This window comes from Martes martes (genome assembly GCF_963455335.1).
Source record: "Martes martes genome assembly, chromosome: 15".
Lineage (NCBI taxonomy): Eukaryota > Metazoa > Chordata > Mammalia > Carnivora > Mustelidae > Martes > Martes martes.
In genome coordinates, this window is record NC_137903.1 from 41,777,442 (window position 1) to 41,920,955 (window position 143,514).

General features: G+C 47.8%; 2 protein-coding genes across 3 annotated transcripts; one reads left to right on the top strand and one right to left on the bottom strand.

Moving 5' to 3' along the window:
• Nucleotides 1–26,320: 26,320 nt before the first annotated feature.
• On the top strand, nucleotides 26,321–78,761 carry TNN (tenascin N; the record flags this gene model as incomplete). 2 transcript variants are annotated; one of them, XM_080824462.1, is made up of 20 exons in its annotated part: nucleotides 26,321–26,726; nucleotides 27,909–28,283; nucleotides 28,778–29,041; nucleotides 32,574–32,759; nucleotides 33,949–34,038; nucleotides 42,863–43,126; nucleotides 46,599–46,862; nucleotides 47,535–47,798; nucleotides 50,973–51,236; nucleotides 53,130–53,393; nucleotides 54,067–54,330; nucleotides 55,469–55,732; nucleotides 58,607–58,870; nucleotides 60,832–60,962; nucleotides 62,009–62,141; nucleotides 62,579–62,730; nucleotides 68,299–68,395; nucleotides 69,265–69,432; nucleotides 74,917–75,080; nucleotides 77,573–78,761. In XM_080824462.1, 20 exons carry the CDS (start codon nucleotides 26,321–26,323, stop codon nucleotides 77,711–77,713), a joined length of 4,419 nt encoding a protein of 1,472 aa, XP_080680588.1. In that variant the 3' UTR covers nucleotides 77,714–78,761. The 2 variants fall into 2 exon arrangements, with proteins under 2 accessions (XP_080680588.1, XP_080680589.1); XM_080824463.1 differs by lacking the exons at nucleotides 42,863–43,126; nucleotides 58,607–58,870.
• Nucleotides 78,762–86,171: 7,410 nt separating this feature from the next.
• On the bottom strand, nucleotides 86,172–120,376 carry KIAA0040. Its single transcript, XM_080825055.1, has 3 exons — nucleotides 120,212–120,376; nucleotides 119,630–119,917; nucleotides 86,172–89,647 (listed from the first exon to the last, which is right to left on the bottom strand). Exon 3 carries the CDS (start codon nucleotides 89,512–89,514, stop codon nucleotides 89,209–89,211), a length of 306 nt encoding a protein of 101 aa, XP_080681181.1. The 5' UTR covers nucleotides 89,515–89,647; nucleotides 119,630–119,917; nucleotides 120,212–120,376; the 3' UTR covers nucleotides 86,172–89,208.
• Nucleotides 120,377–143,514: the final 23,138 nt, after the last annotated feature.

Genomic DNA, 143,514 nt, shown 5'->3' on the forward strand with positions numbered 1-143,514 from the left:
GTTTAACTTGCGCTTTCCTTCCCTCTTCTTCCCAACCAGGCTCCCAGGCACAGAGGTCTCAGGGCCAGCCCATACCGCACCCCCTCCCAGGGCAGCAGACCAGTCCAGCTCATCTCCCAGGGGAGTCTCTGCAGCTTCTGGCTTCTGTCAGTGGCTGGAAGCTTAGGGCTTTCTGAAAGCAATCGCACAATGTGGATCTGCAAACTGTTTATGCTAAGTGCAGTCTCATGCAGACATCCGTAAACATGCTGCCAGTTACCAACCATCCCTGATATTCTCTCTCTCTCTTTTTAAGATTTTTATTTTTTTAAAGTAATCTCTACACCCAACGTGGAGCTTGAACACATAACCTCAGGATCGAGAGTTGCACATTCCACAGACTGAGCCAGGCAGGTCCCCCATTCCTGATACTGTTTTCAACAGTCTGAATGGCTGTTCATCTTTCCAGTCTACCCAGAGAGGCTCATCCTCCTGGGACACACATGTCCCCAATACATGCCACCCACCCAGATATCTGCCGAGGCGGCTTACTGGACATTCAGGTTCACATACTCACTGCGCGCCCTGATGCCTTCTGCAAAGACCCAGCTCATCTCCATCTCGCTCTGTGGTCGTGTTTAGCTGGAGTCTTCATTTGTAATTGTTTTTGAAGCTTAGCTTTAAACCTCTCTTCAAAACCACAGTGGTATGGTGGAAGGTAAGGCTGCCAGAGTTTGGAAGAGTCATACAGTCTGTCTTCCCCCTGCCTCAGGCCACTTTCGTCTTCTTCTGGAACACTGTAATGGAAAGGAGGACAGACATTTTTTCTGCACTTGTCTGATGGCTCCTTCTGGAACATAAACTAACACATAGTCCGTGTGGCGCCGAAGCTCTTCAACTGAGGCTCATCAGAGAGGCTATTGGAGGAGCTGCTGTTGGTTTTGAAGTTAGCTAAACCAGGAAGATTTCTGGGGGGATGTTTTTTTTGGTCCTTTGTTACTGCCGAGGGGCTGACTCTAAGAACCAAGCACAAAGAATGATGGTTTCTGAAACTCTGGATTTTACTCTCCAGCTCCCTTAAGTCAGTAGTGACTTGGGTTAGACAACATATTTTTTGATGAGAAATGTATTTTTTTTAAATATTTTTATTTATTTCACAGACAGAGATCACAAGTGGGCAGAGAGGCAAGCAGAGAGGTCGCGGGGGTGGGGGGAAGCAGGCTCCCTGCTGAGCAGAGAGCCTGATGCGGGGTTTGATCCCAGGACCCTGGGATCATGACCTGAGCCAAAGGCAGAGGCTTAACCCACTGAGCCACCCAGGTGCCCTGAAAAATGTATTCTTAACAGGCCACTCTATACTTCCCATCTCCAAATCTTGATCACGGGGATCATGACTTGGACCCTTGACTCACAGTGTTTCTCAATTCCTCTACAAGGCTGGGAAGCTCAGCCAAGTACAGTCAGTACATATATATTAGTCGTCACAGCTAATCATGAAGGCCAAGGATCAAGTGTCAATTTCTTTGCCTTACATTCAAGGACCTCTGAAATCTGGCTCTTTCTTACCACTTCAGAGTAGTATGCCCTTCTTTGAGCTCTTGCTTTGGTCACAATGGCATTCCTTAGTTCATATAATCTGATATTCTTATTCCTTTGACAGTTCTCTCTCAATCTCCTTTTAGGGCCTCTCTTCCTCCATAAATGTGGAGAGTTTTCCCAAAGGTTTTGATGTTGGTGTCTTTCTGCCTTTCTCATTTATACATGTTCTCATTCACCTGAAGGCTTCGACTACCCCCACTAAGTTCACATCTCTGTCTCTGTTCAGAAATTTCTCAAGAATTCTAGACCCCCATAATCTCATTGAATAACTTGGCAATCTCAGTTGGCACCTCAAACTTAACATGTCTAAAACTGAATTCATACTTCTTCTCAAGCTTGTTTCACCTTCTGTATTTCATGCCTAAGACAATGACCCCCAAGCCAAAATCTGAGAATCACCCTATATTTCACCCTCATCCTTGTTTCTCACCCCAAATTAGAACTCTTGATCCCACCCCTCACAAATACCTCCTCCATCTCAGGAAATCGTATCATTATGTATCCACCTGCTCAAGATAAAAACTCTCAAGGCCTTCTTGACAACTCTCTTTCCATCATTCCCACATTTCATCCATCAGCAAGTCCTATTGGTTCCACTTCCAAAATATCCCCTCAACCTCTGCTTCTCGTTGAATGTATTCAAGAAGTCACTAGGTTCTGTAGATTTGATACCACAACATCTTCCCTTCATCACTTTGCCCTTTTCTGTGGTACTCTCCCTCCTTTGTCCAGACTATCATAATTCACTCCTAATTAGTCTGCTTGTCTTCAGACTTAACATCTTTTAAAGCCGTGGTTGATTCATTCCAACAGGATTTACAGAATGACCAATGTGCTTGGGAGACAAGTGCGAGTAAAGCAGACAGGATACCTGCCCTAGAGGCCTCACATCCTGGTGAGGAAGACAGACATCGAACCCATACGTGCAGGTATGACTGGTGGTGGGACAACCCCAGGGGCTGAGAATGCAGAACGTGGAGACTTAACGTAACCTTAGGGCGCTGGCAAGTCTTCTCAGTGAAGAAAAGTTTCAGCTGAAAACCGAGGCATGGACAGGAGACAACTAAGTGAAGGGAAGAAGGTGAGGGGAGTGGAAGGGTAGCCCACTCAGAAGAACATCACATGACAAATGTGTCATGAATTTCCTCCACAGTTACCTGTTTGATCTATCTTCTTTCTTAAAACCTTTTTTTTTCGGATAAAAATTAATACACATTCATTGCAGGGTATTTGGAACTACTGAAAGATTTAGAACAAAAAATAACCTTTATTCACAGTCTCACCAACCAGAGATAAGCACTGCTCACACTAAGGCATATGTCCTTTCACTCTGTCTACGCACACAGGCATTTCCGAAATGATCTCCCCTCACTAAAAATCTCATCATATTATTGTTTCCTTTCTGAAAAACAACCGGTAGGTTCTTCCAGTCTGGGAGCCCAAGTGCCTAGCTTGCTGCTTAGCAATAAATGTTTGTCGAATGGTTGACTAAACACATGAGTGAGCCAATAAATGTATGCGCACCCACCTCCTCTTTTCCGTGATCTGTTTGACAGAGTCTTGTCTTGGGGTATGACTCCATCCAAAGCCTTCTTCAAAGGCTCCAACTCTCACGGCAATACTTGTCTTCAAGCACAGATTGTGTTGCTTCTCAGATCCTTAGCAAAGGTTAACTGCCTTGGAATGTTGTTTTTCTAAATTTGCACTTCGAAGCTTTTCATGCTGAACTGTCTGTTGATAACTGAACATCATTCTATCCCTTCCGTATTTCACCTTTAAGCAGGGGCTGGAAACCTGAGAACAGCACTTCCCAGCATTCTTTGCTTTGCTGGCAGCATTCCCAGCTAGAGCCCACCAAAGAAAGGCAGTTGCCTGAAATACAGAAGGAGAAAGAGAGGCAGAAGTGTTGGTCCTCTGAGAACTTCTTTCCTTGGCACTAGAAGCAGTTGGGATCGTCGGGAGTGGTTTATGGCAACTCTGGGAGCTTCTGATTCCCTAAAAGGTAGAGGCGACCCTGAGAGCCAGTCTTTGCTCTACTGTCCCGCCTTGTCACCTTCTGTGTTGGTGCTTCTGTTCTCCTGACCAAGGCCTCAGCGAATTCCCCCACGGGCAAGGCTGGTGGCCTGTGGCTCTTTGTACCTTCTGACCTGCCCAGAACCTTGCCTGGGTGAATTCCTTAATATGTGTTTGCTGTTGCCTCGTACAACAGTAGTGCCCAATACTTTGTCCCTATAGGCAAAACGTCTTATTTAATAGACAGAGCTGTGTTTGTTTAATGATTTCTCCTCTGCAGCCGCTTATTGCAGACATGTGCACTTGCACAAATGTAACAGAAGAGTATGACAAGACGGGGACTCGGCGCACTGAGGCCAACACTGATGTGGCAGCCTAATGACCACGATGACCAGGATACCCATCAATATTCATTAACTATCTATTGTGTGTCCAGAGCCTGCAGGAGGCCTTACTGGGGCTGGGTACCAGGGAAAACTACCATAAACTCGTGTCTATTTGTTGACTGCCTAGTCTGGGCCGGGCACGGTGCTGGGTGTTGGGATTGCATGTCGAACAGGAACAGCAGCTCTCTGCCCTCCCACAGATCACAGCCTAGCCATCTCCTTGCTTGATGGGCATTACCGAGAAGAAATGAGGCCAGTCATTCACTCTTTCCACCTTACTCCCTATGACTCTGGCATGAATGTCTTCGGGCTCAGTAGGCCCGGTGAGCTTGAGCTCACCGGGCCTACTGAGCCCCTAGGACAGCATTGGACTTTTTAGAGATGGGGCAGCGAACCGTGGACTCCACCAGCGTGCTGGCGTATCTGTGGCCAGGTTCAGGATTGCTTGCTTCTGTCTCAGCATTCCATTCATTGCAGAAAGCTGGCCTGGAAGCCAGTGGCATCCAACCCCTAAATACTAGAAAAAAAGCAAAAAAAAGAAAGAAAAAAAAAAAAAAGAAAAAAAAGCAAGGTGAATAGCCATGTGATTGTCAACAGGCAGGGCTGGAACAACTTGTAGAAATGAATGAGAGTGTTTTGCTGTGCCAGGCCGCCAGATGGAACATATGGGGGGTAGAGAAACATTTAAATAGCATATTCTGGGACTTTAAGGAAAAATAAAAGAAATATAAAAATCCTCTAAGTAACGGAAAGACAGTGCCAAGAGGGCCATCCCATGGGCTTAAGGAATGTTTATCGAGTGTTTATTGTGCGCCAGGCATGGGTCCCAATGAGTTATAGGAATGACTCACTTAACCCCACTCATGAGTAGGTGGTACTATAGTCCTTATTGGACAGGTCAGGCAACTGAGGCGGAAGAGTGGAAGCACCTTGGCCCAGGCCATAGAAATATGTGGTGAAACTGGGGTATGAACCTAGGTGGCTTGATGAAATTAAGGGGACATATCAAGACCGCATCCTTTGGAATTGCTCCTGGTTCCATCTGAGCTAGTCTGATCTGAACACTCAGATAGCAAGTGCCAGGAGAGCTATTTTTAAGAGGGAGCTGCAAAGGAGGTCTGTGGATGTTTTCCATTACTGTTGGGATCTGAGGAGATGTTCACGCTCGAGCCCCAACAGTCACGTTTATTCCTTTGGGCCAGACTTTTGTCCTAACATGTGAATGTGCCATCTGATCACTGATCAGCCCTCAGCATCATAGGGTAAATTGCCACATTAATTCACTTAATTTTCTTTCTCTCTCTCTTTGTTTCTTTTTTTCCCCTTCCTTCTTTCTTTTTTTTCTTAAGATTTTATTTATTTATTTGAGAGAGAGAGCACACAAGCAGGGGGAATGGCAGAGGGAGAGGGGGGAGAAGCAGGCTTCCCTCTGAGCAGGGAGCCCAATGTGGGGCTCAGTTCCAGGACCCTGGGATCATGACCTGAGCTAAAGGCAGATGTTTAACTGACTGAGGCACCCAGGTGCCCCAATTCACTTTATTTTCAAGATACAGGGCTCAGAACAGAGAGCCAGGTGGCAAAACCCTTAGGAAACATGTATGTCCTTGAAACAGTAGAAGCATCCCTTTGGAGATTCTGTTGTACTGGGTATAAGCATTTCAACATTTAAGTTTGGAGTGTACACTATTCAGCTCATAACTTTCCCTAAATTAATCTATAAATTGAGAACTACCCCCCTCAATTCCCAGGAAAGCTGTTCATGGAATTTAATAATCTGAATCTAAAGTTTATATAAAAGAGCAAAAGTCAAATATAAACTAAACATTTTTGAGAAAAGAATGAGATGGTAGGGTCGGCCTGTTTGTATATTAAAACTTATTGTAAAGTTGTATAATTAAGGCAGAAGTGTCTTGGTATAGGAATAACCAAATAGATCAAGGGGACAGAATAGAAACTCTAGAAGCAAAACCACACATATGTGAAAACTTGATAAAAGAGAGATGACATGGCATATTAGAGGGGTAAGCACGGTTTGTTCAATAGATGGTGCTAAAAAACTCGATATCCATACAGATATATAAAATAAAATTGGATGCTTTGTTTATACTGTGGACAAAAATAAGTGCCAGGTATACTAAAAGCTAAATGTGTTAAAGCAACATTTTAAAAGCTCTATAGGAAAATACGGGTGACCATCTTTTGGACCGTAAGATAGAAAAACATTTCCTAAATAAGTCATAAGAGAAATACATCATAAAGGGAAAGATTGCTAAATTTAACCAAATTAAAATTTAAAAGTTCCACATATAAAAATGTCAGAAAGAAGGTTAACGGAGAAACAGAAGAAGAAATGATCTGTTGTGCAATAATACAAAGAATTAGGAACCAGGACTTAAAAAACAAAAAACTACAAACAGATAAGAAAAATACAGACAAACAAAAAGAAAACTATAAACAGTCCAGGCAGTTCCCAGAAAAAGAAACAAAAATAACATATGAGAAGATACTCATTACCTTTTCCCAACCTCATTAGTAATTCTGGAAATAAAAATTAGAACCAGGAGATACCATTTCACAGCTCTCCACTTGCCCATAATATAAAAATATTAAAATAATTCTGTCAATTTCAAGAGTAGGAGACTATGTGGAATCAAGAGAAAGTCACACACTTGTAGGAATGGAAATAGACCATAACTTCTCTGGAGAGTAATTTAACCATATCTAGTGAAGCTGAAGACTTTTGGTATGCTTTAGGGCCTAGAAACTTCCTTACATGTACAGATAAAGATCTGAAAAAACTATCAAGCATGACATTTATAATAGGAAAAATTGGAATCATACTAACATAGTCATTAACAGCAAAATGGGTAGATTTTGTGGTACATTATACAATGTAATAGTACATAACAACAGAAATAAATGGACTAGAGTAACATGTGTCAACATTGTGGCAGATAGATCCCAGGCGAACCAACAGATCCCAATAATTCCCAACTCCTGGTATCTGAACATTTGTGAAATTCTCTCCCTTGACTGCAAGGGCCCTCAAAATCCTTATATATCATATAATCTCATTTTAGTGATTAGAGTGAGGGATTCTGCTGGTCTTACAAAAGCAAGCTGCTATGATGTGAACTGCATAGGAACAGGGCAGGGAGGTGGGTGTCCTCCAGGGGCCAGGGCTCTCAGCCATACAGACTCAAGGAAATGAATTATGCCAATAGCCTGAATGAGCCTGAAAGCAGATCCTTCCCCAGTCAGGCCTCCAGATGAGAATACGGACTGGCCAAAACTTCAGTTACGGCCAGTGAGACCCTGAGCAGAAGATCCAGTTAAATCATACCTGGACTCCTGATCCACAGAAATTGTGAGATAATATATGTATGTCGTTTTAAACCACTGCATTTGTGGTTGTTAAGTGGTGATAGAACACTAATACATACGTTAATAAAAACCATAATATTGTTAGAAATAAAGCAAGGTGGGTCAAGAGACATACAATATATACACCAACTACATAAAGCTCAAAAGCCTTCAAACCAATTCTATATACTTCAGAGGCTTAGGTATAGACATATGTAGTGAAAGTGTAAAGACTGGCACTGGAATGATAATCCCAATTTCAGGAAAGTGTTTCTCCTTTGAAGAAAGGGGAAGAGGATCAGAGAGGCATATGCAGGGTTGTTAATAGTGTTAATAATGTTTTATTTCCTAAGCTGGGTAGAGATTCAAGAGTATTTATAATACTCTTCTCTGTGCCTTTTTGTATATCTGAAGTGTTCCATAATTTTTCCCAGACCTGCAACTGGCAAGAGGGAGTGGAAGAAAGAACCTCTAAGGCCAGGCTGACTATGGACTATGGGATATGGGATAATAGAGGTGGAAGGAAATGAGAGGACAGAGGAACAGAAGGACAGCAGTCTGCAGGGGTATGTCATGGAAGCCCTGCCCCTCAGTCCCTCAGGGAGCCACCCATAGTCTCATCTCCCAGATACCATAGTTGGCCTCAAACAGGCGACCTCAGCAGTTCCACAGTAAGACCTTGTCATTACCGTGGCCTTGCCTTTGCATGCAATGGAAGGTTTACCATGCAGCAGCCTTGCTGTAATCCTACACTCTGAGAAAACAATAATTTAAAAAAAAAACCAACCAACCAAAACCAACCACAAAACCCCCAAATGTTGGCAGTTAGGTTATTAGGGAGAATCAAAGTTGTGTTATTGTGTTTTTTTAAACAAAAAATAAAAGCTGGAACAGCCTGGTTTTAGGAGAAAAATTTGAGATGGGAGGTTGTGACTCACTTTGTAAAGAAAAGGATTGTTATTTTCCTATCAGTTTTTAGCAATTAGTCATCTTTAGGAAAGCACAGTGGGGTCTTTCTTCTCTTTGACTTACAGCCATCAAATCTGGGAGACGTCATGATACCTCGGTTGTATAAGAATGACCAAAAGAGGGATCCCCAGTAACATTTAATAGCTGGCTCTTCAGAGAGAAAAAGCTCTTTCCTGATTCCCTGACTTCTACTCTCACAGTGACTGATTTGTTAGCTACCCGCTTGACATCACTGAGTGTGGGGCTGGAAAGTTAGGAGAGATGCACACACTTGGCTCTCAGAAACCCATACATGCTGGCTTCAACATGCAACTGAAATCTCCCTCCCACCAGGGTGGTGAGCAGTGCTGGCTGGAGTTCTCAGCCACACGGAGGGTGACCAGTGTCAGGGAGAAGACTCCTACATCTGCAGCCTCTCTGGCTCCCTCTCAACGCAAAGATGTTGAGAATACATCATTCCACTTAGAATGTACAAGCACTTTCTTCATAGCCAAATATTTCTAGAGGATAAGAATATACAAAACCTGATTCCCTTTTTAGAAAAATAATACAGATGTGTTGTCCTCTTTGAAGAAGCAGGGACTTAGTGTTGGTGATGGAGGTCAACCTAGGTACCATACTTTTCCATCACGATCAGCCTCGAGGGCAGGTTTCCTTATAGATCTCAGAGAAGCTTCATATGGGACAAAGTTTGGAAAATCCTCTTGGAGAATTTCAGTTCTCTGGGGTACTGTGCTCAGTCTTATAGTCCACTTAATGTTTTTCAGTCTGAAGGGCATTTTCTAAGAAAAGTCAGGAGGCCTATATTGTTGAGGATAATATGAGTACAAGTAACAAAGCACTGTAACCTGACTGGATTAGTTAATTAGTTAGTTAATTCAGGGATTCAAGAATGTCATTAAGGACCCAGAATCCTCCCATATTTCTGCTCTGTCATCTTTTGTCCTGTTTAGCTCCCCTCATGATTGTAAATATGGCTGTCATATTTCAGGCAGGCATGGAAATAGCCATCAGAAGGAGAAGGACCAACTCTTCTGATATAAGAAAGCTTTTCCAAAAACCACATTGGACAAAAATGTCCAATATCCTTTCCTAAATCAGACCATATTGAAGAGACTGGAATTATCATGATTAGTTTAGAATAAATCAGGATTTAACTGTGAGTCGCAAAGGGGAGAGGTAAACACCCAGACAGAATTGTGGTCTTGGTTAGTAGGCAACTGTCAACCCAAGGATTCCTCCACTCTTCTGACTGTTGACTTGTACAGGCCACTTTGGTCCTTTAAGCCAATCAGAGAGATCTACTTGAATCAGACCAATCAATTGGATTAGAAACCAATTATACTATGTTTACTAAATGGATTAACCTCATGATTAACTCATCAAAAAGTATCTTTTAAGAACCTAGTAGTAGGTCCTTAAAAGTCAAAATTAGAAGTCAAAATTAGAAGTCAAAATTTAAAGTAGGTCCTTAAAGTCACAACTATTAAAGTCACAACTATTAGGCACTGGACCTACTGATGTGTAGAGAGGGCCAATTGGACTTAGAGCTCCTAATCAGCTGGGCAAAAATTTCTTCCAGCTGAGCATAGATAATTTTTTTTTTTAAATACCTATGATTTTCAACAAGAATGCCAAGACTGCTCAATGGGAGAAAGAAGTGTCTTCCTAATAAATGGTGCCAGGACAACTGGATATCCACATGCAAAAGAATGGAGTTGAACCCATACCTCACACCATTTACCAAGATAAACTCAAAATGGGTTATTGACCTAAATGTAAGTGCTAAAACTATAAAAAACTTAGAAAGAAACTTGTAGACCTTGTGACCTTGGATTAGTCAATGGTTTCTTATATATGACACCTAAAGCATAAGCAGCAAAAGAGCAAAAATAAATTTGATTTCATCAAAATTAAAAATTTTGTGCTTCATAGGATGCTTTCAAAAAAGTAAAAGAAAATCCAAAAATTGGGAAAGCTATTTGCAAATCATGTTTATTTTTATTTTATTTTTTTTTAAGATTTTACTTATTTATTTGACAGAGAGAGAGAGGGAACACAAGCAGGGGGAGCAGGAGAGGGAGAAGCAGGCTTCCCTTTGAGCAGGGAGCCCCATGTGGGCACTGATCCCAGGACCCTGGGACCACGACCCAAGCTGAAGGCAGCCGCTTAATGACTGAGCCACCCAGGTGCCCGCAAATCACGTGTTTATTAAGAGTTTAATATCCAGAGTAAAAAAGAACACTTACAACTCAACAATAAAAATGCAAATAATCCAATTAAAAAGAGCAAAGGATTTAGATAGACATTTCTCCAAAGAAGATATATAAATGGCCAATGTAGCACATGAAAAGGTGCTCAACATCATTAATCATTAATGGTGTACAAATCCAAATCTCAAGATTACTACTTCACACCCACTGGGATGACTATGACAAAAAAGTCAGACGATAACTAGTGTTGGAGAAGACATGGAGGAAGCAGATCACTTCTACATTGTTGAAGGAAAAATAGCTAAACAGAAACATGGCCCAGCAATCAATTCCACTCCTAGGTGAATAACAAGAGAAATGAAAAGATAAATCCACAGAAAAACTTGTACACAAATGCTCATAGCAGCAACATTTACGATAGACAAAAGGTGGAAACAACCAAGTTTCCAACAGTGAATGAATGGATGAACAAAAGTGGTAAATCCATATGATAAAACATTATTTAGCCATGAAAAGGAAGGAAGTACTGATACATGTTACAACATGGAGGGATGTTAAAAACACCATGTTAAGTGAAAGAAGCTAGTAATGAAAGGTTCTATATTGTATGATTCCATACAATGTATATGAGTTACATGAAATGTCCAGAATGGGCAAATTCATCCAGATAGCAAGTAGATCAGTGGTTTTCACAGTTTGGGAGAGGGGGAAATCAGAAGCGACTATTAACAGGTGTGGGGTTTGTTCTTAGGTTGAAAAAACATGTTCTCAAAGTAAATAATAGTGATAGCTGTAGAAGTTTGTGAATACATTAAAAGCCACTGAATTGTAGACTTTAGAAGGATGAGTTCTATGTTATGTGAATTATGTTGCAATAAAAATATTTATATGACCATCTCATATAACTATCTCAAGGGGGAAAACGGGACAAAAATCAGTGGGCTAATAAATGTTTAGTTTGCAAAATTTATAAAACTCTTTTATGATTCTGAAATGTACATATCCCATTTTATCACCTCTTATCTCCTTGGTCCAAATGACTTATTGTGCAAATCAGTGGTTCTCAACCCCGGCTGCACATTTTAGAATCACCATGGGAGTTTTCAGGAGATATGATGCCTTGGCCTGATCCCAGGGCCAATTAAATCAGAGTCTTTGGGTTCCCTCCCCTCGACCCTGGCATCTTATTTTATTAAACATGTCCAGGTGATTTCCATGTGCTGTCAAGCCTGAGAAATTAGTAGTAGACCAAGATGTGGGCAGCACCGGGTCATGTTACGAGGGGATTCTTTAGCTAAGTGTTTTCCCCCCTCTAGTCAGGTTTATTGAGATTATAATTCGTGTATGTTAAGATTTACCCCATTAAATAAAAGTTCAATGAATTTTGACAAATGTATAAGGTCCTGTGACAACCATCACAATCCAGAAAAGAGAACCTTTCCATTACTCTCGCAATGCCTTTGTGTCCTTTTGTAATGAATCCCTTCCCCCGTGTATTAAATGCACATATTAGAATACTATAAAACATTAAAAAGCTTGTCCTTGAAAGAATTTATAAGAAAATGGAGAAAAAAATTCTATGTAAAGTTAAGAGCAAAGAGCAGGAGAAAAATCTCTATGTAATAAGATCCTAATTGTTTAATCTTTTTTTAAATCCATGTGCACAGATACATCTCTCCATATATGTATAAATTTGTAGAAAAAAAATCAGTGGTTATCTCTGGTAGTGAGAATTCCAGGAAATGTTAATCTTATCTTTATACTTTTCTGCATGTTGTAGTTAGTCTATAATAATATGTGGCTTTTAAAATGGAAATATTAATGATTATCTATAAAACAGTGATCTATGGCCAAGTGATGAATGAAGTCTCCTAAAAACAGAACTGTCACTTCCTACCATGTTCTAGGTCCCTCACAGCAAAATCCAGCCTTCCGATCCCACACACGCTTCAGGTCACTTGCTCATAGCAACTTGTACCGCCCTAAGAGATTCATAAGAAGATATTGGCTTCTACTGAGATGGATATCAAAAAATATTGACCTAAGAGAAGAAAATATTGATGGAAGAAGAATCAAAGTCTTTCAATGCCTTGAAGGAAGTAATAATTTTTCTTGTGCTGAAAGCCTTTTGCTAAATGCTGTGTTCTGTTGTCTATTTTTGCAGGCACTTGCACATTTAAAGTCAAATATGGTACATCCTTGTGAACACCAACAGAGAATGTACTGCAAAATCTACTGTAAGGGGAAGAGGACCCTGTGGTTACAAAATGCGTACACTTTATAGCAGAGTGAGTGAGTGAGCTGAAACAAGGTGGTGGCGGGGAGGTCTGCTCAGGTTTGGTTTCAGTTCCTTTGGATTCAGCAGAATCCTAATTAAAAATACTAAGACATATCTTCCAACCAGCTCCAACAGACTCAAACCAGCTGAGGCCAGCTCCAGATCTCCTAACGAGGCACAACTGATTCAGGCTCCCTCAGAGCCAGTGTATTGGGTTTTGGGTGATTTCTTAGGACAAATAAAATTGGAGATGACGGGAGTTGGAATGTTTTCTCCTACATTTTTCTCAAATAAAAGAAGATGATATAATAACATGTTGGTTGAACCATCATTTGAACCAGCAACTTTGTTTTTTTCCAGGTTGTTCTGGAATGGGTTATAGTATTTGGACAAAATAATGAGTTGAAATGAGTTTCAAGTTAAATTATTCCCCTAGTTTGGGAATAGGTTCTGTATCATTTTTCCATTGTTGCATAGCAAACTTCTCCAAAATATAGTGACTTAAGACAATTAGTTATTCACTCATAATTTTGTGGGATGGTAGTTTGGACTAGACTGTGCTGGGGTGTCTCACATAATACTGGCTGCACTCACGTATATGTCTGGGGCCTCAGCTAGGATGGCCAGGTCTCTTTCTGCTTGTGCTTTTTTATCCTCCAGAAGCCACTTGTATTCCAAGAGAGTGATAGCAGAAACTGTAAGGCCAGTTGAGGCCCAAGCTCAGAATCATAATGTCACTTAGCTACATTCTGTTGGGCTAAGGAAATCACAAAGGGAGGCCAGGTTCAAGTAGTAGGGAAATAGACTCAACCTCTCGTGAGGAAGAGCTGCAAAGAAATCTGTGGCTATTTTAAGTCTACCACAAACTCCCATCCTAAAGGCAACAAGCACAAAAGAGCTAATAGAACTGAAAGCCTTATAAACGGATTGCCCAATCTCCAGGCCATGACCTGTGCCAGCTGTGACTATTTCCCAGTGGGAGTTCCCTACATTCCACTTTCTCTGTTCTCAACAGAATGTCAGTAAGTTACTTGGCGATGAAGACATTAATTGAGCAATGTTGACTTCCTTAGATTCTTTTAACTCAAAGAAGTAAAGCTCTGACTCAGGAAAGCTCCGAAGTAGTAAAACTCAAGTGGTCATCAATTCATCAGCTTAGCAGAGTCATAAAAAACTCTAGATTCCTCCCATCTTTCCATCCCGCCATCCTTGATAGGTTTCATCTTTGGCTAATATCCCTTATGTTTGCTTCCAAGGTGCCAGACACAGTTTCAGCCCTTATAGAAAGATGTGACAATGTCTGTCTCTTCTTTGGGTCATTTATCTTTAGAGTGAAGGAAACTTTCTTTGAAGCCCTGCCAGCAGGCTTTCCCTACATCCTACTGACACCAAATGTATTGCATGACCTTGTCCAGATCAGTCAGTGGCAGTGGGATTACCTGGGTTGGCTTAAATCAGTCAGAACCCACCTCATGGAGCAGGGAATGGGCCTAGATTTCCCTGAAGCCTAAGGTCATATCTAAATAAAATTGGGGTTCTCTTGGGAAAGAGGAAGGATGAGGTTGTTGGGAGGCAGACAGAACAGTAGCTGCCAGCATAGTGTAGGCCTGATGTGTTTGGGGAATTTGCTTTGTTCTTGGGCATTTTGAGGAATAAATCTTTCATGATGGAATTTCAGGTAATGTATTATATACTTTGCAATAATATAGGTGGTGAGGGGGAAAAAAGAAAACAAAGTCCTCATTCTCCAGGAGTTCATACTGAACTTAAGGAGTCTCTGTGTGGGGAATGTTTGGGAGGCACAGGTGGCTGAGTGACCGACTCTTGGTTTCAGCTTGAGTCATGATCTCAGGTTTGTGAGATTGAGCCCCATGCTGGGCTCTGCACTCAGCAGTAAATCTGCTTGAGATTCTCTCTCCTCTCCCTCCTACTTGTGCTCTCTCTCTCAAATAAATAAACAGATCTTAAAAAAAAAAAAAAAAAAAAAAAAAGGAGCCTCTGTGTGGATACATAGAATAGCCAACCAGCACTACCAGTCTTGAAATGAGAGGTACGGGGAAGACATTCTGTAACTCAGGTGCCAAGTGAAGTCACCTTTCTTAAGGAGTTAAACATAATCAGGTCCAACCTCTAACCTCCAGCTTGTGGAAGATCAAAAACACTCTTATTCCCATCATCAATTTCTGTGAATTTTGTTCTGGACAGGGTACAAGGGCTTACAGTCTATGGACATGTCTGGCTCTGGATTCTTGCTTCCTCTGAACTCTGTTACATGATGTCTTAATCCTCTGGCTCTTCCCTTTTATGCAGCACTGACCCAGATGTGTGACCCAGTCCTTTTCTTTGGTTTTTCTTCTCACATTTCAAACTAGTGAAAAAAAAAAAAAAAAGCATCTCTGTGTGTAGGAGACTCAACCTTTAGTTGAAGACTGAACCATAGATTGAGTCCTAGGGGGCCATGAAGGGAGGTTGATATAAGGCAAAGCAAACACTTTAATACTGAAAAGACATTCTTATTCTTAAAAGTAATTCATCTTCTAAGGATTATCTCACTGGCCCCAGTCTTTTCTAGGCCCCAGCCTCTTCCATCATGCCTCACCACTTCCATAATCTTTTCTGTTTCCCCTTACCAATACCTATTCATCCCATGCAGAGCAGTTTGGCCTTTATTGGTTTGTTTCTTAGTTTCATTGTAAGCCTGCCCTTAGGATCCCAAGTATTTTCCTAAATGAAGAGAGTTATCTCTCTAAGAGAAACTCTGGGGCCAGCTGTTAGAAAAGTAAAGGTTTCACTTTGGTTTAGGCAATTATAGTAGGGGAATCAGAGAAGATTCATAGAGTTGAGATGAGCTTGACCTCAAGAAAAGGGCCACAGGTGAGAGGAGCATCGTGTGTACCAGGACTGGGGAAGGCTGAGTGGTTGAAGCCGACCATTTGTATTTGCAAACGGTGGGAGATGAGTTTGGCGGTGAGGATGTGATGGGGCCATTACAGAGAGCTTCGGAAGCTTGGGTCTGTAGGTAATGAGAGCTTCTGAAAGATCTGGGCAGATGAGTAACATGAGAGCTTATGGCTTGGAGAGAGCATTTACCGATGGTGCTTAGGTGGGCTCTGTGGCAGAAATCAAGCTGTCCATCGATGTCCATTCTCTCTTTTTAAATGAACGCTGCTTCTGAGCTTTCATTGGACACATGACCACTTACTGAAGATATGCCAGGCTCTCTGGCAGCTGTGTGTGATCATGTGACCAAATTATGCCCAAAGGGATGCTGTGGAAAAAATGTGTGCCCTTCCAGGCTGTGTCCTTATCCAAAAATGTACGTCATTCTCCAGTAGAAGGTAACAGGGTTTTTTGGAAAACAACTGATTCTAGGGTTTGGGTAGGAGAAGTGCAAGATGAGCCTGATCATTTGCTATCCAGAAAGTAAGGAAATGCTCTAAGGTGGTAGGGGTATGTTAAAAGGACACAGCAATGAGCTGGAAGGGCTCTCCCTGGCCAAATCTAGGATAATTTGAGTGAAATAAATAATGAGAGCAAAGGAAATATAATGCATAGAATAAAAAGTAAGAATACATGCATCAGTTTGAATATAGAGAAATAAAATAATAAAGTGGGAGGAGGAGAAGGAAAATCTACTTTATAGTAGAATTCCATCTATCAACATGGACGGAGTGATGGAATTAGAAAAATCACCATTTGACAGCCACTATCGTGGTGTTTCAGGCAAGATTCAAAAATGGGTGCTCAACTAGTGGGTGAAAGTAGAAAACCAAGCAGGTCATTTACATGGTCTCAAAACATCTTCCCACAAAACACCTATCAATTACAAAGGGGACACCTATTTCAGTGGAAAAACCTGCCAGACCCCACCTTAACCAAATGATCCAAGGTCATATCACTGACATTGGGACGGTTGAATATCAAGTGCCTTCTGAAAAGATGTGATGAGGACACATCATTTCTGCTGTAGTCCTGCCCCAAATGCATAACCTAAATCTAGTTGTTTAGAAGCATCAGACAAACCCAAACCTAAACTGAGGATGTTCTATGAAATAACTGACCTTCATGCTTCAAAAATGTCAGGGTCATAAAAGACAAAGACTGAAGAAGTGTCCCAGGTTGAAAGAGACTCAAAAGGCAGGATAATTAGATGCAATGATTATACTGGATTGGATCCTGGATCAAGAAAACAATTTTTATTTTCCTATAAATGACATTAGAGAGACAAATGATGGACTCTGAATATAGCCCATAAATTAGACAGTAGTATTATACCAACGTTAATTTCCTTATTTTGATCATTGTATTGAGGTTATGTAAGAATACATCCCAGTTTGGGGGAAATACGGAAGTTAGGGGAGACATGGGGGAAAGAGGGAAGGGGTAAAGAGGTAAATCATGTCTTTGACTCTCAAATGTTTTGAAAAAAATATATATATAGGAAGAATGAATGATAAAGCTAATATGGTTAAATGTTAACATTTAGAAAATGTGGGTGAAGGTTTATTGCAGATACTTTGTAATATTTTTGCAATTTTTGAGCAAGTCTGGAACAACTATAGAATAAAAAGCTTTTGTTTTTAAGGAATGGGCATGCACTTCCTCTGCCCTCATTTCTTTACTCTTCCCTCCGACTGGGAGATAGTCCTGGAGAGAGGTGGCCTGCACTGGGGATGCTGGTGCTGCCCTACAAGCAGCCAGCATGGCCTCTGTTATGTGAGAGGGAAATCATTTTCCTTCTTGTTGAGCTATTAGCATTGGGTGGGAGAGCTCTGTGTTATAGCTATGTGTCTTGTATCTAACTCATACAGGCTGGAGGAGGGAAAGTCTGGAGGAAGGTGGCCTCATAGGAGCCTGTTGCATTGGTTTAGTTATTCCTATTTAAGGCATGGAAGATGGGGCAATGGAGAGAGTTGGTGAAGATCACCAACTAGAGAATTAGAAGAGAATTAACAAAAGGAAATTAAGAACAAGAGAGCAATGTGAGTGGACAACAGAGTCCTAGGAGCCTCTAGGGGACACTTTGCTATTTAAGAAACAGAGGAAACAAATATCCAGGGGAGAAGAGAAATGTTTGGGGGCAAAGGGGATTTTCTGGTGACCCCTAATTCACAACACAATGAATATGCTACCTCTGTATATCACTGGTCTCGATTCCGGAGTGGGGCGGGAAGAGTAGGGCTCCTTGTGGTTTTGAGTAAAGAAGGGCAGAGAATTCTGAACCCATGTAGACTGAGGTGGGGATTATTAAAGACTACTAAGTGAGGTACACGAGAAGAATCTTTAAAACGATAATCATGAGAGCAATAATGACAGCCAACATTTATTGAGTCCTCCTTCTGTCCCTGGGCCTTCGCCAAAATTCTTTACACAAATTCGCTCCTTTAATCCTCATCATAACCTTCTTATTCTTCTTTTAGAGATGAGTAAACTGAGGCAGGAAGAGGTTAAGTCAAAGATCACTTGCAAGTAGCAGACACAAACTTCAGACACAAGAACCCTGACTCTGGGTGCACCTTCACACTTCTGGGGCCACTCCTCCTTCCCCTGTCTCTCCCGTCCTCCTCCTTCCCCTCCGACAACATTCAGTGCCCATACAGGCGAGCTGAAACATATCAGCTCCTTCCACTGTGTTGTAGACCTGCCTTCTAGAACCTACGTCAGGCAGGGCAGAAGTGGGGTAGAGGGTAGAAAGGACAGTGAGTGTCAGCCATGACCCATTGGAATAGCTCTGGATCACAGGAAGAATTAAGGTCTCTCCACCTGATGGCAGAAAAGGAAGGGGGCGGCAGGAAAGGACCACCACTGCGCCTACCTAGGGACGTAGCTCTTTTGTGGCTGGTATAGGGGAGGCTTCTGGAAAGGGGTAGGCCAGAGCCGGCAGTGAGTGGTGTTCAATGCTCTGGACTTACTGTTCTTGCTCCCCGAGTCCTCAGAGCCCTGCCCCTCAGGGCTGTGAATTAATAGGAGGAGGAGATGGGAGGTTGCAGGAGGTTCCGTCCCTGAGGGTTTCTGCTCATTTCTTTCTGTGCCAAAGGTTTTCTCCTATTTAAAAAATGGTACACAATGAAGCCCCAGGGTGCCTCAGACAGAAAAAAAAGAGAAAGAGACTTTATAAAATCTCTTTCAAACCCAAAGACCCAGCTCCTGGCCAGGAGACAGGCAAACTCTTTTAATAACCTTATTCTGGATCCACTTAAATGGAAACCGTCTCCAGTATTTTTAGTTACTGCGTAATGGATGTAAAAAAGAAGGGAGAAATGTGTACGGGTTTCCTTTCCTACTTAGAATAAGAAGGAATTGCTCATTATCTCTTAACTGCATCTCTGCTGGGAAGAGGGAAACACCCCAGGATCCCCATTGGCCCCTCCTCTAGCCTGGATGGGATTTAAACCCAGGGAGGGAAGCTGAGAGGGGGAGAGAAGGCGGGACAGGACAGCACCGAGTTCTGCAGCCCAAGGGCCCCAGTTCCTGGGAGACGGAAGTGTTGGAAGTCGTGCCCAGCAGCCTCTGAGGTAAGAGCACCAGTCTCTGAAGGCTTTACCTGTGACGGGGAGGAAGGTGGCCAGGTGGGAATGAGATCCTGAGCCTGAAAATCCAGGCAACATAATCAGTGTCTGATCGCCTCCAGTGGGAGGGAACACCTAATTAGGAAATATTTCCCAGGACCCAAGTAACATGTCCTTAGCCAGCAATATACTCGATACCCTGACGGAACTGAGCACAATCGTCTTCTTACCTGGCCACACTCAGTCTGTGTCATAGGAAATTTCTGCCTGGAGTAATAACAGATTTCTACCTATGATGTTTCCTTTAAGTTTGGCATGTCCTTCTCAGCACTATTTCTTTGTCGGCTTTTTAAAATTATTATTACAATGTCAAAGTCCTCTTTTTTGGGGTAATTTTTCTTACATCTCACTTTTTAAAAAAAATCCTAAAATGAAACTTTGATTTTAGATGTGATCAGGAACCGATTCTAACGTTCCCCTTTTCTGGGTTTTGCGTATGCCAAGTCAAATGATGTTTGCAAATGTACTTAAAGAGCTTTGAAGTTTTTTCCAAACATTTAATTTTATAGGTTTTGTTTTTTATTTGTAAGAGAACAGCTTCTTTCTCCTAAACTCCCATGCCATCACCCTTGTAATGCCTCAAGAACACCCATTGGGAAACATTTCAAGAAACGATGTGGACGAGTTATTGGGTGTCTTTTTATTTATTTATCTGTTTATTTTTGTGGTCGGGAGAGAGCTGAGGGAATGGAGAGAGCAAGAATGAGTGAGAATAGTCACCTAAAAGCACAAAACTGGAGTTGCTGGTATAAGCATTAAAAAAAAAAAGACCAAATCCTAATGTGAAAATAACAAACTAGGTTAACTGCAATGCCCAATGTCCATTGTCTCTTCGAGGACACCTGCTCAACCAGGACTACAGACTGGTGGCCGGCTGAGCATAGGATCTCCATGGGAAGAATTGGTGTTTTTTGGCATTTAGGTGTTTGTCCGAGACTCAGGGTCAAGGTGATGATGCTGGGAGACAGACTCTGGAGGGAACAGAAAGTATTAACATCAGTTACCATTTTTCTCAGGGGTGGAGGGAACTCCCCCACTCCCCAAACCAGACATTCTTTCGTCCAACTTTGAGTCCTGCTATGTCCCCAAGTTCGTGGCTATAGCTGAGTCTTCAAGGAGGGAAAATTGGACAGGATGACTTCAGATCATCTTGTGGCTTTTGGTTTCTATTCCAGCACCATTCTGTGGTTTGGAATGTAGGATAGACTGAGGTCTGCTCCTGAGAAGATGCCTATAGAAATCATGCCAGTGGAAACTCTTGTCTATCCACCGCTCGTTCCAGAGCCTTGGCTCCTGTAAAGTCTGGATACAGATGTGAGATCACGGTTTAGATTCTGGAGCAGCATCTGGAGGTACCAGTCTCTGAGCTGACGATGCTGAGATCTCAAGCCTGGTCCTTGACTGGGCAGGGACTCTGTAGGGTCTCACCACAGTAGACCCACTGCTAATGTCAGCCAGCCACAGTCTGTGTATGTGCTGTTGGCCTCAGGAGGAGACCCAGAGAGTGAGGATGGGACTCAGCCTCTTTGGAAGAAGGCTGGAACTTTAAAATTATTTAAATACGTGGAAAACCACATATTAAACGAAGAAAAGGAAATGCAGCATTTTCATATGCCTCTCTTCATTATCATTCAGCTGAAACAGTGTGTCATCAGAAGCCCCCCACACCTGTGTGTCTCAAGTGATGCTTTAAAGTCATTCTGGGGGTTGGGTGTGTGGTTGGATGTGGGGGAGGCAGGTCCTGAATTTATGCCCTTGTGCTTATCTTACCTTCTCACTGTGCAGGAGCTCACGTATTCCAGTGAAAGGGGAAGGAAGGGCTTTTTGTGAGAAGGGGCTTCATGGCTGTGGTGTAAATGGACGTCTTTGCTTGATGCTCAGGAAAAGCTTTCAAAGAGCTTAGCACAGAGCCTGACACATCGTAAGAACTGAGAAAATGGGAACTACCATTGTCATCACCCATTTGAGCCCTCATAAGGTAGATCAGTATTTGGTTGATGGAGCAAAACCACCACACTAGCTTGTGACCACCATGAAAAGGTGGCTGAGTGCGGAGGCTGGATCAGAGACGCCGTGTGTTAGCTTTTCTAGCTTGTGGTTCGTGGGTGGATGTGGTGGAAAGAGCTCTTCAGGAAAAGGGGTCTTGCGTGGCAGTGTGAGTCATCTACAAGGACTTCTTGGGCACTCACTGGGTGTGGTCCATTAGACCTAGAAGAGGAGGGGACTAGGGGACTGAATGATGCCTGGAATGCTCCGTATTTTTTTTTTTTTTAAGATTTTATTTATTTATTTGACAGACAAGTAGGCAGAGAGGCAGGCAGAGAGAGAGGAAGGGAAGCAGACTCCCGGCTGAGCAGAGAGCCCGATGCGGAGCTCGATCCCAGGACCCTGGGATCATGACCCGAGCCAAAGGCAGAGGCATTAACCCACTGAGCCACCCAGGCGCCCGGAATGCTCCTGTATTAAGCCTTATCACACGAAGCCAATTTTTCATTCGCACCCACACTTGGTGTCTCCTATCCTGTATGGTATGGCTGGGTGGAAAGTTCAGTGTCGCAGGGACCAGAAATAAAATGTTCCTATGTATTTGGTTTGTCTGGAGTGTGACCTCGCTGAAAGACGACGGGCTTGTGCATCTCCTCTACTTGCATTACTACAAGAGAAAGAGATCCAGAGGCGACATCAGCAGGTCGAGGTGTCCAGCCCAGGATGAGGTGAACCAGGCACACAAGAACTTCCTCTCCTGGGCTGAGTACTTGGGTCAGAAGACCGTGGGGTCATGCAGGGCCTGTGCTGGGGGTCACTGGCAGAATATGCCCAAGAGAGTTTGGGGAAGGAGTGACAAGTTTGCCAGGTGACATGTGTGATATCAGGGCTTCCCTAGCCAACATCTGCCCCACTTTCCTTCATAGTTCAGTGATGTCCACCCTGTCATTTGAGGGCAGAATATTAAAAAATATCTTTTTAACTCTACTGGAAATAGATGATACAATTTTTCTAAAACCCAAATCAGTGCTCTCGTTTGCTTGTGGTTAATTGTAAAGGCAGGATGAGGTAATAAGGGAACCGAAGAAAGCCCCAAATTTAAGTAGAAAGGTCTGTCATGGTGGCTAGAAATTGGCTGCCACTCTCTTCGCTGTAAGTACTGTTTTTTATTTCTGACCAGGGTGTGCATCTTTCTTTGTGGAAAATGAGGTGACGTGGAGACCATCTGCCCTAGGATAGGACAGGGCTGTCTGGGACTCAGGGTCCATTCTTCTCCTCTGGCCCAGCCTTGGTTGACATCTCCCCCTACAGACACAAGTCCTGGTCTGCTTTGTGTCTCTTAGGAAGGCACTTCTCCACATCTTATGAGAAGCGAGCAGGATTTAACCTTCTTGTTGGGGGAAAAACTAATTATCTTTCTAGGAGATCATCCTTGGCACTGCTCAGAGGAAGTGCAGGCATAGGGTTTAGTTACAGAGCAATTCATATTGAATTGAGCATCCAGTAAGCCTTGAGTTTCTTTTATTTTCAGAAGACACCCTCTCTTAATATGATAGGCAAGAGGACATTGGTTTCTTTTTCACATGGAGTAATCTTCTCACTGGCTTTTTTTTTTTTTTTTTTTTTTTTTAAATCTGGGGCAGTACATACAGCAGAGAGATGAAGAACACAGATAAGGAGAGTGGACAGATCTGGTATTTGATGTCAGCTCTGCTGCTTACTAGCTGTGTGGCCTTGGGCAAGGTACTTAACCTCTCTGAACACCTGTAACAATGAATGATATCAATGGACTCCCAGGATTTTGAGTGAGAATAACATTTATAAAGTGCCCGGCACAGTCCGCATCATCCAATAAACACATACGTGAAAAACCTAGGTGCTATTATTACTTAGTACCCAAAATATGACCTTGGCCAGGATTGTGTAATGAGACTGGAGACACAGAAGGGATGGACATATGCATGGCCACTGCCATGCCTGGGATGACAGGGATGTCTGGGTGAGGAACTCACATACAGAACCTGGAGCCATCAGCGTGTGGCCGGAAATTGGAGCCACAAGGGTGGGTGTGGCCATCAAGGGAGAATGAATAGAGCACCAGACGCAGAGCCCTGTGACACCAGTGTGTCTCCCAGGGCAGAACCAGGAGGACCAGCCATGCAGCTGACGATTGGCAGCACACACCTCAGAGAGCCTTTCTGGAAAACCAATGCCAGGCCGTCTTTGTCCTGAGTCTTAATATGCCTCTACCCCCACCTCCCCATGTCCCCTACTGTCCCTCTGACAGTCAGAATTAAAGACAAGATGGGAGTCAATGAGTCTGATTCCAGGGACACCTAGTTTCCTGTGGATTCCCATAGTCACTCTCTGCGGCTGTAAACACCCTTTGTCTCACACATTCCTACAGCGTTTACTAAGTGATTCCTCAACCGGAAAACATGTCCATTCGGAAAGTTATCCTGCATTTTCCTGGGTGACATTTGCTGCCCTGCCCACCCCCACCACCCCCACTCTGATGGAGCTCTGTCTCTGGTCAGACATCTGCGTAGGAACAGCGTTGGTGAGGTCATCCCATCCCTATGCTCCTACACCAGGCGAGTCTCTCCTGCCACGTGTTGGAAGGAAAGCCAGCAGGCTTCTCCTCTCGCTCATTACACTTGACAGAAGTGCTAGGTCAAGGATCCCTCCTTCCCATCCTCTTTTGAACAATCACCCTGCCCAGGGAAATCTAAGCTCAACTCGGGGAATCCAAGAGGCTGCAATTAGCAAGGACATCTTGTTACAAGCGACAGGCGGCAGAAGGGCCGGCGACACTGAGGGCTCCTGTGAGGGCTTCTGGGGTTTCTCATATTCCAGGCTTCCAAAAACAAACACCGGGAGACTGGGCTGCGCACAACACGGCTGCGGTTTATGGCAGGAGTCTGTGGCTGTTTTGCATTCGTGCAGAACTTCTTCAAAAAGCCATCTGTACTCCATTTGCGTCTCAGAAGAGACGGAGCCATAGGGTGGGGGCGGGGTCTGGATGGCAGGAGTGGGCAGAGAAGTCCGAGCCTGCTTTCCGGCTCCACTGCTGCCTAGGAAGGGGATTTGGGAGGGAAAACTCCATAGTAAGAGGTTGCCTTTGAGATCAGCGTGTGCGGCTATTGGAGGAGACGGAAGTATTGGGGGTGGGGGTTAAGGGCTCAGTTAGTGGCCACTGTGTAGACCGAGTTTGCAGCCTTGTACTTGTACTGCATAATCAAGGGCACACTGCTTCACGCCCCCGACTCTCAGTCCCTGCCTTGGGGAAGGAACAGAGCTCTATGTGTGACTGTGTTATCATGGGGTTGAACTTCGGAGGACGGCAATTGTGAAATATGGTTATTTCTACCCTATACCTGTCTTCCAAGTCACTCTACTGGCCCTCCCCAACCCCCTTCTCCTCTGACAAAAGTCCCAAGCGGATTCCAGAGCTGCCTGGTCACTTTGGGTATTGGAAGAGCACCCTCTTGTGAAGAGTGGGTCCCTCCCAATAGGGAAGCCTCCGTCTTCCATCCAGGCCCCCCATGTTGTCAGTGTCTGTACCAATACTTGAGAGTCTTGAGTTGGTCACAGATGCCCTGCGGCTCGCTTTCTAGCCGAGGGCTGTGCCATGACAGCCCAGCTAAGACGTGTTCTGGTGAATGCGTGTCACTCAATAAATGTGAGGCCCTGGCTAGGTTTTGTGGGGTCTTCTTGGCCTTGGTCTGATAGTGGTGAAGGATGGGCCATCCTGGAGAGGGGTTGGGGAGGCATCCTGTTACACACGGATGGAGCTGAAGGCTCACACATCCTGGGGCCAGACTAGAGGTGAAACCCAACAGCCTGTTCCTGCCCCAGTGGCCTGGACTGACTGGCAAAGCAGGCCAGTGGGGCATGGACGGCTTTGAGGGTGACTGAACCCCTTGGCTTGTGTGATTCTGTGCTCCTGCCTTGGGAGGGCTCCAAGGAATTGGCCTTGGGTCCTTTCCTTAGGAGGCTGACAGCCTCACAGGGAGACAAACTGAATACAAGAGTAACTATAACACAGGGTAAACCATCAAGAGCCTCGTAGAGGAACCGACACATTTCTCAGAATGCTCAGCATAAGGAGAGCTGGTAGTTTCCAGCGGGAGTGAGATTGGGGGGGGGGGGAGCGCAGGAGAGAAGGCTTCATGGAGAAGGCATTTTCGTTAGAAATTCTGGTCTTTTACTGGCTTGCAGGCAGAGGTGGTGAGGAGAACCCTGGCCCGGGGTCTGAGTACAGGCTCTGCCCTTCCTGGCTGTGGAACCCGGGCCCACATGCTTGATCCCTTGAGCCATGGTTTTCTCACGTGTGCAAAGGAGTGTGACATAGGGGTGATGAGCATGGACGCTGGGGCCGGATTGCCTAGATGCAAATTCTGCCGCTCTTGGCCGCTTGCCTGTGGGCAAGTCATTTGAGGCTGGCTGAGCCTTAGTTTCTGCATCTGTAAAATGGGGCACAAATAATATACTCCATGAAGGATTGTTGTGAGGATTGAATTGGTACGTAGCATTCTCTCTATGTGCAGGTGTTCCGTAGGCAGTGTTGACGGGGCGGGTAATATACTAGGAGCGTGGTATAGATTAGGGTTGGGGGAAATTGAAGCCTGGTCACAGTAGGCCCTTTATAGGAGACCGTTGTTATCCTTATTATCATTAGTCAGGTGAGTATAGAATTAGAGTGAAGAGGCGGGTCTGCCAGGTACTGAATGGTGTAAGCAAAGACAGGAGGTGGGAATGGACAATGTGTGAGAAGAGACAAAAACTTTGGTTTGGAGCCTCAGGACCTACAGGATGAAATATGTCTGTTGGTTTCTTAGCCTCCTGTGGGCTCCTGGAATCCACTCAAAAGTCCAGATTCCATCAGCAAATCCCCATGGCTTGCCTTTTGCATCTTTTCTGGGTACAGGTCTCCAAGAGGGTCTGCTGACTGTCTCTCCGAGGATGGGTCTCCAGGGGACATTCTGCTTCCCCCTGGGACTCCTCGTTGGCTCTGTGTTTTTGGTGGCATCAGCCCCAGCCACTCTCGAACCTCATGGCTGCAGCGACAAGGAGCAACAGGTCACCGTCAGCCACACCTACAAGATTGATGTGCCCAAGTCTGCACTGGTCCAGGTGGAGACTGACCCTCAGCCCCTCAGCGATGATGGGGCCTCACTCCTGGCCCCAGGGGAGGCTGAGGAACAGAACATCATCTTCAGGCACAACATCCGCCTGCAGACGCCACAGAAGGACTGTGAGCTGGCAGGCAGTGTCCGAGACCTCCTGGCCCGGGTGATGAAGTTGGAGGAGGAGGTGGCAGAGATGAGGGAGAAGTGCAATGTCCACCGCTGCTGCCAAGGCGCTGCTGGTGAGCTCGCCACCCGGTATTCATTCAACAAACCATGAGTGGGCACCTGCTACGTGCCAGGTGCTCTCTGTGAGTCTGGCGGGCATGCGGGGGGTCTTGTCATTGGCACTAGCTCCACGGAGTATCTGTAAGCCTCAGTAGACAGGGACCAGCAACTCTTAAAGTGAGTCTGGACTCCTGGGTTTAGGCTTCCGGGTGATCTTTGTGGATCCAGTCTCCACGGGAAGGGGAAGCAGTGAAAGAGAGGAAAGCTGGTCGGCCCTGGAACTAGATGGGACCTGATACAAACGCCAGTCTTGTCACTATTTAGTGGCGTGACTCTAAGTAAATTGTGAAATTTTCTAAACTGTCCAATTAGGATAATTCTATCACCTAGTCCAGTTCTGAGAACCGCAGACACTGCACAGAAGTTTCCTGGCCCATAGTATATATTTAGCAAAGCGGATCCAAGTCAAAATGGGTGGTATGTTGACATCCCTTTCTATGCTGAGGGAAAAGCCATGGTTGAGAACATCTATATACCAGACAGACACCTGGGCACCAGGGCCACCGCCACGAATGACACAGCATTGGACAGCAGTGGAGGAAACTCCCTGGCAAAAATGTCTAGGAAGGAAAGAGGGTGTTCTGAGAAGCAGGAGCTGGGCTGTTGACTGACTAGGGCCTCCAACTGCCTCTTGCTGCCTGGGCCTAGAGAGGGGAGCCTGGGGGATCCTTTTTTCCACCCCTCAGCCCCAGAGTGTGACTGGTCCATTGGGGAAGCTTCTGCCGGCCCACTTTTCCAGGCTTCAGTGTGGGCTCCTGCCTGCTCCCCCAAGCCCTGCCCCCCGAAGCCCTGCCCCCCAGCACAAGCCGGTGCGCTGATGCCCGGGCTGGAGAAGTGCCCGCGCCTTCACAGTTAGGTCCTCAGTACTTACCTCCACTTAGAGCGGGGTGGGGAACCAGAACTCACCTGAGCACTTGGATGAGAAGGGAAAGGGATGGGACTTCACGTGGCGTTTGGGACACGAAAGGACACGTCTGTAGCTGCCGCAGCAGTTCAGAGTCCGGCCGAGGTCAGAAAGGGCAGATGTCTGTCTTCGTCCCAGGCCCTGGCCTCCTCGGAAGGAGGCGGCGAGAGGGCCCCGGCCCTCGGCGCGCTCCACCGCCCTCACCCCCAGCCTGCTCTCCTCTCGCCCGCAGGTGGGAGCCCCGACTGCAGCGGCCACGGGACCTTCTCGCCGGACACCTGCACCTGCCGCTGCGAGCAGGGCTGGGAGGGCGCGGCGTGCGAGCGGCCCGCCTGCCCCGGGGCGTGCAGCGGTCACGGGCACTGCGCCGCCGGCCGCTGCGAGTGCGAGCCGCCCTACGTGGGCGCCGACTGCGCCTACCCCGCCTGCCCCGACGACTGCAGCGGCCACGGCGCGTGCGTGCGCGGCGTCTGCCAGTGCCACGACGACTTCACCGCCGAGGACTGCAGCGAGCGTCGCTGCCCCGGCGACTGCAGCGGCCACGGCTTCTGCGACACGGGCGAGTGCTACTGCGAGGAGGGCTTCAGAGGCCTCGACTGCGCCCAGGGTGAGCCGACCGAGAGGCCCGACTCTCTCCTTTCCCCGCCCCGCGCCGGCACCCTTTAGCGGTCGGGACACCCGGGCTGCGCAGGGAAGCGGCCTCTGGTCCACCTCGGAAGCCCCGGGGTGGGGGTGCGGGGCATATAAAACACAGATTGCTGGGTTGGCCGGAGATTCTGATGCAGGGGGCCCGGGGTGGGGCCCGAGGATCTGCATGAATAACCGGTTCCAGCGGTTATTGGTGCTACTGGTCTGAGAACCAGCCGTCTTCTGTGACCTGATGGCGCTGTGTGCGTGTGTGTGTGTGTCTAGGGGTGATCGAGTGGGTGTCAACACCCAACCACGTAGCTTCCGGCGGGACGAGGGGGCGGGGGTGTGGTGGGTGGTCCAGAGTGGTACCTGCCACCAGAGTTAAGTATATCGTGGGTGCTTGGTGACTTTGGTTGTGCCTTTTCGCCCCTGTTTCCTCCCCTCCCCACACCTCTGGTGTTCTGCATACAGTGGTGGCTCCCCAGGGCCTGCAGCTGCTCAGGAGCACGGAGGATTCCCTGCTGGTGAGCTGGGAGCCCTCCAGCGAGGTGGACCACTACCTCCTCAGCTACTACCCTCTGGGGCAGGAGCTCTCTGGGAAGCAGATCCAAGTGCCCAAGGAGCAGCACACCTACGAGATCACCGGTTTGCAGCCTGGAACCAAGTACATAGTTACCCTGCGCAATGTGAAGAAAGAAGTTTCCAGCAGCCCACAGCATCTGCTTGCCACAACAGGTGAGGGATGCCTCAGGGTTCCCAGGGAAGGCCCCATTTTAAATATTTTCTCCCATCGTCCCCACAAATACCTAATACTCAGAACATTGCCCTCGTTTGGGGTTGAAAAACATCACTGCTGCAGTCCTGGTTTCTGGAGAAAAATCTCTCAGCTTTTCTTGGCTCCCTTCTCTCAGTTCTGCCAAGGCAGTGATAGAGCCTGCTGGGGCCCAAGGGGTCTTCCCCCCCTGAGATTAGTAAGGTCTGAGTGCTCTGTGGCCACACCCAAGCAGCCAAGGAGACTTTGAGCCTCGAGGAGGCTTTGAGGCCATTCAGCAAACTGGAGTTGGGACGGGTGAAGGTTTACTGAAGCCACCTGTATCAGAGTCATCTTAGTAGGAAAGAGAGAGAGTGAACAGTAATTGAAGACAGTTCAGGGAAGAGGCGGGTGGATAGGATTTGGCTGGTAGAACACTCTAGGACTAGCATCAGTGGGATCCACCCCAATCTGAAGGAGCAGGGATGGAAATTGGTAGTGAGACCCAAAAAGAGCTATAGGAGAGGGCTGTCTGAGGAGACGGTTTGGGTAGAGATGCAGGCCATCCCTTATGGCCTTACCAGAAGGGAGGGAAGGAGATCAGGAACTCTCTACCCTGCCTTCTGATCTCCTGGTAACTCACTGGTTGAACATAACAAGAAGCCAGAGGGTTCTTGTGTGACTAACACAGTTCATAGCGGTCATCATCTGGGATACACAGGACAGACAATGGATTTGGGGGAACAGAGTCTCCAGTGCACCACCAAATATTATCAAAGTGTTTGTAAAGACAAGCCTGAGGGCTTACTGTTTCGAGATTCTTGTTTTCTCATGAAAGTTCTTAAAGCAGCTTAGATCTTCAGGAGCTTGGAGAAACCCAGTTATCTGAGTGATTCTGATCCCTTCATTCACTCATCTTATTTTACTGAACATCTACTTTGTACCAGCCACTGTTTTAGATGCTGATAAAAATCAGCTGCCTCTACTCTTCGCTAAACTCCTGGGTAAAGATCCAGGAGACACAGGTGGTTGGGCTTTTGGGCCCATCGTTTTCTCTGCAGAAGCATCAAGCTGCCTATCCTGTTTGGTGGTGGGGATAAGGATGGCTCCATCCCTAACAGAAAGGACCGTTAAGGACCTGTCATCCTGGGGGTATAATCTGTGATTGCCTTTGTCTACCCCCTCCAGCCGTAGGCCCCTTGGGGCACCCCTGGAGTCAAGCAGGTTGGGTTTATTGACTGTTGGTGTGGGACAACACACCACAGGGTCTGTGTATCTCAAGAGCATTAGAAAGGACTGGAAAGGAATTGGGGCTTGTGTTGGGTGATTGGGGGGAAGTTGAAGGCAATAGGGGTTTGCGTTGGCTTGCATGCCTTCGTCAAGGGGAGTTAACTCCGTGACTGGTAACTTAGTGAAACTTTTCTAGAAAATGCCGACTACAGGGAGGCTAAAGCCATCATCAGAGAAGAAGGGTAGTCACTCATATTAGTCAGGGGAGAGAATGTTGGGTTGTTTTTGTGGTTTGGACAGTGTTCCTGCTTTTGCCTGTATTCAGACGTGATTACAGAATGGCCTTCTTTTGTCTTCAGCTATCATGACCACACAGTGGCTTTTCTGATGCTGATGTTCTGTGAAATCATTTATGCTCAGTGGGAGTGCACCCAAGCTAATCTGTGAGAACCAGGCCAGCTCCCCACTGTTGGGCTACTTTTCTTTTTCTCTCCATTTTTGTCTGTCGCGTCCTCTGTCTTTAGTGCCCAGAGCCTCCCAATGAAGAGCAGAGACAGCTGTTCTGAAAGTCTTAGTAACCCCTCTTGGCTTCTACACTAGGGACTTGTGAAATCTTGCAACTGTGAAGCTTGTCTTTCTGTCTAATCTGATCCATGTTAAACCCTTTCTGCTTCCTCCTCAGGAAAACCCCAGTCTGAGAGACACTTATCCCCATAATAATCTTGAATATTTTCATTAAGTCTCTGCTTTTTCATTTGTGAGCTGTATAGGTCCCTTCTGTGATCCTTGAGTCACTTTCATTACTGACCTCTTGACCTGTTCCTTCAAGGAATTCCTATCTTTGAAGGAAGAAGCTGGAGGCTGGGAGATGGAAGCCAATAGGTTGGAGGAAATTCTTCAAGGAAAAGGCTATGTGAGATTCTTGTTCATAAGAGAGTGAATCAAAAACATTCAGACCCGAGGGACCTCAAGAGCACCAAGTTCACCCCCTGCCTGATGCACAAATTCTGTGTCCCATGTGCTTGACAAATTCTCTGTCCCTTGTCCTTGACAAGGGAGCACCACAAAGGCAGTGAAAATGGGTATGTGACCAAGGAAGGGGCAAGGCTGAGAGCGTCGGGGCTTCAAACTTCAGGTCAGATGACATCCATTGGATATGGCTATTGAATATGGCCATTGGATACGGCCATTGGATACAGCCATTGGAACCCACTGCTCTCAAAGACCCAGTCCCCTCCCCAACCACCACCCAAAAGTTCTTCCCTTGGAACCACATCAGTGATCCATTCCTTTGCATGAATCATTGTAATTTCATTTTTTTACAAGTGGAAGGGTAAACATTTAGCCATTAATATTTGACTATGAATAAATGAGTACAGTAACTCCAATAACTCTCCTCTGTAGGCTGGACAGGTTGGGCAGCTGAGGTCACCAGGTCTAAACTCTGGTAGAAGGTACAGCGAAGATACTCAGAAGGACCAAGTTAAAATTCACCTATTTTATAGTTTTCCCTAATGTTAGTCTTTTTTTTTTTTTAATTTATTTAACAGACAGAAATCACAAGTAGGCAGAGAGGTAGGCAGAGAGAGAAGAGGAAGCAGGCTCCCCGCTGAGCAGAGAGCCTGATGAGGGGTTTGATCCCAGGACCCTGGGATCATGACCTGAGCCTAAGGCAGAGGCTTTAACCCACTGAGCCACCCAGGCGCCACCCCCCCCCATCCCTTATGTTAGTCTTTACAGGAGAATGTGAGTGGCAAAGAAGGAGCTGTAATTTGGGAGATGGAGGAAGAGACTAGTTGTATTATCAGTATTATACTCCAGATAATTTCAAAAGCATTTCCACACTTTACATGGGAGAAGCTGAGCTTCTCTTCCTGGGATTGTCTTTGAGGGCACAGTACTGCAGCTAAAGTGTGTGTTTCATTCAGAGCGGCCTGACCCCTGGGTCTGGAGGTTTGCATGGCTGGTTGGAGACGTGTGGTCCAGGGCTTGGCCCATGGCGGCTTTGACAGGGAGGGCAGCATGGCATCTGATGGGATGGGATGGGAGGGAGGTAGGAGGCTTTCTCAGAAGATAGTCTTTCTTCCGTGGATAATGTGAGAGCCAACAGTTTATTTGCTACTTTGGTAGTTTTAAGACGCCTGTTAAGGATATGTGTGCTGGGATGAAGCATGTTCTCAGTGCGTCTGGAAAGGCCAATGACCTTACTAGGCAAAAGATTGCTCCAGACCTGCCTGAGCTCTTCTCTTCACTGCTTTCTCCCACCTTCTCTGACACCTGACCTAGATCTTGCCGCACTTGGCACTGCGTGGGTGACGGATGAGACAGAGAACTCGCTTGACGTGGAGTGGGAGAACCCCCCGACCGAGGTGGACTACTACAAGCTGCAGTATGGACCCCTCACAGGGCAGGAGGTGGCCGAGGTCACTGTGCCCAAGAGCAGTGACCCCAAGAGCCGCTATGACATCACAGGTAAGAGCCAACAGTGGGGATGTGGGATGTTTGCCGTGGATGCTGAGGTGGGGACAGTGGGCACAGAGGGTCCTGGGGCCCTTGGAATCCCTTGAACTCTGACTCTGGAAACTCCCAGACAAGAGCCCAGTTGGTGGGGCTCTCGAGTCCCAGAGCTGACTCTGGAATCTCAGAGCACCTGGCTGACAGAGGACAGCCCAATGTCCTCTTAAAAACCCTGTCTGTGTCTCAGGGTGGATATGTCGGTGTAGACATTCCTTTTGGAAGAACTGTGTGTGTGTGTGTGTGTGTGTGTGTGTGTGTGTGTGAAAGAGAGAGAGAGAGAGAGAGAGAGAGAGAGAGAGACTGGTTTATTTGGCATGCTACATGGAAGGAGTGATGCTGGGAGGCCGGGTGGGGAGGTTCTTGTCCCAACTGACCAAGTCAATTTACTGAGAGCTAAAAATCCGATGGCCGCTAGGGAAACAGGGCCCTGCAGGGCTGGCTCACATTTTGTGACTCCCAAAGCTTGGAGAATTTTCAGGGCTCTCTTTAAGGAATATAATACACAATCATGAATATCTAAGGGACTACCTTTGGAGGTAGCCCATGCAGGGGAGGGGGCCCTGAGCTTATTAGCTCCACGGTTTCAACCTCCTCTGCTGTGCGCTCTGTGCACTCCATCTTGAATGACATCTTGGGCTTCCCAGTGTCTGCAGAGCGGAGAGCAGCGTGCGTGCCTCCCGCATAACTGCTCTCTGCCTGTACTCTGCCACAGTCTATCTGGGCCACATAGAGCAGTCATTCCAACCACGGCTACAGAGAAACAGACAAGAAAAGGCAACGCAAAGAAGAAAATCATGGAATACGATTAGGCTAATTATTACAATGAGGCAGGAAGAAACTTTTGAGGGAGAAGGATTATTGGGGGCAGAAAGCCAGTTGGGCTGTAAATAAAAGTGGGAAATCAGTGCTTGGCGGCCCAACAAAGGAGTTCCCTTATGTTCACTTCATCTACTCTGGCCCCCCGCACCTCCTGAAGTGCCTCGACGGTGCATTGTACTCCTGGCCCCAGCACTCTTTCTCTGCCTTAGATTCCTCTTGGGGTGAGAAGCGCCCCTTCCCCCACGAGGGAAATCCTTGGGGAGAGCAGGGTTGGGGGTGAGGGTCTGGGGCCCAAACTCACCAGGCCCCGGCTGCTTGTTGGCAGGTCTGCAGCCCGGGACAGAATACAAGATCACCGTTGTTCCCATGAAAGGAGAACTGGAGGGCAAGCCGATTCTCCTGAACGGCAGGACAGGTAGGAGCAATGCAGAAGCGCTGTGCCCACTTCTCAAGTTTGCTTTCGGATGTTTTTCTTGGCTGACTCCTCTCTGGAGAAGAACGCTGGGATTTGTAGGTAGAGAGATTCTCTTTGTGTTCTGACTTCTATTTTGTGGGGCTGGGGAGGGGAAGGGAACTTTCCCTATTTGAAATGTGTCTTACCATTGAAAATCTCCCCCAGGATCTTGGAGTCAAGAGGAAAGACCATTTCTGACACCTTTATGCTTGTTTTATTAGCTTTTGTCACTGGATTATTTTTATTTAATATCTTGGACTGAGGCACACAGACCCCTATTACCTAATACAGGCGATCTGTAATTTTTTTTCTCTTTATTCCTGTGTTTTTTCCCGATGATCACACACAAACACTCTGGTTTAAAATGTCAGAAGATTTTAAAGACTCTCACATGGGAGCAGTGGTATATTTAACATCTGTGGATTGCGAAAACATCTATAGTGACAGACGTTATAAATCAGTAACATTTGATGATAGATTTGTCATTTCTGAATCGGAAAAGAATTCGAAATCTCTGTAGTCATATATGCAACCATTCCACGTAGCTCTGAGTTTTCAGCCAATGCTTGAGTCCGTGTGGAATGGTGTGTCTCCTGCAATGGCGAAGCTCTTGCCACCCCAAGGTGGGAACCGGTGAGCTAGACGATAATGCCACCGGGGGAAGGCTAGTCCTCGAAGCCGACCAAGAAGGGATCTTTGAATTTCGAGACTTTCTTGAATGCATTTTAGTTCTTTTCGATTCCCTCTTGGCAGGAGCTGGCCTGGGTGGTGAGACCGTGCAGGAATGGAATTCGCTATTTCGGGTTGCCTAACAGATCGCATATCTGTAGTGTGAAAGCTAGAGTCAGACAGTTGTGAAAGCTAAGCTGTAACTTCATTTAGGAATGAGACAATACAGGCTGTGCAGCCTGCCTGCGCAGTGGATGGGTGAAGACTTCGAGTGGGCTGGAAAACGGAAAGGGCTTCCTTGCTTCCGGTGGCATTCTCGTTAGCTGTGAGTTCACTGAGAGTGTCCTATGCATCAGGCATTATGCGAATGAAGGACTTCTCATAATGGATCTCATTTAGTTCTTACCGTAACTGCGTGGTAGGTCCTACTACTATTTCTAAGTCACATATTAAAAAACAACAACACCTGGGAAGTTAAACTCAGGATCGCCTGGCCAAGGAGTGACAGAGCTGGGATTTGAACCTAGGATATCCACTTCAATGATTACAAAACTAAAGTGCCTCCTACTTTTACCTTTTCACCCGTTGTTTCTGGCTAATTCTCCTACTGTTCACCTCCTAACTAGAAAAATGTCTTCGATTCCTCATTGATTTAGGACAATGAGGAACCCGTGTATCTTGGCCTCAGTGGTTGTGATCATCTGGCCTGTTGTTCTCCTTACTCTTGCTTTTCCCAGTGGAGAACCTTCCTGCTGTTGGACTTTTCTTGGGGTTTCTTTTCTTTTTTTTTAAGTAGACTCCACACACAGCATGAAGTCCAACACAGGGTTTGAACTCACAACCCTGAGATCAAGACCTGAGCTGAGATCAAGAGTCGGATGCTTAACCAACTAGCCACCCAATGTCCCTGTTGTTGGGGTTTCTTAACACAGAAGGCTCATGTCTGCATTATGGGTTCATTCCTGTTCCACCAGCCTAGGAAACCCTCCACGGTTATCTTTAGCTCTCCATTAATTCAATTGGGAATTCAATTAATTCAAGCTATCAATTAATTCAACAAAAACAAATTGCAGAGTCCTGCTAGGCACTAGAGACATGGTCCCTCTAGATTCTTCCAAAGATGAAAAGCCCTGGTCCTCGCCTTTCAGGGGCTCATAGCAATAAGATCACTCATCCTTCCAGGCTCAGCTCCAACCTTAGCCTCTCCACTGAAACCATGTGGGACCACATTAAATAGCAACTGTTTTTGCCTCTGAGTTTTTAGAGCATTTAATCACACATGGCCTTGAATTGCTAGTTAACCTTTCAAGTATGTTATCCCAACTAGAATGTGAGCACTCAAGGAGTGTTTTTATTGTCAATTACATTCTAGAAGCAGGATGGGATATTTTATTGGATAGCAAATAAATTTGTGTCATGTGTCCAATGAACATTTAAAAAAAAAAAGACATGATCATTTCTGAGGTCAGGAAACACTTTCAAACCTGGCTAGACTGTTCATTCATTTAAGAGGGGGGAAAAAAGAAAAGAATCTCTTTTTTCTCCAAATATTTTGCATTGCTTGAGATGGAAAAAGACAGTGGAATCTAAGAATGGCATAACCACGTGCAGGAAAGAAATGACACAGTTCAGTTATTTTCCATTGAACAAGTCACTCATGGGAACTAATCCACAAAAGGGAAGAGGTCAATTGAAAATCCTCACCCTGTTAAGACCCTCAGAGGGCACGGAAGCATCTTCTGGAAAGGCAAGGCTTCCAAAGCAGGTCAGCTTCAGAGCAGCAAGCATCAGCCAGCCCAGTGTCTCCAGGCGGAATGGCCTTGAACTTCACCGCCGGACACTACCAGCCTTCCCACCTCCAACGACAGGAAGGGCAGGCACTAACTAAGAGGTGATGCTACCCCTTCGTCCTCAGTTTCTCCATCTGTAAAAGGAGAGGTTGGACTAAATGAGCTTAAAGTCCTTCTTCTTTTTTTTTTTTTTAACATTCTTGTTAGTGTTTTCATAACTTCCATGATTCATGCTTTTCCACGGTGAGTCCAGAACAAAGGACTGCTTGCTTTGTTAGAATTCTACCAGCTCCCATGCACAGCAGAACATACTCGCATACTCATGTGTTAACAATTTTCATAGAACGTTTCCTTTGACAGTGCTGTGAAATAGCAATTTTGCCTCTCTCTGGATCTTTTCCACTTTTTACCACCTTCTAGACACGCTGCTGCATTTCAAGTGGCCCAGCCCCTAAAACTTCCCTTCTTCAGCTCTTTCATGTTACAAGATGAACCTGTCAACATCCAGAGTTCCTGCCTCATACACAGTCGCCCACGTGCTCCCAGTGGCGGAAAAACAACCATAATCTTCGTCAATTGAGTACCCGCTATATTCTAGGTACTCAGGGCTCCATACACGTTTTCTTTGGTCCTTATAATAGCATTCCATGCATTATTATTCCCATTTTACATGGGAGAAGGTGGAAGCACACAAAGTTTAGGAGAGTCAGGGTGAACCAGTGGACGGCATTTGAATGTGTTTGCTTGAGGTCAAATCACAGGCTTTCCAGAAGCAAAGCTAGAGGAGAGCAGGAAGAGAGGTTGATCTCTGAACACATTCTCTACAAATAAGGCCTTTGGGATAATTTTATTGCCACAGTGAAAGCAATGGGGGAAGAGGCTGAGAAAGCAACGTGATGGGACGCATGGCTACTGGAGTCCAAAGGAAGGCCTCACTTTCCAGAAACTCACTTTCAAAATAGGGGCATAAAGCCCTATCCCCTGTCTTTGCCCCCAAGCCCATATCCCTGTAGATTTTAGATCCTGGCTATGCCATTTTCCACTATGCCAACTGGGTGATTCAGAAGTAGCCACTGGGAATGGAGAAAGCTATTCTGAAGGCCTGTGGCCATGGGCTGGAGCCGGGACCTGTGAGGCTGTTGTTCCAGCACAGACTGAGGACAGCCGTGCCCTCCCCAGCCTGGTGGCAAATCTCGTTATAAAGGGGAATAGACTTCCCCATGTGCCTAGAGCTCTCCATTAGCCCCCTCTGTCCAGTCAGTTTTGTCAATTAGATCTTCTGAAGAGGGGATGCCCTTTATTCTAACACATGCCGTGGAAAGGTCTACCGCCCAAGTCTTGTCTTCTGTCTTTCTGACCTTCCGTGGCCCTGACAGAGGTCTCCTCAGGGCAGCCTGGTGTCCAGCAGGTGGGAAGGAAGTTGAGACCTGGGAAGGAGAGCCTGTCTCCTCATCGAGGTTCCCGCTGTGACTCATCTGTGATTCAGCCGTCTGTCTGCAGCTACTGGAAGGCTTTGTTCCGTGGAAAAACTGTTTCTGATCCCCACATCCCTTCCTGGCAGACGGGGAGGATTTGGCCTGCTCAGCTGGCTTCTTCCAGCCATGTGGCCCACCATCGGGGTCATCACTGAGGCTGTCCTCCAGCTTCTGCATCTCGCTGTCTGGTTCCCATCCTTAGGTTTGTCATGGAGAGGAGCAGCTCCATGAGGACCCTCTTTCTGGCTCAGGGTGTTGCTGTTAAGAGATTGAAAGAAAAGACAGAGTCCTGAGTTCCAGGCTGGCCGGGACTCTAAACTGGCTTTATGACCTTGAAGAAGTCACATGGATGTCCTCTCTGGGCTGGGTCTCTGGAACCCTGGCATGGGAGGATTCTTATTCTTATCCTTCTTATTCTCCATCACCAAGATGCCTTTCCTGGTCCTCCATTCCTCGAGTGCTCTGGGACTATTGAAGGAACAGGGTGCATTAGGGCTGGTTACGCTCACGTGGGCACAGTGGCTCTCGAGAGAGCCGCACACACACAGGTCCCTGACCCTGCAGGGTAGAGGCCTGTCCCACAGCTATGGTGCTGAGCACTGATCTGGGCCAGACAGGGCTATTGGGGGCCACTGCTGAGACCATGGGGTGTACAGATACAGGTCTCTTTGGAGACGATGAGGACCAGGGACTTCAAGAGGCAGGACTGTAGGGTGTTCTTGTCCTCTTTGTCCCCGTCCTCACTTCCCATTCTCAATGTCCCCGTTCCCAAGTCAGCGCTGGTTTCCCAGACTGACATGTTACCTTTGGAGGCTCTCTTCATTCCCTCCCTGTCCTGTGCGGAATCATGCTTTGCATGGAAAGGGGAACAGGGTGGGAAAGGAGTTCTCTCTCTCGTGCACCCTGTCCCCTGAGCATCCTCTGAGAGTCTGCTCGAGCCTCCAGAGGCCTGTGAAGTGGCCCTGTTGTTGTTTGCTCCTGACGGCACCGCCTGCTCGGCCCAGCCGGTCTCCCCAAAGCAAGAGTATAAGACTGTTTCTCTGTCCCAGCTGTCACTATGAGCTTCGGTCCCCTGCTGCGGCTGGATTCGGATTGCAGGAACCTTTCAGATCACACTTGATTTTATTTATGGATTGTTCTTATTTCTGTAGAAAAGGCTGGCGGTAGTGCTGCATGGGACATAGAAAGTGGAGATGCCTTCCACTTCCACAGTCTTCCACAGAGAGGAATGGTTCACATATTGGCACTTCAGGCATCCAGTTGCAAATTCTTGGTCCCATTCTCCCCACCTTCTTCTTCAACCCCCCACCCCGATCTCTCCATCTCTGTAAAGGGTCACCCCCTTCCGCAAATCGCTCAGGCCTCAAAATAACATGGAATGATGGAAGGATGGATTTGTGTCCCACATCAGCAACGTCAGCAGCTTCTGACAAGTGTACGTTTGAAATCTCTCCGATCCAACCTTTCTCATGACTTTCATCCCTGACACATTGGTCCACATTCCTGTTTTCTCCTGCTGTTGTGGTGGCCTCCCAGGTGACTTCTACTGTCAACCCACTAGACCCCTACTCTCTCCGGCAGCCAGAGGGATCCTTTTATAATGCAGGTCAGATCATGCCATTCTTTTGTGCGAACCCCCCGGAAGCTTCTTATCTCATTCAGTGCAAAAGCCACAGTCTTTGGAGGCCGTCCACAGTCCACTCACCCCTCACCTCCCGGGCCTGCCCTGCAGCCACTCAGCCCCATCACTGACTCTGTCCAGATGTTCTGACTTCTTGCTGTTCCCTTAATATGTGGAGCAGGGCCTTTGCACCTGCTGCTCCTTCTGCCTAGAATGAGGTTCCTAGACTGTACATGGCCCATTGCCTCACTTCATCTCAGTCTCTGTTCAGATGTTCCCTTCCCAGCAAGCCAGCTCTTTCCTGACCTCCTTGTCTAAACTCACAGATAGCTTTTGTTCAACATTTCTATTCCTATATCTTGTCTTATTGGGCTTCCTGATACTGTCACTGCTTGTTTATCGTCCATCTCCTTCAGGAAAATGTAAATTCCATAGGAGGGAATCTTTATTCTGTTCATTGCTTATACAGTCGACCCTTAAACAACATGGATTGGAACGGCCGGCTCCCCACTTGTGTGCAGATTGTTTTCCATAAATATATGGGAAATTTTTTTGAGATTTGTGACAATTGGGAAAAACCCACAGACAAACCAAGTAGCCTAGAAATCCTGAGAAAACTAAGAAAAAGGAGGTATTATTGTAAGAATACAGTCTACAGCACATCTAACATACAAGATATGTGTCACTCGAATATTGTCGGCGAGGCTTCTGGTCAGTGGTCGGCTGTGAGTCACATTTTTAGCGAGTCAGAAGTTACAGGTGGCTTTTGGACGGAGCAGAAGAATTGAGGAGCTTAATTCCTGCATTGTTCAGGGGTCAGCTCTATTGGTATCCTAGGGCTGCTGTAGCAAAGGACCAAAAACTGAGTGGTTTTAAAACAATAGTATTGTCTCCCAGTTGTGGAAGCTGGAAGTCTGAAATCGAGGTGTCTGCAGGGCCATGTTCTCTGACAGTTTTAGGGGAAAGTCATTCCTCGCCTCTTTGAGCTTCTGCTGTTTGTTGGCAGCCCTTGGCCTTCCTTGCCCTGTAGATGCAGTGATCCTGCCACATGGCTGGCTTCCCCCCATGCGTCCTCATATTGTCTTCTCTGTGTGTGCGCGTCTGGCTCTGTGTCCAAACTCCCCCTTCGGTCAGGACACCTGGCATATTGGATTAGACTTACTCTAATGACCTCATTTTATTATTACTATTTTTTAAGATTTTTTAAATTTATTTGACAGAGATCACAAGTAGGCAGAGAAGCACGCAGAGAGAGAGGAGGAAGCAGGCTCCCCACTGAGCAGAGAGCCTGATGCAGGGTTCGATCCCAGGACCCTGAGATCATGACCTGAGCTGAAGGCAGAGGCTTAACTCACTAAGCCACCCAGGTGCCCCTAATGACCTTATTTTAAATTGCTCATCTCTAGAAAGACCTTATTTCCAAATAAGGTCACATTCTGAGATACTGAGGGTTAGCATTTTGACAGATTTTTTTTTTTTTTTTTTTGCGGGTTAGGGAGGGTAACACACTTTAATTTATAACTGATTTAAACTGAATACCCAGCTCCAACTAGGCATTCGACTAATGTGTGTAGAATGTGTAAGTGACTTCATTTATTAGCCGAGTGACCTTGGGCAAGTCATCTAACCTCTCTGAGCCTGGTAGACAGTGCCTAAAACTGATCACTATTATTAATTTTCCAAACTAGTACATGGGGCATCTGATAATGCCTTGAGTTATTACTATGAGGTTTGATAAAGTGATGTGTGGAAAGCACCTTGCATTTAGCATATGCTCAATCAGTGACAGCTTATTTATTAAACAAGATATGCACTGCCTCTGGTGATGGAACTTGCACATAAGTAAGACATCGCCATTGTGCTCGAGGAAGGTGATTCTAGTCGATGTGAAAAAAGTCGTAACTTCTCTGCTGAAGAATCCTGAGCCAGGAGAACTAGAGTGGGTTGGGAGGAAGCAAAACTGCTTGAATTTCTGGGAGTAAGAAGCTGTTTTGTGTGTCTTTACTCAAACGGATATAGCTCTGCATGTGGGCAGGGTTCTTGGGGCACGCCTCACCTTTGTTCTGTGAGGGAGCTTTATCCATGACCTTGATGGCCGCTGCGCTCAGCTGACTTACTTATTAGGTTTGTAAATGATAAGCCAGAAAGGAAAATCAGCATGTTAAGTGAAAGACTAAATTATGAATGAAGTTGGTAAGATAAACTATAACACGAATAAATATTGGGTTCGGGAAATGTATTTTATATGTAGAAGGGGGAAGAGGAGGCTGAACATGAGGGTTCTCAACCTTTGATGTACATCAGAATCACCTGCTGAGTTTTGGATATTTGTTTCTTTTATGGCAGAGATGCCAGTGCATAGCTGAGACCTTCTGAAATGAACTCTCTGGAGTTGGTACTTAGTAGGTGCCCAGTGTTGACAAAGGTCGAGAACCCCTGGGTTAGCAGGGGCACGTGTGAAAAAGCGTAGGGATTTCCCAAGGCTGTGGGCTGAGGATAGGTTGTTGAGGAGTGTGGTGTCCAGGACACAGAGGACATGCGGTTCTGGGTCGGTCCTTCTAGAACATCAAACTTGCATAGCCAGGGATTTCCGCTTGTTTTGTTCATCGGTGACTTCCGAGTGCTTTTACGTTCTCTGGCGTGGATGCTCAGCGAATTGTTGAACGATTAGACGGAATTTGGGGGCTTTTTCCCTGATTAGGGAAAGAAAGAGGTCAGTCTAGATGGGCCAAGTCTGGAAACTATAATTTGGAAGTTTGATATGACATGATACGGTAGGGTATGGCATGATATGGTATAACACTGTAAAAGCTAGTAACTTACAAATGCATACATTGGAGCGGTGGAAGTGTTTTGATCAGAGGAGAATTAGGAGGGAGAGTGGAAACTGTTCTTGGATACCTGCTGGAGGGTCTCCCAGAAGAGCGTGAGGTGCATTCCGGTACCTCTGGAAGGAGTTCCACTTCAGGTGGCTACATTCGCGGGAACTGACGTGTAACATGCTCAGTGGTCCCAAAATGGAAGGGATTGTTGGTCCCTCAGGGAGCCCTTTCTCAGCGGAGGGTTCAAGCCGAGGCCAGTTGTCCAGCTATCACAGAGGACAGAGAGACGCTCTTACAGGGTGTGGACTATAGAACTAGGTCACCTGGATGAACTAGAGCTTGAAGCCACCATGACCTTGACCAACCACATGTCTTTCTCTCATTTTTCTTTCTCGTATTTTCATGAAGAAATTGATAGCCCAACCAATGTGGTCACTGATCGGGTGACAGAAGATACAGCGGTGGTCTCCTGGGTCCCCGTCCAGGCTGTCATAGATAAGTATGTGGTACGCTACACCTCTGCCGATGGGGACACGAAGGACACGGCCGTCCCAAGGGAGCAGAGCAGCACCATTCTGACAGGCCTGAAGCCAGGAGAGGCGTACAAAGTCTACGTGTGGGCTGAGAGAGGCAACCAGGAGAGCAAGAAGGCTGACACCAACGCCCTCACAGGTAACAGGGACGGGGGCCTAAAGAGGTTTCCTCACGGCGGGGAGAAGGCTGATTCGTGACTCAGGAGGCCGATGCCCCCCTAACGTCATCTCTTTTGCTTACAGGGATGGGGAAGGGGGTTGCAAAAGCATTTTAAAATTTCACAATTACGATTTTTCCCATTTCATCCTCAAACAAAAGAAACCAGCCTTTTTATTTTACACAGAAGGTCATACTTATTTGGGTTAGAATTCCATATACAACTCTCTCAGTGCAGAGTAACACTTCCTAATTTTCATTTTTTGGACGTTGAAACTCAGAACGTTTGGCTGACAGTGAATTTGAATGCTTATCTCCGTTTGCAGAGGCCATACAGGCGTTTTGCTTCTAATCTGGAACTCTCTGTCAGACTATGGAAATGGTTTGCATCCTGAGTCAACAGTCACCAAATGTACCGATTCTGCCTCAAAGCTTCCAGAAACCAGAAGGGTCCGTCCCCAGACCTCACCTAGCTGTCCCGCTCAGCTTGGGCTTGTAGATGTCTTGAGGCGGCAGCGGGGGACATGTCCCAGACCTTGTTTCTGCTTAAAGCCTCCTCTGCTCCTGTCCCTGAATTCAGAGCACTGTCATCCCGGAGCCCACTTGAGGTTCTGGACATCTGACAGGAAATCATAGAAAAGGAGTCACGTATCGATTGGGCTCTGTTCCGGACAATCAGTTAGTATAGAGACACTCAGAGAAGCCGATAATTAGTTCGGAATGTGGTTTCAGAAGCTTGACTGACCACATTTTAATCCCAGCTCTGCCATTTACTAGCTGAGTGGCTTTGGGCAAGTCCCTTCACTCTGTTCCTCAGATTCTTGTCTGTAAAAGAGGGCATGTGGGTTTTTACCTCATAAGGTTATTGGGAGGGTTCTATGAGTTACCTCAAGGAAGTGCCTGACACATAGCCACGTGCTATGTGAGTGACAGTAGTGATTATTTCTCACGAGTCGTCTCTGTCAGCTCCGGCTGTTCTAACAGAATACCACAGACTGGGGGCTTCAGCCAAAGAAATTTAGTTCCCACGATTCTGGAGGCTAGAAAGCCCCACGATCAGGGTGCTGGCTGATTCGGTTCCTGGTGAGAGCCCTCTTATTGGCTTTTAGGTGGCCATCTTCTTCCTGCACTGTCACGTGGCAGAAGGAAGCTCAGGTCTCTTCTTATTAGGCACTGATGCCATTATGAGGAGACTTACCCTCATGACCTCGTCGAACCTAATTATCTCCCCAAGGTCTCACCTCCTAAACCAGCAAATTGGGAGTTAGGGCTTCAACATAGGAGTTGGGGGGCACACAAACATTCAGTGCATAGCAAATGTCAATTAGCATTCAGCCCTCAAAGCATTTCGTGGCATAGAGCCTCCTGGGCCCAGGTGGGCCTTATCTTCTCCAGGGTAAGGAGAAGCTGCTGGTGAGGATGGTGAGATCTAAGTTGGTTTAAAGGCAGGGTCAGCCCTTTCTGTGAGTGGCCAGAGAGGCCGTATTTTCAGCTCTGCCATCGAGATGCGAAAACAGCCACAGATACCATGTAAATGAACCTGTAAGACTGTGTTCAATAAAACTTCATAAGAGAAGGCTGTGGGTCAGATTCGGCCCACAGGTTGTAGATGGCCACCTGCTGGTTTCTATTACACGAGGCTTTCCCTTTGGTAGGATTTTGAGTGCTGTGAAAAGGAAGTGCGGGGGCCAGTCTTCTTAAGATGGTAGAAGTTTGAGTAGAGAAGAAGCTTCCCCTCTCTCAGGGGGGTGGTATCAGCTAGCACCCCAGATTATGGGGAGCCCCTGGGATGGGGCATTGCTGGCACTGTCAGGCACAGAGCCAGGCTCTTGGGGTGCAGAGATGAAAGACTTAGTTCACAACCGTCCGGGTAGAGAAGACAAGCAGAAAAGATAAAGGCCCATGAGTTATGTCTTTGTAGAGCCCACAAACGTCCCTGGAGCTATGGGAACCAGGAAAAAGGGTACTTAGCACAGACTGGGATGGGAGAGGGGGTCATGGCAGGCTGGAAAGGCAGAGTCACCTGAGCAGAGTCTAGGTGTATGGGTGGGCGTTAGTAGTGGGAGCAGCATATGCAAAGGCTTAGAGTATAAGAATAGGACAGGGTTTGTTTTTTTCTCTTCTCTTAATATGCAATTATCTTAATAATCCTTAAGTGGTGTTGGTGGTGGCCAGGTCCATGAGGGTGGAGTAGTGAAGGATGAGAAGCCAGAGCAAAACTCCTCCCTGTCCCCTGTCCCTAGCACTTGCCGAACTCTCTGCTCCCCGAGGTGAGCTGCCTCCCTTGGCCACCCCTGCGACCTGGCTGTGCACGTCGGGCGATGGTGCATAGGCTGGAAATGTGGTTGCTGTCACGGAGAGCTCAGCCATTTGAGGAGGTGGCTCTTTTTAATATATATTTTTTTATTTTTAAAAGATTTTATTTATTTATTTGACAGAGTCAGCGAGAGAGAGAATACAAGCAGGGGGAGTAGCAGAGGGAGAAGCAGGCTCCTGGGTGAGCCGGGAGCCCCATGGGGGGCTCCATCCCAGGCCCCTGGGATCCTGACCTGAGCTGAAGGCAGATACTTAACTGCTCAACGGAGCCACACAGGCGCCCCTGAGGCGGTGGTTTTTGAAACAGGACTATAAAGGCATGCTAATCACCCACTTCTGCTTGGATTTCCACCTCCAGGGGTTCACATTTTAAGGAGAAAGGGGTATTTCAGGCCTCAAATGACACTTGTAATAACAAAGAGCCTATATTTAAGCATTTACCATGTGAATACCTCACTTGTGATTTGCCATAAGCTGTGAAGTACAAACTGCTCTTTCCTCCTTCCTGGAGGTGAGGGGACCCAGAGGTAAGGTTTATAGTCTGCCCAAGTTAGCAACTAGGAAACACTGGAGCCCGGATTCCAACCCAGTTTAACTGCATAGAAGCCCAGACAGATTCTGCAAGTAGGATTATTTTTATCCTCCCAGACCTCAAATCCCATCAACTTAAGTCTTCTGGTTCTCTGGCCTCAGACATAATGTTTTATGTGGAAAGAACTGACAGCTCCTACTTCCAGGATATTTTTCTTCCCAAAGAAAATATTAGAGCCGACGCAGAGATTTACTGAAATATAATTGCTTTCAGGTAGAAGGAGTCAGGAACTGAAAGAGTGTATTAGAAAAATCCAGGGTAAAGGAGAAATTTGTATACGAAGACTTTTTTCTTTTTTTAATCCAAAGGCTACTTATGGGTAGAGTTTATAGAGCTGAGACTATTTTGGCTTTGTCTGAAAACGCTGCATTTCATTAAGTGCTATTGGAATTTCAGACCACTTGCTTAATTAAACCCTTAAGTTATCCCAATCACTGGCATAGAACAGACTCTGAAATTTGTCGAGATCATCATTTTGTCTGTGTATGTGCTGGCCTTATAGGAACTAGAGAGTTGGTAAATGCTACATTCTTTCGTCTCTTCAAGAAATTGACAGCCCCACAAATCTGGCCACCGATCGGGTGACAGAGGACACGGCCACCGTCTCCTGGGACCCAGTGCAAGCTGTCATCGACAAGTATATGGTGCGCTACACCTCTGCCGATGGCGACACCCGGGAGGTGTCTGTGGGGAAGGAGCAGAGCAGCACCATCCTGATGGGCCTGAGGCCGGGTGTGGAGTACACGGTCCAGGTGTGGGCCCAGAAGGGGGACCGGGAGAGCAAGAAGGCCGACACCAAGGCCCCGACAGGTAACGAGAGAAAGGTGGACAATCGCAGTTGAATTTTGAGCCTGTGGATGTGAGTGTGCGTGGTACCAAAGATGTGCCCTGAGATGAGGGACTTTGCAAAGAGAGTCCTAAAGATCAAAAAGGTCAGTGAGCTCTCGTGGTGATCTCAGTGGGCTGAGAGCTGGTAGCCATCAGTCTGCCTGGTAGTGATGATCTGCTCACGAAGCCACTGAACCCACTGGAAGGGAGGGGCGAAGTTGCATGGTGGCCCTGTGTTCAGCAGACTCAGCAAAGATGTTATAGGCCTTGACCACTGCAGGGCGTGGGATAATGTTTTTAGAGTGACTGCCTCTGAAGTAGCCCTTGAGAAAACGATACGTTGGGTTCCCTGAACATCACGGCAGATGTTTAATCGTGGTTTTGATGCACCATCGTGTTGCTAAGAAGATGTCATTCCTTCCACATTTGGGGGAGTGGAAAGCCAAGAAAATATGTGAAGTTTGCCATGCATAGTCTTCTGAAATTGGGAGCCAGGGGTTACTTTCTCCCTTGACTCCCAGCTGATTCCAGATGGGGATACCGTTGCCTTGTGCGAAGAGAGTCCTAGAAGATGAAAATGACAGTGATGGGGTGTGGGTATCTCTTTCATGGCTTCCAAGCTTAGACTTTTCCAAATTTTTTTTTATTCTTAAGAAATTGACAGCCCCCAAAACCTAGTGACCGACCGGGTGACAGAGGACACGGCCACCATCTCCTGGGACCCAGTGCGAGCCGCCATCGACAAGTATATGGTGCGCTACACCTCGGCCGATGGTGACACCCGGGAGGTTTCTGTGGGGAAGGAGCAGAGCAGCACCGTCCTGACGGGCCTGAGGCCGGGTGTGGAGTACACAGTCCAGGTGTGGGCCCAGAAGGGGGACCGGGAGAGCAAGAAGGCCGACACCAAGGCCCCCACAGGTAAGGGAGCACACATCATCACTGTGTCACTGCCGAACTCATCGTCTGTTTCAGTTGGTTTTTCTTCTGTGACTTTGGCAGAAAGTGAGGTTCTGGTGTCTTCGCAGAGTCCACGTGTACCCCTTACTTCGATTTCATGGCTTCTCTTAGAATGCGTAGGTCATGGGGCTCCTGGGTGGCTCAATGGGTTAAGCCTCTGCCTTCGGCTCAGGTCATGATGTCAGGGGCCTGGGATCGAGCCCGGCATTGGGTGCTCTGCTCAGCAGGGAGCCTGCTTCCCCCTCTATCTCTGCCTGTCTCTCTGCTTACTTGTGATCTCTCTCTCTCTGTTAAATAAATAAATAAAATAGTAAAAAAAAAAAAAAGAATGCGTAGCTCATCTTGTCTTCAAACTTTGGTCTTTAAAGACTGATATTATTACTCATAGTTCTTTGTTCTCTGCTGGTGCATTTTCTGTGCTCTGAACACAGTGAATGTTTCCTTGATAAGGAATAAATACGATGGAAAGCCCACGTGCCCGCGCTGTGGAGGGACCCTGACTGTGAGCCCGAACCTGCTTTGTCTTCCCTCCTTACTGTTGAAACACTTTCTGTGGAGCTTGTTCTCCGTTTCTGCCTTTGGATGAATGTTTTAGGCAAAAATAATAACCATGTTTTATTAGCTAAAAATAAGCAAATATCTGATCACTTTTAGTTCCCATCATGTATCATTTTAGTAATTATCCATACTTCAATTATTTATTTTTTTAATTTTAATTTTTAAAAAATTTTATTTATTTATTTGACAGAGAGAGACACAGCGAGAGAGGGAACACAGCAGAGGGAGTGGGAGAGGGAGAAACAGGCCTCCTGCTAAGCAGGGAGCCCAACGCGGGGCTTGATCCCAGGACCCTGGGATTGTGACCTGAGCCGAAGGCAGACGCTTAATGACTGAGCCACCCAGACGCCCCCCATACTTCATTTAAAGTTAAAGCTTCTTTCCACCATCTGCTTGGGCCATTGGCAAGCTAGCTGCCTGCCCTGGGAAGGGGGTGTGTTCAGCTTCTCTTGTATTTCCCTTCTGCTACTTCAGGCTCCCCTTCTAGCACACTAACTGCGATTTCTGACCCATGTGTGTTTGGCACAGCTTGGAGAGAGATCAGGGGTCAGGAGGAAGAGAGATAAGGTGTTTTACTTGACTATGATGGTCACGGCTGCCCAGGGCCTGTCGTGGGGCCTGACGAGTGTTAACGCTAATGTTTTCCCTCATGGAGCACTTCTGCGTGTTCTCTAGATGCCCTCCACTCCAGTGTTTGATCCTAGTGATCCTGTCGGCAGATGTGTCTCTCCTGCCAGTCACCGGCTCCCTTTCTTCCACCTGCACGCATGGGGGTGCACTCCAGTGCCTTTCTAGGGGGGGTTCACCTTCTCCATCTGCCTGAGCCTCTTGGACAGCTTCTAAAACCATCCCTGATGGGCCCTTCTTTCCTTGGCTCACGTCGGGTCCATGGGGAACATGCATCACCCTTTTCCCATTCATCCTTTTGCAACATCTTCCCATCGCTCTGTGCCAGAGCAAATAGCTGTTCTCTCGCCTCTTAGATATTTTAGGCCCATGTCAGACACCAGCCCACGGTGTTTCCCAAGCTGTGGGCAGACTTTCTCAACCTGGACGCTACTGAAATTTTTGGCTGGATAATTCTTTGTTGCTGGGGTCCGTCTTGTCCACCGTAGGCTGCCTCTACCCATTAGACACCAGGAGCCTCCCCATCCCAAACTGAACTGGGACAACCAAGTCAGGCTCAAGACCTTGCCGGTCATTCCTGATTGAGAATACTTGCTCCAGGACACGCATCACCAGCTCTGTAAGGGATCCCACTGCAAATGGTTATTCGAGGTTTGGGTCTCACCCATGAAGCTCACAGTGTAATTCCACCCAAAGAAATCTACTCTTGAAGTCTCATCTCTTTGGCCTCTCCAACCTCTCTCTTTTTTTTTTAAGATTTTAATTATTTATCGGCTGGGGTTGGGGGAGCAAACACAAGCAGGGGGAGTGGCAGGCAGAGGGAGAAGCAGAGTCCCCAGTAAGCAAGGAGTCCAATGTGGGACTCCATCCCAGGACCTCGGTATCATGACCTGTGTCAAAGGGAGATACTAAACCAATTGAGCCACCCAGGTGTCCCTCCAACTTCTTTCATAGTCTGGAGATGGTTGGTCAGCCAAGGGTCATAAGACTGTTGGTTCTGCCTTGTCTGTGGGCTGTCAGGTTGGAATGTAGATTCCACTTTTCTTGGGGCCACATCCCAAGACAGGGTAAGAGAGACCTGCTTGATCATACCACTGCACATCTGTGATAGGACCTAGAAGCAAGGACTTTAGGGAAATGACTTTTGCAATGAACTATTTGGAACAAAGACATGCTGTTATTTTCTTGGTGACTCCATTTTTGAATACCTTCTTGTGTGTATGGTGTGGGGGAGCATAATCTTCTTCATTCATAAACTATCAACAAGGTGAGATCTTTAATAATAGCTAATGGTCATTGGGCATCTAGTCTGCACCAGGAACTGTTGTAAAGGGCAAATTATTATTATCTCATTTAATACAGCAAGTCTCCAGGATATACACTAACGTTATCTTGCTCTGCCTTTTTTTTCTATAGACACTAATATTCAATATTTTCAAAGCCTCCTTTTACATGATATTTTTTGTCTTGGTTTTCAGAGCCATGCAGCAAGATATGTACAAGAGATATGTACAATAGTACAATCATATTTTATACAATCATATTTTATAAATGTAGAGAAGTGAGGTGACTTATCCAGGGTCATGAAACAAATTAGTAATTTATGAAATTAGATGTACATATGGAACATTAGAGCTCAAAGGAACTTTAAAGTCTATCCAACCTGAACCCCAGATTTATAGATGATGAGGCTGAGGCCCAGCCAGAGGCAGCTGGGATGTGCAGGGTCATAGATTTTCTGACTCTGGATCTGGTGCTTATTCTACTGTCTTGTGCTGCCTCCTTGAGGATCCAAGAATCCAACCATGGAGAGAAGGTCAATGTCCATGAAACAACTGAAAACTGACATAGGAGATGGGAAGAACACAAGAACAGGAGACTACCTCCCTGCAAGGAACATGGTCTCACTCTTTGGTGCTTGTTAATAGTTCACTTTAACTTTCCTTTCAGACATTGACAGCCCAACAAACCTGGTGACTGACCGGGTGACAGAGAACACAGCCACCATTTCCTGGGACCCGGTGCAGGCTGTCATTGACAAGTATATGGTGCGCTATACCTCGGCTGATGGAGACACCCGGGAGGTGTCTGTGGGGAAGGAGCAGAGCAGCACCATCCTGACAGGCCTGAGGCCGGGTGTGGAGTACACGGTCCAGGTGTGGGCCCAGAAGGGGGCCCAGGAGAGCAAGAAGGCTGATACCAAGGCCCCAACAGGTAATGGAGCATTGTTCTTTGAGAATGTAAAGCGTAAGCCTATGGCTGGTCAAGTTTTGTGTTCTTGCTTTGACACCAACAGACTAGATGGTTTTTGAAAGCGCAGGATGGTGTCCCTTCATAAGAGACAGCACACACCATCCTTCTTCTTTCTTTTACACATTATCTCAAACTCAGGAGCTCACCCTTGGCCTCATACTTTGGTCTTAGAAAGATAAATGGTGATTGGTCCCATCTACTCACCGTTCCTCTGATTTGTGTTCAATCATTGAAATGTTTCTTCTTGAAAGGGAAAAGATAGGAAGAAACCATATATGTTAGGATCTGTGAGCCTAGTACTTTAGGGAAATGGTTTTTGCGCTGATCTCTTTGGGACAAGGAAGGGTTATTGTTTTCTTAGCAGATAAATCCTCTCTGGAGGACTGTGTGCTCTGTTCTGGGGATCCTGGGGTTGCACTTACATACTGTGTTCATTAATAATTTGTAAAGCTCTTTCATCTCACTTTGCTCATTTTTAAAGAAGATTTTATTTATCTTAGAGAGAGAGAGGCAGCTGGGGGAGGAGCAGAGGGACGGGAGAGAATCTCAAGTAGACTCCACACTCAGCGTGGAGCCTGATGCGGGGCTCCATCTCACGAGCCTGCAATCAGGACCTGAGCCGAAATCAGGAGTTGGACACTTAACTGACTGAGCCACTCAGATGCCCCTTCTCTCTTTTTTTTAAAGAATAATTTATTTTCCATAAAATGTCATCTTCTAAAGCATAGAATTCAGTGGTTTTTGGTATATTTACAGTTACACGACTATCACTAGTATCTAATTCAGAAGATTTTCATGACTCTGGAAAGAAATTCTTTGTCCATTAGCAGTCCCACCCCAACTGCCCCCAGCCTAGGAAACTGCTACATTCTGTCTATAGAGTTCCTCATTCTGGACAATTCATATAAATGGATCCATACAACCTGTGACTTTTCACGACTGGCTTTATTCACTACACGTAATATTTTCAAGGTTCATCCATGTTGTAGCATGTCACCACTTTATTTTTTTGCCAAATAAAATTCAACTGGATGGCGGTAACATGTTGTGTTTATCTGTTTGTCACTGATGAGCATTTGGGTTGTTCTTGCTTTTTGGCTGTGGTGGGTAAGGATACTATGAGCATTTGTGTACGGATTTTTGTGTGGACGAGTTTCAGTTGTAGGAGTGGAATTGCTGGGTCACATGGTAACTCTATATTTAAACTTTTGAGGAATGGCTAAAATGTTTCCAGGATGCTGGCACTATTTTACATACCCACCAGCAATGAAGGACGGTTGTCTTCCTCATTTGCTTGGTCCTCTGAGACTTTTGGTGAGATGGATAGCTCAGAGATCAATATCCCCATGTTACAGTTCAGAAACCTCCAATACAGAGAAATGAATAATTTTTATACATCATGAAATTAGCTGAAGACTCATGAGTCAGATTTATGAAATATTCATGGAATATTATGGTAACTTAATATCTAGATAGTAAGGCCCACATTTTACAAAGAAGGAGCTGAGGCTCAGAGCTAGCTGTCCAGGGCCACAGCTGGTGGATGACAGAGCTGGGCCTAGATCCCTCATCTGTTGGCTCTGCTCTGGGCTTTTCCTGTCCCTGTGCTCTGCTCTCTGGGCTGGAAGAGAACCTCGCTCTTCTGACTTAGGATCTGGTGCTCATTCTACTGTCCTGTGCTGCCTCCTTGAGGATACAAGAGTCCAACTATGGAAAGAAGGTCTACGTCCATGAAACAACTGAAAACTGACATAAGAGATGGGAAAAACACAAGAACAGGAAACTACCTCCCTGCAAGGAACATGGTCTCACTCTTTGGTGCTTGTTAATAGTTCACTTTAACTTTCCTTTCAGACATCGACAGCCCAACAAACCTGGTGACTGACCGGGTGACAGAGGACACGGCCACTATCTCCTGGGACCCAGTGCAAGCTGTCATCGACAAGTATATGGTGCGCTACACCTCGGCCAATGGCGACACCCGGGAGGTGTCTGTGGGGAAGGAGCAGAGCAGCACCATCCTGACGGGCCTGATGCCGGGTGTGGAGTACACGGTCCAGGTGTGGGCCCAGAAGGGGGACCGGGAGAGCAAGAAGGCCGACACCAAGGCCCCGACAGGTAACGAGAGAAAGGTGGTCAGTCGCAGTTGAATTTTGAGCCTGTGGGTGTGAGTGTGCGAGGTACCAAAGATGTGCCCTGAGATGAGGGACTTTGCAAAGAGAGTCCTAAAGATCAAAAAGGACAGTGAGCTCTCGTGGTGATCTCAGTGGGCTGAGAGCTGGTAGCCATCAGTCTGCCTGGTAGTGATGATCTGCTCACGAAGCCACTGAACCCACTGGAAGGGAGGGGCGAAGTTGCATGGTGGCCCTGTGTTCAGCAGACTCAGCAAAGATGTTATAGGCCTTGACCACTGCAGGGCGTGGGATAATGTTTTTAGAGTGACTGCCTCTGAAGTAGCCCTTGAGAAAACGATACGTTGGGTTCCCTGAACATCACGGCAGATGTTTAATCATGGTTTTGATGCGCCATCGTGTTGCTAAGAAGATGTCATTCCTTCCACATTTGGGGGAGTGGAAAGCCAAGAAAATATGTGAAGTTTGCCATGCATAGTCTTCTGAAATTGGGAGCCAGGGGTTACTTTCTCCCTTGACTCCCAGCTGATTCCAGATGGGGATACCGTTGCCTTGTGCGAAGAGAGTCCTAGAAGATGAAAATGACAGTGATGGGGTGTGGGTATCTCTTTCATGGCTTCCAAGCTTAGACTTTTCCAAATATTTTTTTTATTCTTAAGAAATTGACAGCCCCCAAAACCTAGTGACCGACCGGGTGACAGAGGACACGGCCACCATCTCCTGGGACCCAGTGCGAGCCGCCATCGACAAGTATATGGTGCGCTACACCTCGGCTGATGGTGACACCCGGGAGGTTTCTGTGGGGAAGGAGCAGAGCAGCACCATCCTGACGGGCCTGAGGCCGGGTGTGGAGTACACGGTCCAGGTGTGGGCCCAGAAGGGGGACCGGGAGAGCAAGAAGGCCGACACCAAGGCCCCTACAGGTAACGGAGCCTTGAGAATGGAGGACTAAGGCTATGGCTGGTCCAATTTGTCTTCTTGCTTTGACACTGGCAGACTAGATGATTTATGGAGGAGCAGGATTACGGAGGATCGTGTCCCTTCTTAAGAGAATGCACACACCCTCCCTCACTTCCCTTTAACTCATTTCCTTACAAGTCAGATCCAAGTGGGAGTTTCAAGCTCCAGTTTTGCCACGATTGGATGGTCTTGCCCCGCGACTCCTTTTCTGAGTGCATGAATATTTCATTGTGCACAGTATTAAGGGTCTCTCATTGTGTTTTGAGTGGGAACAGAAAATGAAAATCAAATGTTAATATTAATAATAACATTTGGAAAATTCAACTTTGAGAAATAGACTTTACATCTACCAGAGCGAATAGATATGTGTGGTGTGCTCTGGCATGAATGAGTCGTGGTAATTCTGGTTTAAAGGATAAGGGCAACTTATGTGTTCTATTCTGAGTCGATTGTGAAAGAACTGTGCGGCCATATTTCTCTAGTGGTTTAACCAGCTAACCAGCATTACAAGTGCATCCACAACATGTAAAGCATATTAAAACTGGTTTTTAATTGGCTGATTCACTTAAGAAGGTATGTTGTGCATTTACCTTGTGCTCTGTTCTCTACGAGGCTGTGGGAACCCTGAGCGGAATAGGAGGTGGCCCTCTGCCTCTAGGAGTTGACATTTGGCTCTGGCTATTAGAATCATCTTGTATGTAATCAGAGGTCTTTGTTGACATGATTCTAGAAACAAAATTTTTACTGCTTGTGAGCATGGGCTGTGTCTCCTTCCACGGGGCCCTGTGTGCTACCTAACATCACGCCTTGTACCTAGTGGGAGTTGGACGTTCGCTTACTAAGTAGATAAGGAAATTTGTTTTATTAAATTCTTAGTGGAGGTGATAGTATAGATCTGTAGATTGTGGCTTACTGTGCTTTCTTCTTGGGGAGTCAAAGTCTGTCTGGGGAGAGGATGTCTCACTGAACAGTCAGGGCATAGGTGATGGGGAAATCACAAGACACAGAAGAGTATCATCCCAAGAAAATTGACCCTGAGGTTCTGTACTATACTATACTGTACTATTAATAGTGCACGTTGATCAGCACTTTTCCTTTTAGACATTGACAGCCCCAAAAACCTGGTGACCGACCAGGTGACAGAAGACACGGCCACCATCTCCTGGGACCCAGTGCAAGCCGTCATCGACAAGTATATGGTGCGCTACACCTCAGCTGATGGCGACACCCGGGAGGTGTCCGTGGGGAAGGAGCAGAGCAGCACCGTTCTGACAGGCCTGAGGCCGGGTGTGGAGTACACGGTCCAGGTGTGGGCCCAGAAGGGGACCCAGGAGAGCAAGAAGGCCGACACCAAGGCCCCGACAGGTAACAGGAGGGAGGAGAAGATAGACTCAGGTCCTCACCATGGGCTGATCTATTGCTGCTGAATGATGCCACTTCTGCTTTTGGGGTCTGTGACTCAGGGACTGTTTTAAGCAAGTTTGCCGTAGAAAACCTCATTCACCTAAAGAAAAATCAAAGTATAGTCACGGACTCAGTACCGAGCAGGCCTGTGAAGGTCTTAAAACTCTTCCCCAAGCCTGTGCTCTTCAAAACCATGGGTTAGAGAATTGTTCCGTGACAAGCTGTTTTGCATAGGTCCGACTTGATGAATGGTGAGCCATTTAGAGGAGCAAGTGTGACCTTGGGCGGTTGGAGCTCTGTGTTCATTTCAAGTTTTGACGAGCATCTTCTCATGGTAGGCCTGGGATACAGCGGCCAACAAAACAAGTATTCCTACTCTCTTAAAGTCCAGTGGGAAAGAGAGGCGATCAACAAGCAAACAAACTTATAACCATAAACTACGATCAGTTCTATGAAAGAGGTGAACACGGGGCAGGTATAAAGAATAACAGAGCAGGCATGCTTCTTAGAAGGGATGGGATGGGTAATAGTTAAGATCCACACAGACAGGAACATCCAAAGAGCATTTGCTTAAACAAGAGAGAAGTCTATTCTTGTGGAATAGTTAGAGGGTAAGTGGGCTGGGCTGGTATGGTAGGTCCATGGCACGGGAGAGCCAGACTCCTCCTGTATTGCCGCTCGTTCATCCGTAGGGCATCACCTCCATCCTCCACCCTCCTCCCCTCATTCCAGCAGTGGAAAGGGCAGGGCAGGGCCGGAACATTGCCCACATTCTTCACTTTTCTCCCATTCTTGGCCAGATCCAAGTCCCAGCGCCAGACCTCCCTCCCGGAAAGGCTGGGGAGGGAAGTCTTCAGGAGGACGATCATGTGTCCAGCCTCTACTTCTGTTCTGCTGTCCTGTCCAACACAGTAGCCACTGGCTGCATGGGGCTCCTTACATGTTAACTAATGAAAAGTAATTAAATGATTTGCAGAGTTGTACTAGCCACATGTCAAGTGGTCAGTAACCACATCGGTTAATGGCCGCTGAATTGGACAGTGCAGGATAGTTCCATCATTATGCAGAGGTCATTGGACAGTATGCTCATGGAGGAAGGGGAGAATGGATAGTGGGGAGAACTCGCCATTGCTGGTAATGGGAAGTGTGTGTGTGACGGCCCTGAGCTGGAACAGCTGAGGTGGTTGTGGAACTGAGAGGGGCTGGTGTGGCTGGAGCAGAGAGGGTGAGAGGGGAAGTGGTGTGGGGTGAGGGGGGGAGGAGGCGGGGTCCCTCACACAGGACCGCACAGTGCCTGCAGGAGGGAGCGTGTCGTGTTCATCAGAAGAAGAGCAGCGTGGTGTGGCGTTTGTTTAAAAAAGTTTGTTCAGGCCACAGTGAGGGGAATCTGTGGAGGACGGGACAGGAGTAACATCAGGAAAGTTAGTGAAGAGTCTAGTGTAAAATCCGGGCGAGAGGAGACGACAGCCATTGCGGAAGAGGAGAGGGGCTCTCTGGGTGCAGATTTTGGAGGCATAATGCCAGTATTTGTTGATGGATGAGATGTGGGGAGGGAAGAAAGTGAACAGACATGACCCGTGTTTCTGGACTAAGCAACAAGGCAGGCTGGGGCAACATTTTTTGAGGGGAGCCCGAGAGGTAAATAGGCTTGGGGAGGAATGGGAAGACTTTCAGGTTTAAACTGGAGAAGGTGGTGAGATTCCTTGGTTGAGTGAGTGACGTTCTTATCGACTCCACAAATACCAGTCACCTGTCCAGTACCTATGAGGCGTCGTGGTGGAAATGCGGTTGTAGGTGCAAGCTGGGGGGTCACGGATCGGGGAGCTGAGGGCATTGGTTGGTATGCGAAGCCACGGCCATGGTTGAGGTCTCTTAGGGAGACGTGTAGAGAGGTGGTCAGCCAGGTCGCTAACGAAGGAGACCCAGGAAGGGTCAGACAGTTGGGAGAAAACCAGGGAAGGGTGTGGTCATGGAAGTCAAGAGCTGAGAATGTTTTAAGACAGAGGGACTGGATCTGCTCGGTCAGACGCTGCTCAGAAGTCCAGTAAGGTGAGGATGGCGAGTGTCCATCGGATTTGGCAGTGGGAAGCTGGGGGGGACGAATCCTAGCGTTCTAGTGGCGTGCTGGGGAAGAGTGCCAGACTTCACTGATCGAGGATTGAGGGGCGAACGGGAGAGGAGGAGCGAAGTGAAGGTGAACCTTGTTCTCGTGAGAAATCTGTCAGTTAAGGCGTCAGAGGTCCTAGAGCCTGCAGTCTGGGCACGACGATCGAGGAGAGACCAGGGGTGCCAGCGAGAGCGTGGACGAAAAGGAGCAAAGCCCTTTAGAAGGTGGGAGGCTTCTTCACAAGTCAGAGCAAAGAGGGGCTTGTTGGGGTTTTATCACAAGAAAACAGCAGGACCTTGGGCAAGACTTTTCATTTCTCTGGGCCTCCATGCCCCCCTTCGATCAAAGGCAGGAAGGTTGGAAGATCTGATTTCTCAACTCTGAGAGCCTGTGAAACAAAATAACCAGATCCCACAGAGATAACAAAGAGGCGGTTTCAACAGCCGTTTGGGCCTCTTCTCTTGTGGCTCAGGAGACTTTTTTTGGTTACTTCTGTGGAAACGAGACAGGAAATTTCCATACTGATGAACTTGCTGAAGATCTAATTCCTCCCAGTTGTAATATCCAGTGGTTGGTTTCCTTGGAAAATGGAGACTAGGGGCCTTTCACGCCTGTTTTCAATGGAATTGTATCATTACTAAAGATAATTTGAATGGAGGGCTCCTGGCGATGGGGTGGTGGGATGGCCTCCCTTAGGCTCTAAAATTCAGACTTTCCTTTTTAAAAAGAAATTGACAGCCCCAAAAACCTGGTGACCGACCAGGTGACAGAGGATACGGCCACCGTCTCCTGGGACCCAGTGCGAGCCGTCATCGACAAGTATATGGTGCGCTACACCTCGGCCGATGGTGACACCCGGGAGGTGTCTGTGGGGAAGGAGCAGAGCAGCACCGTCCTGATGGGCCTGAGGCCGGGTGTGGAGTACACGGTCCAGGTGTGGGCCCAGAAGGGGGACCGGGAGAGCAAGAAGGCCGACACCAAGGCCCTTACAGGTACTGTAAGGACCTGGGACGAGGAACCCTGTACGTCCATCGGGACAGTCTTCCTCCATACCTGGGGTTGTGGAGGGGAACAGGGGAGGGCAGCAGCTTCACCTGAGGCATTCCTCAGAGGGGTTCCCTCTTCCCCCCTCTGAGGTACTCTGCGGGCCTGACGGCTCTGATTAAGAGGGTGTAGAGGAGACAGTGTGAAAGGCAGCCCGTGCGGCTCTTCCCGGTGCTTGTGCAAACATAGCCTCCCTCACATTCCCCTCCACACCGCCCAGCTCCCAGGCTCTCTTCCTGGGCTTTCGAACCTGCTTGGCCTCAGCTCCAGTTTGGAGAAGAGGGAAGCTGGGAAGCCCTTCTGTTTCCATCCCCCTCGCTGGGACCTGGGAAGCTCACTGGGCCCTCTCTGACGTCCTTGGGCCTCTGGGGACGGTCTGGGCAAGGCCTGGCCATCCCCCCTTTGGCGGGGTACACCGTGTGTGGCCACTGGAGTTAGAGGGTGTCTTGAATTTCTTTATCAGTTACAATTAGCAGGGGTTTTTAAATAAAAGAAAGTAAAGTCTACTGATGGTAAAAATTTTCAAACTAAAGTGTATAGAAAGAAAAACTCCCTACTGCCCAGTGCGGGTCTCCAGGGGTAATTAGTCGCTTTCTCCCTCTCTCCTCTGTCTGTCTCCCTTGTCCCTTTCTTCCTCTGTTCCTTCATTATCTTCTCTTCCTTTCACTCTTGCCATTTTTAAAGGCAACAATATTTCCATCTTTCTGCTTCAGAGAAACATGGAAATAACCAAGGCAGACCTCGCAAGCCTGTAACCGGCAGATGGGTGGGCAGTCAGAGCCGTAACAGAGGCCCGCTTAAGATATTTAAGTAGTTAAGGTTTTTGCTTTAATTTCTCAATGCAGGAAACTCAGTTTTGCAGGAGATGGAAAGAATAAAATCCGTACCAGATGTTACACTCTAAGAAGTCAGACCAAGCTGATGTTACTGAAACTCAAAATTTGTCAAAACATCCTAATTCAAAACAACAGCTGCCTGATTTCTATTAAAATATCGCAATTCCGTTCTCAGCTGAAATGCTACTGGGGAGAAAATAGCCTGGAGACGTCTTTTTTGGGAACCTCTAAATTAAAATCATCTTCTGTGATGATTTTTCAAAATGGAAATTTTCATTCAATATCTTATTTGGTTAAAAAAAATGAGCCATCTGACCAATTAATATGGTGTTGACTAGAGTTTTTGCTGAGCCTGAGTTTCCCTGGTCCACAGGGCGCACGCACGCATCCCCGTGTTCAGAGGCAGAGGAAAAGCTCTGCTTTCCTTCCCTCTCTCCTTCACACAAGCACGCCCCTGATTCCCCAGGCTTTCTGTACTGGGTGAGGCATCTAAGGCCACGTATTTAATTAGGCAGGAGACAGAACTTTGTATTTCTGTGCTATGTGGTCAGAATCTCAGTAAATTAGGGTCACGCTTGGGTAGTTTCCCAGTGCGGGGCATGGGGAGGCGGGCATCCAGGGGTCCGGTCATCTCTCCAGGTGGTGTTTGCTGGGTTTGCCCAGTTTCTGCACGCAGGGCCTTCTCGGATCTGCACTCTCTCGGCTTCCCACGCCACGTCGGAAGCCCTGTGGTCTCTGAGAACCCGTCCGCTCACCTAGATTGCTCCCATCCGCCACTCTTGGAGAGTCTGCGGTTTGGGGAGGGGGAGGCACGGGAGCACAGATTCACTCTGTCTGCTACTCACCTAACCCCCACCCCCCACTTCCTTAATCCGCTTGTCCTCGGTGGGTGTGTGCTTTTGGAGACGGAGGCCACAAGGGGCTGGGGGCAAGGAAGAGCAGAGACTACTCCCTGCTGGAAAGGAGGAAAAGAAATGGGAGGAGAAGTAGGGAGAAATAGGTCAACATCAAACATTGTCTTGCCCCAGTTGTAATAATACTTAGTAAGCATAAATACTTGACTTTATGTACAGACATCGACCCTCCCAGAAACCTTCGTCCATCGGCTGTCACCCAGTCTGGAGGGGTGCTGACCTGGACAGCCCCCTCTGCTCAGATCGATGGCTACATTCTCACCTACCAGCTCCCAGATGGCACCGTTAAGGTAATGGAAACTTCTCGTTTCTCCTCTGGGTACCCATGCCCTCCCAACTGTATGCAGCCCCTGACTTGGGCCTACCAGCTTGGTTGCTGGGGTCATGGCGATGGTAACAAGTTGAGAAACGAGTTGGTCCTTAGTGATCCTCTGCTGTGGGAAGGGAAGGTGCTAGCCCTGGTTATTTGTCGACATTCTACGTGTGGCCTCATTTCACAGGATTCATGTGTGTGCCTGCCCCTAGCCTACGGTTGCATATTCACAGGCCACACATCTGTCCCATGGTATTGCGTTTATTATTGGTCTTTCCCAATTCACGTTAGCCCCATGAACACAGGGACTTTTTGTCCATGTCATCTGTCACTGTATCTACAGTGCTTGGAACCAGGCACACAAGAGGCGCTCAGTAAATGTTTATTGAATGAATCGATTAACCCTGATTTCAAGAGTAATACCTCCCACCTGGAATCTGAAGACCAGCAAATTTGGGAGCTTGTTCTGATGCAAGATTTTTCGTCTTTCTTCTGGGCAAGAAAGATGGGAGGAAGGGGAAAAGGAAGGGCACATGGATTTATTCATGACCTCAGTGATGACTTACGACAGCCCTTCAGGGAGAGTTAGCCCTGTGTCCCTAGAGGAAATCAGATCGGCTCAGAAGGAAGTGTTGAAAGGCCAACTGTGCCCCCGCCTCACAGATAGCAGCGGTCACTTTTACTCCCTTATCAGCTTGTCAGCCCAGTGTTGCCAGCCTCAGTGGCTGTAGTCGGCATCCCAGCATGCGTCTGGAGGCCGAGGTTCCCAGGAGACCTGGGGGGTGCTCCCCCAGGGGCAGGACCTGGGTGTTCGCTCTCAGCTAGTGCTCCCGTGAGTCTCCATGGCACCACCCTCCAGGGAAGCTGATGGGACCCACCGGAACTCTGGGAGCCACGAAGACCTCAAAGAAACCCAACACTGTCCTCTCAGAGAACCCCTGTCATTAGCCACAGGGAATGCTGTTGACACCTCGGGCACCGGAGATGACACACTGACTGTCTCCTGTCTCCTTTGTTTGGTAGGAGGTACAGCTGAGAAGAGGGGACGAGAGGCTTGAGTTGCAAGACCTTGAGCAGGGCATCACCTACCCTGTCTCCTTGGTCGCCTTTAAGGGTGATCGACGGAGCAGGAGTGTATCCACCAGCCTTTCCACAGGTAACGTGGACCCCCACACTCTGAACGAGAACATGGTCGAGGGTGGGCATCGGAGAGCCCAGAAGAGGTGTCCAAGGAGGAGCAAGTGAACAGAGTGATGGATTTCTCTGGAAATGGCACAATAGAAATAGGGTTATGGGTTCAGATGAAATCCATCTCATGGTAGAAAGACTAAAGAGCGGAGCAGAACAGAATGCTATTTTGTAGGACTTAGGGCAGGAAGTGATGTGAACGTGACCTTATTGCTAGTACATTTGAGGGATTTGATGAGAGTGGGGTGCATGAGAAAAATAAGATCTTAGTGAAGAGTTGGAAGAAGCAATGTAGTAGGAGGTTATGGAAGAGTTTCTAAACAAAAGAAATTATCTTCAAAGAGGGGCATAGACCTCCTTCCTTGCCCTTCCCCTAATGCCACCATCTCTCTGCTTGCCTCCTAGTTGGTGCGCGTTTCCCACATCCTGCGGACTGCAGTCAAGTTCAGCAGAACAGCAATGTCGCCAGTGGTATGTACACCATCTACCTGCACGGAGACTCCAGGCGGCCCCTGCAGGTGTACTGCGACATGGACACGGACGGAGGCGGCTGGATCGTGAGTGTTTCTCCGTGGGAGAGGGGAGCCTTGGCAGCTCGTGCTGGCTTTCAGAGAGATCCCGACTCAACCCCCACCCCCACCCCCACCCCGCCGGAAGTACTTCACCCCTGGGATAGAGCAGGGTTTGTGGACCGAAGGCTCATGGTTAATGACTGTGGAGGCTGTGGTTTATCAGCATCTCATGGTGCCCTCTGTGGGTGCGTCACCTCCGCTTTCTTCTCTCGCAAGCCCTGTTGTCAACATGACTCTCCCGCAGAAGCTTTCGCATAAGTGACAGAGGTTACCATTTCTCTTTCATAGATAGGTCAATGGAGGCCCACAGGGAGGAGTGCCTTGGTGCTTTATAAGAGTTAATGACAAAAATTGGGACCAGATTTCAGGACCACCCCCCACCCCCGATCAGGAGTCTCCCAGATCATTGGTTTTCCCTTCGGGTCCTCTCAGGCCATCCAAGAGGGAAACGCATGACCTCTTTGAGCCTCGGGCCTCTGAACTGAAGCCCTTTGTCTAAGTTCCGCCTCCCGCTCTGCTGTTGAGAAGCCAAACTCGGGTTTGAAGGGCTGAAGCCTGAAAGAGGGAAGGTTGGCAGGGTGCCGAGGGTCCTTCTTCTGTGTGGGGGTTTTATTTCCTGGGGGCTATGGTCTGCTTACCCCTCCCTGTGACACCTGCTTCGATTGCTGCGGCCTGATCCAATTATATGATGAGCTGCCTTTGAGGGTTGCCCTGTGATCCCTCCACCTCTCCCCCGCCCCCTTTTCCCCACGCCTGAACAGACAGAAGCTCTCACCGCCCCAAACCAGTGTGCGGCCTCACCTGCTGTCACAAGGAGGAAGCAGGAGCCCCAGTGCTCAGACCACATTCATTGACACGTCGGCTCTGGGGTCGGGAAAAAGCAAAGACACTTGAGCAGCCGCGGATGAGACGATCCCATCTGAGAAGCAGCAGTGAAGAAAACTCACCGTCCGCGCCGCTGTATCTGGCGGCTGGAAGGCCGTCACCAGAGCAGATGGAGGGAGGTTCCTGACTGATTTATAAAAATAATGGAACAGAATGGAACATGGGAGGGTCTTGCCCCTGAGAAGACCCGTAGGGTGGTTCCTGCTGCTTTCAGCAGCTCTGTTGTAAGCGCTCAGTCTCTTCAGGCTGGAAGCCAGTTTCCTGCCTCGTGCCCATAACTGACACATGGCAGAATGTTTGTGTTGTCTCAGGTGGCCTTTTTGAAAGCCAGCCTTCCCTAGGGAAGGAGACGTTTGTCCAGGGCAACCTCTAGAAAGATTTCTGCCAGTCTCTCTGCCTGGGAATACCCCAGATTATTTCCCACAAGTATTTACTGGGTGCATGCTGCGTGTCAAGCACTGTTTTATGGACTCAAGAACCAGCCGTGAACCAGACAGACCCAAATCCCTGCCCTCCAGGAGCTTGCCTTCTACAACCTGCTCCTGCAAGTGACCCTGACCGGGACGCTGAGGTCAGTTCCAGAAATAATCGAATCACCCCACGTTCTAACCGGCACCAGTCCCTCACCCCCTCCCAAGACTCGTTTTCTGACCCAGGCTCCTGAAGGGAATGCACGAACTGAGTGAGATTCTGTAGGGTTCTGCTCAGAGCTACCACAGTCTTGAAAACACCCGAGTCCTGGAACCTTCTCTGCCAGATCTTTTACTGACAGTTTCCACCGTTTTGGGCTCGAGGATCTTTTGTCACTGAGAGATGACCTTAGTGAGTTGCTCTGTTATTTTCTAAAAAGATTTTATTTATTTATTTAAAGAGAGAGAGTTAGCATGAGTGGGAGGAGGGAGCGGGAGAGAATGTCAAGCAGACTCCCACGAGGGGCTCCGTCTCACCCCCCTGCCACCATGACCTGAGCTGAAACCAAGAGTCAGACGCTTAACTGAGTCACCCAGGAGCTTCCAAAATCCTTTTAAGGGAATTTTCCTCCCTGGGGTGGCAGGAACCCAATGTGATTAAGAGGCCAGAAAAACCCTACCCCGAGGTAATTGGTGTCACAGGAGGCGAGCTGGATTGAGGACCAGACGGGAACACTTAAGTGGCTGGAATATTTCCGTCTTTGTCTTCTGTCTTGCAAGTCTTAAGGACTACATTAGAAGTTCTTTCCACAGGCATTTAAATGACATTTTCATTTTTTTCTCCCCAGGGAATCAGTCAGGACATTAAGTTCTAGAGTGCCATGATAGCTCTGGAGTGTAGAATTCTGTCCGCCTTGAGACAGACCTGCTAAGGGGCTTCTCTTACCCCCAAACAGTTCATTATAAGGTGTTTTCTCCCCATAGAATGGGAATGGGTTAGATTCTGAGTCAAATCAGGCTCCCTGATCAAGAGGTACAGGTAGGTGATCACAGTGGGTCAGTTCACTTGGAATCTGACAGAGTAAAAGGCAAACTCTCATTTATTGAGATTTAATAACTTATTATATGTGTATGTGCCAATCTCTGGCCTTCACACTTTTATGATTTATTATGATTAATGATCTTGCTAACGCTTCGATTTAAGAGCATGACAAATGGGCTATTAGCATCTTGATCTCATCGTTTAGAAAAACAAGGCTTGTCAAGGTTAACTAACTTGCCCAAGGACAAAGCTAGTAAGTGCGGAGCTGCATCTCAGTAGTGATGGAGAGAATGTCAGAACCATTGTTCACAGTTTTCCTAGCTGAACTGAAGCATTATTTAAAAAAAAAAAAAAAATCAGGGAGGGGCACCTGGGTGGTTTAGTCAGTTAAGCTTCTGACTCTTGGTTTCAGCTTGGGTCATGATCTCAGGGTCCTGGGATTGAGCCCCATGTCAGGCTCTGTGCTCAGTGGGGAGTCTCCTTCTCTGCCTCTCTCTCCCTCTCCTTCTGTCCCTCACCCTGCTCATGCACTCTTTAAAATAAATCAATCCTTAAAGGAAATCAGGTGGACAAACCCCTCTCATGCCCGAGCACTGTTCCTTGATTGGAGAATGCTTTTGTAAGGCACTTGTCCCAGGTGGGCAGTGTCACAATTGAGCCTGACCTTGTACTGTAACCAGTTATGCTAGTGGGAATATAACTGGACTTGATGTAGAAGGAACATCGGCATGGCGTCTGCTCGGGGATCCCACCGTCTGCAGCACAGGAAGAGTCCCGGGGAAGGGACCAGAATGAGCAGCATGCTAGGAAATGAACAGTTAGACCCAGGATCTTAAGAAATGAGTTTTGGAAAGTGGGCTCAGTGAAGCTGGTATTTTCAAACTTTCTGATGAAAAGATGAGAGATCCCTGTTTTATCCTTGCATCTGCCACTAGATAGTCAGCCGATTATAATTTAATGTCGCTAATCGCTTTCCTGAACTTTCCCATCTGGAAAATTGCATCGTGGGTCCTCGCCCTGCAGCCAGCGCGGAACACGCAGCTCCGTAATGGCGGTTACCTGAGCGGATGAGCCGATGAAGAAATAAAGGTAGCCCAGAGAGGAACGAGAGTCTCTGGAATGAAGGACAAAGGGGAAAGAAACCACAATGTTAACGCAGTCTGGAATGATTTGCCCGATCATTCCCTCAGTTCTGCTCAGCAGCTGGGGAGCTTTGGAGAACATTTTTACCCTTACCATCTCCTTGAGTTTTCCTCACACCTTGAGACGGGTGCTCCCTTCCCACTTCTAACCCTGTTTGCCCCACAGTTGACTGAGGCTCAGTAACAGGGATGACCGGCTCACCAGGCGCTGGCCAGGCAGTGGCCCTGGTCTGCCTTAGAGCCCCGGGCTCTCCCTGCCCGCCGTAGAGAGATGCCCTAGTCCAGTGCTTCCTGGGCCAGCAAAGGTGGGCTGGGGCTTTAAAAGGGGTTGCAGGTGAGCTCCATGCGGAGCTGTCAGCATTGCTGTAGGCCACCTGTTCTCTCCTCCCTCCCTGTTTCTCCCAGAAAAAACAAAAACAAAAACAAAAACAAAAACAGAAAGAATGCACAAATATCGGGAAGTTTACCGTACCAAATTTGAGGTACCATGTTTTATTTCAAGGCACCTGCGGTGAAGTGTGGTTGAAAGGAGGGAGATGCGGCTTTGTGCCGGGGCTTCTGCATTTGAACGAGTATGAAGGGAAGTAGGGGGAGACAAAGACGCCATTCCAGCCTTCCAGAATCCCAGAGTTGTTTCTGTGACTAGTGAGGATGGTGTTCAGCATGGCTTTCAAGGTTACGAGGAACGACGGCCATTACTACCCATTCCAGTAGTGTACACAGGTGTGATTAGCTTGTAGGACTCTCAGGCTTGCTTAATATAAAAGAATCTAGTTCACCCTGACAGGCACTGCCTTCCTTCCCCCAAAGGAGGAGTTTGGAAAAGTAAGCCGCACATACTTTCAAGAAATAGCGGAACCCAAGTCTGTGTCTGTTTTCTCACTGCTCGCTCACTCCTCAGGACATTCCACATTGGCTTCTGCCCTCGTCTCTCTCCAATGCAGCCTTGGTTAGAGTCACTCGTGACTTCTGTGTCCCTAAATTCTATGGACATGTTCCTTAGTTCTTGTGTTCCTTGGCGCTGACCTGCCTTTGACACCATCAGCCGTACCTTTCTCTTTGTGGTCTTTGTGGTTCCACATTTTCCTGGTTGTCCTTCTGCTCGCCCCGGTCCTCCCCTTCCTCCTTCACGAGCACATCCTTCCTCCTGCACCTGGCTGTTGCGTAGCGCAGGTCCCTGAGTCTTGATTCTGGGCCATTTTCTCTTTTTAGTTCCCACTTTCTTCCCAGGTGGTCTCATCCTCTCCAACGGTTTCTCCTTACTCTCTGTGTCCCCGGGGCTTTCTGTGTTCACTAGACTAGAGGGTAGTTAACACGCCAACACCAAATCCCAGTGATTGAGGATCTGAGAAGTTTCTTCTCGTGTGTGCAAAGCCTTCTGTGGGTTTGGCAGTCACTTCTCAGTGGTGACTCAGCGTTTCGGGCTGATTCCTCCTTATGGCTCTGCCCTGTGGACACATGGCCTTCACAGAAGCCCCGAGGCACAGGTAGTGGAAGACGGGGCATGGAGAGAGAGCCCCCGCCTCCGCCCTTCTGTGCTTCCACTAAAGCCCTTTGGCTAGAATGAGTCATGTGGCTCCCATTTGACTGGCTAGGGACCTAAAAGAGAAGCACTTCCCATCTGTGTTCCTGGGGACAGGACGCTGAGATGGGGGAACACTGAGCAGCGTCTCAGACATACCCACATCTTTGCAAGTCTGGCCCACATCTCTCTTCAGAACCCTAGCCCTTAGCTCAACTGCTCCTAGGGCATCTTCAGTGGCCAGGGGACCTCAAGAGTGCCTCACACTTCCCTCGTCCCAGGGGAGCGCACACTGGCAGCCCTGTCTTCTCTCAACCCGCATCTCAGCCAAGAGCCAAGTGAACGGCCACCCAGCGCCGCAAGCCCAAAGCACAGGAAAGGCTCCCTTGCCCTCTCTTTCTGTCCCACTTTCAGTCGCCATGTCGATCCGTCTGACCGTCCCTCTGCTTCTGTCTAACCTCGGGGCAGCCCCCAGTCCAAGCTGCTGTCCTCTTTCACTCAGCCATGGCTGTTCAAGTGTGTCGGAGTGAAAGGCCCGTCTTCCCTTGGCAGGTCTTCCAGAGGCGCAACACGGGGCAGCTGGATTTCTTCAAGCGCTGGCGGACCTACGTGGAAGGCTTTGGGGACCCCATGAAGGAGTTCTGGCTTGGTATCATCTCGGGGATTCCGGGAGGGCTGTGGGGGAGGGGTTGCTTCCCCCTTAAAGGCTGTGCGGGCAGCTCTAGAAGGCCCCCCGCGTTCAGGAAGACGTCCCAGGGACAGGGACAGGACACTCAAGGATGCTGTCCACCAGGGTGTCGGTCGAGCCATGTTGCTGGGAAGGCTGTCATGTGCTGGACTTGTGACGGGGTAGGCGCATCCCAGGGGATCTTCATGCTGTGTGTCAGCAACATGGGACCCCCCCGGGGCCTTCACGTCTTAGAAAAGTGGACCCACTGCGATCCAGGGCCGTTCCTAGAAGGTCATGGCTGGAGTCCCTGTGGCTCTCCAGGCATGTCAGTCAGAGTGGGGATGGTGTTCTCCCTTTTCCTTCTGCTCCAACGTGCAGCAGATATTCATGGGGAGTGAAACAGCCACAAACATCCATAGGGAAAGGAAGAATTAAAGAAATCATAATCTGGAGGCTCAGTGTCTGAGAGGGTAGGTCATGGTCATGGTCAGGTCGGCCAGGAATTCCTTCAGAGACCTCAGGGTGGTGGCTGACGTCCTCGTCCACGTGGCGAGATGCGGGGACAAGAGGGGGAAGTGCTTCTGCTTTAGATACAAGGAGTCGGGGGATGGTTTCCCACCTGGTTGACCCCCACGGCTCCTTCCCAGAAGACATGCTTTCCCCACTCATAAACACGGCTGTGCCGAAGAGAGAGCAGGAGGAGAAAACAGGCCCCCGCAGCAGAGACAGTGTGAGCAGAGGAGGGAAAGGCCATGGCGACTCTCGGTGCTGGCAGTCGCAGACGCTGGCAGGCACGTGCCCGCACACACCGGCTGATCGGTTACTGGGATTCCCTCCTTTGCTTTCAGGACTCGACAAGCTACACAATCTCACCACTGGCACCCCTACCCGCTACGAGGTGAGAGTGGACCTCCAGACCGCCAACGAGTCCGCCTACGCCGTGTACGATGCCTTCCAGGTGGCCTCCAGCAAGGAGCGGTACCGGCTCTCCGTTGGGAAATACAGAGGCACAGCAGGTGGGAGTGCACCTCGACCCCCGGGCTGGGGTCCCTGGCTCCTGGTGTGTCTCCCGATCGGACTGCCGCGTGCCACGGTTCAGGGGGTGGTGGGGGGAGAGGGGATGTGCTCCGTGGAAGTGAGCTGTCCACACTGATGGCTGAGGTGGGGCTCCCTGCCGGGGGTGGGCAGTGTGTGCCTGCCATCCTTGAGGTTTTTAAAGTGGGAACTTCTGTTTATTATGGGTCGACTCCCACCCCCCACCCGTAAAGACCCTCATCTCACACTTCTCTGGTTCCATCAGCCAAGGAGCGCGCATCCTGAGTGACTCCCGGGTCCTGTGCACCTGTCACCGGGCTCCAGCAAAAGGGCTGCGGTCCTTGCCCAGGAGTGTGTGTGTGTGTGTGTGTGTGTGTGTGTGTGTGTGTGAGAGAGAGAGAGAGATTATTTAAATATTTCACAGTGCTTTGGTGTAAGTAAATGGAAGACTGAAAAGTGCCGATTCGAACAGCAAGGAGTGTGGGTCTTATGAACCCTGCAGAGCTGTGACGGCACAGGGAATGTCTAACTTCCATTAGTGGCTCAGAGGACTCAAGCCAGCTGGTGGTGTGTCTGTCTGGTTGTGAAGGAAGAGAACAAAATCAAGCAATGTGACCGAAACACTGGGGTGATACCATTGAATATTCCGTTTCAGAGGGACGGGGTGGTTACTGTTTTAATATCCTATCTTCCGCCTGGATTTATAGTTTTTAAACAATAACAAGTAAGCCCGCTGTTTGAGCCTGCATGGTTTTGACTCGGGGGTGACTACGTAGGGATGCGGTACCAGCCGGATCCGCTGACTGTATGGGCCGTGGTCTCTCCCTTGAGACTGTCCTGAAAGCAGCTAAGTCACAACAGAAAATAACTTCTGCACAGAGACACATAAGTGGTGAGGAGAACAAGAGCAGCAGGGTGTGAGAAGAGGGGGGCATTGAGTCTCGAGGTGTCACTGAAGGAAGTTCCCCACCGGGCAGTGGGCTGGGGCTGGATCTGAAAGGGTGGGACTTAGATGGGAAACAAGGAAGGGGTCCCCAGGGCTGGGGGCGTCCACGGTGAGCAAGGACCGAGCAGAGTCCAGGCAAATGAGGTGTGCTCGTGAAGTCAGGCCACTCTCGAAGCCCCTAATGGTGGAGGACTGTGAACAGATGCCTGTTAGTGTCTGGGGCCATGAGCCAAAGTGGCCAACTGCTAAGGCAGTTTCTTGTAGGTCTTAAAATTTAATTGTTTTTTAAAAAATTACATGGATTTTGCACTTCCTCTTGTTTCCCGGTGCTTAACACGGAACCTGGTGCAGAACAGGTGAGTTTTAAGCGGGATGTTGCTAGCCAGAGCTTTCCATGCAGTCTTACAGATGTTTTATTTTTTTTATTTTTTATTTTTTATTTTTTTAAAGATTTTATTTATTTATTTGACAGAGATCACAAGTAGGCAGAGAGACAGGCAGAGAGAGAGGAGGAAGCAGGCTTCCCGCTGAGCAGAGAGCCTGATACGGGGCTTGATCCTAGGACCCTGGGATCATGATCTGAGCTGAAGGCAGAGGCTTTAACCCACTGAGTCACCCAGGCGCCCCTTACAGATATTTTATATCGGGAAGGATAGTCTCTGAGACCCAGGTAGCTTGCGTCGAGGTCAGTGAAGGTGTGAGCTTGGTGACATGGGCACAAGAGATGGCATCCCATCCCACATCTCTCCCTGAAGACCAATGACCTCCCTCCCTGCTGGCTGGGGACCCTCTGGGGCTACCTGTCTCCTCTCTTCTCTTGTGTGCACATACCTGTTCTGAGGCTTGTCTTAAAATACCCAGGAAACAAACTGATGCTAATGGGAAAATGAGTGAAAAGGAGTCAATATATTCGTGAATTAATGTGATTCTCCTCCCAGGGACTCTATTTACATTTTAACTGTGATTACGGGATAATTCCCATTCTGAGATTGTTCAGACTCACAGCGCTGGTCAGTGGTGGATGTGTTTTTCCACAGGAAGCCTCGGGAGACTTTCAGATCACATGGCATTTAGCCAGCGACCTGGTCTCCCCGATGTGCCACCGTTCCTACTTGGAAACTCTGAAATTGCATGGTGGGCTTCGTGGCATTTTCGCTTTCCTTATATATGCTGATTGGTCCCCAGGAGGGTTTTGAAATTTAGGAAGCTTCTGGGTGCTCATGTCCTAAACGATGAGGTCGTGTTTAGAGGAGGTGGCATTCAAAGAGAAGGTGAACGGTTTGATGTCTCTGCAAGCGCCAGCTTCCCTGATTAGAGCTCTGCTTAGAATCGGAGGTTCACGGCTGTGGATTAAATATACCTAGAAGGATCACCGTCACTCCCGCTGTCCTGCTGGGCCCTCAACTTCGGTTTTCACTGAAGTCACCATCAGAAAGCCCCTGATTCCTCCACGAGGAAACTCCAGCAAGACAGTGCTGGGTAAATTTCATTTCTGGTTCTGAACCTTGGAGTGGTGCAGGGAGGACATCCAGTGAGTGCTGCCTTCAGGACACTAGTCATCTCCTGAGACGTTATCGTGAAAACAGAAATAGACGTTTTGGAGTGGGGCAGAGTGACTTCTAAGGGCTAACCCACCATTTACAGCTGTTCTCACGTCCCATCTCCAGGAGGCTCAGTGATGCCCAACCAGGGATGCATCCACACCCTGGGAGCACTTGGAAGCAAGACTGAAGAACTCCGCCGGCGTTTGCTGGGCGGGGGTCAGGGATGCCAGAGGTCCACAGTGAAGAACAGCTCTATGCAAAAGTGCCTTCCTTGCTTTGAAATGGATTTTTACATACTGGTGCTTAAAAGGAAGGGGAAAAAATTGTTAGGTCCGTGGACAAGAGGGGAAAGCCAAAAATGGCACACATCGTTCTTTCATTGGCCCTTTCTTGGTTCCAGGGTTTAGAGTCCAGACTCGTGGTCCTGTGGGACTCAGGGGATATGATGTGGATGGCTTCCTTGGGTCTGAGCTGGCCCAGCTGCCTTGGCCTGCCTTCCTGCCTCAGGAGGTGATGGTGGAGTCATGTTAGATGAGATGAGAGATGACCAATTCAGTGGCTCCACCCTGGGCTTTTTTGAGCCTGCTGCCAGCCCCTCCAACCTACCACCCAAGGAGAGCCAGCTGCCCACCCCAAGTGGGTAGCACAAGTTAGGGGTGCTTATTTCTCATCTGGTGTTCTCTCCAAAATCCCTGAGAGACGGGAGAGGGTCTGACCGCCACTGGCTTCTCTACACTGTCTTACTTAGGGAGATAAGCTTAATAAATCAGAATACGGTGTTGGCTGGGGGGCCTGACAGCCAGAGAAAAGTGATTTTTTGATTCATGGGTACAATCGCTGTCTGTGCTCTGAACGTCAGCACGCTTTCAGTTTCTGGAAGCGAGAAAATCCGTCTGCGGAATAAACTGCCACACTTAGCCCGAAACCTGCTTCACTTTTCATGATCCCAGCGCCCAAGGTCAGAGAACCACAAACAAATCGTTAAGAAATAGCCTTTGCACAGACTCTTCGAAAACAGCTCTAGGAACTTGAGATGCAAGTTAGGTAAGCTGTGCTCATTAAAAGTGTCACCAAGGGAGCCATCGCGTTATTTTAAGCTGTAGTTAACTGTCTGCCAGAAAGCTGAAGGGGAGAGGAGATGCGAGCGAGAGGGAGAGCGACAACATGCCTTTCCTCAACTGGAGGAAATGAATGGGGGCAGAGCCCTTCAGCTGTCTTAGCAGGAGGGGCCTCTGCGGGCCTGTCCCTGCTCCCCTAGCCCCCTTTGCTGGGGAAGGGGTTGCAGGACCCACTGTTTGAGCTGCCAAGCCAGAGGGACAATCTGGGACCTTCTCTTTTCCTGGTGTATTGTTCACTCTTCCTATAGATCTGCTCCTTCCAGCCCCAGCGAGGTCCTTGAGAGCAGGGGCCCCTCTGTCTGTGTTCCCAGAGTCTCGCGTGGTGCTGAGTCCTGGCGGGGACAGGGTGGGTGGTTCTTGAATAAATGAAGTTGCAGACTACGATTTGCAGGTCTCCGACTTCACCTTGCACTCCGGGGGTTTATGAAAACACGGACTGCAGATGGGTTCTACCTTCCTGGTTTCAGCTTCTGTAGATCTGGGGTGGGGCCTGAGAATGCGCATTTTCTCGCCAGTTCCCAGGTGGTGGCTGATGCAGGCTTGCTCTTGTTGGCATAACTAAAGGCCCCTGCGGAAAGGAGGAAACCGCCAAAAAGAAGAGCCCTGGGCTTGGAATCTGAGGCCTGAGGTTTGAGTCCTGACCTCCCCCCACAGCTGTTTGTGGACTGTGGGGCCTTGCCAAGTCCCCAGGACTCTGAGTCCGTCTCCTCCCGGGACTGAGAGCTGCCTGCCCCACCTCATAGGCTACCCTGAGGGGGTCAGAGGAGGGTATCTATGTGAAGAGGGTCCGTGGCTCAGAGATCCGATGAAAACCGAGTGTTATTGTAGGAATACGACTTGATTTAGCTTGGGATTGATACAGGCCCTTATCGCCTCTTATGAGCTGAATTAAAAAGTAGACTGATAAGAAGATGACAAGGACAGTGGGGAAATAGTAGAGATACAAGTCGGATGATGTGAACGAATTTCCAGACAGATGTCATGAAGCTCTAAACCGAGCCTATGTGCCAGGAAGTCTCCAGAAACTCAGGTGTGTGTGCGAGGAGCAGGTGTGCGAGGATTGTTAAGGAGACTGGTGCTTCCTCGGGTGTGAGGTCCAACTGGCCTCTGAGGAATGGTTAGGATGTGGACGGAGGAGGGCAGAGGGACGCTGGGGGCAGAATCATGGGGGCAGATCAGTGGACTGCTCAAGGAGCATATGCCTGTGGGGACAGCGGACTCCGAGTCGGGGAAGCTGAGTTCCAGGCCTGCAGAGCCAGGAGAGGAGGAGCAGCTTCCTCCAGGGGGTGGGAAAGGGGACATTAAATCTGAGGGCCTGAAACTGGGTGCATGTGTTTCAGGGAAGGCTGGGAGGGCTGTTGTGTTGAGATAAGTGCAACGAAAGGAGCACAGGCTGGGGTGAGGCATCTGTGAGTGATCTGCAGGAAGAAGGCCTTGATAAAGGGGTTTGTCAGATGTGGTTGGGGGTTCAAGTTCAGGTGCCTGGGAGGCTGGTTGAGCAACGATGCGGAAGACAGGTGAGGGTTACCCAGTGCAAGGATTATCAGGTACTGTGAGGAGAGCCGATGGGTTTGGTTTTGGATGTTTGGTTATTTCACATGACTGCAGGGCCTCCAAGTGAGAATGCTTTTCAGGCAGACAGGCACTAAGTGTGGGTAACAGGCCAGTTGGGAGAATCTGTTCATCTGTATCATGTTCTCCTCTTGGCCATTTTGAGAGAGGAGTGATTCCTTATGACGTAACTGGCTGGATCCCTGGCATTTTCATGCCCAAAGATTGTCCTGCTGAGTCCAGAACACAATCACCATCTCAGTGACAAAACTTTGACGTTCACCTCTCATCTCTCCTCTCCCGTAGGGGACGCTCTGACTTACCACAATGGATGGAAGTTTACAACTTTCGACAGAGACAATGATATCGCCCTCAGCAACTGTGCCCTGACCCATCACGGTGGCTGGTGGTACAAGAACTGCCACTTGGCTAACCCCAATGGCAGATACGGGGAGACCAAGCACAGTGAGGTGAGTGACGGGGAACTTTTTTGTCCCGTGCTCTGCTCAAAGCTTTCCGTTCCCAGGGGCACTCTCCAGGCTGGTTTGGCTACCCCTCTCCTTCTGATGCCTCCACTCAGGACAGGAGGACTTCTTCTCCAGGCTCCATGGCCTTGAGGTCAAGGCCTTCCCTGCCCATCTACAAAAGCCCTTCCCCCACCACATTCCCACCGGGGCTGCACGCTTACTTAGTGTTGGTGGGTGGGAGCTCAGGCTGTCCACTGCTGGATAGAGACAGATGACGTGGATTATGCACGTCTCCATGTGCTGGTTCACACACGGACACTGTCTTAGAAAATACTGTAGGCTGGGTGACTTGAACCACACACATTTATTTCTCAGAGTTCTGGAGGCTAGGAAGTCCAAGATCAAGTTATCAGTAGATTCAGTTACTGGTGAAAGCTCTCTTGTCTTGAGGATGGCAGCCTTTTCACTGTGTCTTCATATAGTGGAGAGAGAGCTCTGGTCTTTCTTCCTTTTCTTATAATGGTACTGATCCCAGGGCACCTGGGTGGCTCGGTTGGTTGGGCGTCTGACTCTTGGTTTCAGCTCCAGTCATAATCTTGGGGTTGTGAGATTGAACCCTGTTTCAGGCTCTGTGCACTCAGCATGGAATCTGCTTGAGATTCTCTCCCTCTCTCCCTGTGCTCCTCCTCCTGCTCATTCTCTCTCTCTCTCTCTCTCAATAAATAAATAAATAAATAAAATCTTAAAAAAAAAAAAGGGCCCTAATCCCATCTTGGGGCACCCACCCTCCTGAGCTCATCTAATGCAACATAACTAACTCAACTCCTCTAACTTCAACATATGCATTGGGGGTGGAACACAAGCATTCTATTCATAACAGATACTTCATAATTCTTTTTTTTTTAATTTTTAAAAGATTTTATTTATTTATTTGACAGATAGAGATCACAAGTAGGCAGAGAAGCAGGCAGAGAGAGAGAGAGAGAGAGGAGGAAGCAGGCTCCCTGCTGAGGAGGGAGCCCTAAGTGGGGCTCCATCCCAGGACCCTGGGATCATGACCTGAGCCAAAGGCAGAGGCTTTAAACCACTGAGCCACCCAGGCGCCCCCACTTCATAATTCTTTCTAGTTGTTCTCCCAATGAAACCAGAGCTATTTTTCTCAAATCCTTTGATCACCAGGAAAACAAAGTCTTTTCCACCTTTGAGCAGACCCACCTCTGGATCCACTTCCTCCAAAGCCACTCAGAGTCTACTCAGAGTGTTATGCTAAACTCCATCTGAGCGTTCTCCACGGCACCTCTCCCCTTCCTTACTCTGAAACGTTCCTACCATTGATTTCTTGGACCTCTATGACCTGTGGGCATTCTCTTGACTCCTTGCCAGCTGTGGGACAGCTCCTGGCTGCTCCCACACAGCTCCTTGAAAATGGCGTCCTTGTTCCTGCTCGTCATGAATCCATCCCCTCCACGAGCTCCTCCCCACCTTAGGTTTCTGATTTCCCACCCTGGGTCCATTCTAGCTTTCACGGAAGCCAGCTCTCCCCAAAACTCACCTTGTGACTGGTATTACCATAAATATTAGCCCATCTCAAGTCTGGGTACAGTTTGATTACTTTGGCCCCAACCAGGCAGCAGGGACTCCCAATCCATGTGCGATTCTTCAAAGGGAAGAAGAGATTTTCCCCCAGGGAGGCCGAGGAGGGTGGGCCCATGAATCATGGTGGCAGCATGTGGGCTGACCCAGGGAAGCCTGTGATCAGAGATCAAATATTTGAAATGAGCAGCCAGCATGCCCTAAACCATCCCCGTATTTGCTAATAAAAGACATTCATCTGGTTAATGTGCTTTTCACAGTCTGCAAGGCATTTAAGCTTCTTGTTTATTATTTACCTCACAAATTAAAATACATAAAATTGGTCACTTGGGCTCTTTATTGGCCAGGTTGCAAGGTTATTAAGTGAATTAAATATTATTGCGCTCACCAGTCAAAAGACATAAAATGAAATTTAGTTTCCAGCAGGCTATTTGTTACCCCAGAGCTAGTATCTAAACAGTCTAAATTGAAAATGATTTTACACGATTGACCAATTAATATGTTTATTTTTGCCTTTAATTTTTTGGAAGGAAAAGTGCGAGGCAAAGATAATGGGCGTGTTGCTGTCCAGGTTGACCATGTATTGGCTTTGCTGTTGCTGTGGTCTCCCCCGTTGCCCTGGGCTCACACCCTGTCCTTCCAACTACTGAGGGGGGGTGGGGTTGGGGCCTTCCAAGTCATCAGCCTGTCAGACCTCAGCTTCCCAGCAGAGGGCGCATGTCTCTAGTTTCAGCCCTACTTCCACAAGGACCCCAGTGACTGCTTGTCTCACTTTTTCTCTCCCCTAAGCAGGGAGGGAGTGGTTTTCTTGGAAAGAGGCATTCCTTTCCAGCATAACCCACCCCTCCTTCCTCCCAAGTTGCCTCTTCTTGATGCTGGCTTTTTTTTTTTTTTTTTGGTAGGGGGTGAACTGGGAGCCGTGGAAAGGACATGAATTCTCCATTCCTTATGTGGAGCTGAAAATCCGCCCTCATGGCTACAGCGGGGAGCAAGTCCTGGGCAGAAAGAAGCGGACACTAGGAGAAAATTCGAGAACGTTCTGATGGCCTATGGGAGCCGTCATCGCACGAGGCAAGACCGGCCTGGGGTTGGGGCTGTGTAGGCAGGGGCGGGGTGGGTAGGAGTGACTGGTTCATGGACGTTTGGGGGATGCTCCTGGCCTCTGGTTTCTCAGATGGCTGGATAACCTTCAGGACAAAGCACGTGACCAAGCTTCAGACCATACAGGTCACTTCCCTGTCACCTGCATTTTTGCCCATCTATATTGGGGACCTGAAAATCAACCAGTGGTAACATATGAGAAAGACAACACCAGATTGCAAGGTTTTCCAGTCTATCTTCAGGAACAAATATATGGGATTAGTGGGGAAAAGGAAAAAAAGAATCAGCTTGCACTTCACCAATTGGAAATCTCTGGAAACTGGTATATATATATATATGTAAAGCTCTGCTACTAGAAACCTTTTCTTGGAAAGAAGCACCAAGGAAGGGTTCTTTTTGATGGCCAAGGGGCTAAAGTGGCCTGATGCTTGTTACCTCTCATCGCCACTGGGTTTTGAGAAAAAAGCTGTAAATCTTTCCCCATTTAAAAGATGCTAGTGTTAGGAGGAAGAACAAAGGGACCACAAGGACCAACGTGGATTCCCATCTAGCTAAGTTGTGACCGGCGTCCAGCATGCTGGAAACCAAGCTTCTGTGTTACTGCTCTTCTCGAAGGCCCCCTGCCCACCTATTTGCATAATCACTTGCATAGATCTGCATATGTTGTGAATAAATTCTCACTCATTTCAACTTTAAATAATTGGACTCTTTTGATGATTGATTCCTCCCAAAGACTCTTCTGTGACTCCTTTTCATGTCCTCCGGTCCTCAGCCTCCCCGCCTTTCCCTGGCCCCCGACATGGTCAGACCCTTAGGTTTTCTGAAGCTTCTCTGAGATGGAGGCGTACTGTTTGAATGGGCACTTGGCCAGTTGGATCCTTTGGGCTTATTTTCCTGTGACTCTGGAAGGTTTTTCTGTAGCGAAGTCCATGATCATTATTAAAGTAACTTAAATTCCTATTCAAGAAAGAATAATAAACCACCTGATTTAAAAAAAATGTGCCATGTGTTATTGAACTCACATGAGTGCACTCGAGTTCTAAATTTAACCTAAGTGCATGCAAAGGTACAGTTTGTGCATTATGGTGGAATTTGGTCGGCCTGTGGTCACACACTTAGATGACAGCCAACAATGGGGTTTGGAACCAGAAGAGGTGAGGAAGTGGGAAGGGAGGCACGTGCCCTCAAGCCCACAGTGCCGTCCTAGGACCACGGAATCCTTTCCTGCCCGGGCTTCTCCTAACCTCTGGCTGAAGGCCAAGCCGTACTCTCGAAACGGTTCACGTCACTGCTGTAAGTTTTCAGCATCCTGCTGCAGCCTGTACCACAGTCACTGCTGGGTCTGTTGAGGATGGTCTAAACAAGAGGTCAAGAAGAGCTTGCATCTGCCTGTTTTGTCCCAGGCAGAGTGCCCTGCCCTGGGGGGGATAGAGGTGCCATCTCAGAGGTGAGCTAGCCTAATGGTGTCGGTGCTGCCATTCATGCCTTCAGTCACTACTCATTCCAGCAAACGCTGATGGAGCCCTGTGAGGGGCCGGGGCCCTCTCTGAGTCCCAGTGCTGAAGAACGAAGGCAGTGCACCATTCCTGTCCTTGTGCTTCAGTTCTTTCGGTGGAGACGGAGAAAAGCAACAAACAAATGTACCAGTCCAGATGGGCTAGGCCCTGGCAGAAAAATAAAGTCAGATTAGGAGGTGGAGGTTGGCCTTGGAGCAGGGGACACTGCAGGTCTCTCCAAGGAGGAGACGTTTGCAGAGACCTGCCATGTTACTGTGGTCCCGATCCAGCTTTGTCGGGGCTGGGGCGGAGCTGAGTTCCTTGTCCTCTTGAAGGTCCCTCGGCCCAGCTTCCTGGTTTCGAGTCCTCATGTCCCCTGCAGGCCCAGGAGGGTCCTCACCATGATGGGTCAGGAGCTTGGCGCTCAGCCTGGCAAAGGCAGGCTTTTTAGAAAAAAAGGGCTTCTTTGCAAAGTGGATAAAGGCCCAGAATGACTCAGGGCCGGGTGGTGCGTGGTGGGCATGCTTTCTGACTTCTGACATGCTTGGTAACCGTGCTGGGTCAAGCAAAGATCGTGGGGCCCCTTCATTAGGCCTTGGGCCTTTGTAGGTCTGAGCTGGGGCTGCTGCCCTGTTGGAGGATGCTCCTGGAGGAGCTCGTCTCTGTTTCGGAGCTGCCTGTGAGGCCAGCCGCCCACCCCTGCATTCACCCGCCACAGTATTTTTCCACCGCCAGCAAACATAAGAACTGGCTGGAAACAAGTATAGTCTTGCTTCCTTTTGCCAGCAGGAGCCCTGCTGACCGAAGGGACAGGCAGAGAAAACCTGAGCTGCTCTGTAATCTTCTACGTCATGGGGCAGAGAAGGAAGTCGAGAGAAGTTCATTTTTAAAGGATATTTATTGGACTGAGGAGAACATTCCAGTCCTAAATGTCTGTGCCGGATTCACTGTAAGGGGACCAGCTCTAGCGGCCCCGTGCTGGGGTCACGGCGTGTAGGTCCTGGGGCTGGGTGTCTGGACAAACCTGCTTTTCAGAGGGGCACCTCAGAGTCAGATTATGAGCCCCCAGGGGTTTGAAGGTGCAGGGGCAATCCATCCCCGTGAGGACAGACTGGAGAGAACAACAGCTCTCCCAGAAGGGTGGGCTGCGAGTCAGGCAGGGGGCAGAGCAAGGACAGAATTATCACAAGCAACTGCTGTAGTTTCTGAGCCATTCTCTGTTCCACGCAAGATGCTGCTGGTCAGGCCATCACGGACAGAGCCCAGGCCCTGCCTCGAGTGGCCTCGGATGTGGCGTGGACGGACAGCTGTGGGCACAAACCACGGCAGTAGGAGCACGTCGCGGGGAGAGAGTCGGCAGGGGTGTGGACTGACCCTTCGAGCAAGCATCATGGACATGATGGTCAGCATTAGGTCTGGAAGAAGAGTCTGCGTTTGTCTGGGAGGCAGGGCACCTCGGGGGAAGGGAACGTGGTGGCAAGGATGGGAAAGCGTGGAGTGTGGTGTGGGTGAGGGAGGAATGTGGTTTCTTGGTGGGATGGGGAGTGCTTGATGGGAAGCCATGCTGGAGTGGTGGGCAGGGGCCGCTCTGCTCGCACCGTGCATCTGAATCAGCTCGGTTGTAGGTATATGGAAACTGCTTCTCCCCCAGGGACTCTGCCTCAGGGGTCTCAGCTGAGCCCTGTGCCTCCAGGATTTCCAAAGCCATCATGCCACGGGCCCTGAGGACCTCTGCCGGGACGAACAAGCTGGGCAGTGGAGGGCACTCATGGGTGTTGAATCCCGCAGTCGCGCTGGTGGTCAGGGTTGCTTTTTGGAAATCTCCGTCTGGTGGCAGGATGGAGAATGGTGGGGAGCTGCTCAGGGGAGTTTTGGGGAGGGGGTGGGGATGCCCAAGCAGGTTAAGGGCTCTTGCAGTAGACCACGGCTCTTGGGTCTGTGGCAGAAATGGTGGGAAAGGGGAGAAGGCACTGATTAAAGAGATTTTTAGGAGGAGGGATCAGCAGGAACGGAGGGTCTGGGTGGTAAAGGGAGGGCTCCTTTCATGGCACGGTTTAGAGCTGGTTGTTTCTGACAGCAGGTCCTCTGGGAATGGGGCCCCAGAGTTTATGTTTATCACATGACATCACAAGCTCTGAGCTTTTCAACTGAGAATTCTTAGGGATTCAAGGATCATTAAAGCCAGAACACGCCGAATGAGCCAGGGAGAAACACTAAGAATGACTCAAGGGATGGTGAGCACGGGGATGTCAGGAAGGACAAGCCGCAGGTGTGGTGCGGGAAGAGAGGATACGTGGACAGGGAGACATGCGGACGGACCTACAGCCGGGCAGGAGGAAAAACAAGCACAAGGAATGAAAAGCTCTCGGCGAAACATAGTCGTTTGCTGGAGCAAGTCCTCTGCTAACAAAATTTCCAAATCATTCCCTTAAGCTGTCCACCAAGGCAGTGAAGAGGATCAGGAAAGAGTTTCTGCCCACAAAGGACACACCCCCAAGTAGACATGCTGTATCCACACAGGCCAGGAGATGGCAGTGTGGTCCCATTAGGAGCATCTCCCTTCAAGGCCACTTTCCAATCCTCTATAAAGAGGCGTTCTGGGAGTCCTCACTTTTCTTCCTTCCTGAGTAACATGGCCTGGAGAATCAGCTTAGGGGGGAATGGCCCAGCATCCAGCCCATGCTTGGTGATGGTGCAGGTAGCGTTGCTGCTGGACTAATGCACAAATCAGGAAACTGGGAAATCCCTTGAAGAGATTGGCTAGTGAGATCTGGACTCTAATCCCCCCAGCAGGTCTCCTGGGCTGGTGCTTAGACAGGAGATAGGTCCACCGGTCTGATGAGAGGTGAAGGGGGCACCCCCGGAAGAGATTTTAGGCAGCTCCTAATGTGTAAATGTATCCACTTCCCAAAGTCCTTCTGTTAGTTGGTTGTTTCTATGGGGGAAATGGGGAATGGGTAGAATTCCACTTTCAATGTTCTATAAAGAAGTTAGGTTCCCAGGTCAGCCCATACATGCCTGTTTATTCTATAATGCCGATAATTGCAGTGCACTTATAATGACAGAAATAGAAAACGATGGTATTGCAGTATTGTAATTTAAATAAAGGAAGGAAGCAAAATGGGGTGGCAATGGTTCTTTACTTGGGTAAGTGAAGAAAATTACGTTTAATTAGAACAGAGAAGGAGGCGGGTGAGGCTTGCTGTGGACCACCTGAAGGAGACATCTGAGTACTCTGAAGGATTATGGGCCGAGCCCTTGAGTGCATTCAAAAGGTTTCCGACTCAAAGGAGGTATGGCAAGCCAATGGTCTTTGAGGAGCCCCAATCCACAGACGAGCCTGAGTCACGGTGCCTGGCGTGTGTGGAAGGGGCATCAGGATAGGATCCTGGAGACTTTGGTTTCCATTCCAGGTCTGGGTGAGTTGCCATCTTCTCTAGGCCTCATGCTCTTCATTTATAAAACAGGAATGACCTCAGTCCCTGCTGTTCTCCCTGTAAGAATCAAATGAGACCCTGAGAACACTCTTATGTAACACGTAGCACCCTGGAATGGTAAGAGGGCTTGGATTGTAGTGCTTATAACTGCAATCAAAACGTTTGGATCTTCTTCTTCTTTGATAATGGTGTACCTCTAGCCAGCTCTAAGATGTATGTGCCATGGATAGCCAACAATGGGACCGTAACAGATCACAAATGGAAGGAAGAGAAAAGTCAGGGTGAGAAAGAATCAGACAGGGGTTCCAGGGGGATGATATGAATTGAACTGTACAGGAACTCTCCGTGGCAGCGTTTCCCAAATAGAGTTCCTCGGGGCCCTTGCCCCATCCGGATCTGCTAAAAAAGAGGTTTCATGGCCAAATAAGCTGGGAAAACTCTGAGTTAAGGGGAGTTATGCTAGTTTCTTTACTAAAGTGCCTGTTAGAACATTTAATATGAGGCATGACAGATAATATGAGGCACCCACAGATCCCATGGGGTGAAGAGGGGAAGTCATGTAGTTATGTAGTATTTTGCAAATGTATTTGACCATAAGATTTTTTTTTTTTTTTTTTTGGCTGTTGTTTTCTGAGTAGATAATATTTCTCAAGGCTTGGTTCAGGGATCACTGGCAATTACCTAAAGTGCTTGTTAGAAGAGCAGGTGGTCTGGACCCACTATAGACTTAGCAAATCTATCAGAAGGGCAGAGGGATGCAGAATCTGCACGTGTAAGAAACACCCCAGTGATCCCTTTACTCTTTTTTCCCCCTTATCAATACATTATTTAGCATATGGTATGCACGAAGCTCCATTCTAGTCATTGGAAATAAGGTGGTGAGTAAGAGAGTTACTTTTCAGGCCTCACAAAGGCTGCTTCTAATGAGGATGGGCTGGGAGGGGAGCGCAGAAGGACAGGAACACACAGAGCGTAGCACAGTCTGGTCTTGTGATCCAGAAGACTCGTGTGGTTAGGGACATTTTCCTGGAGGCCATGATGTACACTAGAAATACCTCACCCAAAATGTGTAAGGACAATTAAAACTCGGGGTTATGAAAATCCCTCATCTGTCAGGTGAGCATGGCAATCTTGACCCTGATGGATCTGTGAACATCCCATAAAACCCAGGAAGTCTTTAGCCCATTTAGTTTGAAGCCCAGCGTTGGAGCTGGACTGATGTTCTAAGGGAAACGCCACAGGAGGTGGAAAGACGTTGACCCGAAGTATTTCTCAATCTGGCCACCAGGGGGCACTGTCACACAGCGTGGCTTGGTTGCTTGCAGAAGGGGCCAAGACCAGGGTGAGTGGGTGCCCTACCCATGACATATTGCAGACTGGGAGTATCCGTATTACTGTAGACTGTGCAGTGTGTGGTGAAATTATGGACCATATCACGCCAAGAGGAGTAGAAAACGCACATTACTTTCCACCCCTATCTCCTTTGATCTGTCTGTATCATTTGACTCTATGGACTCGCTTTCTTCTTGAAAGTTTCTTCTCCTTTGGCTTCAAGGATACAGCTCTCTCATTATCTTCCTTCTACCCTTAATTACAACCGCTGACGTTTACAGAGCTCTGTGTTGAACGCTTTTTATGCTTTATCTTATTTGCTGCTTTGTCCCTGTCCCTTTGAGAGAGAGACTATCATTAACTCTCCTATTTAGGTAAGAATTTACAGAGATTAAGTCTTGGCCTAAATTCCATAACCAGTGGGCTGTGGAGTCAGCATCAGAATCAGGACACCCTTAGTCCTGAGTCCTAGCCTAATGTGGAAGCAGTGACCACAATGGGCTATAATGGTTTATTAGCTTGCCTGTCTCCCCAGCTGGGCTGTGAGCCTCTCCAGAAACACTCTGTGTTGCTGGCATCTGCTAAAGAACCAAAAATGCTAACGGAGTAAGTCATCTCAAAGAGGGAGTTAGATACATGCACGCATGGCCATTCCTCAATGAAGGATCACAGGTTTCTGAAAATATCCCTTTGAACCCATGACGGGGACAGAGAGCTATATTGAAGGAACTCTTTTTTCCCTTAGTCCATGTAATCCTGTGACTTTGAATTTGGGGAGAAATACTAAAATCAAAGGGCAAGGGGCCAGCGCCCAGGGTTCTGGTGAGTTGAGAATGCTTAAAGCCTTGTCCAGATCCATACGCCCAACGCTGCGGGCAGGGCTGAGCCCGGGTGGGTGGGGCTGGTGGCCTTTAGCCCTGGTGTCCCCTCAGGTGTGCAGCAGCTGCTTCCTGCCGGTGGTTTCTGGACGACAGTCCCTGCTCTGTACTGGAGAGTTTTGGAAGTCCTGGAGGAAAGAACAGAGGGCTGGATGAAGACTCTCCTTGGGCTGCTGTGGAGTGTGTGGCAATGAGGAAGGGAGTCCAGGAATCAACTACCTCTACGGAAATGTCAGCCCGCCCGGGCGGGGGAGGGGAAAGAAAGTAAGGGGGAGCCGGTGCCGTAGGCCTGTCTTCCTAGGCCCTAGTTGAAGTGCAGTAAACACAGAATTTTACCAGCCTGTTTGACTCTGCCACCCTCGTCCCCACCAAGCGATCAGCAGCTGGCAGCCGCACATAGCCGTTGAGCGCTTGAACTGTGGTTGTTATAACTCACCTACTGGATGGTTAATTTTATTTAATTTTAATTAGTTTAAATAACTACCCTATTAGACAGGGGTGAGTGCTACCATATTGGACAGTGTAGATAGAGGACATTCCCATCTTCTCTACTTCTACTGGACAGCACTGGTCTGGAGGGCTTCTGCTTAATGGCCATCTTGGTATCACCGAGGGATGACTCTGGAGCATTCCATTTCACAACCATTGTGAAGCTGTGGTCCACTTGAAAAAGAGATAGACGTTTATACATAGGTATGTGTGTGTCTTCCTGGCTGGCTAGCTAGCTATGTGTGTGTGTGTGTGTGTGTGTATCTAAGTACCTACGTCCGGAACTATGAACGTACGTATCTATGTCTCTATCTGTGTGTCTACTTCCACATGTACTATTTCCCCAGCAGCTACAATAGACACTTTGGAGCTCTCCCCTTTCCAACACTGGGTTTAACTTAGAGGTCGATTTTTAACTTAGTTTTTGCTATTTTCCTTTCTCTCCTTTAAGAAGACATTGATTGACCTCATTGAAGGGAATGCTAAGAGTCGCCGGGCAGCATCAGTGTTTTTCCCACAGTTGGCACCTCCCAGGTGCATGGGCTCTGAGGTGTCTGCCCTGCGGGCAGTGGGGCTCGAGCCTAGTCCTGGTCCTTTGACTTATAACTTTGTCAGGGATCCTGGGACAGCCGGGTCTTCTGTGTCCTAGTGGGAGTCGCTGCCTCTGTCATTTTGCAGTGATGTCTGGGAGAGGGCAGTATCTGATGTCAAGAAAGTAACTGATGCCAACAGGTAAGGATGCCAGGCATAGCTTTTTATTTTCAAAGTCTTTTATTTAAATAAATTTTTCTTTTGCATGTGTTTGCATTTTCCAGAAAAAAAAATACTGACAAATACTATACAGCTTGGACCATTTATACTCTTCTCGAAAAGGTGACTACCCTTTTTCTACATTTTCCCCTCCCCCCATCACGTCCCCCCAAGAAATAAAAAAGCAAATACATTGAGCAGTGGGGAGAAGACCACCTCTGATGGTGGTGGCCGAGTTTGGCTGGAGCTGTTCCGATCCCCGAGCCTGTGGTGGTTTAGGAAGCCTCTTCTTTATCATTCTTTTTGCCTCCATTAGCTTAAAGTCTCCGAGATGGGCCAAGCAGGCTCTGGTCCCAAGGTGCCCCTGGCTGCCAGTGGCAGTTCTGGGGAAGAGGCTGGGGAGAAGGAGTAAATGTGAGGAGGAATAAAGAAAGGGCTGGACCTGGGATGGGGGTGCGGGGAGAAGCAGGAATGAGAGAAGAAGAAAACACAGGAGAGAAGGACGAAGACGGGCCAGAAGAACAGGGCATGGCTCCGATGACTGCCTTGGGTTCCTTGCATGGACCCATGTATTCAAAGGAAGTTTGGGGGCCTAGGGTACCCCGGGCATTGTTGGAGGGTCCCTGGTGGAGGTTGTCAGGAGAGGCTGGGGAGGAGAAAACCTAAGCCTTGTTCAGCAGCATCTGGGTCTCCTGAGTCCGAGGCTATGCAAGAAACAGAGGATGGTTTCTGGGTGTTTCACGCCTGGAGGTAGTTCAAATCCATTTGATTAGGAAACAGCAGGGCACTGTACCTGGAGACAGAGGCCTTGTCATGGCAATGACAACCGACTGCCGTCTTAATTCAAACGAGCAGCCAGTTGCCATGGCAACCATGTTCCTTGTGTGGTCCTCAGATCGGAGCGATCCTCTCTCCTAGATCACATCTGACACACAGCCTTGGCCATCAGTGCTGCGTCTCCCCCAACTCATCCATCTTATGGGGCTTGAGAGTTGGAGGCAGGAAGGGCAGCTGGTCCCAGTGGGCAGTGGCCGGCATGGGGAGGCACATGCATTTGCTCTGGGGTGATGGGAAGGGGACAGCTAGATGCTCCCTGACAGGCTGCCCACGTACAAGGGGACAGAGAAGTAGAGAGTGCTTCTTTCTCTGCTCAAAGGGGTTAAGGAGTCAGGGCATTTGGGGCCCCTTGGTGCCAGAAGGTGGATGTGACTGGTTCTAAAACACATGAGGGCGGAATTATGACTCACAGGGTCGCTTGTTAGAAGACCTTGGTGCAGCGGTCACCACCAGACGCCTGCCCTCCTCTGGCCTGGAGTCTACATGGAGGGCACGTGAGCACTGGGGAGCCCCAGGGAGCCAAGAGCACACATTTGTCCAGGAACACAATCTTGCAGAACAGCTATCGAAGTTTAGCTAACACTGTTCATTAAATTGCAATTTTACTGTCACCCAGAACAGCCTTCGTGGGGAAATATTTCAAGAGAGTTACCCAGCAGATTTGCAAGTGACCTTTCAGAGCACAACCTGCTCCCAATTTGGGAAGTCTCTGTCTTTGTAATATGGTCACAGTACAATCAAAATACCAACCAGTTTGTCCTATGAGCGAATTAATTTGGCCTCCCAACCTCAGCCTGCTGTGGGGACACTCTCCTCAACTCCCTGTGGACCTTGTCTACCTGTCATCATGGGGCTCAGGGCACCCACGTCAACCTGGCTGTTGGTTCTGCAGGCGGCCTCTGGGGAGCATTCAATGCCCACCTCCCATCCTTTGCAGCAATTAGTGGGCTCAGAAAAGAAGGTCACTTGGGGGGATCGGTAAGGCATTATGCGTTTACACTTAACATCATTGCATATCCAACAGCAACCACAGACAGTTCTAAGTACCTACTGTGTGCAAGGCACGGGCCTGAGCTTCGAGATAAATAAGCATAAACTTTTACACAGCTTCATTCTACCTTCAGTGACACTCTGTGACTTCCGTATCCCATCAGCAGCATACCACGCATCCATTACAATCTTACGAACATGATTCCAGGGTGCCTTCTGGGAGACTGCACCAGAAATTTTCTTAATTTCTTCCCTGCTTTGGTTACTCAGGAGATCCCTAACTCAGGTGGAGCATTCCTTCCCCGTCTGTAACAAAAACACTGCCCAGGTCCACCGCTGGAGTTCACTGAAGTGAATGGAGTATGCCTGGTTTCCAGAGCATTCTAAAAGTCACTACCAAGAGCTGTTTGTTGGTGCTTGGAGAAGGGTAGCTTGCTGAGTGGTTCTGGGGGTAGCATCTCAAAGAGACGTCTTAGACAACATCAGATGCCCAACAAGGAAATGTGAACCTTGTCATGGGTTGCAAGATGGAGCTTTCAATGAATTTAGATCCTTCTCACTTTGAACTTTGCCTCCCAGATGGGAAACACGGGAACTGGGCGTGTCTGAATCAATGTACAGGGATGGGAACTGTACCAGGTTGCTGGAATGTCTGAAGATGGGGATTTCCAGTAAAAGGTTATGGAGGGACAAGAACAGGAAAGCACATATCTCTGACCTGAGTGGTAGACGGGTAGGCAGTACAGAGGTACCTTCCTGGTTATATAATTGTGCATGTGTACTAGAATCTGGCCGGGCCTTCCCATGAGACGTTTCTGGGAGAGCAGATAATGTACTTGCACCAAGTAGATATTCAATGACCATTTGATGAACAGAATACATTATTAGCCCAGGTACCTGTTGCCGGAATGTGCGTGCATGCGTGTATGTGTGTGCATTTCAGAGACATGTCAAAACGTATGGGCAAACATTCTTTGTGCTTTAGCATCTGGGGCTTGCTGGAGACAGGTGGAAGGCATGCCTGAGTCGGTGGCAACGAGCATTGCTACTGGACACGTAGCTGCCTTGACAGTACCCAAGGATCGTCTCGAGTTCTTCCCAGGCTGTCCTCCGTGGGGGCACTCAGCCTCAGCTTTGTCCCTTGGTTAGTTCCTCTGTGGACATGAGCGCCTGTGGTAGTTAGCAGGTGGCTTGGTCCCCGAGGGAGACGCCTCTGCTTCCTGCCTAACTAGACAGGCAGTGACGGCCTCTTTTCCATCTGGAGAAGCTTGGGCTGAGCAGAGATCCAGAGGTCTTCCTCAGGCTTCTTCTTCTTCTTCTTCTTCCGCTTTTTCCCCTTGTTTCGGTCTGGCTGTTGGCCATTCTTGCCTGACCGGCTCCAGCAGCAATGACAACAGATGAAGAGGAACGTGATGACCACTAGCAATGGCAGCCCCAGAAGGATGCCCAGGCAGATGGTGTTGAAGAGGCCCTCTTGGTGTTTGGTCAAGATGGTGTCCCAAATGATGCTGAAGAAGGAGCTGATTTTCTCCATGGTGCTTGGCTAGACTGGGGCCAGCGGAAGCTCTCAGCTCTCTAGCAAGTCCTGGGCTCGAGAGGAGGCAGCCTTGTCCACTTGTCACTTATTCCTCTTCCAGCTTTGGGTTTGGGCATGCCAATGTCAGCAGCTGAAGAGAGCAAAACAGATAATTCAGGAGAAATGCAGCGGGAATGGTCTGTGATTTTTAACAACATCGTATTTTTTAGGCTTAGGAGAGGGGAGGGAATCGGAGATTTCCAGAGTTCAAGGAAGTGATATTGAAACCCAATAAACAAAATAAATGCGTGCATTTAACTACTAACTAATTCATATACACACTACACAGGGCTTAGTGTACAAGAATTAGTAGTGTACCAGGCCTGGCATGTGGTGGGTGCTCAGCATTTGTTGGATAAATGAACCAAGTGTAGAGTCGGTGTTCTGGGCAGGGGTCAGTGCCTCTCCAAGAGCAGTTCTCAATCTTTTCTCCCGGTAGCTCACCGGATAGGTGCTGAACACATACCCCTCACGGGACAGCTGCGTGTGACTTTCTCTGAATATAACTTGCCGTTTTCAATAGTTACTAAAGCTTAAGCACAAGGGGAAATGTCTAAATCTTGCTGCCTGTTGTAAGGGGCTTGGAGCTCCCCCAGGAGAAGAGGTCAGTGGTCCTTGTCCTGTCTCACCCCTGCCTTCACGCTCTCTTCTCTGCTCCAACTCCTCCCTCCTTACATCCCACTCCTGTGCCCAAGGAGGACTCGCTGAGCTTTGCAGTGGGAGACCCTTTGCTGGTTCCCTCTGTTTCTACCTTCTTCTCTCTCATCACTCTCATCTCTGCTTTCTGTCCCTCAACCAAACATTCCCCAGTTTCCTTCCCTGCCTGGTCCTGTTCTTTGCGGTGGAAAGGGAGTCTTATGGGCTGCTCAGCAATGGTGTTTGGAAACTAGGGTGGGGTCCCAACTGCCCTCCTGAGCTCAACTTACAGCCAGGGCTGTTCTGGTCGCTTGTACAGAGGGGCCCTTCTTCCACTGGTGCCCCTGTCACCTCTCTACATCTATCTCAGCCCTCAGCTCTCGAGTATGAGGTCTTAAAGGCTCCTTTGCTTCTGGAATCCACAGGTTCCCACGTCTAAAGACTTGGGAGGGCAGCATGCTTCAAGGAAATTCAAGAGACCTTCTGGTACAGACATGGCCTGGGACCCAAAGATCAAAGACTCATCAATTTTCAGACTGGAGACCTTAGGGATCATCGCAACCAATGCTCTCACTTAAAGAATCTGAGGCCCAGTGTCGGGGAGATGACACGTCTAAGGCCACACAGAGATGCAATGAACACCCAGAGTTCGGGACAATGATATTACTTTATATTTGTATTTTACTTGATACTTTTCCAATCATTTCCATATGAATTATATATATATATATATATATTTTTAAGATTTTATTTATTTGACAGAGATCACAAGTAGGCAGAGAGGCAGGCAGAGAGAGAGGGGGAAGCAGGCTCCCTGTGGAGCAGAGAGCCTGATGCGGGGCTCGATCCCAGGACCCTGAGATCATGACCTGAGCCGCAGGCAGAGGCTTTAACCCACTGAGCCACCCAGGCTCCCCTGAATTATATTTTTAAAGAGAGCAACAGGATGGTGCATTGTCTATGGAGAAAAGGGCTGGGGGACCTGGGTTCACAGTCAGCATGAAGTCCAGGCTTCCTTCTGTTGTGCTACCCTGGGACACAGATGAGTAGCCCCTCCTGGGTACGGGGTTATCCTTGGGGGTTGTCCTCAGATGTCTGATTCCTTGGATAGCACTCTATATGTGTCCCGTGTACCCATGTGTTCTTCCAAAGTCCATCTGAACTCAGTCCTAGTCTGCTGGTACGTGGACTCACACCCTTAGGATGTTATTTATACAGATTATTCAGTTATATACATTGGTACCTACTCCTGTGCCATCTGGTCCATGAAAATGAAGTAGCGCCATGGGACGGCCCTGAGATACCAGTCACCGTTCTAGGCTCTTCCCCCCAACTGACTCAGTTCATTTCATCACAACCTAATGAAGTAGGTATGGTTATTTCCCTCATCTTATAGGTGAGCAGGCAGAGGCACAGGTCACACGGCGAGTGCCTGGCAGAGCTGGCCTTACAGATTCCGGAAAACCTGACTCCAGGTCCCCGAGAGGTGAGCCTCTCACTCTGAGCCGCCTACTCCTTTGTGTGGAATTAACCCATTTTGGCAAGTAGCCCAGGATTTAGAGATCTTACGATGTGTGGCTATTCCCCGGATTGACTTCGGTGTTTATCCCACGGTGTTGTGGAGAAAGGCAGCAGAGTGATTTACTTGCATTGTTACCTACTTCACAAAGGCACGAAGAGACACACAAGAAAGATCCAGGCCTGCTCGAGTGGAGGTTTATAGGAAGTCTCTGGCTGCCTGAACGTACACTCAACATGCGACAAAGAAGAGCGTTCTGAGAAGTCACATCCCCTTGCCCAAGGCTCTGCCAAGCCCCTTGGAGGCCCTGGGAGCATCACAGGCCACGGATCTGCCCACACACCTTCAAGCCCACAGCCTCTTTGTTGAGAAAACAACCCTGGACATCCTCGAACCCGCCATCAAGGCCACTCCGCCGCCTTGCTCCTTCCCGCCCACTTGTCTCTCTGGCTTTTCCTTCTTGCTCTGTCATCACCTTAGCTTTTACTCCAGTCCTTGTTTGGCCCCAGAGTTTTCTGGCCCATCTGGAGGGATGGTCCTGCCCTGCTGAGGGAATGCTCTGGGTACTTCTCCCTAATTTGATCTGCACGTCTACGTTCCCGGGACCAGATGCTCCTTGGACTGCATTTCTATGACTCCGATTAGACACCACCACCACCACATTCGTGGATAAACTCTTCTTGCCAGATGCCACACCGGTCCCTGCAGGGAGAAGACACGCATCAGGAGCCCACTTTTGGGTCCGGCCAGGGAGAGAGAGGAAGGGTTTTGAGCCCTTGGAGAGTACCAAGGCAGTTTTCATGAAGGGAAAGCCATCTGAGGAGGACCTGCAGAGAGGAGCAGAATCTTAGCAGAGAAACATGGGTAAAAGAATGGGCACAAATTCTAGGCAGAGAAACTTCTAGAACATGGCAGGAGAGTAGGGTGCCTGGTGAGCCTGGGGCTCAGGGTTTGGAGAGAGGAGGACTGTAGGCTGTGGCCAGGGGAGAGAGGGCCTCCATAGGGTGTGTGTTTATCTGGGGGCTTTGTAATAGGAGGATGCCCTTCAAGAAGAGAGACCAGGGGTGAGAACAGCTCTGGAAAATGTAGTAAGAGAGCTCTTCATGCATTAAACTAACAGTTGTTAAGCACCTAATATGTGCCACGCCCTGTGCCAGGTGTTAGGATTCAGTGATGAGGGACAAGGACACAGAGCCTCTTCCAGGAGAATTATTATTACTATTGAGGGATCATGCTGTAAAAGACAAATATAATAAGCAAATTTCAACTCAGGTTGCTTAGTTGGCCGAAATAGAAGCATGCATTTGAATTACGTGTTTAACTCAGTGTCCCAGGCCCTCCTACCCCTCCCCACCTTTGTCTCAAACTCGTCTATCCCATAGCACCCCAAAATAGCCTTTGAGTAAATAGATTTCTTTTCAAGCGAAAGCTAAGTCGATAATTCACTTTTGGATTCCTGAAGGTACTCATTTGAGTCTACTCTCCATATAGCCAAGGAGAGCATTCATTAACATTTGGGAGCCCAGTCTGGGGAAAATTCAATTAGGAAGGTATTCTTTATATTTTTTTAATCTAAGAATTCTCTTTCAGGCCCCCCAGGTTACTCGCTGAGCTCTGCTAATCTATACCGTTTCATTAGTATTTATGAGTCTCGCATTGTGAGCATTTCCAGGAAACAATCAAATATCTCCTTGGTGGTATGAATTAAAAGTTAGAACTTCCACAGACTGTTTTGCAAAAGGAGCCACACTTTGGGCCTTGGGAATGCTCTCTGGGAGACCTCATCGTTTTGCGGGATCTCAAGTATTGCTGACACTGTTTGAAAGATAATTAGTCTCTTCCTCCAAAACCAAAAATAGGAGCCAACCAAATTGATTGGTTCGTCGTCGTTATGGGGGGCGGGTGGGAGGAGAGAGGGGAGGAGGGATGAAACGTTCAGTTTCCGTATAACCAGAAATGACTCATCTTTACATCCTCTGTAGTATCTCTCTGGGAAGAGAGTCATTCATTCATTTTTTCTTCCAAGAGGCTTCGATCTGTCTGTATGTAAGGTGTTGATGGGTAATAATGATCCCAGAGCCAGAAGACCTGGGTTTGAGCCTTGGGTCGATCTGGGTAACCTTGGTGAGTTACCGAACCTCAGCTCCGAAATGAAGCTAATGAGTTTCCTCTTAATGATGCTGGGAGGATTAAAAGAGCTCAATATAGTTAATGCATTTTGTAAAGTGTAAAATACTATAAAACAATTGAAGAAACAGTGGATTATCTTCAGATGACAATGGACTAATTTTCCCCCTCCCTTACGTCCAAGGCCAGTCCTCACCACCAAAGAATCATGGGCCCCCAGCCCATTTAAATGAAAAGAACTTCACGGGTGACCTTGCTGCTTATGGCTGGTCTGAGGGTCTGTGGCTGTAATTCTAGACTCTGCGTGAAGGGACGTGAGAACAGCCTAGGGGAATGAGTAAGCAGTTTGGCCTGGAGAAGAGTCACAGGAAAGAAATGAAAAGGAAATTCTAATCAGGACAGGTGTCTGTTCAGTCCTTCCTTCAATGACTCCTTATGGAGCACCTCTGAGAGGCTGGGAACCGTGTGGGGTCCTGGGTACCCAGGAACAAACAGACCAGGTCCCAGTCCTTTTTGGTGCTCCAAGTCTAGTGTGGGAAGCAGACTCAGAGAATCCCACAGACACGTGTGAAAGTATAATATGGAAAGCGTGATAAGAGGAGAAGCCCGTGATGCTACTGAGTGAGTGAGTAATGCCCACCACGGTGGTAGGGGCGGGCTCTGAGTGGGGATGGCCTCACTGAGATCTGAATTACAAAAACGTGGTCAGTACAAAGACCAAGACATGGTCAGGGTGTCTGAGAAGTCTCAAAACACAGAATAAACATATCTAAAGCACATTCAGGCAACGTGCCAGGTATGCTAGGGTTTTCTTCAGTGCTCACCTTTTCAGTGAAATGCCTCTAAATCGGAAGCAATGAGTTCACTGGTTAATATGTTATAAAGTGTCCCCCCAAATTCTAGAAACACAGGGAAATATGTGTTTTGTGCCTTTTCTCAGATGAACGGTGGGACCCACTGCTTCTTCTGAAAAGGATGTGAAGGACAGTGTGGCTGAACGCAGCGGCAGTGAATGGGGGTGACGGGGGTGACGTGAGGCCCATGGGGCAGGCGCCCCCCCCCCCACAGGGCTTGTAAGCCATGTTATTGGCTGGTGTGTCGTGGAGGAGCCATAGGGCTTCAGCAATGAGGGGACAGAATCGATCCGTGTTCTGTAAAGAAGAGTGTCATGGAGGTGAGGGAGGACAGGTTGGTGGGGCTGAGAGTGGGAGGCGGGTTACGGTTATTCAGGGAAAATGGCAGCAGGGATGAGGGTGGCATGGAGGGTGGGACAAGTGGCCTGGCTTGGGTGTTCTCCAACGGGTGTGGTGGGCGAGCTCTCGGGCAGAGGGCCGTGAGGAGATGTCCCTGGCTGTGCTCCGCTCTTCCTCTTCCAACCCTGGTCCCCGGTCAGGTCTCCGAGTCTGGCATGTTTTATTTTTTCTAGGATAAGAACCTCATCAGCCTCTACCTGACTTCCTGCCATTTTTCCTGGAGGTTCGGAATATCTTATTCAGCCCCAGGCTTCTCCAGCCCCGTCTGCCTAAACCTTGCCCCTGCGGTCCTTGGAAAATCCCTACGGTGACAATAATGCCAGGTACTTCAGAAACCAGGGCGCTCTGGAAGTGGGGGCATGGAGAGGACTCTCATTCAGCAGTCATGAACTCTGCCGTTCTGGGTAGATATTTTCTTGACGGTTCTCAGCTTGCTAACCTGCCATGCTCAAATGCCCTCTAATAGATGTAAGTACTGTTTTGTACAAAAATGGTCAGATCACAGCAATAATCTGCTTGTGGAGAGCTGTGTTTACAACTTAAATGTGGTTCCAGGCATGAGGAAATAGATACCTGTATTTTCCCTGGTGTAATTAATTGTTTCAAGTAACTAGTTCCAATGCAAAGTTGGAAGCTCTCTCCCCCCCTCCAGTGTATACATTTATGGTGTGTAACTAGATATTGAGGATTAGTGGAAAATAGATAGGTTTTTCCCTCTGAGTCAATGTTATAATTACGGTTGCAATTTTGAAAAAAGGCACACAGAGGTCATCAATATAAAAAATGACTAAGGCACCGTGATTATTAAAAATAAGAAAACCATGCTTTATCATACGGATGTTCTGAATGGGAAGAATCAGATATGGGTCCTTTCGGTGGGTACCCTCACTTTATTGATAAGGAATCTGGGACCAAAAGAGGCTGTGATTTGCTGGAGGTCACACAGCTGACCATTGGTGGGGTCAGGGCCAGAACCAATGTCTTCTGACTCCCAGCACCTCGTCCTGCCAAGGTCTCCCTTATGAAAGTCTTTAAAAATAAAACACTGAGGCAGCTCTTGGCAAGATGCCCACCTTAACCTCATCGTGGGCATAGACTAGACTGCCTTTGTCAGTCCCCTTAAATCTTTGTAGGGCCACATGACTGAGTTCTGGCCACAGGAACATGGGTCTGGCTCCTGAAATCTGTCCCAAGATCCTCTAGGTTCGCCCACCCTCCCTGGCTGGCCAGACGCTGAGGACCCGGCAGAGAACTTCAAGGACCCCGGGGTTGGCCAAGAAGAAGGTGTTCGTGAATGACTGCCAGCAGGGCTCCCCTTTAGACCACAGTGAACAGGAGTGAGTGAGAAACAAGCCTTTGGTGGGTAAAGCCAACGATTCTGAGGATTATTTGCTAAAGCAGTTAGCTCATCCTTGACTTACACAAGCGACCAAGAGGTAGTGTTGGTAGAGATTAAAACACACACAATGAGGTCAACAACTCTCCTAGAGAGTTTGCAGCTCTGATCTGAAAGGGGTTTAGCCAAGTGCTTGCGAGTGCTGGCTCTGGGACCAAATGCCCTGTGTTGGAATCCTGGCTCTGCTACTCACTGACTGCATCACACTGGGCAGGTCACTTCCTCTCTCTCCCTGGGTCTCAGTTTTCTCATCTGTTGAGTGGACTTGATAAGAGTCGGCAGTTGTGAAAACTAAGTGAGTCAGTAGACGGTAGATGTAGAGCCTCTCGGAGCCGAGGCCCTTCCTGTGAACCCTTATTATCTGACTCCAAACAAACAGGCTGGTCCGAAGGAGCATCCCTCAGCTCCTGAGCTCGTAATGATTTTGTTTGTCTTTTTAGAACTGGGATGGTTCTGAAGTCACGACTTTGACTATATGGGTCTCCTTTAAAAAGCATTTTCTCCACCCCTCCTTCTCTAGTTTTCTTATAGTAAGAAGATTCTTTCTAAATTGTTCCACTTATCATTCTTTTTCAAAGCAACCATTTCAGAATTAAAATACATACAGGGGTCCGTCAGAAGCAGCATCATGAGGACTTGGATACAGTCTATTTGCCCTCCCTCCCCTGGGCAGAGCAGGACACGAGCCTCCTTCCTCACCCCCACACTACACCGTCCTTCCTCTCCTCGCTCCTTCTTTCTTACCTTCTGCCAGTGGATTAGTGAGATCCTAGCACGCATTGTTCCTGTTCTAGACACTACAGACCCAGTCAGGCATGACACAGATGTGGTCAAACTACGTACTGGGCGAAGGTAGATAACAAACAAGGGAACAAACAAATAAACCGAGCTGTGTTGTTAGCGCTCTAAGGTGTTAACTGGTTGGCCCTTGTGGACATGACTTTGAACGGAGGTCCGAGGAAAGGCGGGGATCCAGCTGTCTGCAGGGGGCCTTCCAGGAGTCAGGGCAGCAGGGAAAGTCTCTGAAGGGGGAAAGAGCTAGGCCGACCCTAGCAGAGGAGGTGGCCAGGGCCCGGGAGCCTGTGAGCTGGGGTCCAGGAGCCCAAGGTGAAGCGTGGTTTAAGCTGGGCAGCTCTGGCTGTGAGTACAGAGGGCAGAGAGTGGTCAGAGAGGCAAAGAAAGGGGTCTGGGAAGTACAGAGGCCCTTTTCTTTGTCCCCATTGCAATCACCTTTGTCTGGGCCCGCAGACTGGCTCCTGGTTCCCTCTTCCTACAATTCACCTTTCTGAAGTCTGCAAGAGGTCATGTGGCCCTGCTCAGCCCCTCTTCAGCTCTTTATCTCTTACCTGGTAATCACAGCTCCTTAGCAAGAGGACAAGTCCCTCATGAGCTGGTCCCTGCTATCATCCCGGCCTCATCTCCCACCACCACCCTTACGACCACATCTTCCAGAATTCTCCAGAACGTTCCTGCTCTCTTCCTTTGTCATGCGGTGACACACACTGTTCCATCTGCCTGGAATGTCTTCTCACCTCGGCCCATGCACGGGAGAACCGCGTCCCTCATCCTCCTCTGGGAGGTCTTCTGGGACTCTCAGCGCCCCCCACACCCAAGCTCCCCCACATCATTTTCTTTCTCTTCTGAGCTCTCATGGAGCCACTAACCTCTCACAGTCCTTATCTTACTGTATTACAATGATGTGTTTTCTCTGAAAAATGATAAGAATACAGAAAAGTACAAAAAGTCATCTATATGAATATTTTCTCTCCATACATTAATATACACAGGACTTGTTGACTTGTTTCTCTCGCCCTCAGCTGCAAGATCCTACACGCCAGTGATTCGTACTCCTCTGTTCAATGTGACACCCTCGTTCAACGCCTGTCCCCCAACAGGTGCTAATTCATAGCTGATGAAGGGATGGTTTCTTTCAGTCTCAGACCAAGCAGAGGTTCCCCCTGTTAAGGGTGGAATGGTCTCACTTCCCCCCACATTTTTATGTTGAAGTCCTAGCCCCCAGTACCTCAGACTGTGACCTTACTTGGACACAGTGTTGTTGCAGATGTGATTAGTTAAAATGAGATCGTGCTGGAGTGAAGAGGGCCCGTGATCTAGTATGACCAATGTACTTCACAGAAAGGGAGGTTTGGACATTGAGATAGACATGTACAGAGGGAAGACCATGGGAAGAGACAGAGGGAGAGGATGGCTTTTTACAAGCCAAGGAGAGAGGCCTGGAACAGATCCTTCCTTCATGGCCTTCAGAAGCCCCTGACCTTGATTTCAGATTCCTGGCCTCCAGAACAGTGGGAGACAGATCCAGTTTGGCTCTTCAGGCCACCCAGTCTGTGTTTGGCTATGGCAGCCCCAGGAAGTTAGGAGGTCCCTTTTGCTTCACCCCCATCCCCACCCATCCACGGTTCCTATCAGCTCTGTCTCCAAAATAAACTCCCAATCCATTCATGCCTCTCCATCCCAAGGCTGGGTCACCATCATCTCTCACCCGGATTACCAAGACAGCTTCCCAGCCAGTACCTGCTTCTCTATTTCCCTCTCCAAGGGCCGTTCTCCCGGCACAAGCTAGGCAATGTTGTCCCCACCCCCACCCCTCCACCCCCTGCCACTACCCTCGTGGCTTCCTGAGACCTGTAGAGTGAAGTCCAAACCCTTCCCAGATCCCACAAGTGTCTCCTTCATCTAATCTCATCTTTCTCCCCTTTCTCACTCACTGTGTCCTGGACGCATCTGACTTCAGGTCTGTCCACCCCCTCGGGACCTTCTGCGCCCCTTTGGTATGCTGACTCTCAGATCTTCATGTGACTGACCACTTCATAACAGTTGGGGCTCAGCTCAGATGCATTTCCACCTAAATGGAACCTCACCAACAGGCATTTTTAACTAAGAAGCCCAGCCTCCAGTCCACCTCTCCCACATCATCCTGTCTTAACCTTCGTAGTGTTTTCCACCCTTACATTTCCCACTCAAACAGAATATTCTGATAACTTCGGTTTGCACATGTATTGACCGTCTTCCTGCATGGGAGCTGAGCTCCATGAGAAGCCCTGGCCTGTCTCATTCCATTTGGATGCCCAGAGTCTGCATTGTAGCTGGATCAATGAAGGAAGTCATGCCAGCTAACCCAAGGGTCCTGAAAGAAAAGAGATCTTGAAAAAATGTTGATCAGCCAGCTCAGGTCATCAGGGAGAGAGAGAGCTGGGGCCAGGAAGAGCACAGAAACGTGACCATCAGTCACATGTGTGACCAGACTTTGATGACAATGACCTGCCATTTAGCCCACGGTCCAGCCACATTTCCAGCCAACTCACTCATTTCAGGTGGAAATAATGATCAAGAAAATTCCATATCATTGAAAGCAGTAGGGAGTGGGGCGTGTGCTTTATCAACTCCCACATTATCACCTACCTTCCTTTTGCTCAGTTATAAAGAGCTCATTGTAGCTGGGACTTTCTGATAACAAGGGATCTTTTCCTAATTACTATATGCTCTATTTCAGGTTCAGCAGAAAAGAAAATTAAAAAGCTCCATTTCACTCCAGGTTCAAGTGAGTCAATCTTTCAATCAATCAAGTATTAATTAAGCTATGCCAGGAAATACAGGGGAGGTGGAAGACGTCTTCGCTCTACTCGAAGATGATCCCAGGGAAATAATTAGAAAATAATTTAAGAACAAAGAAAAGAGTTTAAAAAGGTTTCCATTTGGGCTTTCTCTGGCTTTCTGTGATGGAATCGCTAGCCCCTTTCTTCCCCTTTGCTCCTTCTCGTCCCTCTTTTTGTCTCTTCTCATCCCTAATTACACCGTCTCCAAAGGGTCCGTGCTGTACACTCATGATTAGCCTTTTTCAGTCACCCCCTTAGAATGAGACACGATGTCTCTCTGATTCTCTGAAAATTCCAACAGTGCTCTGAATATCACCTCTGTAACCTGTTAGCAGGTGAACAAATTCCTCTTGTTCACGTCCTTGAGATCATATGGAAATTTCCCGACGTTCCTACCCCTAAATTAGAAAACGTCCAGTGAAGAACTTTGCCTCCTCTGCTCACACTGGTGGGGAGTCTGGGCAACGTTCACTTAAACATTCTGAGTTTAGAATTTTTCTTCTGTAAACAGAGGTATTAGCACATTTCTCAGAGGGTTAGGCGTTTCTATCCACTATACCTCATTGTTTTCTCCCCAGTACCTGGTACAGTGCCCGGTCTAAAGCAGGTCGACAAGAAGTACTTGTGGGGTGGATGGAGGGGTGAGTGAATGCATCGCTAGGAGCAAAAAGAAATATCGTGCGCCAAGCATCTGACCTAAGTGTATTTCACACAGCGGGGACCTTAAAGATTTTATTTATTTGAGAGAGAAAGACAGAGAGAGAGAGAAGGGGAAAGGACAGAGGCAGAGGGAGAACCAGACTCCCCACTGGGCAAGGAGCCCAACTCAGGGCTCGATCCCAGGACCCTGAGATCATGACTTGCGCCAAAGGCAGACCCTTAACCGACCGAGCCACCAGGTATCCGTGTTTTAATCAGATTTTGATCAGTTTTTCCCTGAACTGGTTTAAGAAGTGAGTTAGTCAACTCCTGAGGAATCAGGGCAGACGTGTTTGCCTTCCTCCTGCTTTCTTGCTAACTTAATTTCTGTTCCTTTCCAGCTGCGTCTCCTTTCAGCCCTTCTGACCTCCAGGATCTAGTTTCTCAGGGGCACCTGGTTTTGCCCGCTACGATCCACTTTCTCCTCCCCGTTCAGCTAGAATGCTCACTTGTTTTCTTTGACTGGCCTCTTTTGACACAGATACTTCAGGAGGCAAAGCCTCAAAACAGAAGGTTGGCAAAATGTCTTATCACCTTTCACAGACACAGGGAATAATCTGCCGAATCAAAAAGTCACCATCTGTTGCATTCTAAGTGCCCCAGCTCTGTGCGTGGTGTCAAGGCTTCACAGACGTGGCCCGGTTCAACAGCTCAGGAGGTGGGTCTTTTTTATCCCCATTACACAGAGGGGGGAAACTGAGTCTATTGAAAAATTAAGTAATTTGCCTGATGCTGCAGAGCTACTAACGTCAGAAGAGGTTTGACTGCTGTCTGATCTGAGTTGGAGGATCCTGCTGTGACCACTACGCTTATTACCCAGCTGCCACGCTCAGGAAACTGTGCTCCATCTCCAGACCCTCTCTTCTCAGACGTTGTGGGTGTTGACCGCATCCGTCACCCACCAAACATCTGAAAGCCACATCCTAGGGATACCCTCTTGACTGATGAAGGTGTCTTCTGTGACCTCAAGGAGCTGATGTTTTAATAGGACCACAAACGTAAGAAAATAAATACAGTATCACATATGACAGCAGGTGTCAGGAACCCAGAGGCAGAAAATCCCAGAAGTCACAGATCCCAGAAAATCCTAGAAATCCCAGAAAATCACAGAAAATCCCTGTGAGTGCCCACTGACAGTCCAAGAGCTATTTCCAACCCATAGGCACCTTTATTTATTTTATTTTACTACGTTATTTTTTCCCTCCTCTAACTCCATGTAAAATTATTAATTTTTAGCTAGCCCCCAAATTTGGCCACCAACCCGCAGTCTGCTGGGGCTTTAGAAGGGCCTGCATTCCCTCCTTAACCCTCATCCCACACCCTGTCCCCACCCTGCCAGGCTCACCCGGTCCCGTCCCCTACCTTGTACCTGGAGACACTGAAAGCCTGCAGCCCATGGGTTACAAACGCCCTGGGGAGTAAGGGACTGCGTCCCCTATTCTTTGCACTGTAATGTATGTTGGGGAGAGCGGGGCCCTCCTTCTGAGGGGCTTGAAAAGGAGAAATGAGGACAAAAATCAAAAGGCAAGCCGAGCTCGCCAGCCACCTCCAAATCTTGATCTTTGGCTGATCAGACACATAGTAAGGATCTGGGATGTCCGCAAGACGGATGAATGAGGATCAAAATGTCCCAAGCACAATACAAAAAGCTGGCAGAGGGGTGCAGCACGGAGAATATGGTGTTTAGAGTCAGAGGATCCAGTTCCAGTCCCTGCTTGGTTGTCCTCCAACCCTCTGACCTTGGGCAAACCGGCAAGCTGGCTGAGCCCTCTCCTGGTCTGAGAAACGAGGCCATTCACTGCCCCAGATATCTCAAGATGGTTGTGAAGAAGAGCAAGACAGGAAAGATCACCCAGAAGGGAAAATTGTGATCGAAATGCAAGGCAGTAGAGTTAGAGGATGGCGCTGGAAAGCTGAATTAAAGCTAAAATTAGAACCCCGAGCTTCTCCGATGGAGGGGACCCTCCACCCTCCGAACCCCCGCTCCCCTCCCTATCCTCTATGAATCACAGTCGTTAGGGGCTAGGCTTCCAGTTTGGAGAATTTTTGGGCGCACATACTGACACCACTCACATTCATGTTTGCTGCCGTATATATCTGATCTGACCACATCCTGGTATTAGTGCTAATAAACCCCGTAGCCATGGTTACCGTGAATTACCTGGCTTACAACGGCTCTCATTTTCCCTTTTCCAAACTATTTGGTCAAACATTTCGGAGCCAGTTTTTGCGGGTGTGGTGAAGCGCCTGGGTGCTGCTTTATTTTTGGAAAGTGTGAGCTTGGGGTCTGAGGTCATCTTTAAGTAGGGAGGTGGTGGGGAGGGGCGGTGCCTTCTCTGTTCCCCAAATAAAGGGAGCGCTCTGTGGCTAAGCCCGCAGGACGCACACTTAAGTCCGCAAACGTCACCTCCTCTCAGAGGGAAAGACTGTTTTCTGGAAAAGCAAGAAGACAATCGAGCGCTTGTGTGAATCGGGGTCTCCCACACCGGTGGTCATTAAAAAATGGGCCTTAAACTGGAAGTTGCGTAATTCTCCTTAATATTAGAGAACTGCGCGTTCTCACATTTCGCAGCCATGCCCCAGTGACTGACTGATTGATTTTTCTCAGTGGTGGTGGCAGAGAAGTTTACAGCCTGGAATAGTTGAAAACCAATGGGGTGGCACAGATATACAATTATGCCACTGAGAAGCAATACAGATGTGATTTTCTTTTCTTTTCCATCTCCTCTTTTCCTTTGATGTTCACTAAATTTCAGGGCAATGACAGGCGAAAAGCTACCTTGCCATAAGATTAAGGCTGAAAACATAAAGGCCGAATCGTAGAGGGAGGAAGCAGAAATACTCTCATTCCAGGCATAACTCACCCCTGCGGAATGCACGGTGTGGGCTATCTCTGACTCGCCAGGCTTTGGGCCCCAGGCTCCAGCCGGGTTGGGGGGCGGGGGTGTGTGCCCGGAGGAGTGCGTGCTCCAGGACCACGGACCCTCACTTCCTGTCTGCGTGGGTTTCCATCTGCATCCCTAATGTCATATGGAGAGTTTTGTGGTTTTTCTTTCTTTTTAACAGTTTTGGTAAATAATGATCAGTGAATGTGGAGGACATACAAGTCAGTCTAGGGACAGCGCCCTGTTCCTTTGATACATTGTCTCAGTCTTAGTCTCATCAAAGGAGGCTTAGGGGCCTTCCTGCAAAGAGCTTGTTCTTCCTAAACTCCTGTTACGGAGAAATTGTGGAACTGACCGTGGCTTCGCCCCACCCCTAATCCTCTGCCTCGCACCCCCGAATGTGTTCCTCTTGGCCCCTGAAATGCCCTTCTTATAGGTACTGCAAATACGTGATTTGGGAGTAAGGGTGTAAAAACTGCTTAGGCTGGGGATTGTCCTGGGAAGGGGGGTGTGGGTAGATAGCACTACACACACACACACACACACACACACACACACACACCCTTCCCTCAACCCCCACTCCTCCCGCTCCACCACCTCCGCTTCATCCTTGCCTGGAGACCTCAGAGCTTTATGGAAGACCCTCTAGAAAGCACAAGGGGCGTCTGGGAGTGCAGGGAGGGTGGGCGAGTCTGGGGAGCTCAGACCTTGGCTCTGAGCTCTCCATGAGTGGCCCTGGGGCTGGGCTGCTGGTAGGCTCCACACCAGGTTTTTGGTTTTATCTCCCATAAGCAGCCCAGAATACTTATTATTTATTTTTTTTTAAACTCAGACCAACTCAGTATCAGGGTCTTGAAGAAGTAGGACATTGTATGGAAACACTTTGATAGAGCAAAGGGTCTGAAGGGGTGGCCGTGCTTCTGCTCGTAAGAAGGGGGGCCGGTGTCCCAGGGATAGGGGCTGGCTTACAGCAGCCACACAGGGAGGGGGCGTCCTTGTAAGGTCCTCATAGGGGAGGCAGTTCTGCCCCTCAGGAGAGAGTCTCTGGGCCTCCAATTCTGGCTTCGGTCTGGTTTTATTTGTTTATGCTCCTGTAGGTTTTCATCGGAGCTGAATTCTTGGCTGAAAGACAGACCGAGAGCTGTGAGTGGAGGGAAGCTCAGAGACTGTGGGAGGAGAAGTCAGCTCAAACTCTCACTTGTGACTTAGTGTGCATCCTTGGGAAGGTCATTTAGTCGCTTTGGGCCTCAGTTTCTCCATCTCACAAATGGGGGAAAATCTGGACAAATACTCAAGAAAGTGATAAGATGTGTTGCCTGGATGGAAGGACACTGGGGACAGGGCTGGGTGAGTGCCTTTTGTCTCATTCCTTTGGTACATTCTGAAGGTCCCATCACATGGACACACCTCCTGGGGAGACAAACAAGTCATAGTGAGCTGCCTCACAGAGTCCTTGGGTCAAAATGGACAGTGTACGTGAGCTCACTCCCAGGCTGTTAGGAACTGAACAGATACCCAGAGCCATAATCGGTATTCCAGGCAGATGCTAGGACACGGCAAAAAAAGGCCACGCCTCAATTCTTCCAGGTTGTCAAAGTGGCCCGAAATTCGTGGGACGTTGGCTCCCATGCTGGGAGGTCTTCCCGTCTCCACCCCAGTCTGGATGGACGGACCCTACCCCCACCCCTACCCCACCTGGCTGTGCAGAGGTGCTGGGCAACCTGGATCCCCTTTTTGCCCAAATGACCCCTGGTTTTCAAGGGCTAGCCGAGCATGTCCACCCTGCTAAGCAAGTTCTGACAAGCACATTCCATCCTTCGCCAGGAGGCCTTGGGGCCCCCGCTGCTTGGTGGGAGCAGAGGGAGTGCTACCTGCATCTGTGCCTGCCCTTGGATTGACCCCGGGGTGGGGTGGGGGGAGAGGTTTGGATGGAATGTGTGCGAGTCTCCTTTGGGTTGTTGACGGGGTCACCAGCAATGTTGCAGGCGTCTCGTTCTTTGTATCTGAAGATGCCGGCAGAACTTACAGCAACTATTTCCATCAATAAAATCTGCCATTTGAATTATTCTTCCTGAAGTTGCATGTGGATTTCATTTCAAGAAGCGTTAGTTAAGAAACTACTATGTGATCCACTCAGGGCTGGAGGAGCACAGAGGTGTATGGAGGTCCAAACCCTGGAAGAGGTCAGGGAACAGAGACGATGCAGGTCCCTGCACTCCCCCAACCGTGAGCACCCCCTTTGCAGTTGGGAAGGTAATAATCACACTGACTTCCTGCCCCCTCAGCCTTGCTCTGAAAGTCAAGCAATAATATGCATAGTTCTTTTATAAACTGAAAATGCTCTTCCAAGTTATAATTTTCAAATATAATAAAGGCAGTTAGAGGCTAAAGGAAATATCAGAAAATGCGAAAGTGTACACACCATTAGGAGGGAGAGGGATCAATGCTGGCTTGGGTCTGAAGCGGGAGGTCCCCTGCACCCTGGGGTGGGAGGCTGTTCTGACTCCTGCAAGGACGGGATGTCCTCGTCACAGGGAGGTCGGTCGGTTGGATGGGGAAAGGGAAGTTGGGGTGAGCTGGCTGGGAGGGGGAGCAAGGGTACAGGTAAGAGGCCAGCACACACAGAAACCCCCTGAGGAAGAGTGGGGAACGAGGTGGTACAGGCAGGGTTGGGGGAACTGCAGAGGGCTTTGAAGCTGAACCCAATTTCGCTGTCATGGGTGCCAGGGAGGCCCTGGAAGTTGGGGAGACATGGCAGAATCAGCGTTTCAGAGGCCATGGACTCTTAACCCAAGCCCTCTGGTCATCCGAAGTGTGTGGTGGCCGCAGCTAGGGATGGTGCAGGAGTCAGCCCCCACTCCTGGCTGTCTGCCCTTTCCAGCCAGGCTCAGTAACCACCCACATTACAATTAAAAACAAAGTTTTATTAATAGCCTACTTTCCTTCTTGCACAAAATCTGATTATGAACCGAAATGAAATATCACCAAACCCATCGGAAAGAAACTACAATTTATTTCGTGATCCCTTGGGAATGCGGGCGGTAGGGATAAAACCCTAATGCGTTTGCTTCTAGAGTCTGAGAACTGATGCCCCGATGGGCTTGTGTTTATTTATGACTGGGGGAAGTCCTATCAAAGACCTTGCACTTAGAACGCGTTTTAATTTCTTAAGGGCTTCTGCAAACATTTCTTTACTCAACCTACAGTAATGTAAGGAGGGGAGGAATTTCTTGCCCTATTTCACAGATGAATGAACCAAGGAGCAGAGATTTGTTCAAAATTTGTTGAAAATTGCAAAGCTGGTTAGCGGCCAAGGGCAGACAGGGTTGCAGTCTTCTGGTTTCCCAGGGTGATGTTGTCGGCACTGCACTAAGTCCTATGAAGCCGTGAGAGCGGGGCAGACGACGGTGACCTGTCATCTTTTCAGTTTACTTTCTGACTCCCTGAGCTCTATGGTCCCTCTCTTGCTTTGGGACCTCAAAAAGCTTCTCCCTCTGGAATCCCCAGTCCTCCCCCAATCCCACTCCAGCCACTACCACCAAATCTCTGGGCTTCTATTCACCGGAGTCTCAGAGAAATACGGTTACCCTTGAAAAGCCTTCCATGACCTCATGAAGGTGAGAGCCCCGTGCCCAGCACCCCTAACTGTCCTCATACTGCTAACCATAGCCCATACCTGCTTTTGGCTAATGGTTGATTTAATCATCCGTCTTCCTTTCTAGACAGAATCTATTTCTATTGTGGCATCTGGGACATGTTTGCTCTTGGAAAACATTTGCTGAATTAATGAATGGACATTTTTATCGGTGAGAAAACAGACTCACTGGGTTAAACACCCAAGGTCTCATGGATGATCAAGGATGATGTGGTCATTCTTCTTCCCCCAAATATCCAGTGTGCATTCCTCTCTGCCATGCCAGTTTCTGGGTTCACACATAGCACTGTGGTCAGAAGGAAGAAGATACTTGGAAGAAAATCCACCAACTGGATTTTCGATAATCTGGGTCCGGAACAGGGTTTCAAGGGGAGCCCAGAGTGCTTACGTGCCAGATGCTTCAGACATTCTAGAGTATCAGCAGGCTCTGCAGGCCTCTTTGGGTGACTGGCTATTTCTGAATGTCCAGCTGGGCTATCAGTGCCAAGAAACAAGATGACAGCAGTGACCGGTGGGCCCAAATGGAGATTGCACTTGACCTCACATGGTGCCATATTGAATGTTACGACCTACCACCGTGTTCTTGAAAAGCCCCGGTTAGATGTCTTTCTGACACACTTTGGTGTACATGACTTGTACATTTCATCCGGCAATTTCTGGTTGCCAGGCCGACGGAGGAGAGAGGATGCATGTGTGTAGCACTCTCAATGTACATCTCTGTCATTACTGCAAAAGGCGCCCCCTGCTTCTTCCTAGAGGGAGCGACTCCCCTCGCTAGTTCTTTCCTTCCTTCCCCGAGCCTGCGTTGTTGACGCAATTGGGGCTGAAGGGGCCAAGACCTGCCATCTCCACTCTCCAGAGTAGAGCAGCAAACTGAACTCACCGCGCGCATGTCCAGTAGCTGCCCTGTGCACGAGGACCTTCTCTCCTTTCTAGGCTTTTCCAGACAATGCTGCCTCCTAAGAACAGAAACGTGCTAACTACCTGGGTAAGGAATTCCAAGCTGAACTAAAGATGTAGACCGTGGACTTCAGGAATTTACTTCTTGTTGGGGAAACAGAGGAGCACAGAAGAAGAACCACGAAGCAGGACGAGTTAAGATCCGCAGGGAAAGGCAAACAAGTGGTTACGGAAGCAAGGAGGAGGCTGTCAATTCCATGAGAGATCCCGGCAAGGCTCCAGGGAAGGTGTGATTGGGCTTGGCATCTGCCCGGAGAGCAGGATGATTAAATGTAGTGAGGCTGGGAATAAAGGCATTCTAGCAGCTCGAGAAAGCACAGCTGGCTCAGACAAAGAATCCAATCAAGGTGGCCCAGATCTGGTGCCTTCCAACCTCCTACCGTTACCATGGCAACACACAAACACCTCACTCCAGCCCGGCCCGCCCTTAGCCTGTCTCCAAGCCCCACGGCAAGGGTTCCTCCGGGTTGTGGCTTGAGAAGGAGGCCTGCTACAGGGAAACTTTCTCTCCTGTCCCAGGCCTCCTCACCTCTTTCCGACTTGAAGGCCCAAGGTCAGGGCTGAGAGTGGCTGGTGATGCGTGGGGCCCAAGGCCCTTCAGACAGTGTTTTCCGTGTCCAACCTTGAAGGCAGATTATTGTGTAAGGAAACTTGAGGAGGCTAGTGAGTTTCGGCCCCCTTCTCTCCTGGCTCCAGTCACACTGTATTCCTCTCTGTGTTCTTAAATGTGGTACTAATCCCGATTTCAAATCTGGGGTCACACGCGTAACCAAAGCTGGTTGCAGTTGGCACAAGTTCAAAGGCATCTTTCTCTCTCTCTGCACACACACACACACACACACACACACACACACACACACACACACAGAGTCAGTAGCTAGCCCACCCATGTAACAATACTGCTAACGTTTAGCACAAGGTCTGTGGAAACCAAACGCGATGTCCGCCCAAGAGGGGCAAGACCTACATCAGAGGCTGACGTGACCGGTGACCAGTGGCCAGATTGTGTTTGATCTGTGGCTCTCTGGTTCCATAGCACATCCTCTCCATACCCCCACGCCTCCTGCAGTACTATTTTAGGGACACCAGCGGGGGTCAAAGCCGGCCTCTCCTCCATTCACTGGCTGCCTCACCTCAGAAATTGTTTCTCCAATGGTAAAATGAGGGTAAGGAGAGCCGTGGCATCACAGGACTGCTGCGGAAATCAGAGGAGCTAAATAATCTGTATAATGCGGCAAAACCATGCCTGGCACCAAGTAGATGTTCAATAAATGTTAGGTTTGTCCACCAGGCCCCTGGGGCATCCACCGAAGAGCGCTCTGGCTTGCGGAACCGCCGCAAAGACGGGCCTTGTGCAGACCCTGGTGGCTGGGAGTGAGAGAAGGAGGATTTGGTGGCCTAGGGGCTCTCTCTGGAATCATGGTTTATAGAGAGATTACCAGAGCTGAAAATTCCGTCCCCCCTCTCCTGCCTCCCCTCCCTGACGAGGTAGAGATTACCAGGGAGGTCAGGCACAGAAGCTGTGCCACGCCTACTGTCCCACTTGCCTGGAAGCTACCGGAGAGCTTCTCCTCCAGGAATCCCCCTTGCTTCTTGTTGGCACATCGTAGGTGCTCAACCCTGAGCCTGCCTATCTCACATGTGCTTTCTAGAGGCCTCTGCCAGGCCAGGTTGCAGGTGGTATAACAGGTCGGCTACAGCAGGTGGGGGTCCGGGACCCCTGGGCAGAACAAGAAGGTCTTGCTGTGGGTCGTGCTTCCACACTTGGGGTGGAGCCCAGAGGAACAGTTTATGGTTAGGCCAGTGGGTCAGAGCCTGGAGAGGCCGCCGACCCGAGGACGCGGGCATCAGGGATGTTGAGAGTGGCACAGTCCTGAACCTAGGTGGTGGCCCTTGTGAGCGGAGATCCCAGGAGACTCTCATCCCAGGGAAGAGGCTGTTGCTCAGAGCCATGCATGCGAGGGCCCGGATTCGCTCCCAGGTGCTTACAGCCTCCCAGGTGGAAGGTGGGATCTGTGCCAGCCTGCTCTCCAGTTTTGTTTTTTAAATTCCCCGTGGCGTCTAGCGTCATGCCAGGCACACACGAAGTTTTTAAGAAATGTGTACGGAAAGGCAGCTGGAGTCACGTTGGGGCAGCTTCTGCCTTCTAGAGCGAGGCCTCCAGGCCTCCTAAGAATTTTTACAATTCTCCTTTTGCAAACAGGAGCTGGAGGTGACTGACCAAAGGCAAGGGACGGCAGCCAGATCGCACGGATGATCTCTGGTACAGACGGGCAAGAATTACCCGCTGGGGAGACAGACCTTCCCATGAAGCTGCTGCTTCTTGTACCTGCTGGCTGAGGTGAACCCCCAGACCCCGCACAGCCATCACCCAGGAGGCACTGAAGCAACCATACCATCTTGAGATGGATGGAGAAATTACGCTTTTAGAAAGTGGTTTACCAGTTCATTTCATTTCTTCCTCAGAATTCCATGGGACCCTAGAGTCTCCTGACCGGGGCATGCCAAGATCTCTTCATGATGCCCTTTGCACGACCCCCACCCCTCTCCCCAGCCTTCTTCTCCCTCTTCTCCTGTCTTCCCGTGCATGGTCATGGAGTTTGTGCAGATGCAGAGAGAACCACAAAGGCCATTCTAGGCCTTCCTTCATCTTACCCTGATCCCCAGGCCATATGGAGTTGAGAAAGCCTGTAAGACAAAACGTAGGCCCGAGGTATAGGAGTCACATAACAGTGTGACAGGGGTTGGAAGCTCTTCCTACAGAAGCACTCCTGTCTGTTAGCCTGTGTTTAATGAGCAGCTACCATGTGCCAGGCCCTGCGCCCTGGGAACTTAATCACCAGATGCTGGCACCGAAGGGAGAGGTGGGAGAGCCAAACCTTACCAAGGGTCAGAAAAGTTTCCACATAAAGTAATACACTTCGATTTTATCTCCTCTGGGAAATCTGTCACCCGGAGCTGGGCTGAATGGTCCTCCTTTGGTCCTTGAGTCCCTGTTGTGACACCTCTCATGGCATCTATTACACTGTATTCTAACTGCCTTTTTAGCCATCGTCATGATAGACCACGAGCTCCTGATTCACTATTGGCAGGAAACCTGCAGAGTTTCTTTGTAGGAGAGGCTAATGGATAATAATCTGGAGCCACAGGAAGAGCACTTAGCTCTTGGGAGAGAGCTCAGTTTCCTCATCTGCAAAATGGGCCTAACAGGGGAGCTGTCCTGAGTACTGAGCGAGAGGAAGTCGGCGAAGTCCTTTCCTCAATGCCCGCCACGCCACAGACCATGCTCCAGGGACGGTGCGGTTGTCAGCTCTGGCTTCCTCCTCAGTCACACCAAGAAGAGTTTATATTTTATCCAAATATTTTCTTTCTCAAGCTCCAAATAACTCCGTCTCTAGGACAACAAGGAGCAGGATTTGCGATCCCTCACTGAAGCACAACATCAAAGGCCACAAATTAAGAGGCTCGGGATGGGAAAGTATGCTTACTTAAGATGCTTGTTGCCATCAAGGAAGGATGATGATAAAAATGCAGGAAAGAGGAAAAAGAGTTTGGCAGTTCCTCAGAATGTTGAACATAAAATAACCATAGGATCCAATTCCACTGCTGGGTAGGTTACCCCGAACAACTGAAAACAGGTACTCAAACAAATCCTCGTCCGTGCTTGCTTACAACGGCCAAGAAACAGAAACAGCCCGAATGTCTCTCAACAGGTGACTAGACAAACTGATGGCTACACACGATAGAATATTATTCCTCCACGAAAAAGCACGGAACACCAACACAGGCTACAGTGTGGCTGAATCTGGAAAACATGCTAAGTGAAACAAGCCAGACGCAAAAGGCCACATACTGTAGGATTTCACTTATATGAAATATCTAGAATTGATAACTGTAGAGAGACGGGATTCAGATCCATGGTTGCCAGGGGCTGGGAAGAGGGAGCCATGGGGAGTAACTGTTGAATGGGGACAGGGGTTTATTTTGGGATGATGGGAATGTTCTGAACTAGACAGAGGCGGTGGTTACACAACATCACGAGTGTACTAAGTGCCATTGAATTGTTCACTTTAAAATGGTTAAGTTTGGGGCGTCTAGGTGGCTCAGTAGGTTAAGCGTCTGCTTCTTGATTTCGGCTCAGGTCATGATCTCAGGGTCTTGAGATGGACCCCAGCGTCGGGCTCCACGCTCAGCGTGGGGTCAGCTTAAGATTCTCCCTCTCTCTCTGCCCCTGCCCTCACGTGCATGCTCTCTTGCTCTCAAGAGAAAAAAAAAAAAAAGAAAGAAAAGAAAGTTATGTAATGTGAACTTCACCTTCCAAAAAAAATTGTGGGAAGAGATTATGCAAAATTTCTTGAAAGCTAATAGACGGTAAATGGGAAAAAATGGTGGTGTTCTTATTAGTAATTAAGAAGTATAAAAGGGCACGGATTCTTTCTAGTGTGTATTTATTCATTCATTACAATACCAAATGTTGAATGACCACATATCTCAATGGTTTAAGTATTTGTTATTGAAGCAATCATATTTTTTAAACCACTGAAAACTTATTCCTGGAAAATGTCCGTCAGGGACATCAGACCTCCTTCCCCATGCGGCACATGCTCTGTGACTGTGTCCTTTTCCCTCATCCCAGACAGAGCGGGGGGGATGCAGTGTTTCTGTCTGGAAGTGAGATAGTCTTTCCGTGGCCAGCTGTGAAAATCTGTGCAAACGCAGTAAAAAGCAGCTCTTCCTCAGAGATGTCAATAATATCCCCGTTCTAATCTACCAAGAGCACGATAGTTGGAGATCACCAAGTATCCTGAGGCACTCGGCACATCGTGGCCTCTTTTCTGAACGAGAGAAGGTGTTGGGCCAAATATCCCCGCAGGACAGGAACTGAGTTTCTCCTTCAGAAACCAGGAGAGCTCGGAACAGGTCATGTCTGGATGGTGCGGGGTGCAAATGGGCTGCCCTTTCCCAGAGGCCGTTTCGTGATGGGATAGTGTGGGTCACCCTGGAAATGAGGCTGGAGCTTTTACTGTAGACCTCTGCTGTGCAGTGCTGGTCATCACTGCTGAGCAGACGGCGGGCCTTGGGCGGGAGGGAAGGTTTGAGGTCGAGAGTGGAAGGCAAAGAGAGAGGGGAGGGTGTAAACCTCAGTCATTTACAAGAAATGGGCTTGACAGATGGGGTAAGTCTACAGGGCTGGCCTTCAAAGTGGTGGGTTTCCTTTCAGCTTTGCCACTTTTCTGTCCCATAACGTTGAATAAACAATTCTGACGTGCTCATAAAGCAACCTGCTGGGGGAGGGGGGAGGGGGGACTGTCAGATTGCATGCCTCAAATTCTTAGCTCCACTGTTCAACAAACAGCTCTCGAGAGCCTAGCATGCACACGGAAAGTGTGAGGGAACCAACAAATGGTTCCCTGTACATTTGTTCTCTCCCAGTCCCACATCAAAGGGGACTTTGCCTGCTATGAGTGCCTGGGGGATTTTAGGCCACTGTGCATGGGTGGCCCGATGGAGACTCCAGGCGATGGCCAGGGCTTTTTGAGCAGAAGGGCTTCTGAAAGCCCATACTTTGTCCCCCTGGTGGAGCTACAGAAGGTGCCAGAATTAGGAAACCAGGACCAGAAGGATAGAAACTCAGGACCTCACTTGGGTCGGGGAGAGAAAAGCAAGCTCCTGACTTGTACTAAACCATTCTCTTCTCTGTTTATGATGGCCAGAGTCACATGTCATGCGGGTTAAGACACAGCATGCCCACTGTGTGTCTCCTGTGCCCATAACACGACAGCTAATGGAACTTCGCAGTTTCCATGGCTTCTTCCACTGACTTTAACCCCCAACCTCTGCACCAACCTCGAAACCCGTGTCCTGTGTTCTCAGGACAATTTGAAGACTGAAAGTATTATAACACACAACCATCCTTATTGCTGTTACATTTTTTCCCTCTCTCCTGCCAATTTTCTTTTAGGACTTGCTTGGAAAACTAAAGAAGCTCCGATGGGTTTTTCTTAAGCCTAACCAGCTTTGAAATGCGGAGTGTGTTTGAGGAGAATAAAAGTCAACTGAAAAACATCCTAGGAGGAAGACGTTGTAGACAGTTAAGAGCAAAGGCAAGCCTGCGATGGTTTAGAAACAATCTACCATTTGACCAAGAAATACAGCAATGATTAGGGTTTCTTTCATTTCTTAGCAACAAGCTCCATGGGGCAGCTCGCTTACGATCGTTGGAGTAAGTCTCTTGCCAGGGGCCAGGATTTGGTTTGGACACTGCCATGGCCCCTTGGGAGTTGCCCCGAGAAAGAATTGTTGTGTTTGTGTGAGGTTCGTTTTGGAACTCAGCTACGTTGAGGTCCGCTCACGCTCCCAGGTGGTGTTCTGCTCAGATGGCTCAGGCCAATGTGGGTGGAAGAGAGTCAGAAACCTGAGCTGGTCTGTGGCCCTGGGGATCGCCCTTCAAAGAACTGGCTGTTGATTTTCCTCTTGCTGCCTGGAGAGGGGAAAGAAGTCTATCTGCCGCTGTTTTCTCTCTCTTACAGCGCCTGGGATGGGTCCCCTGAGCTCCCGTGATTCACCTGGAGCCTCTCTCATGGAATGGGGACGTGTGAATCAGGATTTGATATTTAATGATGACCTGTGCACTCGTCTCAAAACCATCTTCCTGACAAGTTTAATAAAACATTAAAGGGGTTTTGGTTAATTAAGGCACCCAGTGCTATCTCCCTTTTTGAGGGGTATTTGGGAATTTTTATTTTTTTAAGATTTTATCAATTGATTTGAGAGAGAGAAGGAAGGGGGCCGAGGAGGAGGGAGAAGGGAAGGGAAAGAACCTCTAGCAGACGCCATGCTGAGCACGGAGCCTGGTTCTGGGGCTCGATCGCATCGACCCTGAGACTGTGACCTGAAAGGAAACCAAGAGTCAGACGTTTAACCTACTGAGCCACCCGGGTGCCCCGGTATTTGGAAATTTTTGAGAAGTTTAAGGACAGAAGTTAAGGAAACAGAAGGGATCTGTGTGGTACGGAGACTGCCTTGAAGAGGAGATCTGCCCCTTTCTCTGGAAGATCCGCTCCTGGTTTTCCCTGGAGGCCACTCGGGGAAAGCTCAGCCCTCAAGTGGAGTCTTTTCATGTTGCATCTCTGCCCGCTGTCTGAGTGCCTGTGTGTGTCCTCGTGAATGAGGTGCACAAGGTCCAGGTGATAGAAGCCCTAGAGCGTGTCTGCTATTCCTGAGCAGAGAGAGACAGAGCTTGGGTTGTGGTCCCTCCCCCGCTCCCCTTCATCAGCTGCCAAGCCGGGGACACACTTCAGCTCTCAAACCTGAGTTTGCTCATCTGTGAAGTGAGGGGCGGGGCTGGCTCATTTCTAAGTGTTTTTCCACTTAAAGTCTTTGAGCCTGTGGTTATTTCCTTTTGCTCATCAGCAGCCAGCCCTCATCAAAAGTCGACTGTATCGAAAGTTTGGGTGTCGGCGTCAAATTTGAGCTTCACGGGGGTTGGGCTAGGTCAGGCTTCCTTGGTTGGGACAGAAGAGGACCACAGCTCCTCTCAAGTCATCAGCTGATGCTCAGATTCAGGGCCAGTGCTGGTTTACCCGGCACCTTGCTGATGATTAGGAAAACAGCATCCCCTCTGAGAGGTCACTCAGTGCAACTGGGGTTGGGTCCCTGGGCTGACAGGTGCAATCTTGGCTGCTTTCAACCACGAGCTCCCAGGAGTCCTCCTGCTGTGCTAGAGCTGCACAAACATTAGTAGAGCAGTTACGTCCTTGGGCTCTGACTACTGGAGATCAGGAATAAAAGAAGTGGCCAGAAGAGATGCATGCCATCGATATGACGGAAGGAGACTTTTAAGATACAGTTAAAAAGTTGCACGTCTGGGCCTATGATACTCTCCAGGTCCTACACAGTCCATCTAGCTGGCAGCTTCAAGAGGAAAGATTAGTAATAATAACAAAACAACTTACATTTTTATAGAAACTTGCAGATTATGGGGCACATTACATGTATCTTTCTTTTTCAGTTTGGTTCTGATTCTAACTATTGCCCTGGAGAGTAACAATTATCGCCATCTTTTTAAAAGGATTTTTATTTACTTATTTGAGAGAAAGATCTAGAGAGAGCACGAGCAGAGGGTGGGGAAGAGGGAGAAGCAGGCTCCCACTGAGCAGGGAGCCCGATGCTTGACTCCTGGGATTATGACCTGAACTCAAGGCAGATGCTTAGCCGACTGAGCCACCCAGGCGCCCCCAATGTAACCCATGCGTGTCTAGTTCCAAATTTGAGGGCTTTTTTCCCTTCTACACTGAGTCACATGATTTCCTGATCTGGGCCATGGCAGCCACACCTTAAGTACTATTCTATGAGGGTTTAGAATCCGTCTGAGAAAGTCATCCTTCTTGTTCTAGTGATGGTAGGACTCTCCTATACAGATACGATTACTAGGCTTGGGGTATGAGTTCTGGGGAGGTCTTGGCAGCTCTTAAAGTTGAACTAAAGGATGCATTTCTCATAGGGTGAAGTGATTCCTGGAGATTCACTTGTTTGGTTAAAGGCATCCGTACTGCCTGAGTGCCATTAACGCAGGATACTTGGCAACATTTTAGGTATCACCCTCAAGGCATCCTGGGAAGGCCTTGGAAGTCTAGAGAGTCACCATACAGTATGAAAATAATATCTCTAGGCCAACCAGTATTGGCCAAATCCAAGCCTCTTCAGTATTAACATGGTCTCACTGGCAATTTTACTAACAGGCTCTTTGGCCACCTTCCACACTGCTTTTATGCATATCATTTGGGACAGTTAAATGGGAGCCCCCTGAACTCCAGACCTGTATCTGTAGACCACCACCTACCATGTGTCTACGCTTGGGCCTCTCCTGGGCACATCTAACCTAAATGTGTGTAAAGTGTTAATCGATGCCTTTGCCCACAATCCACTTCCCAAGTCCACTGCTCCCTTAGTTCTTACGATCTGCATTCTGGACATCACAGTGCATCCCCCCACCCTCAGCTCCACACCTTATAATCATCCTTTGTTCCGCTCACTCCCCCCTAACCACATTGACTTGGGCATGAGACGTACTTTGACTCTACTTCCAAAACACCACTAACGTCCATTCCCTTTCCTTCGTTCCCACTGTCATGATCTTAGTTGAGGTCCTCCTTATCTCTGCTTCCCATATCTCCAAGCCAGCTTCCACCCTGGCCATTGGTTCTCTCTCCATACACAAACCTGACCACACCGTTCCTCTGCTTGAACACCCAAAATGATTTCCTTAGTATAGTACTGTGACCACCATTTCTTGCAGTTCTCCCACCGTATGCTTGACTTTGCATATACTCTTTCCTCTGCCTGAAATGCCCTTTCCCTAATTATTTCCAACATCTCGCTCATCCATCATTCCTGCAGTGTTGACTTCCGGATAATTCCTGGGGGAGTTTATCACTCGTTTCTTTGGATCATTTCAGTGTCCCATAGCTACTACAACTATAATGTGTATTCTGTGTTTTTTTTTTTTAAGTTTTTTTCTTTATTTTAGGGAGAGAGAGAGAATGGGGGAGGGGCAGTGGGAGAGAGAGAATCCTGAAGCGGACTCCCTGCTGAGCATGGAGCCCAATGCGGGGATTGATCCCAGGACCCTGAGATCATGACCAGAGCCAAAATCAAGTGCCAGCCACTTAACGAACTGAGCCATCCAGGCTCCCCAACTATAATGTGTATTATTCCTAACTATAGTTTGTTTCTGTATCTTGTGTCATTTATCAGATTGTGGGTCCTCAAAAGCAGAAACGATCTCATTATCTTTGGAGTCCAAGGACCTGGCATGCTGCCCGGCACACAGTAGGTATAGTAACTATTGTATGAATGGATGAAGTCAGTGACTTAACTTATTGAGTGTTTATTATTCTCTAGAGTTTAGTTTTCATAGAAAAGGGCAGAAGTCATTCTTTCTTTATTCTACAGGCTAAATATTGACCAAGTACAGAGGCCGGAGAAACATTTGTTTTGTCCTGTATTTCTTTCCTAGATTGTATCTTGGGTGGGAATGGGGAGCCAGAATTTCAGAGGAAATGAAGGATTCAATCAGATTTCCCTGCACAGCTGCCTGGCTAGCCCAGCACTGGGTAAAAGGAAGGCACATCAGAGTAGGAGGATGATGGTAAGACCCTTGCTAACTTGACAAATGACACATCAGTGTTTCTTTTCAGACCTGTTCCTTATAGCGCAAGGCTCTCCCATTATTCATCCAGACTTCCAAATGAGGGTTCCTTAAAATTAGTTTCAGATTCTTACGAACTTTAGCTGAGTGAATGGAATGCAACTGCTTTGAAGGAGGGGGTTTCTGAGGAAGGAGTGATCTTCTCAAGTGCACTCTTTGCCCCTTCCTCATTGAACAGACTCCGTGGAGAAGTCCTGCCAGTAGCTAGCATGTGGGCTGCCCGCAGTCTCCTCTCCGTGAAATTAGGACAATACACCTCAGGGTTGGTTTCCCTTTCGGTCAGGGAGGACACGTGTTCCTACTAGCTAACGTATATAGCTTATTTAACTCGATTATTACACAATGTATTCTGCGAAGCTCTTAAAAATACTAGGGAAACAGGTCTTTTTGTGTCCTCAATTCTATCTTCATGGGTGAGCTGGGGAGAGGGGGCGGGGGTTGCTGGGAGTGGGACCATCTAGAGATTCAAAGAAATTAGGAAGCAATCTGTGTCACAGTAAATCCCCTGGAGGCTCGGAGGCTAGCAGACAGGTTCCCATTCCACCTCTGGCTCCACGCCATATTTTCGTTTCGGCCGGTTTCTTAGCCCGGTTGAAAATTTGGCTTCACTTAGAATAATTTAGAAACATCTAGGACTGAGATGCTTTTTAGTGGGTCTCAGGCCTTGACTTTTTCAGTAGCAAATAGAATGTCCCGCTGTCCCAAAGCACCTACAGGCCATATTGTCAACTGGACTAAGGGAACTCCACCCCAACTCCTCCACACCCGAGCCCTGTGGACTCAGCCCAGAAGCAGATGTCAGCCTGCAGCGAACCCTCGCAAAGAAGCGAAACAAACTAGAACCAGAGTCGTGAAGGGCCAAGAGGCTATTTAGAAACGATCCTTAGATCTCTGGGGCTGGTCAATCCTTATAAAGAACGAAAGTGAGCTGAAAGTTCCCTTCCAAACAGAGAACAACTTAAACCACACACACACACACACACACACACACACACACCTTAAGCTATATTAACACACATGGCTAAAAGTGTAGTCAAACACACAGACGCAGGTTAAAATGTATTCACACACACAGTCTGAGATATGTTAACACACACACACAGTCTGGAGACTCACCTTTCAGTCCACCCGAGGGCTTCCTGCAGGCGCCCTGGCGCAGGGGGTCTCCGTCTCCCGCGCGCGCCCGTGGCCCGTCTGACAGCGGCGGGGTCCCGGGAGAGGTCAAGGTCCGGGTGAGGAAGCCCGACCCCCGCGCGGAGCCAGGTGCGGAGTGGAGGGGTCAGCGGGGGCCTGGCGCCGCGCGTACCTGCCGCTCGCCTGGAGGAAGGCACCCTCTGCGTTCTCTGCCCTCCCGCGGGCCACGCCTCGCATTTTTTGAGGTTTCACTCCAACTCCGTCCTGCCCCTGATGTCAGAGACACAACTTCCTGAATCCGACTCGCCCTCTCTCCCGCCGCCTGGGCTGGGCCCCAGCTCCCCTCCCGGGCCCACAGACCGCGGGTGCCCTTGGACTCGGCGCCCCCGCCCCGCCGCGCCCTCCTCGGGGTCTCCCGCCGCCCCTCCGCCCCCGCCCCCGCCCCGCCCCGCCACCGCGGGCTGGTGCCCCACCAGGGCCCGAACGCGCCTCCTGCGGGACCGGCGCGGGACCGGCGCTGTCCCCGCCCGCGGCGCCCGTCCTCAGTCCATTTCACAGACGCACCAAGTTTCCAGGGACCTGGGACAATTCCGGGGCAACTCTGCTTAGGTGAAGACAACGCAGTGTTGTCTCAGAGAGCGGTCTTCTGGGCAGGGGGAGTGGAAGGCCATGTGGGAGGGAGGCCCTGAGACAGACTGGGCGCCAGCTCAGTGCCGGCTCCCAAGCCCTATCTGGAGGAACAAAAACACCCAGCTGCCTCAGTCAACCGCTGGGCGCGGTGGGGGGTGGGGTGGGGGGTGCACACAGCCCCTGGTGCTGCTCCCTGAAGGCTGTAAGGATAACCCTGCACCACCTGCGCTGCCTGAGCAGAGACCAAGGGGGGAACTGCCTGCAGAAAGTTCTCAGAGGTTCTTCGGTGTTCCCCTCAGCTGCCCTCCATTCGCTTTTTATTCTGATTTCTGTGGGTCCAGTTTGGAGCACCTGGACTCTTGGCGTGGAGATTGTTCAGTGTCTCCAAGGTTACTGGGGGGGCAAGCTGGGGGTGGGGGTGGTGCCAGGAGATGGCCCGGGAGGGTCCTCCTCAGAGCCATCTGGGCAAGTCCTTCCATGACATAGACCTGAGGCACTGCCCGCTTGACCGTGTTTGCCAGGTGCTCAGGGACCAGGTGCCAGGTGCTGAGTGGGGTCTTGCCTTCCTCTGCACGTGGGAATTAAAATGACTCTTGAGGTCAACTGTTTCAACTGAGGTACAAGAGACTCCTTTTTGTTAGTGCAGGAGAAAACCAAATGGCTCTGAGTTGAATGGCCAAAAAGAAAATGCAGCCCTTCAGTCAGAAATGCCAAGAATGAATAAGGAAAAAAAAAAATTTTTTTTCTTGCAGCAGAAGGAGATGAGATGAGACTATCTTTCCAGAAATCCAGGTGGAGTGAACTGAGTCTAGATCTGAACAAGAAGGGGGAAAGCGGGTTCGAGAAGCAAGGGGGCTAACAGGTAGTCCCAGCAGACATGGGAAGATTGCGCTTGCAAGGCTGCTTAGAAGTGCCCAGAATGAGGGGCTTCCCTCCGTCAATGGGTTTACCACGCTGCCCAGTGGCTCCTTCTGTAATCATACTTTGAGCCTGCAGATGTCTACCTATGTAGGCTTGGGTCCTCTAACACTCCTGGAACTTAGAGCCAGGGTGCAGAGTCTGAGGGCATTGAGAAACCCAGACGGGTGTGGCAGGGGGTTAGTAGTGAGGCCTTAAATGATAGCCAAAGTGTTGGGGAATGGATATGTCCTCCCATCTTGAGGAAGGACACAAGATACTGTGCCAGGTGCTTTACACATATCACAAAACCTTTCACAACTCATTTATGAGATGTAGTATTCTCCTCGTTTTATGAGGAAACAAGTTCAGAGAAGTGAAGCAATTTCCTCAGAGTCATAGAACTAATAGACGGCGGAGCCCAGATTTGAGTTCCAGTATTTCTGAACTCCCCAGTCCATCCTTTTACTACTATACCATCAAGTAGAGGAGTGGCTTGCCTTCTGGGGAGGAATTTCACATCTTGAACAAGGGTAATGTTCAGGGCTGCAATGAGTCCTACCGAGGCAAGGCTGCAGAAAATACTTTTCTGGAAATCCAGAGCAACAGTACAGATTGGCTATTTAAGGTTGCCTTTGAGAGGAAACAGGAAGAAACCGAATTGGAGAAATGGAGACCGTTGGCTTGAGCTGAGGGCTTCATGGAAATGGTTTTAAATGGCAGAAAGAAAATCAGAGTCTTATCCTATCCTATCTCTGTGAGGTCTCAGTGAAGCACGGAAAGCCGCCAGCTTCTGGCCCGGAGAAATCAGTGACCCATGGGCGAGCAAGATGGCGGACTGGCTCATACTCAGTTGCTAAGGCTGCAAGGTCTGCCGAGGGGCGGACCTTACTAGGAAGATGCAATTATAGTAGAAGACAAGGAGTGGGCATCTGGCCAGATGTTCTCACACTGGACGGATGATGTATCCCTTACTAAAAAGCAGCTTAGAGCACCCACCTCCTATCTTATTCCCTTGGCAGTTAAATCCTAACTTTGATGAACTCATAAATGGCCCCGGGCAACCGCAGTGCTGTTACATTTTGCTTAATCCTCATTATTTCTCATGTTTTCAGTAAAGATATTTGAAGGTGGTCAAGGGGTTAGTGGGCTCTAAATGGAGTGAATCAGAGCATTAACATCTAATTAAAAAAAAAAAAAAGAAGCCAAAATAAGCAGATATGTGAACTGAGACTGGAAATTGGTGTGATCACCCCTTACTAATTTTAGCACCTGGTTTCACATCAGTATGTTGGGGACAAAAAGCTTCCCTTTCAGTGTAGTGAGAATCAATAGGATATTCAGTGTCCAACCATAGCCTGCTAGGAAGGTGCCCACTGTCTACACTTGCTTTTCTTTCTTGGTCACACCCTGTTTAACCAGGTGGACTTGCACTACTGGCCAGACTCAATCCGCCGTGTTTGGCCTCCATCCACATTCTCCCATCAGTTTGCAAATACCCTGAGTCTAGAAGATAATGTGTTTGTGCCCAGGACAGTGCTGCTTCCAAATGGGCATATTCTTCAGGTATGGAAAATATTACATTGAGAATCTTATCTTACTCTCCCCTAAAACTGTGGCATATTCTTACTTGTGACACTTGGGTGAGTATCTAGAAGCATAAACAGGGCTCCAGAAAGTCACCAAACGGTAGCAAGGACATTCTGAGGAACCCACTGGAAGTCAGAAGGGCTTCTGACAAGGCGCAGGCTGTTTGGAGGGAATGACCCCGCCTACAAACGGTATGGCGAAGATGAGCACAGACTTGTTCACCTGATCCTGAAATACATTAGTGTCTTGGAACCACGAGAGAGGCAAGTTCAAGACAAGTCAACGGAAATGCTATACCACGTAGCAGGTAATGAATGTATGGAATGGGTCATCTCCCAGAGATGGCGCCAGCTGGCAACGTCAGTGGATTCCAGAAGGGTTTGGACAGACGTGTGAATGGCAGAGCCATAAAGGAGAGCTTCAGGAAGCTAAGATCTACTCCATGGGTTGGGGAGTTCAGGGTGGCCCAGCAGGTCCTTTCACTGTGCGTATATGGGGTCTTTGTGGACAATAGTCTTGGCCTCGCTAGAGCTGGGCTTTGAGCCAATCGGCAGGGCCAGTGCTCCCTGCCCAGTCCCCGGCCCCAGTGGCCTTTGCCTCACGAAGGCCGCAAAATCTTGTGCTTTTTACCTTAGCTGGGGATCTTTTGCAGATACCGTCTTTTATTTTTAGTCTCGTGCGTGTTTCAGTTTTAGCAGGTTATCTAAAACCCAGCGAGTTCTCTAGCTTAATTATAGCCATTCTAAGAAAGCATTTCCTCTGCTCCCCACCAGCTTCCCTCACAGCCCTTTTAAAAGGCATTGCTTTTTCATTTTAGCTTTGGACTTCTAAAGAGATCTGGAGAGCCTGTTTTCCTACCATTTATTATATTTCCCTCTTGTGATTAGATTTCTGTTCAGACATTCCCTTCTAAACTGTTGAATTCTGACAGAAATTACTCTAATTATGAAAGCTCCTCCAAAAAGAGCAGTGACAATTACTTTTCTTGGGAACTCTATTTAACGTAACATCCAAAATGCCTTCAATGCTGCATCCGGGATGCCAGGAAAAATATTACTTTTATGGCTGTAGCTCCAAATCTTGGCACTGGGGAAAGTCGCAGAAATTCTTGGATGTCTCTTTTGATAATCCATGTGTCTCCCCATGCATACACGTCCCACAGCTGCATGTGCTTTGCGCTTTCTGTAGGGTTCCTACATGTTCCAGGGCCAGAGCACCTTGCCCTGCGGCTTCCGTAACTGGGGATGATGGGGTGGGGGGAAAGGGCTGGCTTGGAAAGCCCTTTGTTTATACCTCTGGGGTGTAAGGGGCTCAGTTTTCCTTTTCTGCTTCTGGTGCGTAGCCCCCCAGAGTTGTGTCTTGGAAGCTATGTTTACGGTACTGTGGCTGGCTGTGGTTAAACTCTGCAGCACTACTGTTCCACGCTCTTTGGTGCAATTCAGCTTTGGTTTTGTTCAAATGGAAACAACAGGCCTCTGGCAGGGGGTCTCAGGGCTGGAGGACAGCCCCCCAGAGTTCTCATTTTGCCTTTCTTTGTGGTTCCCCTTGTCTTCTGCTCTTCTCTTGGGGGTGGGCTTACGCATTGTTTTATTGAGTGAGCCCACCGTGTGTGTGGGTTTCAGGGAGCATTTACGTGGACGGGAGAAAACATTTCTTGCCACTTTGTCAGCGAGATGTCTGGGAAGCCCCAGCCTGCCCTGCCCAGCACATTCATTCTGGCAGAAGTTTTTGTGAAGGCTGAAATTGTTTATTCCTCTTGCCTGTAGGGCCCGTAAAGTAACTGTGCCTTTGAAGTTTGCTTCCTTAACTAGTTCAGTGACTCAGAACCTCAACGTTGCCACCAACAAACTTCCTCTCTCTAGGCTGGCTCTTTCATAATAGGTAAAAGGAAGGGCTGACAAAAACACGAAATAATGGGATAGCCTTCATTGACTAAGTTGCAGATACACACGCCCCCTCTCTAGTTTTACTACCATTGACTTATTGTTTTCTATGTGTGGAGTTAGTGTAGGCACATGCCTTTACGTTTCTCCTAACTGTGACATACTATCATACCAGTTCAATAGAAGAGGACACAGGGATTTGGAAAATTAAAAAAAAAATTTTCCAAAGAGCAGGTAAATGGTCAGTAATAATCTTACCAGTAAATGGTAAGATTCTGAGGAATAGGAACACATTTATTCAGCACATGTATGTTCCCGGTAGTATGAGAAACATGAGATATACAAAAATGTATCAGGCTCTGGTGTGGCGGAGCTTACCCTAGGGTCAAACTTGAACCCAGAACTTTCTGGATTCAGAACCCCATGGCTGCCCACTTTAATCAACTGGGACACAAACAAAATGATCTGATTCTGGGACAGTAACAACAATAATAATGCTTCTTGAAGCTTCTATGTAAGTTTCAGTTTACAAAGACATTTCACGTGTATTGTTTAATTTAACCCAATCTTTATTAGGAGGGCAGGGTGAATGAGAAGCTGGGGCTTGAAGAGGCTGGTTGCCCACCATCGTCACATAATTGGACAAGAACCAAGGTGTTCTGGCTCCTAGGCCAGTGCTGTTGTATGCAGGATGAATGAAGCACTCCAGGAACATTTCTTGGTGGAGTGTTAGACCTCCTGGTCATCTGAAAGTACCTAGAAGCAAGGCCTAAACTGATAAACTCAAGCAGAATCTGGATATCTGCCTTGGAAAATTCCTGCCCTTAGAAATGCATGGGCTACAAAATGCTTCTCAAACTTTTCCACCAAAGTAGCCTTAAACGGTAGGAAATTGTTGCTTTAGGAAGACATTATTTGAGATCTTGTGGCTTCATATACACTTGACACACTTTCTTATACCTCCAAGGATGTCCCCCCCAACCCTCACCCCAGTTTGGGAAGCATAGGAAGAGACGATATACGACATTTATTAGCTGTGCTCTAACCAACTGAGCTAATAAATGAACCTTAGTGGGATTTCAGCCAGCCAGCCAGCCAGCCATAGGCAATTGTTGATGGAGAATCTTCAGTAATCTCTGCATTGTGCTAGGTAGGCACTATGAAGTGGCCCTTAAGGAATTTACAATCTACTGTGAAACTGACCCATGTAATTAATAGCGGATATCAGAAAACTGCTTATAACGAGGTGCTAAGTTTTAAAATTTGGATTTAAGGGAAGTAAAGGCTGGAGCATTCATGGAAACCTTCGTGATAGAGCTGGGCTGGGCAGAATTTAGGAGATGCAGAAGAATCTGAAGATGGGGAAAGAGTGTGAAAGTTTTCTGGGTTGAACCCAACATAGACAAAGGTGTGGAGAGGGAATAAATAAATGGTAGGGATGTTCTGTAAATTACATTAATTATTTGATAACTCTTTCTCAATCTCTCTGTCTCTCTAATGCAGAAAACTAGGGCAAGGCTCAAAAATATGAAGGAGAAAAACAAAATATCATCTATAAACCTGGTGACCAATCATAACCATTGTTATATTTTGATATGGGCTGTTCTAGTCTTTAAGCAGGAGATTAGAATTTGTATGATGGTGGTCGGGGGTCACTGCAGACTTTGAACAATGGACAGACCGCTCTCAAAAAATAAAATAAAATAAAAATCAAGCTGGTGGGCTTTTGTAGGATTTAAGGCAGTGTAGAGAGATTGAGGGACTAGAGTCAGAAACTCCAGCCTGGTAGGAGGCCACTATATACTCTAGCTCCTGCCTTTAAAACTAACTAACTAACTAACTGACTGACTAACTAGTTGCCTTGATCAGTGCAGAGCTCTCTATCCCTAGAACAATTCAAGCAGAGGCTGGGTGGCCACCCATCAGGGATGCTGTGGAAAGGATTGCTATCTCTGGAGATTTAGTCCATGTGATCTCTTTCAACCCCAAGTGCTAGGGCTTACATTGTTAGTCGTGGAAGTCCACCTTCCAATAGAGAATGATACTCTTTCTTGTGATTGGATCACAATTGGTTTGCTCAGTAATGTCATTGGGTGACAAGATAAATGTTACCGGGAGGTAGAAACCAACTATCTTTGTGGTGCTGGAATTAGTTCTTGTCTATTTTAGCCTTGCTGTCTCTCTCGCCATATTGTTTGGCAGCTGCTCTTAAATGCGGAACCTTTGAAGAGATATTCCTACCCTTACCTCATCTCTACCTGCCTGAGACCCCGCTTAGCCACCATCTTCTCTGAAAACATTTTGACTTTCCAAGACTGAGGAGAAAGCCAGGCCTTTGCAATCTCAAGGGACTCTGGGCTGATCCACCATAGAGCCTTCCCACCGTGAGGAAATCACTTCTTTATTTGCCCCCCATGCTGGGCTGGAAGCTCTGAATGAACACAGTGGTACAGTTCTCAGGAAAACATAGGCTGGTGAGGGAAGCGCCTTGGCTGTAGGGCCAAATCTGGGAGGTTGTGGAGTCTTTCCCCAAGCGTGGAAGAGCATGGCGCCCTTCCTCTGAATTGACCTCCTTGTAAGCACCTGAAGAAACACTGGGTTCTTTCCTACGTCAGGAAATTGGGGTCTACAATCCTGTCTCCTCACAAAGGGCTGAAAATAGAGCTGGGATGATGCGTGAAAAGGGACACACGAAGGGAAAAGAACATAATTAAAAATGACGTGGGGTCAAGGCATGGCAGTGCTAAAGGGATTAGCGTGGGCAAAGAGACTTCCTTCTGAAATCAGATCAGGTACACACTTTTCCTAAAGCTGCTGTGACATTTATCGTAAGGAAAGGACCTTTCTACCCCTTCTCTGTGGCGGCCTTGGATCACAACACCTGGTTCTGTTCCAGGGAAACAGAAAAGAAGAACAAGATAGCTTCTATCCTTCCCCACCTCCAGCGTTAGGCTTGTCCTTTGTCAAGTTGCCGATGCTGTCAGCTGTCAGGGAGGGGTGGACAGGCGAAAACGCTGCAGGCTCATTGAGAATTCTGGACACAGTGTTTAAACCTGGAACACGCTGGAGCTGAGTTCCTGTGAGATTCCCACAGGTTCTGAGAGCCTGAGTTAAGACAAAAAACGTCTCTACTTCCGAGTGAGCTTCTGCTCCTCTGATGGAGTCACTAGGCAACAGTTTTCTGTGGCTCTAAAAACCATGTGGGTAAAAGATTATTTATTTCTATATATGGCCAGAAAAGAGCCCAATCATGGGCCAGCTTCCTGGTTGACCCTGTCCAGTTTTTCCAGACCTGCAGACTCCAGAGACTTGCAGGCTGGACATTGGTTTCTGCAGCCTGTGTGTAATTGGGCTCAGCATTGGAAAAATCTGCCTCCCAGAGCGACGGCCCCTAGTTGTCCTCGTCCCCCACCCCTCTCGCCTTGCCTCTCCTCCCTCAGAATGCTGCAGCTAAAATGCAAATAATGAAGCTCTCACAGCTGCAGCCCTGCTAAAAATAGAAAGTTTGTTTATTTTTATGTTCGTGAAGCCCTTTTCCTGCTGTTGCTGTTGTTATGAGCATAACTCCCAGGCAGGAATGGGAAGGACTCTGTGTGCTGGTCACCAGCCAAATGAATTCTGTTCTGTGCTGGGGGCTCAGATCTGGAAGCCTCTTCCAGCGCCAGAGGACCCAGTGGTCTGTTTTCTTATTTGAGCCTTTCCTCTATTAGCTGACACCTGCCCTAGAGAATTTGGGCTGTGGGTATCTTGGTTTTTAAATGATCTGCGTGAATGTACTTCCTTCTTGGAGACAGCCTTGCCTTTATGATCTGCTCACAGCAGATGCATAGGCCCAGGAAAGGACACTGGGCTAAGAGGCAAAAAGCCTGGGTAACCTTGGGCAAGTCACAACCTCTCTGACCCTCAGTTTACTCATCCATAAAATGGGCATAACACTGTTCGCCTACAACTGAAGTGCAATAATATCTATGAAACAACTTTGAAAAGTTCGAGATATCTGCAAATGAATTGTTTTCTACTTTTGCTAAACAAACCCAGGCTTCTCGCCTCTGTCCCCAAGCTAGGTCCTTCCGTTGCCTCAAAGGGCTTTTGAGTGGCCTGTCCCAAAAGGAGGACTAGAAGGGGGTCAAGGAAACAGTACATGAGGAGGTATGTTTGGATCATATTTCTTTTGAGATCTGAACAAAATGAACTGTTGAAAACACTGGAGAGGTGATCTATGCTAGAACAGAAATTCCTAGGTGAGGATTCGGGAAATCGAGAAAGGGGACTTTTCCACATTCTGTTAGCTTGCTGGAGGTTTTGGAGGGAGGACTATCCTACTATGTGTCTTATGTCCCTTCTTATGATGTAGAACTGTTATTAATCTTCCCAGCTAGAAGGGATCTCCACTTGTTCGGCCATCTACGTCACTTGGTTTATATCCCACACATGGAGCTTATCACCTGATTTGCAGACAGTGTCCTGGGGTGACACTTTCTCCTCAAAGATCTAACAGCTGAGGGCAGGGCTGTGTTGGATGCCTCTTTGACTCATCTGCAGCCACTGTGACTATTATACTGGCTTGGTTTTGGGGGAGAACCCTGGCATATTTAGGGCTGGTTCTGGAGCCTGGGTTGCCCTGGGAACCTCTATCCTACAGGCTTCTCTGTTGTAAGCAACAAAGTAATGACTTTGGCTGATTGAAGCAGAAAAAGAATTTATTTAAATTACATTTTAATTTAGTTTTAAAATTAAATTAAATTGTAATTAAAATGTAGGAGTTCTGTGAGTTGGATGAATCACTTCTTTTGGTTAGTGTTACACTGAGTTAGCATTTCCAGGGGTGCCTGGGTGGCTCAGTTGGTTAAGTGTCTGCCCCTAGCTCAGGGCATGATCCCAGGATCCTGGGATCTAGACCTGCACTGAGCTCCCTGCTCAGTGGGGAGCCTGCTTCTCTCTCTGCCTGCTGCTCCCCCTGCTTGTGCTCTTGCTCTCTCTCTCTCTGACAAATAAATAAATAAAATCTTAAAAAAAACCCGAGTTTAGCATTTCCATAAGTTTTGAATGCAGATAACAAACCAGGTTTCTGATCTGTGAATTTATTACTGTTAGAAATCATAGATATTTTTAAGTCAATTTCAGCTGTGGCAGACATTTCAAAACGTTGTTTATGCTCATTATTACTTCTGGGTAAGAGCAGTTTATTAGACCTACCACTTGATTTATTTAATGTACTAATAAAAAAAGCACAGTTATCATGCTATCATATATTTGTTTTAAAGAAACCTCTAACTACATTTCAGAATTGTTGGCTGTTATATTTTGTTAATTTAAAAAACATTCTTGGGATGCCTGGGTGGCTCAGTTGGTTACACTTCTGACTTGAGCTCAGGTCCTGAACTCAGGGTCATCTAGCCCTGGGGGGGAGACTCCAGACTCCAGGGTGAGGCTCAGCTCTGTACTCAGTGGGGAATCTGCTCCTCCCTCCCCCTCCCACCCCTCCCCCTACTTGTGCTCTCGCTCTCTCTCAGATAAATAGATAAAATCTTTAAAAAAACCAAAACGTTCTCCATATACTTCATAGGCTTTACCAGGCACACAAAAGGTTAAGAACTCCCTGACCTAAAGCATATTAGCCAGCTTACAGCAGGATTGGCTACATAACTTCCAAGGCCCCACGCCAAATGAAAATATGAGGTCTTTTGGTCAAAATGTTAAGAATTGGAAGACGGACAGCAGAGCATTAAACCAAGCAGGAGACCATGCTGAGCCTGGGGCCCTGTGTGACTGCACAGGTTGCTGACCCATGACTCCCAATTCATAGGCTCTGGCTCGTAGAATTTCCAGGAAGGTCAAAGGGCCAGACTAAGGGGCTCTGTGGCCAGGGGAATGACCCAGATTGTGCAGGAGAACTGGTTGGTCTCCTGAAGACCCTGTGCCGCTCCTACTAACATAGGTGCCGAGGCTTGTCCCCGGGCCACACAACAGTCAAAGCTGGAAAATGCCCCTGGGTCTGGTGTCACTGGTACGTTAGTCAACTGGATGGAGCTGTCTGCGTTGTCAGAACAGATTCTGCATGACTCCTGCTCTTACGTACGATGAGTTTCCAATTTCAATTCTGGACTAGATGGAGGTGATTAGTGGAGCCTAGTTCATGGTCATTCCTTCGGCAGTGCGGAGGTTAGTAAGCCAATGTCTATCATCGCTCACCTCCGTAGACCAGCTCTGCATTATAGGGAGAGGGACTCCCCAAACACAGGAGGGGTTCAGATGTTAAAGTGGCCAAAAAGAATGAGGAATGTCTTTGATAATACCCACATACCCAACAAGTACCCTCACCACTGGGTACGCTTCTTTTTTTTTTTTTTTTTGAAGATTTTATTTATTCATTTGACAGAAAGAGATCATAAGTAGGCAGAAAGACAGGCCGTGAGAGAGAGGATGGGAAGCAGGCTCCCCGACGAGCAGAGAGCCCGATGCAGGGCTTGATCCCAGGACCCTGAGATCATGACCTGAGCTGGCCCGATGCAGGGCTTGATCCCAGGACCCTGAGATCATGACCTGAGCTGAAAGCAGAGGCTTTAACCCACTGAGCCACCCAGGCACCCCCACTGGGTACACTTCTGAAGGAAGCCAGGGGGTGGCAGGAACAAGCGGCCGCCTCTAGGTAGATGAGGCTATTGGGAGAGAATACACACTGAAACATTTCAGATTTCTGGGACATTTAGATGGTTTCTAGGATAATAAGCCCGAATATTTGGAATAGAGATTATTTAAGAAATTCGCAACGTATGGAGGTAGAACATAAAAGCTTGGCACTTTCACCACATCTTCTCGATCTGCAAGAGCAGACAATGCCAGGAAGAACGGAGGGGCTCTGCAGGGTCACACAGTACAAGGTCTAGTTAATTTAAGCATTTCCTGGAAGCAAGAGATGGTGAGTCAACATGGATAAACTTAAAGTCGAGTCCAGACCAGGGGAGGGAAGGTTGCCGTAGAAGTGAACTTCCAGGTGACATAGCTTGGTGACACTCGGGAGGGCGGGGGCTGGGTCCTCAAACCTCAGCTTATGGATCATTGTCTCCCTTCTCACTCTACCCAAAAAACAAATCGGTAAGTAAGGGATAGGCTGTCCTGTTTCCCTATCCCCCCAGAGGGCTGGGCGGGCTGTGCTTTAGAAAGTGGTGCAAGGACAGAGCTACTCCCAGAGGGCTGGAGAGGAGCCCAGCAGAGTGCAAGCTGCTTTCTAGAAGGCCGGCAGAGGGAGAGACTGCAGCTCGCTGAACAGGTGCTCAGCCATCTGGCAGTTTCTCCAGAGGCCAGCAACACAGGGAGCCCTGGTGGTCAAGACAGAGGAGCCCTTCTTTCCCCCAGAGGAGGCTGACAGACACTGCCTGTGAGGCTGTCCTGAGAAGGGGCAAAGGGAACTAAATGCCCCTCCCCCACCTCCTGACACGTGTCAAGGGCTCTGCATCCTTTGTGTCCTTTATTCCCCACAGGGACACTTGAGAGAGAAGCTGTTTTCTCCATTTTAGAGACTGGACAGGCTGAATCCTAGAGCGGCCAGCTCTCTTTGCCTTCCCAACGCATTACCTTCAGGGGAAAAGGAATTGGTTGCCATCTTTTGGTTGATCTCTAGTCAAAGGCTGGAGGTTTTGTCTTTTTAATAGACCTTTCCCTGGGGAAAGAATAATGATCCTTAGCCTTCCCACCCATCAAACGAAAGCTCTTCAGCGAAGAAATCTTGACTTACTATTATTATTATTATTTTGCTACTTCAAAAATAAAGTGTTGAAAAAACTCTAGAATAATTTTAGATTTACAGAAGGATTTCAAAGATAAATACTTTCACTCAGTTTCCCCTAATGTGAACATCTGATGTAATTGTAGTGTGTTTGTAAAAATTAAGAAATTAGCGTGGATAGTATATTATTCACTCATCTATGGAATCTTTAGGTTTTACCAGCAGTTTACCCACTAATGTCCTTGTTTGTTTGTTTGTTTGTTTGTTTTAGGATCCTATTTAGGATACCACCCTGCTTGAATTTTAAGAGAACTTTCAGTGTGCCCATGGAGGGTTTGAACCAGGATGGAAATGGTTTTCTTTATATCTTTCCTCATTTTTCCTACCAAAGTGCCATGAACATTAAGAGTTCCTTTAAGTTTTGTGGCTTTTATGCACCCTTAGGGGCTTCCTTGGGATAGTAATGCCAGACAAGTTGAAGCGGTGTGAGGATTTCGGAATAAAGATGTGGCCAAGATGCAAAATATTGTGGTCTTGGATTGGAAATTTGAGGTATCCAAGTCCGTTTCTTCGCCCCAGATTCTAAGTACTAAAACACAGTTGCTTTTCACAGAGACTTCTACCTCACATCTTCCTGTGAAGTCGTGGAAGTTTGGGCTCAGAGTTTCGCTGCGTGCTGAGGGGAAAAGACAGTAAACGTAGATGAGGTATTGTGTGAAGTGCATTGTGCGGTTGGCTTCCCCGTGTTATTCTGACCATTGTTGATAGTCCCAGGTGTGAGCTGGCAACATTTCAAGTCGTGGAATGTCTTTACTATATTTAGGCTTCTGCTTATTGATCGGGCATCCTTGCTAATATAGTTTGTTTTCTTTTGCAGTGGAACTAAAAATGGCATCACCATGAGGTACTGTTGAGTCTACAACAGGTCCCTTTTTATCGTCTACTGGTTTGGGCTCCTGGTGCTTTTGGAACTCTGTGAAATTTCAGGAGCTGGGCAGCTGGTGGGGGCAAGCGGGGGAGGGGGGCGGTGGTCGAGTCCTTGTCATGCTACTATGGAACTGAGATCCCACCGAATACAATGGGTATTAGAGTTATTTATGAGGCTTCATGGGATAGATTTAGCATAATCCTAAATGCTCAACTGATGATTTAGCTCCCCCATTCCCAAACTTTAATCCACCATAATATAAGAATAGGAGTATATTGTACAACGATATATATAACACTATCCATCTGCCCAGCCCGCCTAACTCTTAGGGCTTATTTTTAGAATAGTGATAATTGCTCATATTAGTTGAGCACTTCCTATGTTAGGCAGTCTGCCATCTCCTTTACGTGTTTTTGTTTTGTGTAATTTTTCCACAGCTCTGTGAGGTAAGTACCATTATGTTCATGCTTTGGATGAGGAAAATGAAGTTAAGAAACTTCATTTTATCCGAAGTTACACAGTGAAGGCAGGTCGCGACTCACAGCTATCTAACTCTGAACCCGGTATTCTCTTAACCACCTTGCTGCACTGAGCCAGGGACTGGAAGAGTTGTTAAATACACGTATGCTTTCCCAGTCAATGACTCCGTCCGTACTCCCCCTTTAAGCAAAGATTACTCAAGTTCTAGAAATCAATAACCTACATCATTTACTGAATTTTTCCTACATGCAAAGCTCTGCGCTTGGTGCTGAAAGGAATAGAGAGATAAAAGGAAATTCACAAAGTATCAGAGTGGAAAAAGCCCAGGAGAACAGAATTCTCATCCCAGTGCTATCACTGATTGGTTTGGCCGCATCATTCTACTTCTTTGGGCATCAAATAATTTATCCGTGAATTGAGCAGGTGGGACGAGATAAACTCCAAGCTCGTGCCTGTTCTTTGATTTTGTCCCTCCATCTTTGCGCCAGACATGGCTAAGGATAATGTCAGATGTCGTCCCTGGCCGCAAGGATCACAGAACAAAATCTTCGAGCACAGGACAGAATTTGAGCCCAGCAGAGTGGTGGGCTCTTGTGTACCATAGGCTATAAGCAAGCACTGGACATGTACTTAATTGAATCTCTTACGTACTCAGCAGTGTTAGACATAAAAGACATATGTCATCATTTCTGCCCTTAATAAGGGTACAAATTAGTTGGAGAAACAGGACATAAGCACTTGGAACAGTGGCTAATAGGACACATTGGATAATTAAGTACTAAATTGTTCTGTGCAGTCATTGTATGACGATGTAAAGTGATAACAAGCAACATTTCCTGAATTGGTAGGCATGTGCAAGATTTAGAGGATGGCAAGAAACCTTCAACAACGAAGATAAGCAATTCTTTAATGCGATTTTTTTTTAAATTGAGCAATGCAAAAACTTCATGATGAACAAACTATCAAGATTTCAAATAAAGACAAGTTCAGTCGTATTGAGTTTTCCTTCTGTCTCAGGCTCAAGTACGACTCAGCAGAGCCCTGTGTGCTAGCCCCTTACTGCTTACTGTGTGCTACCACATCTCACTGCTTTCCATTCATTGTCTTATTTAATCCTCACAATGACTTTGATCATTAGATCCCACTATTAGCTTCGTTTCATGGATGAGGAAGCTGAGTCTTGGATTGCTGAGGTCACAGAGGTGGTAAGGGGCAGAAATGGAACTTGAGCTTGGGTCTCTGGCCTCATAATTGTTACTTTTGAACACTGTCTCATATGCCCTTACAAACATACAGACAGAACTCCCTGCCCCGTGGAAGGCTGTCCCCCAGTGTTGCCGAGCTAAGGGTTGGCTCTGCCTGGGGCAACTCTGTGGGCCTCCTGGAGGGGTGCTCAGTGCACCTGTGCTCCTCATGTCTGTCGCCTCCTGGCTGGAACCCTTGGGGGGCTGTTCTTTCACTATCCTGTAAATGCCACGAGGCTGGGAACCACTGCCAAGGGACAGGGTTCCACCTCACACCAGAACTCTGGGTTACACTTCACACTCACTTCATCGGTAAGCAGGAAATCCAAGGAGAAGTCCATCCAAATTGTGCTTTCTGCCTGACCCCACAAAAAGAAGGTTCTGTGGTTGTTATCAGTATGTCACAGCAAAGGAAACCATGCTGAACGCAGAACCTGTCTCAGAAACACTTGTCATCTTAGGCCCCATCGGCAGCATCAAGCTCTGTTTCCGGGCAGGAAATGAAACCACAGTGGGCAAGGTAAATCTTGAGCTTCAACTTAACAATTTGGGAACTGTCACCATCATCTCTCAGCTTTACATCTAGCATGTGTTTGTCCGAGGTGGGGGGCAAAGACACTGCCCAGACGGGCCCATGGGGGCATTTCAGCTGAACTGTGCTGGGCCAAGAATCCACCCAGGTGCCTTGGGGGGCCGGGCTCACATCCCTGCTGCCCAAGACAATTGGCTGTGAGCACAGATAGAGGCTTGGGATAACTAGAGGTGGGGTAAAAAGAAAGTCAGAATTATGAACTGTCAGTGTGGGAATTGATTTGGAGGTTATCCAGTCCACAGGAGGGGAATTAGAAGCCCAGAGAAATTATGTGACCTTAGGAAAGGTCACATAAGCTTTCTGGCAGGCATGAGATATGAAATTGGGTAGATGACATTTTGAAGTGGCAATTTTTACGTAACCATAGGGCCATTTCGATGATGCCTAAAAAACACTCTTTTCAGCAGTACAATACACACTTTCACTTTATTCGTGGACCTCACCTTATGCCCTTATCTCAGGTTCAATCGGAAAACACGCTGAGAGCATTTAGGGGTTCTTGCAGCAAAGGCCCATGGGCAGCATGATCTGCTATTTCTGTAGCATAAATTAGGTGATCTGTCATAGTGCGAAAGCCTTGGGTGTCCTGGGTCTTGCCATAAATTGGCATGTCTTGTCTTTGTTTGTCGTTGTTTAATTTTTTTTTTTTAAAGATTTTATTTATTTATTTGTCAAAGAGAGAGAGAGAGAGAGAGAGAGCACAGGCAGACACAGTGGCAGAGGGAGAAGCAGGCTCCCTGCGGAGCAAGGAGCCCGATGCGGGACTCGATCCCAGGACGCTGGGATCATGACCTGAGCCGAAGGCAGCCGCTTAACCAACTGAGCCACCCAGGCGTCCTGTCGTTGTTTAATTTTTTGTTTTTATTGTTTATTGTGATGGAAATTTTTCTATTTTCATACCGTGCAATCAAGAACCTATGGCTTAGGTTTCATAATGTATGTGGTTGATGCATTTACTTCTCACAGTCCTAGCCTATTTCTGACCATGGCGAAATATTTATTTCTCCAAGATGTTGGGTTATTTTGTTGGGTCACTGAGATGTCCACACTGGGAAGTTGTGTCTCTTTACCCTTCAGCTTCCTTCTTTCCCATCTCTTCCCAAGACTTCCATAATTGTGGGTGGCTGGTCTCATATAAATTCAAGAACCTATAAAGAGTAAGGCATCAGTGACTAAGGGCCATTTAATGACCTATAACCAAGAACAAGCACAGATATTCAATTTAAAAATATTAGGTGAGGGGTGCCTGGGTAGCTCAGTGAGTTGAAGCCTCTGCCTTCGGCTCAAGTCATGATCCCGGGGTTCTGGGATCGAGCCCCGCGTCAGGCTCTCTGCTTCATGGGGAGTCTGCTTCCTCGCCTCTCTGCCTACTTGTGATCTCTGTCTGTCAAATAAATAAATAAAATCTTTAAAAAAATATTAGGTGAACGGGGCGCCTTGGTGGCTCAGTCGGTTAGGTGTCCAACTCTTGATTTCAGTTCAGGTCATGATCTCAGGGTTGTGAGATGGAGTCTTGCATTGGGCTCTGTGCTGGGCGTGAAGCCTCCTTGGGATTCTCTCTCTTTCTCTCCCTTTGGCCCTCCCCCACTCTCTAAAAATAAATAAATATATATTAGGTGTATATAAATATTTATATAAATATATATAAATAAGGAGGACCTGATGAGTTCATGGAATAGGAAGTGTAAGTTCATGGTATACGCATCAACAAAAAGGGCATAATTATTTGTTGCCAATTTCACAAAGATAGTAAGATATCTTATACATGTGAGTATTATATATACCTACATTATGTATGGCTTATAAATGACCCAGTTCTTATGGAACTACCCTGAGTTTCCTGATTTTTCCCCTTTGTTTGGATTTTGAACATTTGTCCAAGGGATCCCCCTGCTTGGACTGCCCTTACCTTCTGTTGGCATGGCAAACATCTTATCCTTTAAGGTCCAGCTCAATTGTTATTGCTTCTGAGAAATATTTCCTTAATCCTTCAGCTTAAATGGTCCACTCCTTCCTTTGTGCTATCATATGTCCTCATACATACCTCAAAGATAGCCGGTCACTCTTCACTTGAAATTATTTATTTATGTATCTACCTCTTTTCTTGAGGACAGAGATTGTGATCCATTCATTCAGTGTTCCTGACGCCGGCATGGTTCTTGGCACATAATAAAACCCAGTAAATACTGGTTAGGTGAACTCTGTCTTGCAGGGTGATGATGCTCTAGAAAGTCTTCTAGCAGGTGCTTTAGTCACAGGTCCATAGGACAACCGGGTCTCCTGCTCTCTGGGTCATGTAGAAAGACATGACAATGGACGTCATGAATACACATGCCCCTTGATGCCTGGAGCACTTCTGCTTCCAATTTTACCAGTAAGATACCAGCATTTTGGGTCCAGTGCCCGTAGGCATTCATATGAACTTGAGGCTGTAAAAGAAAACCTGATTTTTAAAAAATGATTTCCAGTTTCCTTTACTATTGCTTTTAAGAAATAAAATACTTATTGAAGTATAATCATTATCCTGTGCTGATTCCAAATTACCTTTTTATGCTGTTACCTCTTCCCTTCTCTGTGATTTTATGCTCTGACAATACATTTGTCAGTCAATAAGTATTTATTGAGAGCCCTGCAGGGTATCTAGCATTTTTAACACACTTCATACTTTCCTTAAGTATTCTCCTGGTGTTATAACTTTGGCTTCTAATAATGCAGTCTAAATAAGAAAAATATTTCACTTGAAGGTGTTTGGAAGTTCATAATCTTGAGATTGGTGCTTCTGATGGGGAAAGAGACAGTCATAATTTATTGGCCTACTATGTGGCAGGAATTATGCTCCATGGTCTACATATATTATCTTACTTGATCCTCACACCTGTCCCACGTGTAGGTGGTCTGCTATCACAATTTATGGCTAAGGAAACAGATTCAGAGAGGGCAAGCAGGTATCATTGGCAAAGGTTGAATCCAGGGCTTGAATTCCGACCTGTCTGGGCTAAAGCCCATACTGTTTTCTATGTATTATTTTCTTAATTCATTAAATTACCCTAAACGGAAACACTTGGAACGATTACAGTTGTAAATTCCTCAAGGCTGGGACTGTGCATAAAACCAAAATATGCCTGTTAATGATTTTGGTATATCTTTGTGTCTCTTTCTTCTCTGTACATGAACAATAAGATTCAAATTGGGGTTCCTCCCTAAGAAGCGAGGAATGATGATTCTCACCCTCCCTCCTTCCATCAGTTCCAAAGAGAAATTTACAAGACTAACCCCAAACTCAAAAGCTGGACAGTGATGTTCATGATTCCAACCACAGAATCATTCTCTTTTTGTTTGTGCTTTTTATATGATTTTCATGGATCTTTCTGTTCTCTCTCCCTCTCTCTCTTTCTCCCTGTAAAACATCCTGGAGCAAAGTAAAACAAAAAAAACCCAAAAGTCGACACTGTGTAATTTACAAGGTATTTCGAGGTCATTCATTCATTCAACCAATTGAGCAATTTGTTTACAAATCAATTTTGAGCTCTTTGTTTTTTTTTTTTTTTAAAGATTTTATTTATTTATTTATTTGACAGACAGAGATCACAAGTAGGCAGAGAGGCAGGCAGAGAGAGAGGGGGAAGCAGGCTCCCCGCTGAGCAGAGAGCCCGATGTGGGGCTCAATCCCAGGACCCTGAGATCATGACCTGATCCGAAGGCAGAGGCTTAACCCACTGAGCCACCCCGGTGCCCCAATTTTGAGCTCTTTGATCTATCTAAAGTGTGTCTGAAAAATCCCCATCCTTGAGGACCCTTAAGTGAGCTTCCACACAACTGACTACAAGATCATGTATTTATTCCATATTAGTTTTACGAACAAAGTCTAAAGGACTTCAGAAGAATAAGTAATGAATTTTATTGGGGGGAAAGATGAGAAAAAGGGAGAACAAGGAAACCAACAGAATAGGGGAGTCATGTGAGCTGGGTATTCAGCCATTCATTCTATAAACATCTGCTTGACCATCTCCTAGGCGTCAGGCGCTATTTGAGGCATTGAAAATGCAAATGTGGTTATCCTCAAGGGGCTCACAGACCAGAAGAGGGAAAAAGAGGTGTAAGCAGCTGAAAGTTAGATACCAAGAGAGATGTACAATATACAGTGTGACTGCAGAGGGAGGGCAAATCTCTCTGTCCTGGGCTTAAGGGAGGAACAAGCAAGAATTCCTAGAGGAGATGGATTTAGCTGAATCTTGAAGGATATAAAGTATTGATATTTTGAAAGCTATGAAGGTCTCTGGGGGGAGCACAGTGAGCCAAAAAAACCCCACATGAAACAGCAAGCACAGTAAGGAACTTTATGTAGGTAGATGTTGGAGAGAGGGGTGGAGGCAAGCGGGGGAGCAGAAGAGGATGAGTCCAGATTGATGGGCAAATGTTGATGGAAGAAAAATGGCCAGGAATGCTAAAGTAAGGAGTTCTTATCCTATAGACCTTGGAAAGCCATGGGAAGATTTTTTTTTAAACAAGGGGTGATATTTGAGTGTGTTTTCATTTATCAATGAATGTAAATGTTTGAAAGTGAACATTTAATATTATTTTTCATATAGGTTACTGGAAAAGTTTCTTTTAAGCATTTACAATTACATAATAAATTTAAAGGAAAAAACCAAATTGCAAATAATGAAAATAGTTTTGAATGTTTTTTAAAGATTTTATTTATTCACTTAAAGAGAGAGAGTGTGTGTGTGTGTGTGTGCATGAGTGGGGGGAGAAGCAGAGGGAGAGGGACAGAGAGAATCTCAAGGAGACTCTACCCTGAAGGTGGAGCCCGACCTGGGGCTCGATCTCACCACCCTAAGATCATAACCTGAGCCAAAATCAAGAGTCAGATGCTTAACTGACTGAGCCACCCAGGTACCCCTGAATATAATTTTTCAATTAAATTTTTATTTTGAGATAATTGTAGATTCACATGCAATTATAAAAAGTAAGATGGTGACATCCCATGTCCCCTTTACAGAGTTTCCTCTAATGGTACTATCTTATAAGACCGGTACAATTTCACAACCAGGATATTAACACTGATACAGTTAAAATAAAGAACTTTCCCATCACTACAAGAATCCCTCATGTTGACCTTTAATAACCATACACTTCTCCCCCACTCACTCCTTAATCCCTGGAAATTTATTATTTTATCCTTTTTGGATGGTGCTTTGGATGTCAAGTCTAAGAATTCTTTGCCTAGCACTAGATCCAATTAAAAAATGGCTGGAGGATCTAAATAGCTTCCCAAAGAAAACATTGAGATGGCCAACAGACACATGAAAAGATGCTCAACATCACTAATCCTCAGGGAAATGCAAATCAAAACTGCAATGAGATTATCACCTCACTCCAGTCACGATGGCTAATGTCAAAAGATAAGAAGTAACAAATGTTGGCCAGGAGAAAAACGAACACTTGTGCACTGTTGGTGGGAATGCAAATTGGTGCAACCACTGTGAAAAACAGTACAGAAATTCCTCAAAACATTAAAAATAGAAATACCATATGATCCAGTAATTCCACTACTAGGTATTTACCCAAAGGAAACAAAAACACTAATTCAAAGAGATACATGCATGCTATGTTTATTGAAGCCTCTTTACAACAGCCAAACTATGGAAGCAACCCAAGTGTCCATCGATAGATGAATTGATAAAGAAGATGTGATATATATACGTATATATGTGTATATATGTGTATATGTATATACACATATATACACATATACACACATATGTATATATATGTGTATATGTATATACACATATATACACACATATGTATGTGATATATATATACATATACATATATATAGACACACATAAATATACACAGTGGATTATTACTCAGCCATAAAGAGATTGAGATCTTGCCATTTGCAACAACATGGATGGAACTAGAAGGTTTGAACTAGGTGAAGTTAGTCAGATGGAGGAAAGACAAATGGATTATCAACATTTAGTATGTTTATTTAAAGGAGATTATTTACTTATTTATTTATTATTTAGGTTATTTATTTTTTGAAGTCATTTTTGTTTTTTCATTTTTTTTTGTTTTTTTTTCTGTTTTCTTTTCCCTGCCTTCCTGTGGTTTATGTGAGTGTATTTTAGAACTCCATTTTGATTTTATTTCGTTGTTGCCATCTTCTCTTTTAATATATTTTTATATTTTTATTTATTTCATGTTGTTCGTAATTGCTCACTGCAGCACCTTTTCATGGCTGTGCCTGAAAGTCTTTGTCGGGTAACTCTACCAGCTCTTTCATCTGAATCTTGGCTCTATTATTTGTATATTTTTCATTCAGTTTGAGCTCTTCCTGGTTGTTGATAGGATAAATGATTTTCAAATGAAACTTGAACATGTTCCCATTATGTTCTGCAATTCTAGATTTTATTTAAACCCGTTTTTGCTGGCTTTTTTGGGGAGTCATCACATTATGACTATAAGGTGAGGTAGAAGTCTAGGTCCCCCATCTGTTCTTTGTTGACCACTGACCTTGGAGGTGCCTTCTCTTTGTTACCACCAGGTGGAGGTGGGAGTTCTGGCCCCTACGCACTGCACAGTTAAGGTGGCTTTGTTACTACTGGGTGCTGGTGAAAGTCCTGAGTCCCACTAGGCCTCCTTCCAGAGGGGAAGGAGAGGGGCTTCTTATTTCTGTTGGAGAGGGGCAGAAGTTCAGGCTCTCAATGTGGACTCTATGGACACCATGGGGTGTGGGGAGCTCATTACTGGCTACTGAGGATGACGGTCCAGGCATCATATTGGACTTTCTCTAACACCACCGGGCGTGTTGGGGGCACCTCATTATGGTCTCATGAAGGGGAATCTAGGTTCCCACTTGGAATTTTCTGGCATGGATGGGGCCGCAGCTATTTTTTGATGGAGTCTGGCTGGGCCGGAGTGGTGATAGTCTAACAAGTTTCCAGTCTGCGAGTCTGTTGCTTTCCTATTCCTTTGGTGAAAGAGAGCTGGCTTTGTTGGCACTTGTTTTGTCTGCCTGTTGGGGCTTCTGAGTTGCTGGGTTGTTTAGCTCCAAGTCTGGAATATATGAGGCAAAAACATAATCCTAGGCACTGACCACTGTCATTCCTTGGGTTCTGACATCTCTACCCAATCTGCCTTCTCTTTGCTGTTCAGAGTCTTCTGATCTTTATTTTACACACAACATTCAGGTTTTTAGCTATACCTAATGGAAAGAATGGGCATGTCAAAGTATGTCTACTCTAGGTTCCCTTAAGAAATATTACATGTAAATATTTTCAACGAAGTTGAATCTTAATTGGAATTTCTTGAAATGTAATTCAATATTTAAAAGTATTTTTACCAAAATAAAACAATGTCTAGCTTTAACATTCAATATTCTTTTAGTGACCAGTATAAATACTGGTTTCACACTTCACTCATACACACAAATTTAAGGGTAATAGGATTTGTTTAATACTGCACGATGTTCCTCAGCTGCTAGCTGCATCTGTTGCCAACACCGCTATCATTTGTGAATACTCTGGGACCTTAAATTAGAATACAAAGAGGGGGAAGATAAGAGACACCTGGCACTTACCAGAAAACAATCATTGGGTATGCACCAACTATAGCATTTACACCAAGAGGAAGGATCTGACAGGTTAATTTGTCTCTTCTCTTATACCTAAATGCCTCTGTTCCTCAAATTCTCCCCAAGGCTCAATGTCTTCAGGATGAAACCCAAGAACCTTCATGGCATTCAGAAGAAGGTGGGGGGGTGGGGGCAAGAGATGTGAAATATTTCCCTGGGGCTGAAGGGGGCTCGAAAGAAGAGTTAGATGTTTGGGATTGCCGGTAACTCTATACCTATCCCGAGCACCAGATCTCAAGCGCCAGAGGCATT

Excerpts from the sequence above, each read along its gene's own strand:
- KIAA0040 (XM_080825055.1), bottom strand. The coding sequence starts at position 89,514 with ATGGAGAAAATCAGCTCCTTCTTCAGCATCATTTGGGACACCATCTTG.